The 129079-nt window shown below is 49.4% G+C and overlaps 1 protein-coding gene and 1 long non-coding RNA gene across 5 annotated transcripts; one reads left to right on the forward strand and one right to left on the reverse strand.

The window, feature by feature from the left end:
- The first annotated feature begins 36522 nt into the window (after positions 1 to 36522).
- PRDM11 (PR/SET domain 11) lies at positions 36523 to 118176 on the forward strand. 4 transcript variants are annotated; one of them, XM_036862203.1, is made up of 8 exons: positions 69940 to 70019; positions 70616 to 70740; positions 71093 to 71196; positions 71781 to 72043; positions 95368 to 95435; positions 110142 to 110329; positions 114324 to 114950; positions 115986 to 118176. In XM_036862203.1, the coding sequence occupies exons 2-8, from the start codon at positions 70622 to 70624 to the stop codon at positions 118148 to 118150; spliced, it is 3534 nt and encodes a 1177-aa protein (XP_036718098.1). In that variant the 5' UTR covers positions 69940 to 70019; positions 70616 to 70621; the 3' UTR covers positions 118151 to 118176. The 4 variants fall into 4 exon arrangements, with proteins under 4 accessions (XP_036718096.1, XP_036718098.1, XP_036718095.1 ...); XM_036862201.1 differs by lacking the exons at positions 69940 to 70019; positions 114324 to 114950 and adding an exon at positions 36523 to 36739; XM_036862200.1 differs by lacking the exon at positions 114324 to 114950.
- On the reverse strand, positions 64474 to 68174 carry LOC118900044. Its single transcript, XR_005021037.1, has 3 exons — positions 68137 to 68174; positions 66337 to 66398; positions 64474 to 64500 (listed from the first exon to the last, which is right to left on the reverse strand). It is a non-coding gene; the product is annotated as an uncharacterized LOC118900044 (long non-coding RNA).
- Positions 118177 to 129079: the final 10903 nt, after the last annotated feature.

Here is a 129079-nt window from a genome sequence, read left to right on the forward strand (position 1 = left end):
AGTCACTTTCTGCCTCTGGGTCTCAGTTGATCTCTTTGAACAATGAGAGTTTTGGACTTCTAGAGCATCTCCAAGGACCCATCCTGTTCTGACATTTTAAGGTTCATTCTGGGGTTAAAGGCCCTGCCTAGTGAACTGACTTTACAGACTAATAGGAGACTCTAGAAAATAGAAAAGTCACCAAGAGCTGAAGGTCCATCAAGATTGGAGAAGGTAAAACAAGTAAGTGCTTCACCAGAGCTCACAAGCCTTACCTGATCAGGCCCTGCCCACCCCTCCCACCTCATCTCCTGTGACCCCTCCTCTCTTACTGCCTACACCCCAGCCATGCTGGCCTCCTTTCTAGGACACCAAGCTTGTATCCACCTCAGGACCTTTGCACTTGCTGTTCCCTCTGTCTGGAATGCTCTTCCCTCCAGATCTTTATTAAGGCCCCTGCTCATTGTCATCTCCTCAGAAAGGTCCAGCCCAATTCCCCTACCTTATATTGCCACCTTTCACTCTAGCACAACAAAGTTTAAAGTTTTTATAGCACTTACTGACACCTAAAATTTTCTTGTTCATTATTTGCTTCTTTTTTCTGACTTTCTCCAGCAAAATATAAACTCATGAGAGAAAGTACCTGCCATGTTAACTGCTAGATCACCAGGACTTGGAATAGGATCTGGCATACAGTAAGTGCTCAATAAATACCCAAAGAATAAATACAGGTAATGCTGGAAGGACAAGAAGGGAATTGGCATTTATTGAGAACCTACGATGTGCCAGGCATTGTGCTGCATGCTTCATGTGAATCATCTCATTCACTTGTCTTAACACTCTCAGGTAGGACTTGTTATTTCCATTTTTCAAACCTGGAAACAGGTCCTCAGATGATGGTGACTCAATCTCCGGTCCCAGATCTCTAAGCACTAGGGCTGGGATTTGAGCCCAGGTTCCCTGGATGGAGCCCAGTGGGTTTTCATGATTCTGGCCGGGCCTGGCCACATGCTCTGGAACCAAATGGCATCCTCAGATGTCCCTAATGCCTCCCATGTGCCCCATCCTCTCATCCCGCTTGCTAAGCAGCTCCCTATCACCTCCCAGGCAGCCACTTCACTGGCTTTGATTTTCAGCGTCTTTTCCATTATCTTCCGAGGAGATTGTGCTCTAAGCCTGCGGCATCACAGAGGCACTGGATTCCACAGAGATGCTTCTTCTCACTCTGAAATGTGAGGACTGGTTCCTTCAGGAGGGAAAAATCACATCCTCTGCCAGGCCCGCTTCAGGAACTCCTGTCTGATCTTCATGGCCAACCCTGGCAGGGAAGCAGCTCTGTGGCCTTGCTCTGGTCTCCTCTGCCCTCCGAGCCTCAGTTTTCTCATCTGGAAAGTGGGGATAACGATGATACCAATCTGGCAGTCTGCTTGAGGGGTAAATGCGATGAAGGTGGGGCAAGGGGATTTGGTTTTAAGGTTTAAATCAAGGCGATTTCCTGCATCTAAATAAAAACACCTGACTTCCATCCTGTGGGCAACCCCCATACCTCTGATTTATGGCATCCTGGTGTTATAACACATCAACAGCTCACAAATTTAAAGACCACCCTCTATCCTGAGTCCTCTCCCTTCCTGACTATGTGATCTTAAACAACTCCCTTCACCTAGCTGAGCCTCAGTTTCCTTGTATGTAAACTGAATGGGTTGGACTAGAACCCACTCCTGCTCCGAAATTCTAAAGCTTCTTTATCAAAGGAAAGTCTGAGAGATAATAGCTATTACTTAGTGAGCATTTATTATGTGCCAGGGACAGCTGTCAGCCCTTTTACCTATGTTGTCTAATTTTGTCCTCACAATAACCCTTGAGGAAGGTATTATTATTCCCATTTAACAGCTGAGGAAACTGAGGCTCACGGAAGAGAGAAATCACCCAAGGTCCCACAAGGGTGGTGGGATTCTAACTCGGGCGTCTGTCCAAAAGTTTGTACCATTTTACTCCACTGTGTGCACAAGATTTGAACTTATTTTCACCCCCATTTTTTGACCAGTGTTTTCCTGCTTTGTTTGCTGTTGAGGACAGGACTGTCAGGAGGTTGCCAGGGCTTGGGACCACCTGTAGATGAGACAAGCAGTTTGCAGAAAGTATGGAGCTGGCTGGCTGGCAAGTGGGGCCACAGCTTGTGTTCCAGTCTCTTTATTAGTCCAGGTGTCTGGGTGATACATCCAATTTTGGAGGTGCCTGCAGTGGTGGCAGGGGATGGGGGAGGGGCAGGTACGACAGTTCTCCAAGGAATCCTGAAAGCAGGGGAGAGAGCTACACAGGCAGCATCACGTCATTTGCAAAGGTGCCAGGGAAATGTCAGAACAAAATGTGCTGGCTGAGATCTGGGAATGAAAAATCCACTCCCGGCTTCCCTGAAGCAAATCCCTGCACTTCCCAACATCCACCTCAGGCAGAGGAATTAGTCACTTGGCAGTTCTCTTCAGCACCATGGACAGTACCCCAGATCCGTCTTCCGGGTACCCACCCAGGCCTCGGTGTGCCAGGCACAGTGACTGGCACCATGGCCAATGGAAGGGACAGTTTTGCTCCCACATCCCTGGGAGCCTACCATCTGGTTCCAGGGAGAAGACTTACATCAGGGAAAACCCATTCACACAGTGCTGGGCGTTCCCTTGTGCTGTAAAAGGACCCTCCCAGCCAATGTTGCACTTGACTTCCATTCATGCATTTGGCTGTTATTGAGCAGCTGCTGTGTGCCTGGTTCTGCACCAGATGCCGAGGAGGAAGACTGCAGATGAGTAAAGATGGTACTTGCCCTTGAAAAGCTTGGGGCTAGTGGGGGAGACTGGAAACCAGTGATTACAAGACACATAAGCAAAATGCTTGCGAACAGCCGCACTAACGATGTGCCAGGCATGGCCCTATGACACATGATGATGTAAATGAGCTAACTACTGTTCTTAGTCCCATTGTACAGGTGGAGAAACCAGGTCAGGGGACTTGCCCAGGGCCACATAGCGATGAAGAGGCAGAGCTGGGATTTGCACCCAGGTGGTCAGGCTCCAGAATCTGCAACTTAAACCACTACCACAGTCTATAAGGTAGTGGTGGAGGAAGCATTTGGATAAGCCTAGAAGGAGGCAGTGGAGAATTCTTGGAGAAGGTGACAGCTGGGCTGAATTTTCCTAGTTGAGGGGAAGTGAGGAAGCAGAAGAGAGAATAACCCATGTGAAGCCAGAGAAACATAGCATCGCATATTGGTTCCTTGTGGCTACAGCAAAGAGGGTGGGAGCAGGGAGGTGTTGGAAGGAGAGGATAGAGGGGTCCCCAAAGGTGGGACGTTGGGGAGCGTTGTACTAAGCTAGGGAGTTGGGCTTTATTCCGAAACTCTGTGGAGACAACAGAAGGTTTCAAGCATTGAAGGCAGATGATGAGATTTGTCCTCTGGAAAACGGCTGGCAGTGCACGTGGGGGTGGGCGGGGGGTGGACTGGAGAGGGACCACTGGAAGGTGGGATGTCCAGCCAGGGAGCTGCTGCAGAACACCAGTTGTTCCGCAAGGGGAGGCTGCAGTGGGGCAATGGAGTGGATGGTATGGTCACAAGAGCCCTTGAGGAGGACAACTCATGATTAAGACCACAGGCTCTGGCCCCACGTCTCCTGGTTCATAACCAAGACCAGGAGTGAGGAAGCAGCTGCCGAAGATAGCGCACCTTCAAGCTCATGCGCTTTACTCACAAGCCCTTCTTGCTCAGGGCCCATTTACTCTTACTTTACATACAATTCCAACAGAGTTAAGGCTCTGATTCCCAAATCCACAGCAGATTAGAAGTAGAAAGTTCTCCAGGATGGGAGAAGAACTGTTAAGAGGCAGGTGCGCTGAGAGCAGGGAAGAATGATAGCCAACATTAAGAGACCAACACTTTTTTTAAAAAGCACAATAAAGTGGCATCATTTGGTAGATTTCAAAAGCAACAATACAACTTACATTAAAGGATACTCTATTTAATAACGTAAGGAAATAGATTATATATGTAAAAACATTTTCATCCAAAGGCGAAAATGAAATTTGAAAGTTTGAGTGATTAAAGGAGCAAACCCTTAGCTGTACAGATTGGCCACTTACTCCTAGGATCCAGGGGACTGAGTTTTGTGCCTTGCGTGTTCAGAGCACCTTGCAGAACCCTATCCTATCCATGAGCTCACCTGATCCTCACACCCATTCCATGAGGGAAATAGGCAGAAAGGCCACGCCCATGTCACAGAGGAAGAAACTCGTGCCTGTCTTTTCACAACCTGTCCAAACAGCTCTACATCTTTGCGCTCCGGCTTGGAGCCCAGGTCTCCAGACTGGTAGCCCAGAGCTCTCAATCAGTGCCCACCCCTGTCTGCCTCCCGCTTCCTCCCTCCCCTTCCAAGACAGACCACACCCCCAACCCCCCAACTCCTCCCCGCCACACCCCCCACCCCCCCAGGTGCTCAACACATGCTGCTGCTGATTGGCTGGTGAGATGGCCCTGAGCAGCAGCCCTCTCCTCCATAGGTCTGTGTGTGGTGACGTCAGATTCATTTGCATACCCATCAGCCAATCAGCATCTACCCTCCAGCAGGCAGTCCACCTCTGTATGGACCAAGCCCTCTCCCTGGGACTGAGTTCCCCAGCAGCTTACAACCATGACAGAATCACCTTTAATCCAATACTCACAGTGCCAGGCCTGCACTGTGAGTTTTGCACGTGTTCCCTCACTAAATGTGCACACCTGCGTGAGGTAGGAACTGTTCGTATTCCCATTTCTCAGATTAAGATACTTCTGAAGTTTAAGAATTTGGCCAAGGTCATGCACGTGATAAGTGGTAGAGAAGGAATTTGAACCCGAGACGGTCTGACTCCAAATGCAGGGTTCTCAACAGCTCTAGTGTCTCCCACCAGGGGTACAAGCGGGCATTCGCTAGGGCTTAGGTGGGGGCCTCACATGACTTCAGCCTGGGAAGGCAGCCTCTCCAGATCCCTTTCTCCACTGCCCCACAGATTCTTGCTGGTGGAGAGAAGTCCCTACTGAGTCTGCTCCATCAGAGGAAGGAACTGGAGAGGAACTTGCAGCGGGGGGAAGAGGGGGTAGTGCGGCCAGGTCCTTAGATCTCGGAGGATCCTGTAAGGCCTTCTGGGGAGCCCTAGCTGGGGGCTCAAGGCAGGGCTGAGCCAAGGTCTTGTTGCCAAGGTGCTGGGTGACCTGGGCCATTGTGTGAGTAATGAGCCCAGAGGGCTCTTCCTGACCTGCCTTCTGCGAGGTTGACTTTCCAGGGACAGGAGATGGCAGATGCTAGCAGGACACAGATGAGGGAAGACACAAGCTCAGCCTCTCAGCATTTCCCCTTGCCTGGCACAGGCAAAGCACCCCAGCAGGGACCCAGGCACATCACCTGCCCTCTACAATCCAGCCACTCCCAGGAAGAGGGATAGAAGACCACCAAGAGTTTTGGGGTAAGTCTCCCTCTCACTGAGCCATTGCACAGGGGACAGCCAAGATAACCAATTCAATGACGACGCAGTCAGGGAAGCCTTCCTGGGGGTAGCAGTAATTCAGCTAGGCTTCTTAGGCTGGCTGATTGGATGGGCAGACTGTGGAGGGGAGAGCATGCCAGGTGCAGGGAATAACAAATACAAAAAGACAAGAGTTTACCTTGTAGAAAGAAAAGACCACCCCCTGAGGTCAAGGCAGGCAGGTGACTCAGAGAGTGTATGACAGGGGTAACACTACAACCTTGGTTTCTTCACTCCCAGCCCAGCGTTCATCTCTGTCTGAGCCCCAGCCTGCATTTCTATCCTCTTGTCTGTCTGGGTGTCAATAGACTGGGGCCTGGGTTAGGGTCATCTCCGCCATGTCTGCTGGGCAGGGCCCAGCTCCCCAACCCTGCCCCAAAACCCTGACTGGTCAGGCCCAACGCCTCCAGGCCCTTAGAGGCCAGCCTTGATTCTGCAGTTGGTCCTTTGGCTCCATCTGGTGGTAAATCTGTGAAATGACAACAGGTGGCCCTTAAGAAGAGGCTGTGGGGGGAAGTGGTGGAAGAGGAAACGTTTGAGTCAGAGGAAGAGGAGGAAATGGAGAGAAGGGGTGAGAAGAGGAAGAAGAAGTAACTGCTTTGTAGCCCATATGGATCACCATGCACTTTGGTGAGAGGCAGACTAATCTTGGTCCCAACCCATAGCAGCAATATACAGACCCTCCCTGAGCCTCAGTTTACTCATCTATAAAATAGGTATAAAACCCCCAACTTTATAGTGTTACCTTTGGTGATGCATTGACTGAGGAGCTTGAAGGGACCTTCAAGGGTGCTAGAAATGATCTCTATAATGGTGGTGGTTACACAGTTGTAAAAAGTCATAGATCTGTACATGTAAGGCTGTGCCCTTTATATAAGTTGTATTTCAATAAAAATACAATATAAACAATAATAATATCAACCTCACAGGATTTTGGTGAGGACTAAGTGACTTCATGTAGGAAAAGGGCTTAGCTTGGAGTCTGGCACACAGTAAGGATGCAGTGAGGGTTACTGCTTTTGTCACCAAGTGCTTTCAAATATAGCTATGCTTCCAGTTTTACAACAATCCTGTAAGTTGACTTACATTCTATAGCTGAAAAATTGAGGCTTGGTGAAAAAGTGCTCCAGATTGTCTAATTCCATTTCCTAGACTTTTTCTACTGCGCCCTCAAGCCAGCTTGGGCTGCACAGGGTCCAGGTCATCATAGTTTTCTGGGCAGGCCCAAGGGCCACTGTGCCCAGCAAAACACCAGGTTAAGGTGTTCACTGCAGGTTCCCAGAAGACCTGGATCTTCTGGGTCACAAGGCACCAGAGATATCCCTCTCAACAGAGAAGAGAAAGGGTCAAGCAGTCCACTGAAGGGACGGGGGAGGAGGGCAACATGGGAGTGTGGGGTAGGGGAGAGATCCAGGGCAGATCTGGGTCGAAATCCAGGCTCTGCTGAGGGATGGGAGATGAGTTGCTTCTCATCCATGGGGATCAGTTTCCTCCTCTGTAAAATGGGGATGAGAATATGGGCCCTTCCTGCAGCTTGGGGTTACCGTGAGAGCTGAGTGACATTGTGTGGGTGAAGACACTTTGATCCTCCCACTGACCTTGCAGGTGGGCAAGAGCCTCCCCATTTTACAAATGAAGAAACTTTGGGGCTTAGATGCTACAGACCCTACCCAGCTCCCACCTTAGACCTCAGCCCCAAGATAAGCCGTGGCATAAAAGCAGCCCAGGAAAGTGGAGCGAAGGCCTGGGAGTGTGGAGTCCTAAGGCCAGTCCAGAAACCTCAGTGCTGCAGATTAACTGGGATGATGTATGTGGCCAAAAGGATGGGTGGGGGCAGTGCCCTGGAACACGTGATAGCCCTTTGGTTAATTCAGATCAGGGTAACAGCCTTGGCCTCCACAGCTGCAGTTGACCCTGTTGTCCCTCCTCCCAGCCATGGTGACACCAGAGACCTCGGAGGAAACTGGGCTTCCCAGTTCCCGGTCACCCCTAGGATGGCCAGTCCCAGCAGTCCCTTGTGGCCCTGGCCTGCCATCTGGTGGCCATGGTAAGAACTGCCAGGACAAGACTTCAGTCTCTGGTCCTGCCTCCCTCTCCCTCAGTGCTGTGCCAGCCTCTGCGTGAAGGGAGCCTGGGGGAGCTGGTGGCTCTCCTCAGTAGCCCTCCACTCGGGCTTCCATGGTGGTGTAGTGGTTAAGAATCCGCTTGCCAATGCAGGGGACACGGGTTCGAGCCCTGGTCCGGGAAGATCCCACATGCCACGGAGTAACTAAGCCCGTGCGCCACAACTACTGAGCCTGCGCTCTAGACCCCACGAGCCACAACTACTGAGCCCATGCGCCGCATCTACTGAAGCCCCCGCACTCTAGAGCCCGTGCTCCGCAACAAGAGAAGCCATGGCAATGAGAAGCCCGTGCATCGCAACAAAGAGAAGCCCCCACTCGCTGCAACTAGAGAAAGCTCACGCGCAGCAACAAAGACCCAATGCAGCCAAAAATAATAAATAAATAAAAATAAATAAATTTTAAAAAGAAAAAGGACCTCCACTCTGGTGGGCAGCATCTCTGAGTGCCTGGCGCTAAACCCCAAGGCTACAGAGTAAACAGGACAAAGGTCTCTTTCTGGGTCAGGGTCAAGCATCGCAGACCATGAGGTCAGGTTGGTTTGGGGCAGAACATTCTAACATAATTTCCTTTGGACAAAACAGAGCCCATGGCCCTGGGCAGGCTCTTACTACACAAACTCAGGTGTGCAAGAAATCACCCATTTCAAGTTTCCTTCCAAAGTTTCTTCTGAGTTCCTCCTCCTCCTGGGCTTACCCATGATTGAATGTTCCCCACCTTGGATCACACAGAACAGAGGTTTCTGCAGCCCTCAAAAGGGGACAGGGCCTCTGGGGGTTATCACAGGCCCAAGTGCACCTGGTCCATGGAGGGAGGAGGTCCCATGCTCCTGTGCTACCCGGGCTCAGGAGTTTCTACCCAGGTTGGCAGCCCCAGCTTCGGGTCCATCCTCTCTCAGTCTACCCCTGGGCTTTTTTATTTTTTTAATTTATTTATTTTAATTTATTTATTATAAAAATAGCATAAATTTTTCATGCTAACCTCAGCCTTGCCAAGAGTGTATGCCCTGCCCTCCAGGGATGTTTTCAGGCAAAGGGCATAAACCACAGCAGTAATGGAGAGATTCAGACAAGGGCCACTTCGGGTCATTGAGTTTTCCTATTCTAGAATCCTGACACGTGGACAGCCAATTACCACGCCTGGGCTGAGAACGGGCTCACCTGCCCACCCCCCGTGCTTGCAGCTGAGAGGTGACTTCAGGCAGTCCTGGTCACTGGAGCAGGGAGGTGCCATCCTTGGACAGGGTTTAGAGAGTAGCGTGGAATCAGAGACTCAGAAAGGGAAGCAACTTTATGAGACCAGTAACCCACCCGTCCCCATCTAGTGCCCGGATCCCTCGACTCTTCCCTACCAGGGGGTCTTCAGCTCACTCTCTGTTGAAGCAGGCCCTGCTGTCTCTGGAAGGATCTGACTCAAAAAGTACTTCCTTCTCCCATCCTTCATCTACCTCACTCCATCTCGCATGTCTCGGTCTTGGTTCTGGCCCACGTTCCCTCCTCCCCATGAAGGTCTCCAAGTATCTGAGGAGAGGGAGCAAGTCCCCCCAGAGTGGTCTCCTCTCTCGGAATGTTGACTAATTAGGACTCTTTCAGCTGCAAGTGATAAGGCTCGGCTCATACTAGCTTAGGTAAAACAAGAGGAATTTATGGGCACCACCTGGGATGGCCAAGATGCCGCTGGGTCCAGGAGGGCAAACGCTCTGTCTCTGGGCTTCCCCTTTCCTGGCCATACTGCTTTTACTCCCAGGCAGGGTGGGAACCAGGTCCCTGGCACTGCCCAGATTCTGTCCTACCCGAAGCAGAAAGAGACAGTCTCTCCTGATAGGGCCATAGGGCAGTGGTCAGGGTTAACTACAGTTTCAGAGAGACCGAAATTAGAGGTGGCTCAAAAAGGATGTCTGTGTACAGGTCAGAGGCGAAAAGTCAGAGATCTAGTCTACCAGAGGGGTGGAGGTCAACCTTTTCATATTTCCAGCCTTGAGTGCCCAGAGGTCCATGGCAGTGAACCCAGGTGTCTATGGAGTCACAGGATGAGCCTGCCGTCTTCCTGGAGAGACAATTTTCTTCAGCGGAAGTAATTTAAAGCACTATTTTTAGATTTACCCAAAAACGGAAACATCGTGGAGCAGAATGCAGAATCTGTAATTTTGAAACAAAACCCAAGACTTTGAAGAAATTTCACCCTTGTGTCAGCTGCCTTGGGCTGGCCGCCTGGGCTCCCAGGTAAACTTGTTCATTCTCGCATGATCAGGCATGCCGGGGGGAGTTGAGAAAGTGCTGGAGGAGAGGTCCTAGGACCCACAGTCTCAGAGGCACTGGCCCTGGGTCTCCACACAGCTGCAGGGCTAGCCTGAGAGGAGATGGGCTCAAGGACTTCACAGACAGCCGCCCTGGTGGGCCCTGCTGTGCACTACCCCATGCTCCTGCCTGGCACCAGCTCAGCGTCGTGCTCAGCCCCCTGGATGTGCAGGTGCCGAGGGCAGGAGCCAAAGCCCGGGCAGAGTGAGGGATCCTCGGAGCCCCAGCAGGACGTGCCGGTTGAGAAGTGCAAGAAACAGTACCGACTCCTCCCGACAGCTTTTCACGTGGCTTGGGAACATGGGCAGGGTGACCCCTGAAACATTTAACCCTAGAAGCTCAAGGGATCAACCAATCAGAACAGACTCCAGCCTTATGCCTGAGCAGGGTCCTGGACCAGGGTCACCCCTCAAGGTGCTGGATCATGGGGGGATTTGGGGGTCCCAGGTAAGAGGCCAGGGCAACTGGGGCAGTGGGGAGCACTCAGGGGGCACTGGGACAGCAGCTCTATATCAACTGGTAGGGGCATGTTTTGACGTCCTAACAACCTGGACAGCGGTCCTGGCTGCAAACGAACCTTGTCTGATCCAGCAAGATTAAGACTCAAATCCAGCCCATGTTTACTGAGCACCTACTATGTGCCACAAACTGTGCTGGGAGCCTTCATGTGTATTACCTAGGTTCATGTTGACGAGAGCACACAAATACACAACACATATTAAGATGATAGAGGATTAATATGAAAACAGAAGAGAAGTCAGTCAGGGAACCTGACAGGTAGAATCCCATCCTCACCCCTCCAGGTCCCCCACTCAGCAAGCGGCTGGATATTTTCTTAAAGGCAGATGGTGTGACAGCCGAGCCATCTGTTCCTGGCTTTTCCTTTGCCCTTCTCTGTTCTGGCTCATCAGTTCTCCAAATTTAGTTTTCTTTAGAATCACTCCACACGGTTGTACATGCAAAACCATGTGTATACATGTTGGGGGGGAAATTAAGGGGCTTTCAAGGGTGGTTTTGTCTGTACTCAATTTTTGCCTTACCAATTTAGAACTTTGCCCTAAAATTGCCTATGGCTCTCTGACTAGAATTATCCCCATTTTACAGATGAGAAAGTGAAGCTTGGAGATGTCATCCATCCAAGGTGACCCAGATGATGGAGACCAGTGTCAAGCCAGGGGTGTCTGACCCCATGACCTTGTGCCTAGCCATCTCGGTAATGCCTGGCCTTTGAGTTCCATCATTTGCTGAGATATTCAGACAAACCTGGCGGCCCCGGTGCAGACCTGCTAGAGCACTGCATTTCTAACTTGGTGCTTATGTGTATGTGTCACTGCTCAGCTGAGGTTCCCAGGCCCCCTAACCCCAGGTGGGTGCCCACAGCAGACTACCCTCTGCCAGCTGCACTTACCTAAACGACAAGCCCAGGTATAGCCCACCAATCAGCCACACTCAGCGACTCTGCTTTCCTGCTTTGAGACAGAAACTGTTCTGGCTTTTGGTTTTAACTGACCTGATCCATTTCTCCTCCTGGAACCTCGTTCCCAGAGTACGCACTCTGTTCTGGACAGGCTTCCCTGTTTGCAGTCATCCGCTCAGAGTTCCATCTCACATTCCCCTCCTCAGGATCAGCAGGTAGCCCAGTGCTGAGCTGCCTTGCTTCTGGCAGTTCAGTGTTGCATATTGGAAAGCACAAGCCGGTGGTTTTTCTCTAAAAGCGTTGGCTCTGGGTGAGGTGGTGTGGCAGATGGACTTTCTAAATACGGCCACAACAATATCTCCCATCCACATGTTCTTCTTACAGTGTGACCCTGACACCACTGCCATCAAGTGGTGAGGCCTATGACCAGGGCAGACCTTGGTGACTGCTTCAACTAGTAGAGGGTGGTAGAAGATGCGGTGTGACTTCCAGGGCTAGATCTGAATAATGCTGTGCACTTCTGCCTCAATCCCTCGGGATAGTTACTCTTGGAATCCAGCTACCATGTTGTGGGGAAGCCCAATCTAACACATGCAGAAAGACCTCAAGGTTCTATCCAACAGCCAGTGTTGACCACCAAATCTGTGAGTGAAGACGCCTCTGATGATTCCCACCTCTGCCTCCAAGTCTTCCAGCCGAGGCCTCAGGCATTATAGAGCAGAGACCACCGTCTCTGCTGTGCCCTGTCCAAATCTCTAACCTACAGAGTTCATGATCATACTTAGATGGCTGTCTGATGCACCCAGTTTGGGGTTGGTTTGTAACATAGCAATACTAACTAAATCAGGTGGATAGCGACAGAAGCAACAAAGAAAAGAATTAATTTGCCCCAGCCTGCTAAGGGGTAAGAGGAGGCAAGCCAGAGAGGAGCTGGAAGCCAATCCCTGCACCCTGGGGCACCCCAAGAGATGCCAAGGCCTCCAGGGGGAATGACTTCATTCCCTTCCTTCCAGAGCCAAGCAGTGGAGGCTAAACATTGGAGTTAGAAAAGCACAGGCCTGAGTAAGATGCAGGTACTGATGTGCCCTCCTCACGTTCCATCCCTGATTGGAATCACCAAGAAAACGTGCAATTGTGTGTGTGGAGGGGGGGTTGGGCAGTGAGGATGACGGGAGGAGTCGAATAAGGAAAAGAGGTGCACACTCTGGATTCTGAGGAATTTCTACACATTGTAGATGAGGCCAATTTGGAAAAAGCCCCCAAACTCGAGGTGCCACCCGACCCCAAGCATCTGGCGGCCTGATACTGCCAAGGGGCTCTTCCCTGAACTGTGGGTGACAGCACCCAGACGGAGGACATGCCACGCTGCTCTGGCCTCCCAGGCACAACGATCTCACCGGCTTGTAGACAAAGGCCCGGTCAAAGTGTCCCAGATGGGCGGTGCACGATAGCACTTCCTAACCAGCGCACCGCATGACCCAGCGGGCACCTTCACGTCCGAGTCGCTGGCTGGTTTGCAGAGGTATTACTTCAGTTTTCCAGCAGAGGGCAAGGTGCTCCAAGGAAGAGGCGCCGTTTTCTGGTTAGCACGGAAACCATGATGCTCCTCAGGCAGCAGGAATCTTGGAAATGACAACCCTCCAGACTCAAACCTGAGTCAGATCCCTTTTTCTATTTACGTAACTCTAATTTTAATCAAAGTAATACCTCACGTTTTAAAAATGTCAGATGGTTCTCTAAGACTCAACAAAACCCAGCAGTCTCCTCTCGTCTCATCCACTCCCCACGTGCAACCACTTCAAATGCTTTTGGTGTTTCTTCTGCTAATCTCCACATTTCTAAATAACCTGCTTATCGTCCTAGTTCCTGATTTCCTAATTTTAGACATCATCTTTGACTTACTATGATGGAAGATGAAGATTTATCTTTCTTATAATCTACCCCAAGTTCTCCCCTCTCTCAAACACACACGCACGCACGCACGCACGCACGTGCTTCCTCTCTCTTGCCCAGCGTGCTTATCTGACTGTTTTTGTTAAGTCAATATTCTGGATATTTACTTGCCTTCTTTGCCTACAATATTTCTGCCATCTCTGGACGGATGGAATGCCTTATTTGCCATCATGATTTCCCACCCAGCATTGCTTCTGACTAAGATACATGCAAAAGAGCGACAATGGACTTGGGCCCCCGGGAAGTCACTAGTCTCACCATATACTCCATCATCCGGAAGCTGGGAGCCTAATTGGAGAGTGGAAGAGCCTTCAGAAGACTCAGTTAGTGCTACTTGAGAGAGAATATCCTGCATGGTTGAGATTCTGTCTTAACAGGAGGCAGATGTGCTTTCACTCAGCAATCAATGTAAGGTATTTCCCCACCCCTGTCCACAGTAACTGGGCCAGGAAACACTGAGGGGAAGTGGCTTTTCTCACTATTACACTTAGTAACCACTTGCAGAATTTCTGCTTCTTGTCCCCACGACTTTGAACTCTGCTGATTTGGAAATCTTTGTTCCCAAGGGAGAAACAAAGGCGGAAGAAACCCGCTTCCTTAGGGATTAGAGACCTAGCTGTATGAGGTGCCATCAGCAGCCAACCAGCACCCTCTCCCCAGAAGTCTCAGTGCCAGCTGTGCAGAGCCCCGCCTTTGAGCTCTGGAAATGCCAGCACTGGCCGGACAGCATCCCCTCCAAAGAGGTCTGAATCCCAGTCCTGTGAGACGCCTCCTCCAAAGAATCTCTTCCCCTCCTCCCCCACCCCGAGGCGGGCAGACGTTTCCCCAAGTTACCATCTCTGTATTTCCTCAGAGTTTCTGCCCTGTCTTCCAGGACCTGATTAACCAATTCTCTCTGTATTTCTCACTGGTTTCTGTTTTCATGGCTGGATCCCAACTCACACAGCCATGAGCAAGTAAATATGGTCAATCCAACTTTCAGTACTTGTAAAAAAAAAAAAAGAAGATTATGTGCCAATTCTTATAAAAACGTTTCTTTTAATTGCCAAATATCGATACTTAAATACTTTGTGATGAATTTTACAAAATGTGGGTAGGATCTAGATGAAGAAAACTACAAAATGTAGTTTTGTAGTGAGCAACAGAAAGTATGACCTGAACAAATGGAGGCACATATCATTACAGGAAGAAAGTATCAATATTATAGAGATACCAATAATTACCCCTAAAAATCTATAAACGTAATGAAATTCCAGTCAACATCTCATGGGTTTTTTTTTTTTTTTTTTTGAAGTACAACAAAATAAGTCTAAGGTTTACCTGGAGGAATAAATCATCAGCGCTCAATAAAATATTGAAACAAAGGGAAACCTGCGTGACAGTTATTAAAATGCATTACAAAAATTCAGCAATTAAAATAGTGTGGTTTGGTTCTATATCCAGTAACGGTGAAATGGTTTTCCTTGAATTAAACCTTCCTTCAGGTAATAATTATATACTCTGAACAAAGTATTTTAAAAAAAAACTATTTTAAAAATGATTTCACTAAAGAGTGAAAAAATAATGAATCCAGAATTGTATATCCAGAAAAAAGTATCCTTTAAACACGGGAAATAGATATTTCAAATAACTAAAAACTGGGAGAATTCCCTGCCAGCAGAGCTTCTTGCTCTACTAGAAATACGAAAAGAAGTTCTTCAGGCTGAAGGGAAATTACACCTGAAGGAAACTTAGATTTACAGGAAGGAATGAACTCCTCAAATGGTAAACATGTAAGTATTTATTAAAGAAAAGACATATTTTATTCTCTTAATTTATTTAAAAGGCATAAAATTGAGGCAAAAGTCATAACACTGTATTATAGAGTTTGTAATACATAGTTGTAATATATGTGATAAAAACAACACAACCAGGAAATTGTTACAAAGTTCTTACCTTGATGTAATACAATACTGCTGATAACCTAAGGCTGCATATTGAAACCCCTAGAGCACATACTACAAAATAATGCAAAGATGCTTAGCTAGAAGGTCAATAGAGAAATTAAAAGATTATTTTTAAAATATTTAACTCAAAAGAAGATAGGAAAGGAGAAACAGGAGCAAAAGATGCATGGGACAAATGGGAAATAAACAGCAAAATGGATAAACCTCCATTCAACTATATCAATAATTATGTTAAATGCAGATGGATTAAATACTCCAGTTAAAAAGCAGAGCTTATCAGACTGGCTAAAAGAGCGGAACTAACTATATGCTACATATAAGAGGCAATTTTTCAATATAGAGATACAATTAGGTTGAATGTAAAAGGATGGGAAAAGATAAACCATGCAAGCATTGGAAAGCTGGAAGCAGTAATATTAAATCAGGTCAAATATATTTTAAAATAAGCAATATCAGCTGAGATAAAGAACATATCAGTGCTTTTGTTAAAAGCATTGAATTATAGACATGTATATTCCTAATTGCACAGCTTCAATAAAAAAAAAAAAAAAAAATAGCCTGACAAGACTAAAGGGAGAAATAGCAAAACCTGCAATCAGGTTTGAAGATACTACACTCCTTTCTCAGAAATCAAACAGACCAAAACTCAGTTAAGATATAAAAAATTTGAATAAGATTATAAAGTACTTTGATCTAATTGTCATTTATAGAATACTACACCAAACAACTACAGAAAAAAAAAAAATACATGTTCTTTGCAAGGGCATTTAGAACATGCACCGAGATAGACCATATACTAGGCCATTAAAAAAACCTCAAAAAATTTCAAAAGATTGAAATCTTACAAAGTGTGTTCTCTGTCAACAATGGAATTAAATTGGATATTAGCAACAATAAGATATCTAAAAAATCCCGAAATAATTGGAAATTAAATAACACAATTTTAAGTAATTCATTGGTCAAAGAAGAAATTATAAAAAAAAATAGAAAATACCTTAGACTGAATAATAAAAATACATCTCAAAATGTGTGGGATATAGCTAAAGCAGTGCTTAGAAAGAAATTTATGCCATTAACTGCTTATATTAGAAAAGAAGAACAATTCAATTTCAATGGCTTAAATTTCCACCTGATGAAACTAGGAAAAGATGACCAACTAAACTCTGAATAACTACAGACTTTAGTGAAAAATAAATTGTTAATACTGGCTCACTAACTGTAACAAATTTATCACAGTAACATAAGATGCTAATAAATAATACAGGAAATTGGGTGAGGCATACATAAGAACACTGTGTACTGTCTTCTCAATTTTTCTGTAAGTCTAAACCTCAAAATAAATCTATTAAAAAGTTAAAACATTAGCAGATATAATTCAGCAACATATAAAAATGATGATACATCATGTGAGTTTGTTTTAACATTTCAAAAGCAATCAGTGTAACTCACCTGTTAATTGTTTATTCTGTTAAAAGAATTTGGTAGAATTCAACACACATTCACGGTAAAAAAAATTTTCATCAAATTAGCAATAGGTGGGCACTTACTCCATCTGGTAAAGGAGATCTAGATCCAGGTAGATAGAGATAGATGATATTTAGGTAGACAAATAGATACATAGATAGATGGAAATCCTTTAGCTAATTTCATACTAATGAACAACTAGAGGTTTTTCCTCCAAAATCAGCAGTAAAACAAGAACTACTCCTGACACATCTGTTCAACATTGTACTGATAGTTCTAGCTAGTGCAAGAAGGAAAACATTACTTACCATACAAGAAAAAGTAAAAAATATTGTAGTGTGATATTCATTTTTTAAAAATGGAATCTTTAATTAAAAATCTTCCTGGAAAGAAACCTCTGGGACCAGATACCTTCCCCGGTGAATTCTTCCAAATATTTAAGGGAGAAACAATGCCGATATTATATAAATTCTTTCAGAAAATCGAGAAAGAGAAAACACTTCCAAGCTTGTTTTATAAAGCTGACATAAATGTGATAACGAAGCCTAACATTTTATTATATAGAGAGTCCCTGACTTACGATGGTTCGCCTTATGTTTTTTTTTTACTTTATGATGGTGCAAAAGCAATACGAACTCATAGAAACTGTATTTTGAGTTTTGATCTTTGCCTGGGCTAGTGACACATGGTTACTATGCAGTCTTGTGACGCTGGGCAGCGGCAGCCACAGCTCCCAGTCAGCCACGTGATCACGAGGGTAAACAACTGATACACGTAAAACCATTCTGTACCAGACAACCATTCTGTTTCTCACGTTCAGTACAGTATTCAATAAATTACATGAGATATTCAACACTTTATTCTAAAATAGGCTTTGTATTAGATGATTTTGCCCAACCATAAGCTAATGTAAGCGTTCTGAGTACATTTAAAGCAGGCTAGGCTAAGCTATGATGTTCAGTAGGTTAAGTGTATTAAATGCATTTTCAACTTATGATATTTTCAACTTATGATGGCTTTATGGAGCTGTAACCCCATTGTAAGTTGGGGAAGATCTGTATATTACAAGAAAGAAAAAGAAAATCACAGGTCAATATCTCTCTTAAATATAAATGTAAAAACCCTAAGTAAAAGATTTGCAAATTAAATCTAGTGACATATAAAAGGGTACTATATCATGACCGAGTGGTTTATTCCAAGAATGCAAGGTTACCTTAACATTCTTTCAATGCAATTTACCACATTATCAGAATTAAAAAGAAAAATGTAATCATCTCAATAGATACAGAAATATTATTTGACAAAATTCAATACTTGTTCATAATAAACTACCAGAAAAATAGAAATAGGAACTTCCTTACTCTAAACTAGTATATAGAAAAACACTCAGCTAACATCTTTTAATGGTGAAATGGTGAATGCTTTCCCCTGATATTAGGAACAAGACAAGGAAGACTGCTATCACTACTTCTATTCAGCATTGTGCTGAAGATCCTAGCCAGTGAAATAAGGTAGGAAAAAGAGTTAAGAGGTATAAGACTGGAAAAGAAAAAGTAAAACTACCATTTTTCACATATGGCATAGGATGGTGTATGTCAAAAATTCAAAAGGATCTATGAACAACCTATTAGAATTAATAAGCAAATTTGGAAATGTTGTTTAAACAAGGTGACTTTTCATAAATTAGTTATATCTCTACGTAATATTTTAAAAATTGGAAATAGAACTTCAAAAACCACCATTAACAAGTGGATTTAAAAAATCAAATGCTTGGGACTTCCCTGGTGACGCAGTGGTTAAGAATCCGCCTGCCAGTGCAGGGGACACAGGTTTGAGCCCTGGTCTGGGAGGATCCCGCATGCCGTGGAGCAGCTGGGCCCACGTGCCACAGCTACTGAGCCTGCGCTCTAGAGCCCATGAGCCACAACTGTGGAGCCCGTGTGTCACAACTACTGAAGCCCACATGCCTAGAGCCCGTACTCCACAACAAGGGAGGCCACCTCAATGAGAGGCCCGTGCACTGCAATGAAGAGTGGCCCCCGTTCACTCCAACTAGAGAAAGCCTGTGCACAGCAATGAAGACCCAGTGCAGCCAAAAATAAATAAGTAAATAAATTTATTTTAAAAAATCAAATGCTTAAGAATAAAAACAATGAAAAATTGCAAGACATCTACACTGAAATCATTGTTGAGAGAAATAAGACATAAAAATGAATTGACATTCCATATTTATTGATTGGAAGACTCATACTGTTTCTCTCCAAATACCAATATCTCTCCTGATTTATAGATTCAGTGCCATTTCAATAAAAATCCCAGAAGGAAATTGAAAATCTCATTCTAAAATATACATAGGAATGCAGAGAAACTAGAATAGCCAAAATGGTCTTGAAGAAGAACAAAGTTGAAGGATTCACACCACTAGATATTAATACTTGAAAATTAAAGCTACAATGATTAAGAAGGTTATATGGTTTTGACACAATAAACAAATAGAAGAAGGAAGTAGGATAGAGTCAGCAATAGACCCACATTTATATGGTCAATTGATTTTTTACAGTGGACCACTGCATTTCAGGGGGTAAAGGATTCTTTTAAAATAAATGTTGTAGTGTTCTTACATCACTTGGCTATCCCTATGGGTAAAAATGAACCTTGATCCCTACCTCATACCATGCAAAATTAATTTGAAATGGATAATGGATCTAAATGTGGAAGACGAAACAATAATGCTCTCAGATGAAAACATGGAAGAATGTCTTTATGACCTTGGGATAGGCAAACAAATTCTTAAACAGAACTCAAAAAACATGAACCATAAAATAGACTTCATTAAAAGTAAGAACTTCTGTTCATAAAAAGACATCAGGAGAGTGAAAAAGCAAGTTACCACATATTGGGAGAAGATATTCACAACACATATATCTGAAAAATAAATAAAACAAAGCCAAAAACCCCAATTAAACATTGGGCACAAAACTTAAGCACTTCACAAGAGAGAATATCCAAATGGCCAATAAACACATGAAAAGGTGCTCAACATCATTATTCATCAGGAAAAAGCCAATTAAAACCACAATGAGACACTACTACACATCCTCTAAAATGAATAAAAATAAAGCTTGACAATACTAAGTGTAGGCAATAATGTGGAACACCTGGGACTCTCTCATACAGTATACTGTTTGGGGGAAAGTAAATTGATACAATTACTTTGGAGAACTCTGAAAATTTTGTATAAAGTTAAACATACACCTACCCCATCATCAAGCAATTTGAATTCTAGGTAACTACCCAAGAGATATTAATATACACATGCCCATCAAAGAATGTACAAAAATGTTTATAGCAGCTTTGTTCAAAATAGCCATGAATTGGACAAAAGTTAAATGTCCATCAGCAGTAAAATGGATCACTGGTATAGTCCTACAAGGGAACACTACACAGCAATGAAAGTGGCAAACTTCTGCATTCTAACAATATGGGTGAATCTCAGATATAATGATGATCAAAAGGAGTAGACATCAAAATCTACATACTATACAATTCCATTAACATGCAGTTCAAGAACTGGCAAAACTTACTTGTGCCGATAGAATCTGAGTAGCGGTTGCCTCTGGGGGTGTATTGGCTGGGTGGATGCACCAAGGCGCCTTTGGGGCAGGAAATGTCCTACTTCTTGATTTGGGTGTTAGTTATATGGAGTGTACAATTTGTGAGCATTAAATATGATTTGTGCAATTTTCTGTATGTATGTTATACGTCAGTGAAAAATTAAAAAATAGAATGTTAATAAGGAAAGTTGATTACAATGGGGGGGAGAAATGGGCATACTCATACTTTGTTGGTATAATTATAAATCAATGCAAAGTTTTGGAGGGAAATTTAAGGAAAAACTTTAATATTATATATACTATTTACCCAGTAATTTCACTCTAAGAAAATCATCCCTAAACCAGATAATTATGCAAAGATTTATGCACAAGGATGTCATCACACCATTATTTACCATGGTAAAAAAAGTAATAATTAACACCTAAATGTCTCACAACATATTGAATACAATGCAGCTATTAAAAATCCTAATATAGACCAAAAGTTACTGACTTGTGAAAATGTTCATGGTATATTGCTAAATGAAAAGAGCCTGTTCAAAATAACACATGTAATGTGATCCTATTTACAGCAGTTAGAATGCTTTCAGCCGCAAATAAAAAACATCCATCTAAAACTTGTTCCAACAATAAGGGCAATTTATTACCTCACATTACAATAGTCCAAAGATAAGGGTTGGCTAAATAAGTTGTTCAATAATGTTTCTAGGACCTGGGTTTCTTCCTGGGTGTTGGTATTTATTCTCAGCCTAGTCCCTTCTTGCTTGCTAAATGGTTGCAGTAGCTTCCAGGATCTCCCCCTCAAAGAGCCAGGTTGAAGCAGAGAGAGGACCATCACCTCCTGTGGATCTCTTAGAGCAAGAGAAATACTTCCCCAAAGTCATTTCCCGGTATCTCACTAGCCAAAACTGTATCACATGTCCATGCCTAAACCAATCACAGGAGAGGGATATGAGACCGTACTGTCATCTCTGACCAATCACAATTGGATTCCCTGAAGCTGTGCTATGGAAGGGTTGCTTCCCCTGAGCAGGTGGCCACAAGGAGGTTGAACACCAATAAAATCAGGGCTTTGCCACCAAGGAGGAATGAGTGGCAGTGGGAGAGATTGCACTGAATACACAATCCACCCACAGCATCCCTCCTACCACATCCAAACCAAACTGGCATAAACCAAGCTCTGAACCTGACCAGGAACCTTATCTCGGGGTGGTAAGACTGTGGTTATCTTGGTTTAATGTTTTGCTCTTGGTTTTCTTCATTGAATATGTATTATTTTTGTAATTAAAGAGGAAAGTTCTGGGACTTCCCTGGTGGTTCAGTGGCTAAGACTCCGCACTCCCAATGCAGGGGGCCCAGGTTCGATCTCTGGTCAGGGAACTAGATCCCACATGCCGCAACTAAGAGTCCGCATGCCACAACTAAAAGATCCTGCATGCCGCAACTAAAGATCCTGCATGCCGCAACTAAGACCCGGCGCAGCCAAATAAATAAATATATTTTTTTAAATAATGAAAAATAAAGAAGAAAGTTCTAAATGTTATTTTAAAACAATAATTTAAAAATGAAAATGACCTTGAGAATCATTAAGTACTTCTCTAGAACTTTGTAGATTGGAAAGGTATGTTCCTAAAATGTAGAGTGATTGTTTATGAAGCTACAGTCATTTCCTTTCTATTTCTATTTCGTTCTATTCCACAATCCTCTCACAATCTGCCCCTGGGCTACTCAAAATCTGACTTCAAAGTGATGCTGGAAGAGAAGGGACCTCTAAGAACATTGAGGTCAACCTCTTACAGGAAACTCAGAAGGAGAGCAACTTACTCAAGGTAATCCAGCTAACTATGGGGAAACACCTAAATACAGCAATGGATGCTTTAGAAATCCTCTGATGTATACACCTCTCCATTCCTGAAGTCATCCAGGAGCAGCAAAGGCTGAGCTGGAGTCAGATAGACACTAAAGGCTCAGCCATCTTGCTGGGGAGAGAGGAGCAACAGGCTGTCTAAGAATGGGACACACACTCCCCCAACCACCCCCAAATTAAAGGTAAAGTTGTCCCTGTAATGTCACCTCTCTGCTGTACCTTTGACCTTGCCTTCTTCACTAGCTCCAGTCTCATGGGCTGGAAACATGCTCAAATTTCTCCCATCCTTAAACAAACAAACAAACAACAAAAAAACCTTTAACCCTGCCCTATCTCTCCATTGCTTTTCATCCAAATAGCTCAAAAACTTAATCTACAGTTCCTTTTCTCCAATTCCTCACATCTCATTTTCTCCTCAGTTCATTCTAATCTGCTATCCTCCCTAGCATACCACTGAAATTTCTTTTAAGGACACCAGTAACCTCCTGTCAACCAAATCGGAGGACCTCCTCAAGTTCTTATCTTACTGGATGTCCCTGTTGCATTTAACCCTATTGCTTACTTTCTTTTTCTGAATGCTCTGCTATCTCTTTTCTCAGGATATCTTGCTATCTTTGTTCCTCATAACTTTCTGTCCATAGCTTTTTCTTCATGGGTTGAGAGATAGATAAAGATATATTCATGATGACATTGTTTGAACACCTGGATCCAGCCATGCCTGAAGCTCACCATGGATTTTTTTTAGTTACATGAGCCAACATGTTTTTCTTTTTGATCGAACTAGCTTTAGTTGGGTTTCTGAGACTGGCCAATGGAGCTCAACACAGCACTGAAATCTCCTCCTTTGGTAACTCCTTCCCTTCTACTGGCACCTGCAGCACTAACTATAGTGCTAACTAAATACAGATCCCCAAAGAGCACATAGCTGAGACTATAAGTACAAGTAACGAGGAGCCATCCAAGAACTGGCAATTTCTCAGATCCTCCATGCAAAGCAGTTGGCCTCAGCACACACCCCAATTCTAAGGTCTAATTTGATGCAGACAGCATATTAAGTCAGATGTTAAGTCTTTGCCACCTGAGCACACCCACAACCACCAACATTAAGATGGGGGGGGGTCCCATCTCTTCAATAACTTGCAAAAATTCAATACATTATTGGCTTTGATAATTGTCAAATCATCTTTGAACTCCTAGAGTAAAATATGTCAAGTTAAGTGATTCCTTTAATATACTGCTGCATTCAAATTGCTCATATTATAGAGCAATTTGTGTGAGTGGGCTTTCTTAGTTTTGGAATCAGGTTTATGTTAGTCTCAATAACTTTTTGTTTCTACTTGTTTCTTTTTTGTAACAGCTGAGATTATTTTATCAATGCAATATGCTCATGAATCTCAAAGGACATAGGAGTAGACATTTAAAGTTTTCTTCTGTTTGCTGCATTAACTCTACTTTAGCATGGGCCATTTGGTCTGATTATTCAATTTACTGATTCTTCTCACACATCCAGGGAGTTTTCACTGTCTGTTCCTATTTCTAAACAAAGGACTAGGGGCTTCCCTGGTGGTGCAGTGGTTAAGAATCTGCCTGCCAATGCAGAGGACACAGGTTCGAGCCCTGGTCTGGGAAGATCCCACATGCCACGGAGCAACTAAGCCCGTGCGCTACAACTACTGAGCTTGTGCTCTAGAGCCCGCAAGCCACAACTACTGAGCCCGCGTGCCACAACTACTGAAGCCTGCGCACCTAGAGCCCATGCTCCACAACAAGACAAGCCACCGCAACGAGAAGCCAGCGCACCACAACAAAGAGTAGTCCCCACTCGCCACAACTAGAGAAAGCCCGCGCACAGCAATGAAGACCCAATGCAGCCAAATATAAATAAATAAGTAAATAAAATAAACAAAGGACTAGATTTATCACCATCAGTAGCTGATGTGAGCTCACTCAGCAGTTGTATATGTGGGTCATTGTTTGATTTCCACATGGGCGCCTTGCCTCTGAGGGTGGCCAGAGGTATAGGGAGACTTAGGTGAGCTTCACCCCAGCTGTAGGGGACAAAGGCTGGGAGAGAAGTTTCCCTTCAGGGTGCCTGGGTTGGGAAGCAGATTGGCACCATGCAGGGAAACAAAACAGAGCAATAATTATGGCTATATAATTATATAAGAGGATAATATAGAAAAAATAAGTTGTAATTCTGACAGATACCAAAAAAAGGCATTGATAAAATTCAATTTTCATTCCTAATGTAAACTACTAAAATAGGAATAGAAGGACATTTCCAAAATGTAAGAAAGAGACTATCAGAAACCTATAGAAAACATCATAAAAACAAGTGAAAACCTGACATCAGTAACAAAACAAAAATGCCTGCTGTCTCCATTCCTAATCACCACTGTCTTGGAGCTAATGTGATAATATAAGAAAATTAACTAAGATTCGTAAGTATTTAAAAGGAAGAGGCAAAAATAATGATTTGCATGTGATATTCTATCAAAAAAATTCAAGAGTATCAATTCAGAGCTATTATAAACAATATGTGATAGCTAGTCAGAATATAAATTTATAAAATCAGTAGCTTTAGAAAATAAATGTAATTGTGAAGATCCTACCCACAATAGCAGCAAAAGCTATAAAATACCTTGAAATAAATCTAACAAGAAATATGATAGGTCCATAAGAAGCAAACTATAAAACTTCTCTGAAGATTATAAAAGAAGACTTGAATACAATGGAGAAATGTACCTCATCCCTGAAGGAAGACAATATTGTGGAAATGTCAATTCTTCTCAAATTATCCTATAAATTTAATGGCATTCCATCAAAATCCTTATGGCTTCCTCCCCCAAACCCATAATCCTGCTCTAACCTTGGGAAAAACATCAGATAAACTATGATAGAGGGACATTCTACAAAATACCTGACCAATACTCCTCAAAACTGAGGTCATCAAAAAGAAGGATAGTCTGAGAAACTTTCACAGGCAAGAGCAGCCCAGGGAGATGTGATAATTAATGTAATGTGGTCTCCTAGATGAAATTCTGCAACAGAAAAACGACTTTAGGTAAAAAATAAGAAAATCTGAATAAACTGTGGGCTTTAGTTAATAATGATGTATCAATATCGGTTCATGAATTGTAACCAATGTACCACACTAATGTAAGATGTCAATAATAGGAGAAACTGGAATACATGGGAACTCTCTGTGATATCTTTGCAACTTTTCTGTAAATCTAAAACTGTTTAAAAAAAATAAAGTCTATTTTCTAAAAAAATCCCAATGGGATATTTTTGACGGGGTTGGGGGGGAGTGTGGAAAGAAGGGGAAACTTTCGACTTTATTCTAAATTTTACCTGGAATGATAACTGGATGATAACAGGACAAAATTTTCCTTTTAAGATTAATGGGTGCCTACAAAGTTAAGGTAAAGTGAAGCGGCTTCCATCTCCTCTCTTCTTGAAGATCAGCCTCAAACAAGAAGCAGAAAAAATGCAACACAGAATCCATCTTGGATGAGAGGAGGAAGCATCGGAAACCTAAGATCACGATGTGAGCAGATGCGAGGCAGCTGGAGGAAGAGATGCAGAACCCGAGAAGCAAGAGTGCCCAGTGGGGGCCATGGGAAAGGAGGAAGCCAATTTGTTCACCACCAGAAAGGCTCAGGAATAGGAGAGACCAGGTCCCTAAGAAGGTTGAGGTGAAGCCTGTGGCTGAAAATCCAGGGATCTTTTTTCAAAACCTTATACAAGATGCAGTGAGACCCCAAGATTGCCCATCTCAACCACACCAAGGGGCTATCCTTCTCCTGTCCCTGCAGACCACCTGAGATTCCTTTTCTAAAGAAATGGACACAGAAAGTCTAACTTGGTTTCAGCAGGCACTGAAGAAGGTGGGAAAGTGCTGAACAGAAAACAGATGAGTAAGGAGACATCTGAGACCTCCAGCTTCCACCCCACTCAGGTCCAAAACTAGAGGTCCCTCTGATCTGGCATCACTTTGACGTCAGCCCAGGACTAGACTTACTGGCCCCGACTCCAACCCCTGTCCCCTGCACACACACCCATTGGTAGGAGGGTGGAGGGTCATTCTTTGTAAACGAAGGGAAGACCTATGCCACCAGGGGAATCAGCCAGTTTCAGCCCCCAGTAAGCTCTGCCCACAGATCCCACCCTCCCAGACGCACAGAGCCTACTTGGTGCCTCACTTTCAAATATGAAAAGGCAGTCAGGGATACTGGACATTTGAAGACATCCCCAACATGAAAGAGAATAAACAGGGGAGAAAGAAATTGAAGGAAGCAGATAATACACAGAATAGAGGGGAAGAAGATATTCCTAGAGAAGTGAAAACATTGTATCCATTAAAAATAAAAGAAGCTATAAGAAAAACAGAGAACAAGAAATCTTGTTTCTTGATGGAAATTTAAACTATGAGAGCTGAAATTTTTTTTTTTGTAATTAATTTATTTTTGACTGCGTTGGGTCTTCACTGCTGCGCGCGGGCTCTCTCCAGATGCGGTGAGCGGGGGCCACTCCTCGTTGCGGTGCTCAGGCATCTCACTGCGGTGGCCTCTCCCGTTGTGGAGCACGGGCTCTAGGCGCGCAGGCTTCAGTAGTTGTGGAACATGGGCTCAGTAGTTGTGGCTCGCAGGCTCTATTGCGCGGGCTCTATTGCGCAGGCTCAGTAGTTGTGGCGCACAGGCCCAGTTTCTCTGCGGCATGTGGGATCTTCCCAGACCAGGGTTCAAACCCGTGTCCCCTGCATTGGCAGGTGGATTCCCAACCACTGAGCCACCAGCGAAGTCCTGAGAGCTGAAATTTTTTAAGAAAAGAGTCTAAATATTGAAAGATAAGGTCATGGAAATCTCCCAGAAAGTACAATAAAAAATTGTGGTATATCAATGGAAGGAAATGCTACTCTCAATACTAAAAATGGACAAACTGCTGGTTTAAGCAGCAACATGAATGAATCTCAAAACATGCTGAACAAAGTGTTGTAGAAAAAACAGAACAAAAAAACAAGAATATGTGACAGAGACTCCAGGGAGTTACAAAGCCTATAGCCTATCTGACTCTTTTCAGAAAGATTTCTGGTCCACTATACAAGAAAAAAAGTCTGTAGGGAAAAAAAGTTTCTGATAGATCATTTGAAAGGTCTGAGGATGTCGAAAATTGTAGTGAAAGGCATTCTATAGTGTTGGAGTAAAATCTTAGATGTTAAAAAAAACTTAGCAAATGAAAAAAGATGTCTATTATGAACCCTAGGAAAACCAAAAAGCTGTAATCAAGGAAATGTAATTACAGTGTGTCTTTGGCTTAGCAATTCGCAACATTCACATTGTCATTACAATGAACACACGGAGTAGGGACACAAGCCAACACTGAGATGTGACCAGGTTGAGCCCAAGGTGGTAGTGGTGCGGGGGGCATCAGGGAAGAGGGAGTGTAAGTGAATGGAAGACTCATCTTCCATGTCAGAAAAATCAATGCATAATGTCTAAAACTGATTAATCAGAAGCTAGCAATGTAAACATACAATTTGGAATATGAAGGCAAATACCATCTAAGAGTTAAAATTTCTGCCTCTAGGAATTAGAACCAGTTAATTAAAATAAAAAGGTAAGGCAAAGTGGGGGCTGTGCCCTGTCTAACCTTAAAATATACTGTAAAGCTATAGTAACCTGAACAGTTTGGTACTGTGCAAATAGACAAATGATCAATGATACATAATAGAGAGACAAGAAGTAGGCATGTGTATGATATGGAAATTTAACACGGGATACAGATGGCACTGCAAAACAATGAGAAATGGGTGAATTATACAATAATTGGTGTTAGGACAACTAACTATTCACTAAGGAAAAAAATAAAGTTAGATCCCTATGTTACACTCTGCACCAAAATAAATTCCAGGTAGATCAAATATTTTTTTCAAAATATTAAACAAAAAAAAAATCTAAGGGCATGTTTTTGTAATTATCTGAAGGAAAGGGTCTTTCTAATTCTGCCCACAAAACCATAAAGGAAAAACAAAACATTTAAATTTCCATAGAGCAAAAAAAAATCATAAATACATTTATGAAAAACTTATGAATTGAGAAAATAAATCGTGTTATAGATTTCAGACTTGTTATCCTTCATATGTAAACTACATTTATGAGTCAATAAAAAGATACAAGATCCCAAATTTAAAGTGGACAAAGGATGTGATAAGCAATTCACAAAAGAAGCACAAAGATTAATAAACACATGAAAATATGCTGATCTTGCTAACAATATCAATTTAAATATTGATCTGAAACAGCAATGAGACAGCTTACTTGCACATCAAATTACTGAAGATTAAGCAGATGGATGATGTTCAGCGTAAGGGTTTAGAGAAACGAACAGGCTCAGACAAAGCCAATGAGAACTGACATTGGTACAACCTTTCTGGAGGGCGATTTGGCAAAATGTTTCAGGATGTGAAGCTGGGCATACACTTTGACCCTGAAACTTCTGAAACTTATTCCAAAGGGATAATGAGAGAAGCACACAAAATATACATCTAAGGCTGTCTACTTCAGTATTTTTATGATAGAAAAATATGAACTATAGATGTGCATTTGTTTACATGTCTTTATGTTGGTCTCCCCAGGGACCCTCTTAGCTCCATGTGGGAAGTGGCTCTTTTTCTGGTATGTGAGAGGCCTTCAATAAATGTTTTAGGATTGGATGGACAGATGGGTGAGTTGATGAAAGAAGGGAGGGAAAGAGGGGGAAACAATGTTGGAGGTTGTTTGGAATCATCTAGTCTATTGATTCCCATATTTCTTAATTTCATGCACTAATATCCATTCCAAAATAATTGAGGGAACTACTATACATTTGTCAACTCTTTATTTTGCCCAGTAAGGTCACTGGGGAAAAATCCCCCACAAAATTACCTCCAACTTTCACATATGCTATTAACATCCATTCATAAAAGAACATTTAAACACCAAAATAAGAGAGACCACATCAACACTCTGACTAAAAGATAATCCTTCAAGTTGAATGGATTTAGCTTTATAAAAACAATCTCCATTACTTTATGGTTTTCATCTTCTCGAGGACCAGGGAAAAGTTCTCTGACAGAGGTGGTTCCATGAACCAGCACGTGGAAATTGGTCCCTCATTTTACAGGTTGCGAGACTGAGGCTCTGAGCTGAGGTAGGACCTGAATGGAGTCCCCCAGAGACCAAATAGTAGGGGGAGCACCAGAACCCATACCTCTTGATTCCTGGCCCAGAGCTCCATCTTCAAGACAGTGCCCACCACCTAACAACGTGGCCACACTATTCCTAGAATCAAGAATACTCCCCTGTGGTAGGGACTTCGGAGCTCACCAAAGCTAACATCTGATATGGGCATAAATTATCTCGAAAAACCCCCTCCGCCCCACCACCCCAGCTTACATACTTCCACTAAAGCAAGCTCACCATTTGCAGCTACAGCCCCTTTTGTTGTCGGTTGGAGGGGGGAGGGCTCCATTTCTTAGGCAGTTCTCTTTTTCCCTGGAGCTAAAATGTGTTTTAATGTGGTTCCACCCCACATCCCTGAACCTGCTCCCCTATCTGCATGAGGTCCTGCACGTTTAGGAATGTGTGGCATTCAAGGGTCTTATCCTAGAGTTTCCTGGAAGTTGAAAACAGCCTCTATAATGCCTCAATCTTCATCCCTCCCTCCATTCCAATCACTAACGCACAAGAAGAAAAGAACAACACGAGGAACGTACTTTGTCTTTTGAATGATGATTGAATCCAACATTCCCAACCCAATTTACAGATAAGGAGACTGAGACTTAGAGAAGAGATCTGGGGCTAATTGAGGTCCCCTGAAATGGAGGGAGTTGCCTAGAATCTCAAGTTTGGAAGCAGAGCTCCAACAACTAGCACTCAGACCAATGTTTCCAACTTTGATTTTACCAGTCTACCAAGGAAGGCCCTGTCTATGACGGAGAGCAGTTTGCAAGGCAAGCTCTACAGTTGGCACTCACCTGAGAGCTGGGGGTGTCTTTGGTCTACTGTCCTGGCTATATATATGGTTAAGAATTCTGGAGAATAGCTTTGTGATTGTCTACAAGTTACATAATTTCTTAGGTCATAATGTTGCAAGGAATAGAAATTGCTCTGGTGATTCTGGTCATTAGCCTCCAAGGTGACCCCCAACGAGCCTTCCTCCTGGTATTCACACCCTTGTGTAGTCCCCCCAACACTGTACCAGGGTTGGTCTGTGTAGCCAACAGAATGTGGCAGAAGGGATAGTATGCCACTCTGAGATTAGGTTATAAACTACTATGGTTTTCTTCTCTCTCTCTCTCTCTCTCTCTCTCTCATCCTTCACTCCACGGGAGACCAGCTGCAATACCACGAACAGTTCTATTGACATGCCCACTTCAAGAATCTAAGCCCTCTTTCCAACAACCACAGGAATAGGGTGACCAACCCACCCTGGTTTGCCTGGAGCCAACCTGGTTTTAAAGCTGAAATTCCCACGTCCTGGGAATCCCCCCTCAGTCCCAGGCAAATGGATCATCCGACATGTGAGGGAGTTTGGAAGTGGATTCACCAGCCCCTGGCAAGCCTTCAGATGACTGCAGCCCCAGCTGACAACTTGACTGTAACCTCATGAGAGATTCTGATCCAGAACCACCCAGGTAAGCTGCTCCCAGGATTCCTGATTCTCAGAAACTGGGACAGAATAGATGTTTATTGTCTTTAGCTGCTAAGTTTTGGGGTCATTTGTTATGTAGCGATTGATAACTAGTGCATTGATTTAAGCAGAAGAGGAACATATTGAAAAGAGTTCAGGTAGCTCATGACCCTCTGGAAGGTTGGAGAACCAAGTGTGGGGTGCACAGAAGCAGAGCCATAGCCAAGATCATGCCACAGAACCAACGCAGTGAGGACACTGCCCAATACTGCCCAACAGGTACTATAGCTTGCACCGCAAGCCCCGCAGCTCTGCTGGATCCAGCTACAGGCACTCCTGCCCCTGAGAACTGACTGTACTGCACCCCTACTCTCACCAGAAAGGACTGTCCATGGTTCATGCCTCTACGTGTCACTAGCTTCCAATTCAAAGGTGGGGGAACCCATCCAATTGGCTGAGTCTCCATCATGTATCTGTGCCTTACCTTTGAGCTACTATAACAAAGTATCACCGACTGGCGGCTTATAAAAACAGAAAATTATTTCTCATGGTTCTGGAGGCTGGAAGTCCAAGATCAAGATGCCAGCAGATTGTGTCTGGAGGCAACCAATTTTCTGGTTCATGAACAGCTGTCTTCTCTCTGTGTCCTTCTATGGTGGGAGGGTTGAGGGGGAGCTCTCTGGAGTCTCTTTGGTAAGGGCACTAATCTCATTCATGAGGGCCCCATCTTCATGACCATTGCACCTCCCAAAGGCCTCATCCAAATATTATCATGCTGGGGATTAGGTTCCAACACATGAATTTGGGTGGGGGGGACGGTGCAGGGGTGGACACAAACATTCAGTCTATAGCACTGTGAAAGGGAATTTTTGATGTTTTCAGATTCTCTAGTGGGCATGGGGGAGGGCACACCCTGCTTCTCCCCAAGGCTTGGAAGGTGGGAATTTCTCCAGTCACTGGAAGGGAAGTCAGTTGCTGGGCAGCCAGAAAAAAGACAAGTCCACATCAACCTCATAACGGGGTGGGGGGTGGGGGGTGTGATAGTTAAATAAGATGGTTTTTGAACATACCTACCCACTTACCTGCCACTAGGTCAATGTTAGTAGCCACATGGCAGCCAAGGTGATTGTGTGAAAACATAAGTCAGGCCCTGAGTCTCCCCAGCTATAAAGCATCAGTGGCTTCCACTGATGTTCAAATAAAACCAAACCAAGGAAAAGCATGGCCAAGATTCAACCCCTTCTCCTTCTCGTCACCTTCCCTGTCTCCCCTTCCGTACTATACTCTGCACACTGGCCACGGGCCACCCCATACAACAAGCCTGGCTAGCTCCTGCTTCAGGGCCTTTGCACGGGCTGTGTCCCCTGCTGAGTGGACTCAACTACTCCACTGTAGGAGAGGCTGACTCCTTTCCATTGATCAAGACTCCCATGAAATGCCACCTCCTCAGAGAGGCCTTCCCTGTCCTAGGTTCTGAAGTTGCTCCTTTACCCCCAACCTCCATCCTAATCACCTCACCTTGCTGGGCACGTGGTAAGCAGCCCATAAGTGGCAGTGGCTTCTTTAGAAAAGAGGAGGCTGTTCCCTGCCAAACCTCAACGGGGGGGATGAATGGGGGATATCTTGGGGTGGATGGGTAGGGGATAGTGGTTTATGCTTCCTGGGGAGTTGCCAGGAGAGAGGCAAGCTGTCTGTCAGTAGAACCAAAAAATAGCCATGATGATCTGATGCAGGGCATTTGATCTTAGCCGTCGTCAGCAGCTGAGCGAGGAATCCCTTGGTCTTAAGCCAGTCCCTCCTTCCTTCCAAGAGAGGAATCCCTCAGCTGTTGGGCGAGTGGACAAGACAAGACCAGAACAGAACCATGCCTGGCTTAACACAAGGCCCATGGAATCCAGCTCCCTTCAGCAACTCTTCCAAATGTGGATTTATTTTAAATATTTATTTCTTACCATTAAAAAGGGGGGGGCATCTTTAATAAATGGCAGAGAAAACAAAGCTGAGTCAGTAGGATTAGAAGTGGGAAAGGAGGAATGAGGAGGAAGCAACTGCCAAAGTTGTTGGGAATGGGGGTAGAATTTGGCTCTGAGCTTCCTGGCAGCCTGTGTAAAAAGGGAAACCTGATCAGTTATGGAGCTCTTCTTATTAGCAAGGGAGATGCTTGCCAGTTCCTCGGCGGAAATACAGTTGGTTTTTAGTTTGTTTTTTCCAGGCACTAAATCCTGAATGAAATTTCTCCCTCAAGGCTTTCGGAAGGGTCATTAATTGATGCAATAAACACTTGTCCTTGTTTTACAGCAAATGTGGAAGTGATCTGGGGGGCATTTAACTTGCAGCTTGTTGTATGTATGTTTTACCTGGGTGTCATTATTATTAGTAGGTGAGAAAGGCCTCAGATTGACTTTTCCTTCCAAAGAGCTGAGCTTCATTCCCCTAGAGCATCTAAATATCCTCACAGGGACCTGCAAGTGACTGGGATTGTTGACACGTTTTTTGTAGGGCGTGGTCATGAAGTACCTGACCTCCCATCACAAAGTTCTGGTCTGCTCCTACTGTGTGATATGCCCAAGGGAGAAACCAGGGGGATGTATTTTACAAACCTTTAGGCTGAAAAGTTGCATTATGGAGAAGGACGATAAACCAGAAAGATCCAAGAGTGGAAGGCACTGAACGATGGAGTCAGGCAGATGTAGATTTGAATCTTATCCTACCTCTAACTAGCTGTGTGGCCTCGGGCAAGTTTCTTAACCTCTCTGAGCATGGTTTCCCTGTCTGTAAAAATAGTGATGATGAGGTCTGCCTTGGATTATTGAGAGAGTCAAATGGTAAGGTCCCTGAAAGTGTGTGTCATGTGCTCTATTCACTTCAATCCCCTTTGTACCACCCCTCCCCCCAACCAACTTGCTCTCAGAGAATTTGAGTGGAGCTCCCACTCCCATCCCTACTTCTGTGTTTCAGGCCCAACTCAGCCCGCAGAGGGCAGCTGAGGCACGGCCTCACAAGACCTGCCTTGTCCAGACCACTTGTCTATGGTGATTACCTTCAGGCCCTGGGGCCAGTTGCTGCCCACTGACCCAGAGCACCTGTGCCAGCCCTTGGCTGCCTTGGGCTCCCAGCAACCCTCCCAGCCTTGTTCCAGATTCCTTCCTGCGCTCTGGTCTTGATTATGTGGTTACAGGGCAGCTTCTTGAGGGCAGAATGTAAGACCCCTGGTCCAAACTCTTAGTGTCACACAGGAAGAAGCTGGAGCCCAGATAGGCAGAGTCACGTGCCCCAGGTTTCACGGCATGGGGGGGCAGGCTGGACCTCAGACCTGGGTCTCTGAACCCTGCAGTGTCTCTGTGCTCCCCAAGTGTGACGCCTGAAGATTCCCGGCCTGCAATGCCTGAGGACCAGCCCCACTCCAGAGTTGCTGCCTGAAGGCCGACTGTTCCTGGCAAAGAGAAGCCAGACCAGGCCAAATGGATGGGGAGATTTAAATAGAAAACCAGCACCACATGGAAAAATTCCCTCTTTGCCTCACTCACCAGCTCCTACTCTTAAAGATCTTTTTGCTTTTTGGAGGCTGTGACCATGTTCTGTCTTTATCCACTTGGCTTTCTGGCCTCATCTCTGGTTCCTCTGCCCCACCCACTCTCTACTCCATTCACAACTGGCCACATGTCACACACTCTGGCCACTTTGAGACCTCCACGTCTTTGCCCGTGCTGTTTGCCTTCCTGGAATGCCATCCTACCACTGGTGGAAATTCCAAACCCCCTCTTAGGGCCCACCTCTGACATCATTTCCTTGGTGAATCCTACTCCTCAAAAGGAACAAATGGCTCCCTCCTCAGTGTCCTTTCCCCTCCCTGCCCAAGCACCTGGCCTCCAGTATAAAGCTTAGCACAGTCGGGTGTGCATTAATTATTGAATCAATCTGAGTTAGCCATGAGTTCCTCCATCTCCTGGCCAGACCAAGACCTCCTGGAAGGACCAGATCTAACTAATCTTGGTACTCCCCAGTACCCAATACTCTGCCTGGCATGGAACAGACAGACATTAGGAAACTTTTATAGTTATATTGAGTCATATAATTATCGTGTTAATTACCGTTACTTGAGCATCTACTGTGAGCAATCTGGTGCTACGCTCCTTAAGTACTCTCATGGCTCCTCACACAGAGCCAGCAGCGTGGGTTACTGGTGTGCCCCACTTTGCAGATAAGGAAACTGAGACTCAAGAGAAGGGAAGTCACTTACTCAAGGTCACACAGCAAGTAAGAGATGGGCGATTCCAAGAAGCTGTGTTTGTGATGCCAAAGTCAAGGGAAACAAATGAAGTGGTGCATGAAGTGCTTCCCCCCGCAAGCCCCAACATCCAGACTGCAAGAACTAGGAGCATGTCCTGGGGTCTGACCATGGACGCCATCTGGGGCCGAGGCTCCCAGCCAGCAAAGAAACTGACAGGGAACTCCACCCCCGAGAGGAGGTCATTGCAAGGAGGTACCCACTGGAGGCCTCCTGTGCCAGGCCTTTCAGGGCTTCCAAGGATGTCGGGGGGGCGCCCCGCCGCGGTCCTGGGGTCGAATTCCTCTCGGATAATTTCTACTGGAGGTTACGCCCCGGTTTTAGAGCCAGAGCAGCGCAGCCTCCCCTGACAGGAGACATCTCGCACTTCGGCCACTCGCCTTGCAGACAACAACGCCAGAAGAAAACGGTTATTTGGGGAATGGTTGTCTCGGTTACGCCATCCCGCGGTGTCCCCTGCTCCATCCTAACCCGTCGGTTTTCTAAGCGCGGGAGAAAGACTTTCAAGCTTTTAAACACTTTGTCTTTATGAAAATTCCGCCCCATCTTTTCCTTGCTACCTTGTTACTCTGCGATGTTAAATCCCATTTCACACATGGAGAAACTGAGGAACCGAGCAGGCGAGCGCGGTTTAAACATCTTTTCCAAGGCAGCCAGGGACCAGCCCGTCGGGTTCTCAGAATCTCAATCCCGGTAATAAATTTCCATTTGAAGAACACGTGCGGTTCGCGACTTTAAAACCGCAGCCCCACGTAAATAACATTTTAAACGAACCCCCCCCACCCACCCACCCAAAGACGCTTTCCCTCAGCTTTCAGCGGGATGCCCCTGTTTCACAACTTTAGTTTGAATCTCCAAACAGCTGGGCATTCAAAGGGTTAAACAGGATCAGGAGGGGGCCAGCTGCGGGCGGTGGAGCCAAGAAAGGGTTAAAAACATCAACGCATTTATTCCCCAGATTGGTTCAAAAGGGGCAGCAATAGCACCGGGGAGCCGGGGAGCACCCCCCAAGGAATGACTTTTTAAAATTCTGTAACTTTTAATTCCGACCAAAAAAAAAAGTGTCCCAGTTCGAAAGTTCTTTTAACCTTTTCTTTTTTCATTTATTATTTTTTTTCTCGATTTCTCCGCGGGCTGGTTTATAAAAGTCGCCCTCTCCTTTTGGGTTCGAGGAGCCAGGTTCCCCCCTCCGGGCAGGGCGCGGGGCGGGGGCCGAGGGGGGCCCCGGGAGTTTTCTCCGGGGCCGGGTTGGGACGCGGCTGGTGAGTCCCGGCTCCGGCCCCTGAATTGGGGGGTCCGCGTCTGCCCCAAACGCCGCTTTCTTCCGTTTTCCATGTCATTTCCTGTACTAATAAGATGGTGGTCAAAGCAGGGGAGGAGAGCAGCAGCGAGTCGCCGCCGCCGCCGCGCCGAGGCTGGCGCTGAAACTTTGCCTCGCCGGGGACCAGCGCGCCCGCAGCGCGGCCGCTCCCGCCGCGGGGGCCGCCAGCCCGGGCCGCGCCGCCTCCGCCGAGCCGCCCGCCGGGCCGCCCGCGCCGCTCGGGCCCCGCGGCTGCCGCAGCATTCCCGGGAAGGTGAGTCAGCCCCGGTAGCCAATGTGGCCATTGAACATGGCTTCGGAAAGCGCTCGGCAGTTTGCCAACGCGCGCGGGGGCCGCCGGTGCAGGGGCTGCGAGCGGCCTCGGGGGTGGCGGGCGGCCGGCGGAGTCATCGCGGGCAGTGCGGGGGGCCCGGGCGGCGCGGGCGCGGACCGGGGGGGCGGCTCGCCCCGGCCCCGAGGTGGGTTAACCCTCGGCAGGTAGCTGCCGCCGCTGCCGCCGCTGCCGCCGCCGCCGCCGCCGCCGCCGTGGGATTCGGGGGCCGCCCCTCCGCCTCCTTCCTCCCCGCTAGCTCCTAGCTCGCTCGCCTTGTTACAATGTAGCCTTTTCTCTGCGCCGACGTGCCGCCCGCTGACGGATGTGGCCGCCGACCAATGGGAGCGGCCGCCCGGGCCGAGCGTTCGGAATGAGAACGCGGTGACACGGGCGGGGCGGGGCGCCGAAGGCTGGAGGGCTCGCCGCCGCCGCTGGCCTAGTTCTTGGGGGCACTTTGGGCTCGGCGCCCGGGGGCTGATTTGGGGGGCACGGGTCCTTCCAGGGTGCAGTGGGGCCTCTTCCCACGCGCCGCACGATTTCCCGCTAAACGTGGCCGCGCCGGGGGCTGTTTCTTTAATACATTTTCCATCTTAGTTGCGGTGTAGACTCTTCGGGAAATGTCCGGAGTGTAGCCTCCATCCCCCACTCGCAATCCCCAAGGTGCTCTGCTCTGCAGGCACTTAGCGGCCGATGACCTTTCTCCGGTCAAGGCCAGCACGCCCTAGGCAAGTGACTGCAAGGAGAATACAAATGTCTCGAGCGCTGAGCAGTGCTGGCGGAAAAGTTGCTTGTGTCTTGTATGGGGTTGGGCGATAGGGGCTTAGATCCCAGGGGTGGGCTGGGACTTCGGGGAGAAAAATGTTAAACCTCTCTTCTTAGACGTTTGCTTCATGTGGAGAAAGGCTGTGGTATATAATTTAGAGTGGTTGAAGGAAACACACCCAGTTCTTTGTCCGCGGGGACAGGAGGCAATAATGAGAGATTGCTCTCCATGCCTGGAAACCCTATAAAATGGGGGTTTTATCTGTGCTGGGGCAAAAGAATTTTCCATGGAGCGTGATGCCTCTGGCACCCAAACTGTCCTTTGCCCACATTTCCCCTTGAGAGGAAGAAAGGGGTTAGGGTTGTGAGGTCCATGGGGCAAAAGTAACAGGCTATGTTTCCTTTCAGGGGGAGTGGGGCATGATTTTCACCCACCAACGCTCTGAGAAGTGGGCAAGCAGATTTCTGTGTGGGCACGTGTCTGGGAATAGAGCCCAGGCCTATTGCTTTAGTTTAATGAAAAGGGGCTTCTCCACTGGAGTCCTTCCTCCCCTTCATACTAATAATGCGACTTTGGACTTGGCACGGTTACTTTTGACCTCTCTGGACCTTGCTTCTCCATCCCTAAAGTGGGGCTAACAAAGCCTGCCTGGCCAGTCAGCTGTGAGATTAAATGAGATAGCACAGAGAAAATGCCCAGCCCGGGGGGCCACACATGATATAAGAAGTGTTGTTCTCTCTGCCTGGGATTGTTGCAGAGCACTCTCTTGGGAATATCAGGATTGCCCAACAAGCCCCACCTAGGTCCATTCAGTCCCAAACTGACGGGGCTTCCAAGGAGCAGCTGGGGCAGGGTCTACTCTCCCTTCCCTAGAGACATATTCAAAGATGAGGGGCTCCCCTCACTGGTCCCAGGAGCCCTTGATCAGCCATCACAACCATCACTTATATACTACTCTGACCTGAGTTACAGTTCTGTCCTCCAGACCCTTTGGATTGATGTGTTTCATAAATTTGTTCTCCTTGGTGTCAAGTTAAGACTACAATCATCTGAATCTTTCCTCACCTGGACTTAAATTGGGTGGGGGAGGGGAGGCGAGGTTTCCCTAGTTCTAAGTTATTGGCAAGTATGAAGGAAGTAAAGACCACTGAACGAGGAGTCAGGAGTCATTCCTGTTTATTCATATGCCTCCTCTGTCTGTTCTCTTGACCATCTCACAGTTATGACCAACACACAGATTCCAAGGCTGTCCCATCATCTTCCTCCCTAAACCTCCTCCAGGGCTCTCATCTTGGCCACGGCTACCACTATTCTGCTAGTCGTTAAGGCAGAAACCTTTGTGTCTCCGTTCCCTCACCGCAATCCACTATATCTCCGGATCTAGGGAACTTTAACCTATAAATTGAATCCGTACGCTCCTCTCCGTCTTCTCTTCCCCAGTGTCTTGGTCAAGCCACCACTGTCTATCCCCAGGACAACAGCACTAGCCTCCTAACTGTCCACCTGTGACCTCCCCTCCACGCCAGTCTCAGGATGGCAGTAAGAGTGATCTGTTCCAAAGAAGATCACAGCAAACTCCCCATTTTTGTGTAAAGCACTGAGAAGTCTTCCCAGTGCTTTTGGGATAAAGAACCAAATTGTTACCATAACCTAGAAGCTTCTGAGTAATCTGGCCCCTACCCTTTCCTTGGCCTCATCTTCCACCTCCCCTAGATCTCTCTGTACTCCGTATTCTCGCCTGCACATGCTGGTCCCTCCTTCTGGAATACTGAAACAATTGTGATCTAATGAATGAGTTAAGGCTGGGGAAGGGCAAGATGGAGAGGGAGAGTGTCTGGTGGTCCTTAATGCTACCCCCTAAATATTTCCAGTTCATCCAAGCACATGTAGGATTGAATCTAGGTCCCCTTGTGTTGGGTGGGGCTGTGTGACTGGCCAGTGAGTTGTGAACTACGGTGACACATGCCACTTCTGGGCCAAAGCATCTAGTTGCTGGTGTGAGACCCTCCTGAGTGCTCTTTTCCTGTGGTGTGGCAACTGGCAGGAGGTGGGGTGGTGGCTGTTTCTGCTAGCCTGGGTCCCCGTGTTACTACCTGAGTGGAGTCCCTTGGTGCCCCATGATGGACATGCAGCATGAGTGATAATTAAGCCTTTGTTGTTTTCAACCACTTAGATTTACGGGTTGTTTGTTACTGCAGCATAACTTAGCCTGTCCTGACTGATACAGAGAGTAGGGGAGCATTCCAGGCAGAGACAAGTATACACACACAGGCTTGGAAAAGCTCATCCTCAGCAGCCAGGGTGAGCTTTTTTGACAAATAAATCTGAGTCTATCAACCTCTGCCTGAAAAGCCTTCAGGGACTCCCACTGTATTTAGGAGAAAGACAGAAATCCTTAAGTTGCCCTCCAGATGCTATGGGGACACCGTCTTGCCTCCCCCTATTTACCATGGTTAGCCTAACATGGTGCTATCCTCATGTTGCCCCCTCTGCCCTGACCATGAATTCCACTCCTCTCGTAGGCCTCTTCCTCATCTTTTAGCTTTAGCGTCACCTCTTCAGGGAAGCCCTCCCAGATTAGGTTGAACTCCCCATTATGGCCTTTCATGGCCCCATGTACCTCACATTTATAGCACTCGTCTTAGTAGCAATTTTACATTTATTGTTGTAATTATTGCTTGCAGTCTCACTCTTTCATCAGACCATAAGCTCTGTGAGGGCAGGGCCTGGGTTGGTGTGTGTGTGCCGCTGCACCTCCAGTGTCTGTGCATGAGAGCTGCTCACGGAATACCTTCTGATAAATCCCTGAGCATTAGCTGGGGGCTCACAATGTGCTGGAGGCTAAGGACAGGATTAATAAACGCTGCTTCCTTGGAGTATGGGCAGGTGGGTCCAGCTGCAAGGAGGTGTCAGGTGTGCGAGGAAAAGTGGCCTGTAGAGTGCAGATCCTAAGCTCCCCATACTTAACAGGTGTCCATGCCCCAGAAGGACCATGTTTCTAGAGTGTATGAGGGAAAATTCCAGAAAGGCCAAGAGGGTGAGATTTAACAGATCCTTGAGGTCTCTGATCTATGGAGTGTATGATTCAGTGAAGGGACCACACAGTAGGAGATCTAGGGCTGATGAAGATAAAGATAATGATGATGAAGGCAGCTAATATTTACTGAGGGCTTCTTGTGTGCCAGGTGTGGTCCTAAGCATGTCACATACCCTACACAGAAAACAAGGTAGGTATTATTATTTCCATTTCACAGATGGGGAAACTGAGGCCCCAAGAGGTGATGGCAGGGACCCAGGGTTACAAAGCAGTAACCAAAGATGGCAGTCTGATGCCATCTCCCTTGGGATGCCCTCTTAGAGTGAGGGCAGGGAACCCCAGACCCACCAAGGAGAAGCCCCTTTGGAAATGTCACATGGCATTATAAAGTTTCCAGGAGGTAACATCCACCTAACGTTGGGGTTTGAGAAAAGGAGTTCCTGGCTCACAGGTGCCTGGTGGCCTTGGTGCCAGGGCATCTGGTGCCTTTCCACCCCTGTTCTGGCCTGGGAGTCCTTAGAGGCCCCAGAGCTCCATGTTCTTAGAGTGGGGCCTGGGAGGGACTTCCCTGCAGCTGGCCCCGGGGCTGCACCGGAAAAATAAGCCGTGCAGAAAGAAAAAAAAAAACAATGAAGAAAAAAGAAAAATGTGCTGTTATTTTTAAAAAGCCTGTTTCCTATTGCAGATTTGTATCTGCGTTGGAAAGGCCAGTGTTCACAGGGGCAGTCACACTCGTGGTGGCGTCGCCGGGGCTAAGGCTCTTTAAGAGGGGAGGCCTGGGGCATCCTTCAGTTCTTCCTTCATTCATCAGGTGGTCAGTGCACACAGCGAGGCACTGTGCTGGGCTTGGGGGTGCAGTGTGGAACCCAGTCCTTGCCCCTCATAGACCAGTGGGAGGAGGTGGGCAGTTAACCAGGCAGTTACAGTTTATAGCAGAAGGATGCAAGGGAGACAGCCATCGACTCTAAGTCAAGGAAAGCTTCCCTGAGGAGGAGGCCTTTCAGCTGGGTTTTGAAGGATGAGTAGGAGTTGGAAAGAAAGGGGAGAGGCATTCCAGTGTGGGACGAGGCTTGTACAAAGGCATGAGCACACGGAATGGCTTGCAGAGGCTTGGGTGGTTCATTTGGCTGGAGAGTGTGGGTAAGGGAGGAGGTGGAGGGAGATGAGGCTAGAAAGAGAATAACGGTGATGATAATAGTAATATGACTAACACACCAGTCCTGATCCTGCCTCAGGGCCTTTGCACTGGTTGTTCCCGCTGCTAGAACACTCTTACCCATTATCTCCATGGCAGGCTCCCTCACCTCCATCAGGATTTGCTCAAATGTCACCTTCTTGTGGGCACTTTCTCATTTAAAATTGCAACCCCTGCCCCCTTATCCTCCTCTGCTTGCCTGCTTTTTTTCTCCTTAGTGCATAGCACATATAACACGCCCTGTGTTTTACTTATTTATCAATATGTTGTCTTTGGCTGCCTCCTTTAATTATGCTGTAAGTTCCCGGAGAGCGGGGAGTTTTGTCAGCTTTGTTCAGTGCTGCATGAACAGTGCAGAGCACATAGTAAGGCCTCATATTTGTGGAATGAATGAATGAATTGAGCACTTACTATGTGCAAAGTGCTTCAGAACACATTTTCTATTTCATCTTCCCAGCAGTACCCTGATATTGGTACTATTATTTCCCCATTCTACTGACACTATTATTTCCCTTTGGGAAACCAAAGCTCAGAGAGGTGGAGTAACTTGCCCAAAGTTTCCCAGTTGGTAAGCAGCACAGCTGGGATTTGAACCCAGGTCTTCTGGCTCCTGAGCCCTCCCACCTAACCCTGATGCTCTATCCCAGCCAGATTGTGAAAGGTTATGACTGCTATGCTGAGGAGTTTATACTCTGTCTGTGGGGCCTCTGGGAACCGCAGAGGGTTTTATGACGAGAAAGCTGACGTGGAGAGCAGGTCCAGGTCCCAGAAATCAGCAGCAGCAGCAACTTGGGTGTGAGGCTGGAGACAGGGAGGCCGATTAGGAGGCTGTTACAGTAGTCAAGGTAGGAGAGGATGAGGATGAGGATGGGCATGGTGATGGCCATTCCGAAAGGGAAGGTGGAAGAAGGAGGTGAGGACTTGGTCCTCCACATTGAGGCTCAGTGCAGATGGTTTGGGGCACAGTTCTGGGGGCTGCAGGCTTCCTAGAGTGTGTCTGGCTTCATTTCTGAGTAGCCATGGCACCCCCAGATAAGACGCAGCAAAGTGCCTTGGGCTGGCCTCTTGGAGGGGGCCACTGAGAGGGAGCGTGTGGGCGGGGACAGCGCTATGCCCTTGAGGCGGGTGTGGCCTCAGGTTCATTCCTGCCCCTGTGCCTGGCAGCTGGGAGATGTGGGTAAGAGGCTGCCTGTCTGGGGGTTGCCTGTCTCCTCATCTGCACAGCAGGCGTGATAATGGTGCTGGCCTCGCAGAGGCTCCTGAGGAAGCAGCACCGAGCACCAGTGTGGCACGGGGACGGCTCTGGGGCCACCTCCTCGGGTGTGAGGTCATGACTACAGGGGAGGCATGCCCTAGGGCACGGAAATAATCTTGTGCCCCTTGCTGGGGACAGCAGTGCCTGAATGTGAGACAGTGGATGAGTCATGGGGGGGGGGGTCTCTACTTGAAGGTGACTGGACCACACCTTCAGACACTTACCCACCCCCACAGGCTTGTGTTCAAGGCCAACCGTGCTTGGGCCTCAGTCTCCCTTTCTGTACATGGAGACGGTAATGTCAGTCCTGCATCACCTTCTGTGGAAGAAAACCTTTTCCTCCCTGTTTTCAGGACCACGTGTTAAGAGGAACACGTATTGAGCATCAGGGCACTTGACATCGGCCCCGTGAGGTCTCTTCTACATCCATTTCTGGATGAGGAAACTTGGGTTCAGAGAGGATACGTGACTAGCTTCAGATCCCACAGTCATAATCTAATCTTTCCAATCACCTGGAGAAACCCACATCAACAAAGGAGGCTTTAGGGGTTGCCTCCTTGTGTTATGTAACAATTCCCAGCAGGTTCCCTGGGTGCTTTCAAACCAGGATTTGATTTATAAGCTCTTGGTTTACACAGCCGGCTTCAGGACCCTCTCCCCACCCAGGAACCTCTCCCCACCCAGGGACCTCGTGGATCAGATCTTGCTGGCGCATCCGGACAAGCTAAGAGCCTGCTGTGCAATGACTCTGGGCTGTGGGGGCGGAGGTGGAGAAGGACGAGGGCTGCTGGCCATCCTGTTCCCCAGCATCAGCCTCAGATCAGGGGTGGGTGCTGAGGGTGGGGACCCTGTTCGCAAAGTGAGGCAAGCCTGGGCTTCTGGAGCCTTCAGTGCCTTCTAGGGCTTTCCCTTCCACCCCTCATTCTTCCCCATCCCACCTGATCCATAAGGGCAACCCAGGACTCTCTTCTTGACTTCAAACTTCTCCCAGATCCTTTATCATTAGTCTCTGAGGCAGGCAGAACAGCTCTCACGACCCCCATTTTATAGCTGAAAAAACTGAGGTCAGAGATGGGAAGTGACTTGCCGGAGGTCATACAATTTAGGGAGTGACCGAGCTAAAATTCTAACCCCACATCTAGCATTTCTTCCTCCGCACCCCAGGCCTCCACTTCCTGGAATTAGAGCGGAATGGGGACCTCTGAGAGCGTTTGGCCTAGTCTTGGTGCCCTGCCCTCCAAAAGGACAGGCTGTCCGGTCACTGCTTGAATATCTGTAGCGGCAGGAGCTCACCCCGTCCTGAGGGGAGAGAGGCAGCAACCCCGGGTGATGTGCATGAAGGAACTCGGGGTAGGAGGGGCTGGTGACCAGTGGGCTCCTTCTCCTGGGCAGGGCTGGGGGCGAGAGGGATCGGCAGGCAGGATATCAACTTGTCTTGGGCTGGGCTGCGGTGGACGTCACTGAGCAAGTAAATATGGAACCACGCCCACGATGTCAGCTTTCCCAGAGTGGCTTCTCCCACTATCTTGTACTTTCCCCAAGGAAAAGTGCTGAGGAGCAGGAAGGGATCCTGCTGCCCAATGCCCAGGGGATGGAGACGACCAGCTTGAGAGGCTCCAGGATGGCTGAGGGGCATGGGGAGCAGCTCACCGGACCCTCAGCCCCAGCAGGGGGTGAGCCTCTTGTAGGGACAGCCGACCGGGACCCAGTTGGGGTGGACTCAGCGTTGTCATGGCCTAAGGTACAGGGCAGGTGGGCTCTGGGTGGGTGAGGGTGGAGTTGCAGGCTGGGGCCCGACCCCACCTCACAGCCCGGCTCTTCACTGCTCTAACCCAGCCAGACAGGGGGCATTTCCCGGGGTGGTGCAGGGCCCCTCCTCAGACCAGCTGTGTTCCAGAGGGGGCTGGTATTTGGGGAGGAGGTGAAGAGGATCAGAGGCTTAAGGTGTCCCAGGGAGGGGGGCAGGGTGAGAAGGGAGAAGCCCCTTAGCCTGGGGTGGGGAGGGCAGCGCGGTGAGATCATCAAAGGAGATCAGCAAACTCAGCAGCCAGGAAGAATTTACTCCCAAGAGATGTTGGGTCTTTCGGGGAGAGGAGCAGAAAGGGAAGGTCCAGGTCAAGAGTTTCCGACTGGGTCATCCCAGGTCTTTTATACACATCGGTAACAGCCAAACCTGAATGGGGCTTATAGGTGTGTATGGGCTCTGCCTGAAGCGGGGTGCTGCCTGACTCATGTTACTAGCCTCAGTTTACAGAGGAAACATGGAGGCCCAGAGAAGTGAAGTGACGTACCCAAGGCCACACAGCTATGAAAGGCTGAGCCAGGATTTGAACCCAGGTCTGGTCTGATTCCGGAGGCTGAGCTCTTCACCACTGCATGGGGCTACCTCACTGTTACTGCAGTGGGAAATGCTGTCAGGAGCCTGTGCTGGAGGGAATGGTGGACTTGAGGGCTTGCAGGTTCCAAAAGTCTGCCCCTGTGATGCTGGGCAGTACAGAGAGAGTACAGTGTGGGCCAGCTTTATTCTGTTGCGTGGCAGTGATCACCACCATTCTGTCTTCCAGCTCACTTATTAGTTCTTCGGCCTCAGTTAGTCTGCTATTGATTCCTTCTAGTGTAGTTTTCATTTCAGTTATTGTATTGTTCATCTCTGTTTGTTCTTTAGTTCTTCTAGGTCTTTGTTAGACATTTCTTGTATCTCCTAGATCTGTGCCTCCATTTGTTTTCTGAGATCTTGGATCATCTTTACTATCGTTACTCTGAATTCTTTTTTGGGTAGATCCAATGTGGACCAGCTGTGACATCAGGCCGGTCACCCTCTGTGTGCTTCTACATGCTCACCTGAGAAATGGGGATGCCTAGCACAGGTAATGCACCTGTTACAGGGTTGCTGGGACCTTCCAATGCAATATTTGAGTCAGTAGATGTTCATGGAGCACGCCTTTGGGCTTTGGAGGTCCAAACACAGACATAATTTGAAGGGCCCTGCGCCGGGAACACAGAGCCCTGCCAGTGCCATGGAGAGGGTGATCTGCAGACTATCGCCCATCCATGAGCTCTGTGTTACTGGTCTGCAGTGAGACAGGTACAGACATTAGAGTAAGTGTTGAGAAACTCATATTGCAACTTGACACTGCCACGCCATTTTTTAATTGTAATTTACAAAAGCATCAGTGGGCAGCAGATTGGAAAACTTACCAAAAAAAAATGTTTCTTTACCATAAATAGTTTGAGCAGCTCTGGCCCAGATCCTAACTGTGATTAAAGGTAGGAAGTGCCCTGCTGCTCAGAGACAGGGTGGGGAAGGGAGCAAGTATTCTGCCTTGGCAGTGGGGGAGGGAGAGCATAGTTAGGCTTCCCAGAAGTGATGTCAAGCTGGACCTTGAAGGAGGAGTAAGAGTTTGCCCGGTGGAGGAAGAGGGAAGGACATTGTCAGCACTGGGAACAGTATGTGCAAAGTCAGGCAACGTGAGGATCCCAGGGTTCAGGGAATGGCAGGTGAGCAGGGTGTTTGGAGAAGAGGTGGCTGAATGACCCTGGAGGGGCAGGTTAGGGCCAGCCCAGGAAGGCCCTGAAGGCCAGGCTAAGGAGTTGAGACCTAAAGACTGTCCTGGAGGCAGAGATCCTGAGGTGGGAGGTAAGATCACGCTGAGTAGGTGCTTTAAAGGACTGAAAGGGCCATCAGGTGGAGTTTCCTTTCGGTCTTCACCCTTGAGGAAGGCTGCTTCTTGGTACCCAGTGGGGTAGGTTGCTAGTAAGCAGACCCCGTAGCTCTGCCGGTGCCTGGCTGCCCTGGGAGTCAGTCCTGGCTGGACAGGCAGGCTGGCCTCTGGCGTAAGCAGCAGGCCTTCCCAGGCTGTCCTGGTCAGTGGGGTGGCATCTGGGGTGGTCGGGTGGCCATGGCTGAACCCTCTTGTCTCCACTGCCCCACGCTGCCAGCGCTGCGAGCTCACCGGGGCTGTGCCAGCTACCGCCTAGGAGTCAGTGCGGGCGGGAGGAGCCAGGCCTGAGGTCTGTAGCTGAGTTTGGGGGTTGGCCAGGCGCCAGGAGCCTGGTGTGTGATGGCTTGGGTCCGTTTAGGAGGTGAGCAGTGGACGGCAGCCTGAAGTTGCTTCCTGCGTGAACCCTCTGATGGGCCAGAGCTGAGCTGAGGCCCGCCTTTGAGACCTGAGCGGTGAACACGTGGTTGAGGTGACGAGGGAGAGTTGATGTCCCCACCTGGGCCGACTGGCAGAGCGGCGCAGTGTCGGGGCAGCGGAGTCGCTGCTGTGGTCCTGAGCTCTGACCCAGCCTCCTGTTCCGAGAGGAGGCGACCTGCCCCGTCCCAGGGTCCCTGGGAACAGACCAACGTGCACCTGGGCCTGCATGTGGCCACAGGTCCACGGAGAGCGTGGCGGCCTGCCTAGGAGGGAGCTGTGCAGAGCGCCCCTCCCACCAGCCCTACCTACGCCCTCCTCCCTGGGGCCCTGTTCAAGGTGGCCCAGCCTCTGGCTCCCTCCCTGCAGCTCCCCGCCGGGCTGGCTGCCATTCAGCGGGGAGTCCAGCTGCCTGGGATCCTGCCCGATGGGGCTGGGGAGGCGTTCGCAGGAGTCACTGGGATGTTTTTTTTTTTTTTGTAGATATTAATCCAACTATATATATATATATATATTTTTTAACATCTTTATTAGAGTATAATCGCTTTACAATGCTGTGTCAGTTTCTGCTTTATAACAGAGTGAATCAGTTATACGTATACATATGTCCCCATATCTCTTCCCTCTTGCATCTCCCTCCCTCCCACCCTCCCTATCCCACCCCTCTAGGTGGTCACAAAGCACCGAGCTGATCTCCCTGTGCTATGCGGCTGCTTCCCGCTAGCTCTCTATTTTACGTTTGGTGCTTTGGTTTTGACAGGGGACTTGGTCGTGCTTGGAGGCTTCTGTCCTCAGACCTCCCTGGCCCTCTGTGCCGTGGGCTGGCCCCATGCTGGACTCAGTATTGCCACAGCCCTGGGTCTCCCTGAGGCAGGAGGGGGCAGCTCTGGGGCAGCTGGACCACCTCAGGCTTCGTCCTGCTGCCCCACCCTCTCCCAGAGCTGGCACTTTTCACTGTGAGTGCCAGGTGGGACCTTCTTGCTTCTCGGCAGCCCCTGTCCTCACAGGACCCCGAGCCAGTTCTGCGTGGCCCGTACTGCTTTGCCTCCCAGGTGAAGTCCTCCGAGGCCGGCCCTTTGCTCGCCCCTTCTGGCAGTGACTGAGCTTTGCTCTTCCTCCCCTTGATTGCCCTTGTGGGTCTGTCGCCCGCCCCTGCCCCGGCTCCCTGGGCTAGCGGTGAGGGGAGGACTCGCTGGCCTGGCTCCCAGGAGCCCCTGCCCCCAGTTTCAGGTAGAAACCGGACTCCGCCCGGGCACCTGTCGGTGGCTCCCTGCCCTCCCCGCAAGCACCCTGGCCCTCGGCCCAGGACAGTAGCCAAGAAAGGCTCCCCTGCCCTTTTGGACTCACTCCTGTCTTGCAGCAAGTGTGGCTGCCTTTGGCGATAAGATGTTGCCACCTCCTTTTCTGTCTGCGGCATGGATGAGGCCGTGTGTTCTGTGGGAGTCCGTATGGTTCACAAAGGGGCTACACGGATGATGTTTCATCTACACAGCAAGATTGGGAGGTGGATACTGTGAGCCCATTTTGCGGATGAGGGAGTTGAGGCTCCACAGGTTCAGTGACTTTGTTAAGGTCTTGTAAGAAGTCAGGGGCTGAGCTGGGACTCAGAGCTATATCGCTTGACTCTTTTCTTGATGCTGTAGCTGTCTTGAAGGTAAGAGCTTCACTGGTCCTGGCTTGTTACAGTGCCTGACTAGGGCTAGGGGTCTGGCTGAGGCTAGGGATCCGCCTGTTGGGGATTAGGGCTCCTCATGTGACCTGGGCTATTGCCTGGGCTCAGTGTCACAGTCAGGGGTGCTCAGCCCTATAAGCATTTTACATCCACTTCCTCCTTCCTTCCTGAATTCTTGTCCCCAATGTGAGGTCTTCCCAAAGACATGGCCCCCACCCTGGGAGTCTGAGGCTGACGCCAGACATGCTGGCCAGGGGCTGGGGGCTGCTGGGACAGAGGGGCCAGGGCTGGGTGTTATTGGGAGAAGGGGAGGGGTGGAGCTGTACAGCTGGAGGTGGACTTGGTAGCTGGCCTGTGTGCCTCTGACTGCGTCACAGTGAGCGTCCACAACTCCTGGCCTCTCCCTCCTCCAAGATCCGATTCTCTGTGCTTCCTTAAAGCCGCTCACGATGCAGGGACAGTAAGGGCTTTGCTCTACTCCCCTGATGAGGCTGTGAAGTCCAGAAGGACTAGACCCACCTATGCTTGTGGTAAATCCCTCCACCCCAATGCACATGCTTGCACACTTCCAGGGGCCAGTAGCTCACTGTTTCCAAGACAGCTCGTTGTGTCTTTTTTATGTTGTTTTACTATGTTTTAATTATATAAGGGATATACGGATACATTTTTGCTGTAAAAAAATCAAATAATATTTAAAAAGTGAAATATAGTCTCCTTGATAACCGTAGCATTCCAGCCTCCTCTGCAAGGTTAATCATCACTGTTATTACTTTGGTATATATCCATCTAGATCTTTGTCTATGCACCGCACACAGAACCTATAGGAATATGTACCATTATATCATGTGCGTGTGTGTGTGTGTGTGCATGCATATGTGTGTTTAAACAAATGGTTTCATTCTTCAAATTGCTTTTCTCACTTAACATTGGATCTAGGAAATCTAGTCATAGTTTTACACAGTGAGCTTACCATATTGTTTTTCTTCTTTTTTTTTTTAAACTAATAGACAGTAGTATATCAGTGGAGAGGATCATCACTTATTTAACCATTCTCTAACTGCTGGACATTTAGGTTAATTCTGATTTTATTCTTGTGCCTCTTTGGTCATATCTGTAGCAGCTACTGCTGGGTTATGGGAGCCAGTTGCATTTTTAACAAATTATTGTACAATATTTAAAATCTGTCCCCTGAGGCTCTGCACAGAACCAAATGTCTCCCTGTGGGTCTCCCACTATTCCTGAATCCCTTCTTTAGCCAGAGAGAAAATCTGCCCCTGTGCCCTCTGGCAGTCCCCAGAGAGCTGGAAACAATGGCCATGGCCCCTGGAGTCTTTTCTCTTTCACACTTGGGTTTTTCTAGCGTTACTCAAAAGGTGTGTTTTTGAATGACTCCTCTCTCAGGTGGCTGTTGTGATAAGTGAACTTTGGAATCCAGATGCCTTGGTTCAAATCCTGGTGTTTCTGGGAAATGGACTTAACCTCTCGGTGCCTAGTTTCGTCCTTTGTAAAATACAGATGACAATAGCATGCGTACCATGGTGCTTCTGTGAGGACCAAGTAAACTAACATGTATAAGGTGCAAAATGCTCATAAAATCCTAATAATATTATTACCCTGGGGTCTCCTGTCTGCGTTAGGTCCAGGCCCACCTTGGTGCGCAGAGGGCCTGTGCTCCCGTGGGCAGCCTGGGATGGCTCCGGTCTTTGCGACAGCTCCATCCCACTGTTCACCAATTTCCCAGAGGAGGCTGCTGCCTGGGAATGCAGTGGGTGATCCGATTTCTGCCTGGCTTGGTCCTGTAGGTTCTGGATCAGGGCCTACTGGGAGGGAAGGAGGTCAGCCTGACCCTTCGCTTAGTGGTGGTGGCCAGGAGCCTGGTAACATAACCCCACACCTCGGGCAGATTTACCGACTCTCAATGGGGCCTGTTGTGGCCGGGGATTTGATCTCCCTTGGCCTGCAGGGTGGGCAGGAGAAGAAAGCAGCTTGGGGCCAAGCTCTCCCCTGAGAGCCCCGGGGCCCCTCTGGGCCACACTGGCTGGTGCAGGCCTGGGTTTACCTTTCAGCCCGTGGGGCAAATCTCCGCAGGTGACTGTATATTTAGTGCTGGAGAGGATGGCCCCTTTGCTCTTTTTCTCACCCCTCCATCCCCCCCGACCCCCTTTCAGGTTCGAAACCACCTTTAGGCCACCAACTAACCAGCTCTGCACAGCCACCCTCTGAAGTCGGCAGCCTGGTCAAGGCCATTTCACACATGAGGAATCAGAAGCCCAGAGACGTCAAGTGACTTTCCCAAAGCCACACAGTTAGCCGCTGGCAGGGTTGGGAATATACCCAGGCCGTCTGGCTCCTCGTTCAGTTCTTTTTCACGAGGCCACCCAACGTGATATCTTGGCGGAAGGTGCCCAGCGGGGCAGCCCTGCTTGACCTCTTGCCCTCTGGTCTGTGGCATGTGTGGTCAGTGAGCACAGAGGGTTGGGATTATTTCCCGAGAGGCGAGAAGCACCGTCACTGGCCCGGGGCCCAGCCCTTCCCCAGCACCAGCCACAAACCCTCTCAGTAGCCAGAGGTGGCAGGAGACAGAGTGTGGCTGCTTCAGCTGAGGCCGTGTGCCCTGCTGGGGAGAAGGCTCGCTCCCTGGGCCTGTCCTGTGGTGTGGGCAGCGGCCTGCCGCAACCCTGGGGACTCTGGGTACTTCCCCAGGGAGGCAGGAGAGCAGCCATCACGGGGTACATTTTAAGACTGGAGGAAGCAAGGCTCAGAAAGGCCCAGGCGCGGGTCTGAGCTGGCGGCCAGCAGAGGGGAAACTTGAACCCACCTTCTGATTCTTACTGTAGACCCTCACCAGTCGTGCTGCTGGGTCACACACACCTCGGACACTGAGCCGGCCTAGCTTTGAGTTAAGAGCATGGCTGCTGGCGTCAGAGGGAGGTGGGCTTGCGTCCTGGCTCAACAATAACTGCTCATGTTTATTGAGTGCTTACTATGTGCCAGGTGCTGTTCTAAGTCTTGACCCATAATATTTCACTTCATCTTCAGAATAACCTCATGAGGTAGACACCATTATTATCCTCCATTTACTGAGGAAACTGAGGTGCAGAGAGGTGACTTCTCAAGGACATATGGGGGTGAAGCTGGGACTGGAATCCCAGCAGAGTGGCTCGAGGTTGCCCATGAACCACTACAAGGCCTCTCATGGCCAGGAGGGCCACACATGCCTGTCTCATCCTGGCACCGTGCATGGCGCATGGTGGGCCTTGGTATACACTTGTCGAGTGAATAATTGCGCGAATGGATGTGAGGCTTTGGACAAGCGACTCAGCCTCTCTGAGTGTCAGTAAAGTGAGGACCCAGCCACCTTTTCTCCAGCGTTGATGGGAAGGGTCCAGTGCGGTGATGTTTGAAAGTGCTGTGCTCAGGGCCGGCCCACGGCAGCCGCGGTCCCTCTGGGGAGACGGTGCCTCTGAGCTGCTCTGAACCGTCCTGGGAGTGGGGTGTGGCTCTGAGCTGTCTCACTGGCGTGCAGCTGCCCAGCCCCGGGGACAGAGGCAAGTTCCCTCTGCATGGGTGGCTGTGGGGTGTCACCCGTGGCTGGCCTTGGGCTTCCTCTGGGCAAAGCCAGGGGCCAGAGGGGCTGAGGGTGAGCGCTGTGACCGAGCTCGTGAGGGACCCCTGCATTCCTGTGGGACGCTCACAGCCTGCTGGGTGGTTCACACACACGTTTTGCTTGTCAGTTCCCCGCGCCCGTCTTTCATCCAGGCTCAGGGAGGCGAGGTGACTCACCCAGGTTCCCACAGGTGTGGAGTCTCACCTACCGCCTTCTGAGGGGCCCTCTCCAGTTCCTCACTGTGGGTTCCAAAACTGGGGGCAGATGCCTGGGGAAGAACCAGATCAAGGGCCCCTGGAGGTCTCGGGTGACTCCCGCCTCAGCTGCCCCTGCGTGCTGGGAACCCCCATTCAGATTTGCTCACTTTGTGAACAGCTCTGACAGTAGGCTCTCTGCAGTAGGACTCAGGAGATGCAGTTCCATCCCAGGCTCTGCCATAGATCTGCTGTGTGGCCTTGAGTAAGTTCCTACCCCTCTCTGGGCCTTGGTGTCTGGCCCCATGAAGTGGGACCATGGGGCTCACCGATACCTGCTGTTCTGTCCTTCCCTTTTAGGGGTATGATTTATGGCTCAGGGCCCAGCCTGGCATTTTCTCATCCCCTTTTGAAGATACTAGGATACTGGGGACTCTCCACCTTGACAGTTGGGACAACTGGGCTTGGAGTCAAGGACCAGGTCCTAGTCCTAAATAGTCCTGAGACTGAGAAGCACATGGCAGGATGAGGTGGGGCTTGCCAGGGAACCCCACCAGGTCCATTCCCTCGCCCCACCCTGAGAAACTGGGGTTCGGCAGACAGCAGCCCGCATGGGGGGAAGCACTGATTCTGGGGGCCATGAGATCTGGGTTTGAATGTGAGCTTTGCCACACATCTTTGGCCACTCACCTGGCCTCTCTGAGCCTCAGTTTCCTCACCTGTGAGACAGGAGGTGAAACTTTCCCCCCAAGGCTGAGGTGAGGGTGAAACGCATGCGTGTCTCCACAGCCACCCGCTGACACTCAGCAGGTCCCTAATGTCACGAGCAGATCTGTTGAGGGGGTGGAAGGGGTCAGAGAAAGCTCCGGAAGCCTCGCCAGCAGTCCTGGAGGCTGAGTCCAGAAATAGAAGACCCCAGAGGCAGAGGCTCCTGATGGCCAGGCTGGTCTCCGCCAGCCCCCAGGAGGCCACACTGAGCTGGCAGCGGGGGCCTTCCCTCCCTCCTGGGGCTGTTGGCTGTATAAATTACTCGGCAGCCTCTGGGCTAATTTTACCTTCTTGGTTTTCATGAATCATTTCCCATCCGGGGGCGTGTGAGAGAAATGGAAACGGCTCTGCCAGCTGGATGACCCGGCGCCAGCCGCAGTGAAACGCCTGTGCCGAGCCCTGCTTGCATGCTCAGAAGCAAGCACAGGACACCCTGGGATCCCTGAAAGGGCCCCCGAGGGCCAGCTCCTTGCAGCTCTGTCCCTGTGCCTTTGGGTTATGATTTGGAGTAAATGAACCACAGCAGGTCCTGCGGCTGGAACTTGGCTAAATCTAAATGAATTTGGAATCAAATGGTTATACCATGACGGACATTCAGGTCTGTTTTGACCTCAGTGGGGGAGTGGTTTAGCAGAGAGACCCCTGTGACCTGCTAGGGTGCTTCTTTGTGGCCCAGCTCTGGGAGTTTGCAGGAATGCTGAATTTTCGTAGTCACGGAATACCAGAGCTGGTAAGTTCAAGCCGAAAATCAAATCTAACCGCCTCGGGTAAACTGAGGCTCAGAGAGGGGAAGGAATTTATCTCAGGTCAGTGAATCATGGAAGAAGTCAGGCTAATAGTTACTTACTGACTGCTTACCATTTTGCTCACAACAACCCTCTGACTATTATTATCCCCATTTTATGGAGGGGTAACTGAAGGCCCAGAAGGTGAAAATAACTTCCGCAGATGACACAGTTGTATGTGGTGGAGCCATAATTTGTGCCCACTCCAGAGCCCACATTGTTCCTGACTTCTACACCAAGGTGCCTCTTGGAGTTGGTTTATACGGTCGCTGTGAGGTGGTCCTGGAAGCTCCCAGCTCACACTCTCATTTTCTTCTTCCCTCCGCCAAGTGTGCATTGAGCCCCTACCAGGAACCGTTCTGGGCCCTGGGGACTTGGAAGCAGCCAGAGCGGACAGAGGCGGGGGGCCACCGTGGTCCCTCCCCAGCGCCCTCCTCTCACCTGAGGCTGGGTTCTCAGAGGACAGCGTCTACACAGCACTTTGGTCTCTGCCATGCAGGCCACACACTCAGTAGCCCAGCCCAGGCAGGGGACGACCCTGAATGACACGGGCTGGCCGGAGATCTGGAAAGTAAGTGCCTTGCCCATTTGGCCACCATCGCCCAGCTCTGGCAAATTGTTGCCACGTGGGACCCCCTGCTTAGCGTTGCTAGAGCTTCTGGTTTTCCAGAAAAGCTGAACATCCATGTTTTTACACGAAATCTTATGTTTCTTTAAAGTTGGCAACTAAAGCAAAAATAAAAACTGGAAAAAAACCCAGCCACCAGTTTGTAAGCTGTGGATCCTTTCCTCTGCTGCCTCTCTACAGACCTGTCTCTGATTAGAGCAAGTCTTGTTCTAGTAATCCCTCAGGGGCCACCTCTCCTAGGAGGTCCCTTCACTCCCTGACATGGAAGACCCTACCTCACGCTCGACTGCAGTTTATCACCCTCTACACTAGACTGCCACCTTGGAGTAGTGGAAAGGGCATGGGCTTTGACTTGGAGAGTCTCCAGACAGTTACTGTGCATCCTTATTCAAGCCACTTAACCTCTCTGAGCCTCCATTTTCTGTCTGAAAAACAAGTAAAGTAAAACTGTACTCAGGAGATTGTTGAAAGGACTAAATACAATCAGACAGAATTTCAAGTCTAACAGGATTAGGCAAAAGTGGAATTTATGGGCTCCGCAAAGTGAGAAGTCCAGGAGCATCTACAGCTTCAGGCACAGTTGGATCCAGGGCTCACACGGTGTCATCAGGACTCGGTCTATCCTACTCTGCTTTATTCTGTACTGGCTCCATTCATAGGCAGGCTGCCGTGTGTGGTGGCACCGTGGCTGGCTGCCAGCAGATCCGTACTTACGTTCTATATTTTCAGAGTCCCTCTTCCCAGCAGATTCCTCCAAAACCCCAAAACTGCAGCTCATGATTAACTGGGCCCTTTACCCTTCCCTACACCATTCACTGTGATGGGCAGATATAAGCACTGGTGGGTTGGCCTTTGGGCCAACCAATCAGAGTGAAGCATTTTGAAAAGGGGTCTCCCCAAGGACACCAGGGGGCTTGGTGCCAGAAGGGGTAATGGATGCTAGTGGGGAAACCTACAGACATTCTACCCAGGCTGCAGGCCTCACGAGGTCAGGGACCTAGTTCACCCTAGGGTCCCAGCACCTAGGACAGTGCCTGGCACTCCATAGCATGCAAAAGTCAAGAGCGAATAAATGAGTATCCTCCACGGTATGTGTAGAACACCGGGCTCAGAGCCTGGCATCAGCCACATCCGTGCCCCTTTTTCCTCCAGGACCAGGATGAAGGTCTTCTGTCCTTGGTCCTTGCCAGGTTCGCCCCACCCCCGCTACGGAGTGTCACGGTTCCACAGTGTCTCCTCCGTGCGGAGCTTGTCAGCCCAGCCGGAGAAGCCCCAGGACACTGTTTGTTCGGTCCAGCTTGACACACAATCATTATAATAATTAGTGATCACAGCGCCTCGCATTCACAGGTGTCCTCCGAAATCATCTCATTCGTTGTTTACTTCTTTATTGCCTGTGTCCAGATAATTTATGCTTGTTACTGTTTCAAGATTGAGCTGCTGGTAGAGCTTCAGTTTCCTCAAATATAAAACGGGGATAGACTCCACCGTGCAGGTTTGCGAAGAGGATTAAGTTAGATAATAAAAAAGTGGAGCACCTGGCCAAGACCTGGCACAAAGCAGGTGCTCAGGAAGGTCCAGGTTCCCTTTGAATCCCCTCAAACCGAGGTCCTAGTATAAACCCACATGCGTGAGCCTTTCCAGGAGTACGTGGGAAGATAGTTAATTCTTCATAAATGGCCACTAATGGTACCCACACACAGACAGACACACCTACACACACATACATAGTTAGGAAAGAACCCCAGTCTCTTGGTGTGGATGCTACATGTGGCCAAGACTCCATGGATCAGCAAGACAGTTTGTTACCCCCAGCACGGGAGACAGCAGGAGCGTGAGCACGGCAGAACCGGTTACTGTGCCCCCAGGTCCCATCGGGTGACACGACGGACCCAGATGGTGACTGTGGGTTACACTGCGCTGGAAGAGCTCAAGGCTGAGGGCTTGGCACCTTTTGTAGCAAGCGGTAAAGAAGCTGGTTCCCCTTCCCCGGGGAGCGAGCAGTTGTATGGTAGTATTCATGCTGTGGTCACCATGACCTACTTAGTTACTTGTGTGACTAGCTACAGAAATGGCTCACAGTCAGAGGTCAGAGAATGGTGAGGGCTTGCAGTCTGATAAACTCAGCAGGGGACGCTCAGGACCCATGGCGGACCACCCCTTCCATCTCTCTCTCTCTCTCTCTCTCTCACTCACACACACACACACACACACACACCTTACTTGTCCAAAGATGGGATGGTGGCCTGGCTGCCTGGTCTCCTGTTGGAGGTGTTCAAGCACGCTCAGTGATGACATACACTGTGGCTTCCAGCCTCTCGCAATTTAGACTAGTGCTTCTCAAACTCAACTCTGCATACAAATCACTGGGGGAATCTCCTGTTTTAAGGCACACTCTGATTCAGGGGGTCTGGGGTGGAGCTCGGGACTCTGCATTTCTAACAAGTGCCGTGTGGTGGCCCTATTGCTGGTCTGTGGGACACACCAGGAGAAGCAAAGATTTAGGTGACTTTTGAGCTTTCTTTTCATTCTGAGATTCTGGGCAGGACTGGGTGAATAAACAGGCAGTGAGAATGGCAGGGCTGGGTGGAACAAGGAGGAGGGAGGGAGCCGAAGGAGACTGCAGGAGAAGTGAAGGCTGGCACCAGGCCCACGGGGCCCCTGAGGGCCCTGCAGCCCCTCCCTACATGGGCCTTTCCCTCCGGGAGTCGTGCTGCGGACAGTAGGACCCCTCTCCTTGTGGCCAAGACACCGCGTGGTGTTTCACCAGGGTCCTACCTGGCTACATAGAGGCGCCAGCTCCGTCGGTGGGTGGGTCGGGAGGAGGGTAGAGTCGAGAAAGCTAAGAGCACTGTGGAGAGGGGCGGGGAGAACGGAGCTGGGGGAGGGGCTGCCGAGCACAGGCTGGATGGCGGTGGGTTTGTATCTCCCAGAGTCTTCCTCTGGGAGTAGGAGGCAGTAAGATGCGAGAGCACACCTTCCCCAGCCCTGCCCCTTAGGAGGCAGATTGCTTAAAGTCACACCCCTGCAGGTGTGACTTGGGGGCAGATTGCTTAAAGACTGTGTGCCCTCTGCACTAGCATCACAGGGGTAAGGAGCTGGGGACACCAGAGGACATATCTGGTCTCCCAACATCTGCCTGCAAGCAATCAATGCAGGCTGCCTCTGAGTGTCCTTAAATGAATGTACACATCCAGGCCGTTTTCTATCAAGACCTTCCCTTCCTCCCGCTTTGGCATCTGCAAGCGTGGCTTCCCTGAGCCCCTGGTAGCTCAGCCCAGAGACCCTACGGCGCTTGCAGCCTGACCCAGCGCTCCCAGCACAGCCCTTCTCCCCCAGCCTCGTGTGGTTGACTTGGTGCTTGGAATCCTGGAGCCAGGTGGGACTCAGGGAATTTGTTTGGACTTCAGGGTCCCCCTCCGTGGGGACAGCAGGTGGCTGGAAGGAGCCCCGACCCCCCCCCACCCGCCCACCCTCCCTCCATCAGCAGATGCAGTCTCCCCTTCTGTTCCACTCGCTGGCGTGCTGGGAGGGGAGGTGGCAGGGTAGCCTGGGACTTCTTTTTTAGACTATTAATACTGATATGTACTCTAAAATTTTTTACTCTACAAAAAAGATAGAAGAGTATAATAAACTTCCATGGACCTATCACCCAGCCTCAACAATTGACAACTCCTGGGCATTGCTGATCTATTTTTTTAAATTAGAAATGCGTGGATCTGGTGTAAAATTCAATGAGAATTTTCCTCCCTCAGCCCGCAATTCCAGGAACAGCAGCTGTCATAGCCTAGAGCTATTCTGTGCATACATAAGCACATATGAATGTGTATGTCCTTCTAATTTTATTAAAACGGGGTATGTTTATTTTATGTAACACACATTTATATAGCTTACTCAGTTTGTGTCAGACACCATTCTAGGTAGATAACAAATACTAACTCATTTAATCCTCATAACAGCCTTACCAGGTAGATGCTATTAATATCTCCAGGTACAGAGAGGTTAAGGAACTCCCCCGACATCACACAGTGGTTGACGCAGTTGGGGGTTGAACCTAGTCAGCCTGGTCTCAACCCACCATTTTCTGCTGCCTCTCAAATTATACAAAGTCTTCTTTACCAAGATTTTGTTTTCACCATGAATTATGTAATCCATTCAACACGTGTGTATTGTGTGCTTCACTTTGCACCAGGCACTCTCCTAGTGGCAGAGGATACAGCAATGAACAAAACAGATAAATATCTCTGCCTTCCTGGACTTTACATTCTAGTCGGGGAGACAGCCAGCCAGGAATATAAATAAGTACTGCATATATTTGACAGCGAATAGTGCTCTGGAGGAAAATGAAGCAAGGAAGGAGGGGTAGAAAGCGTAAGGGGGCTGCAACTTTATATAGGTGGCCAGAGAATGTGATATTCAGCAAAGGGCTGAAGGGCATGAAGGAGAGTGAGCCCTGTGGGTCCCTGGGGGAAGAACATTCCAGGCAGGGGGAACAGCCAGTGCAAAGGCTCTAGACGAAGCGTGTCTTGTTGCAAGCTGTGCAAGGCAGCCTTTGGGGCTGTGGTGGGCGTGAAGGGGGAGTGGGAGGAGATGAGGTCCAGAGGGAGCGAGGGCAGACTGGGTCCGGCTGGCACGCCACTGAAGAGCTTTGCTGTTTGCTCTGCGTGAGATGGGGCTCTGAGGAGGGTTTTGAGCTGGGGGCCATCTGATCTGACCTAGGCTGTAATGGGTTCACCCTGGCTGTGGGGTGGAGAATGGACAGTAGGGGCAGAGTGGAAGCAGGGGATGGAGTTTGTTCCATCAGTTCCTTCTTTGAAACAGCTGCCTGTTGTATGGATATGCCATCAGTTATTTAACCAACCTCCAGATGGACACGCTCGTTGTTCCTTACGATTCCAGACTGCAGTGAATACCCTTACACATGTGTCTTGGAGAAACTCCTAGAAGTGGAATTGCAGGATCGAAGATTATGTGCATTTTTGCAAGGTTCCCAGTGCCAAACTGCTCTCCCTAGAGGTACCAGTGTTACACTCCCACCAGCAGTGCATGAGAGAGAGAGCTCAGGTTATAGCTGCAGGTCAGATCTTGGGCTTAGGGGAGAGGGGTGGCTGGGGGTGTAATGCTGCAGCCCCTCCCTTTGCCCCTTTGTAGTCCAAGGCACCACTGAGGAGGATGCTTTACACAGGCACAGCCGGAGTTCTGATCCCAGCCCGATTGGACCTGCGGGTAGGTGGAGCCTGTACCTTTGGCAGGGTAGGGTACCGGTGAGGATGGTTGTGGCTGCGTGTAACAGAGACCCTGTCCTAGTCAGGCCTGAGTAAAACGAAGTAACAGGAAGTGCAGAAGTAGGGTAGATTTCAGGACGCGTTGATTTAATGCCTTAACCATGTCATTTAAAGTCCCCATCTCCGGTATGTTTTCCAATACCGAACAAACCATGCTCTGATACTTCGACACCAACTGAAACTAACTATCCAGAATGAGCACAGATCCCACAGGTTGGGGGCCCACTCCCTCAAGATTGTTCCCACTTCAAACGCCACTTGCAAGTCCTGGGCCACCCATACTTCTGACCAGCATAAATCAGGGGTTTCCACGTCCCCCTCCCCAGGTTCTATAACTCCCGAGAACAATTCACAGAACTCAGGAAAGTGCTTTACTTACTATTTTTGGTTTATTATAAAGGATACAACTCAGGAACAGCCAGATGGAAGAGATGCGTAGAGCAAAGTATGGGGAGAGGGGCGTGGAGCTTTCATGCCCTTTCCAGACACGCTACTCTCCCAGCACCTGGATGTGTTCACCAGCCACGAAGCTCTCTGAATCCTAAGAATTTTTATAGAGTTCAGTCTTTACCTCCACCCCCAAGTCAGTGGATGGGACTGAAAGTTCTAACTCTAATCTCTTGGTCTTTCTGGTGATCAGCCCCATCTTAAGTCTATCAAGGGGCCCCATCCTAAGTCACTTCATTAGCATCAACTCAGGTGTGATAGCAAGGGGCGCCTTGTGAATAACAAAAGACACTCCTATTGGGAAATGCCAAGGGTTTTAGGAGCTCTGTTCCAGGAACTGGGGACAAAGACCAGATACATTTATTACTATACCACACCTTTCCGCTGCTCTGCCGCGCTAACGTCATCCTAAGGGTGATTCCTGCTGGGGTCTTCCGCAGGACATGGCAGCCATTTGCAACAAAGGCTGCGTGCTTTCCCCCGAGGGTAGGGCAGTAGGTCCGGTGAGGAAGGTGCAGCATCTGAACAAAGTCCAATTCCATTAGTGGGAGGAAAGGGGGAATGGGATCCAGGTAAGCCACTAGCAGTATCCGCTGTAAGAAGCAAACTCATAAAAAAAAAGGTGCCATCCTTCACCAACTTCTCCATCTGACTCACGAACCTTTACACTGTTTCTTCCAACTCCTTATCAAAGTCTTACCATCATGGAGTCAACATAGTACCTCTAAAAGGTTCTGCAGGAGGAACCACCTTGGGAGAATGTGTTCTACAGGCCTTGGCCAGCTGCACCACTGATGCTCAGTGGAAACTGCCGTGCAGGTAAAGGCCTGAAACCAGATCCGCCATGACTGAGGCAGGAGCCTCACCTGGCTGGACCGCAGTTCCCCCAGCTGCAAAATCAAGGGCTGGATGGGGTTGGAGGTCCCGCCACGGGAGTTCCTTGCCCTGAGGGCCCCTGCAGATTTTTTTCTTTGTTATTATTGACATACATATTAAAAAGGCACATATTATAAGAGCATGGCTCAATATATTTTCACAAACTTAACACACCCAAGGGGCCAGTACCCAGATCCAGAAATAGAGCATGGCCAGCACCCTAGAACCCCCTTTTCTGCCCATTTCTATAATAATTCTTTGCAAGGATAACCAGTAACACCTGTAACCACCATAGTTTTGCCTATTTTTAACTATATAAATTAAACCATACGGCATGTAGTCTTTGGGGTCTCGTTTCTTTTCTCAGTATTATGACTCATCTATACTAAGCATGCAGTTGTGGTCCAGTCTCACTTCTGCATAGTATTCCATCCACCGAGCTATTTTTTGAACATAGAGAAGTGTAATGAAAATCGCACGGCTCCCTGTAATCAGCAGGACAAGTGAATGAATGTGCTAGATTTCTTTGCTTTTGCTTAGAATGACAGCAAAGAACCCATGTGTTCACCCTGGTTATCACATAACCTGTGTGTATTAGAAAAACTAGGAAAATGAATGAATTATCATACAATACATGCAGTATGTTTGGTAGACAAAATCTTTCAAATGGGAATCAGAAAAAATTAAAACAGAGGTGTTTCATGGTTGAAATATTGGGGCCCTTATTGCTCAACTGGTCGATTGATTGATTCCTTCATTCATCGAATGTGCATCAAGTGACACATATGCCTGGTGTTCAGTCTTTAATTTGGATTCCTCCTTCCTCCCAAATAGTTGGTTAGATCTCAGTATCTACTGACAAGTGGGTAAAGATGGAAGAATCTTAGTTATTATCTTCTCTGGCAATTTCTCAGCTAAATGAGTATGAAGAGTTCCTTTAGAAATTTTTTAAGTGACTTTTTTTCTCTTTAGCAAAAAGAAAACAGAAACTCTCTTTAACATAAGCCCCGCAACTAACCACTAGTGATATCCCAATATGTATTCTCCCAGATCTGTATGTGCAAATCCGTATAGCTAAATATACATTTTTATATGGAATTATTTTGTATCTATCTTTGCAACTTTCATTTAAAAAATAGACTTTCTTATTATTTTTTTAAATAAATAAATAAATTTATTTATTTATTTGTTTGTTTGGCTGTGTTGGGTCTTCGTTGCTGCACGCAGGCTTTCTCTCTATTTGCAGCGAGCGGGGGCTACTTCTCGTTGCGGTGTGCGGGCTTCTCATTGCGGTGGCTTCTCTTCTTGCAGAGCACGGGCTTTAGGTGCACAGCCTTCAGTAGTTGTGGCTCGCGGGCTCAGTAGTTGTGACTCGCAGGCTCTAGAGCTCAGGCTCAGTAGTTGTGGTGCACAGGCTTAGTTGCTCCGCGGCATGTGGGATCTTCCAGACCAGGGCTCGAACCCGTGTCCCCTGCATTGGCAGGCAGATTCCCAATCACTGCACCACCAGGGAAGTCCCTAGACTTTATTTTTTAGAGCAGTTTTAGGTTCACAGGAAAATCAAGCAGAAAGTAGAGGGTTTCCCTGTGCTCCCTGGCCCCCACCCCCAGAACCTCCCCCACTATGGACAGCAGCATTAGTCAGAGGACTAGCCCAGACTCCAAGAGCTGGGGGTGTGCTTGGACCCATCAGTCCTCAGCTATGTGGCCAGTCCAGTGGCCACTCCAGCAGGCATTCAACTGTTGGTTACATAGTTAAAACCAGAGGCAGGTACATTTGTTACAAATGCTGAACCTACACTGACATCATTATCATCCCAAGGCCACAGTTTACATTAAGGCTCACTGGTGCTTTACATTCTGAGGGTTTGGACAAATGTATAATGACATGTATCCACCATTATAGTATCATACAGAGTAGTTTCACTGCCCTAAAAATCCTCTGTGCTCTGCCTATTCACCCTTCCCACCCTCTTACCCCTGGGAACTACTGATCTTTTTACTCTCTCCATAGTGTTGCCTTCTCCAGAATGTCATAGAGTTAGAATCACACAGCATGTAGCCTTTTCAGATTGGCTTCTTTCACTTCATAACTTTCAGTTTTTCTTTAACAGTATGTTGAGCCTGTGTTTCCGTGTCAATAAATATTCTTCTAAAGCACTGTTAATTGCTGTGTAATATTTCATTGTGTGTTATGTATTAACTTCTCTCCTGTTTTCGAGGTTTAAGTTATTTCCTGTTTTTTGCTACTAAAAATAGTGTTGCAGAGGACAGCCTTGTGGGTAAATCTTTGCACACAACTTAATTATGTCCTTAGGATAAATTCCTAGATTTGGGACTGCTCCTACAAAGGTTTTGCTCATTTCAAGGCGTTTCATATGCATTGCCAAATTGCCCTGCAGAAAGATTACACCGATTTCTATTCTAACTAGTAGGGTATGTAGGGTATTTCCCCCACACACTTGCCAACTCTGACTAATATCAAGATTTTTAATCTTTGCCAATTTAATAGAGGAGAAATGATATTTATTTGTTTTAACTTATATTTATTTGAGTATTAGAGTTTTGTGGTTTTCCATAAAGCATATTGGCCATTTGTCTCTTTTCTTTTGCAGATTGCTTTTTCACGTTCTTTTCCATTTTTTTTTCCATTGGGATAAGCATCTTTATAGTATAGATTTATTGAAAGTGTTTCTCTATTAAGGGTATTGACTACTCGTGAAGGCCCTCTTTTATTATTATTTTTTAAAATAAATTTATTTATTTATTTATTTATTCTTGGCTGTGTTGGGTCTTCGTTGCTGCGTACAGGCTTTCTCTAGTTGCGGCAAGTGGGGGCTACTCTTCGTTGTGGTGCGTGGGCTTCTCACTGCGGTGGCTTCTCTCGTTGTGGAGCACAGGCTCTAGGTGCGCGGGCTTCAGTAGTTGTGGCATGTGGGCTCAGTAGTTGTGGCTCACGGGCTCCAGAGCGCAGGCTCAGTAGCTGTGGTGCACGGGCTTAGTTGCTCCGCGGCATGTGGGATCTTCCCGGACCAGGGCTCGAACCCGTGTCCCCTGCATTGGCAGGCGGATTCTTAACCACTGCACCACCAGGGAAGCCCAAGGCCCTCTTTTAATGTCAAAAAAATTTCACCAACATGCTCACCTGATGTGTGCTACACTTTTAAAATAATAAATAAAATGGACAATAAGAAGAACTAATATCTATAGAGTACCTATTGTATGCCAGGCACTATGCTCTGTAAAACAGCCCTATGAGATAGGATCTGATATCTGTCCCATTGGACAGATGAGAAAACCGAGGTGGAGCAGGTAGTGAATTTTCTCAAGGTTACACAGCTTGTTGAGGGCTGTGCTGGTATCAGTTGGTTAACAAAACACATGGTGCCATAGGGCTTCTATGAATCAATAACAGTGTTAAATAAATTTACTTTTAGTTCCTCACAAAAGTACCTACATACATTTGCAAATCTGTCTTATGCATAAGTTCAAGGCATATAATCTATTCTTTCCATAGGCAGTGCTTGCTGGACATATAAATCCAACAACTCTCTGTAATAATTCCGTGCTTTCCCCCAATTATCCCCATGGTTTACTGTTAAGAACCATGTTGGAACTTTAATTTTTCAGGAAGGGGAAACTGAGGCTCAGGGCCAGGCAGGAACTTGCTCAGGATCACCTAAAAAGTTTATTGCACAGGGCCTTCCCTGGTGGCACAGTGGTTAAGAATCCGCCTGCCAATGCAGGGGACATGGGTTCGAGCCCTGGTCCGGGAAGATCCCACATGCGGCCAAGCAACTAAGCCCGTGCGCCACAACTACTCAGCCTGTGCTCTAGAGCCCGGGAGCCACAGCTGCTGAAGCCCGCGCGCCTAGAGCCCGTGCTCCGCAACGGGGGAGAAGCTACCGCAATGAGAAGCCCGAGCACCGCAAGGAAGAGTAGCCCCCGCTCGCTGCAACTAGAGAAAAGCCCGCGCGCAGCAACAAAGACCCAACGCAGCCAAAAATAAATAAATAAATAAAAGTTTATGGCACAGTCAGGACTGAGACCCAAGGCTTGGGATACCCAGCCCAGGTCACTGTGTAACTCGGGCCAGCCCCCTCACTGCGTGTCCCTTTGTCATCGGGGAGACAACACAGAATGCTGTGGGGGTACAAGAGCAGATCTGCCAGATTCTCATGGTGCCAGCCTCTAGGGTACCCAAGTGGGTACAGGCCCCTGGTCCTCTGGCCACACTGGCTGCCGGGCATTCCAGGACCCTGGCAACCTGCCAAGAGTGAAAACAGAGCTGCAGGCTCCTGAGCCGCATTCTGCCCCCTCCTCTTGGGTCTGCATCTCATTGCTGGGTTTGCAACATGCCTAATCTCTGCGGGTGCAGACTCAGAGGAGCCAGCTGAGAGGGAGCATTGCCAGCAGCTTGGAGTCCTCTATGAGGCCTGCTGACCGCCACCCCCCCCTCCCCTAAGCCCCTCTCTGGGCAAGCAGGGCCAGAGCAGTCTGCAGAAACAGTTGCTGGAGCTTCACCTGGCTCGGGCCTTACTGTGCCCGCTGAGCTGGACGTAATGAAGGACACAAGCCCGTGTTCTCCCTCTCTTCCCAAATGGAAGTTCATTCAGTCCTGCCACATCCCATCTTCTCCCTCCCTGCTCCCATGGCCTTCATTACAGACACAGAAAGGAGTTGTAATACACACCAGTTATGTAAGTGAGAGTTGATTCTGGTTCTCCAGGCAGCTGGACCCCTCCAAGAATGAAAAGAACTTAATTGTGCAGCCAGTCAATAAATAGGTATCAAATAATGAGTACTTTGTAACCCATCGTGTTTCCCTTTTTGCCTTAGCTGCCAGGAGGCTCAGAACTGAATGGAAAGCTAGATCATTAAACATCTTACCACAGATTCTGGGTATAATTGGCATCACTCCTCTCCATGAGGTCCCTCGTTGTTCAACTGTCCTGTTGAGTATGAGTTTATGTTATAAATCGTCACAATTTTTTTAATGGGATGAAGGTGGGATGTAAATGAAAAATAAGACATGAAAGTAAGTGGCCCACAGACATCTCTACTTTGAGATTCAAATGAATGCTTTTTTTTTATAAGGGAATGTTTTCCCCAGGGCCATTTAAGACTTAGAAAAATGTCTGTGTGCCTTTTCCCTCTGTCTCTCTGAGTCTCCCTCTCCCTTTCCACCTTCTTTTTTCTCTGATTTCCTCTCCTCTCCCTCTTCCCCTCCAGCCTTTATTCTCTTACTATTGCCTACTTCTCCCTCCTTTCCTTCCCCCCCAGTCTCTCTTCCCTCCATCCCCCCTCTCCTTTCTCTTCCTGCTCACCCCCTTGCCTCTGGCAGCCAGTTTACTATTAATATCCCTTACAAACCCTTAGCACTTGGCTCTTTCCAAGACCTTGACCCAGCCTTTGTCTCAGTGATTTCTCTGGGACAATTTTGATTATTTCCATTTTACCAAGGAAGACACTAAGGCCTAGAGAGTTGAAGTCATATGCCCATGGTTGCACAGCTTATGCTTTACACTTACTATCAAATTCAGGCTCTAGGCCTCAGGAGTCTAATCCCATCACACTCTCACTGTCCCTCACTGCCTCTCGGTGCCAGCCTCCCCCACCTTGCCTGGCAGAGGTCACGAGAAAGTACCCCATGAAGAGGGTTCAAAACAATAACCCACCCACCCTATCTCCCCCTCTGAGGTCTCTTACAGAGTTGAGATACTCAAAGGGGCCAGAAGGACATATTGGTGGGAGACAGTGAGTTATGACATGGGTCATTTGGCCATGAATTCACTTGGTAAATATTTATTGAGAATATGCTATGTGATAGGCAAGGCTGAGACCCGGGTAAGGCAAGCAAGGCACCTAGGGGTGCAAAAATTGAAGGAGGCACTCAGTCTCAGGTGCCAATCCTGCAAGCTCATGACCCTGAGAATGGGTGCCTCCTTAAAGTTTATGCCCTAGCATATGGCTTGTCTTTCACTTGTTCTGCCCTGACGTCAGGCACTCACTGTTACAAGTGCTGGCCATTCAGTGGTGAGCAAAAAGGCCTGCCCTCTGCCCTTGGGGAGCTTCTAATCTATTATGGGAAACAGATATTCATCAAATAATCATACTAACAGAAGACTGCTCTAAGAGTGACAAGTGCCATGAGGAAAGGGACATGAGAGCATATTATGGGGGGGGGGGACAGTGAGGGCTGAAGAATGGGTAGGAGTTTTCCAGGTGTGTTCCAGGTGGAATACACAGCAAGTTCACAGGCCCCCCCCGGCAGGGTGGAGCATGGCATACAGGTGAAGCTGGGGGAGGCCAGAGGGGCTAGAACAGGAGAGCTCAATGCAAAATGGTCCCAAGCGGTCAGTTCCTATTATAGTGCCAGAGTCTGCAAATGATTGACTTAAAATAAGTCCAATCCAAACGGAGAGAATTCAAAGCCTCTCCTTAATGATGCTGCACATACCCATCTTCTTGATGAGCTTTCTTCAGTGGATGTATAGAGACGGTGCCTAGCTCCCTAGCTCCCTCCAAACATGTCTCTGTCTGTTTAATAGAGCAACGTCTGTGATAGAATCTAATACTTGACACATTTTCCCAATGAAGAAATGGAAGCACAGAGAAGTTAGATAGCCTGCTGCCTAGGTCAGCTCGGGCTGTCATAACAAAATGCCATAAACTGGGTGGCTTACATACCAGACACTTATTTCTCACAGTTCAGGAGGCTGGGAAGTCTAAGATCAAGGTGCTGGCTAATTTGGTTCCTGGTGAAGGCTCTCTTCCTGGCTTGCAGACTGTTGCCTTCCTACTGTCCTCACCTGGTGGAGAGAGAGGGGGCGCTCTGGTGTCTCTTCCCCTTCTTTAAGGGCACCAGCCCTATTAGATTGGGGCCCCATCCTTATGACCTCATTTAACCTTTATCACCCCCTCACAGGCCCTGTCTCCAAATACAGGCATACTGCGGGTTAGGGCATCCAACATAGGGATTATGGATTTTTTTTTTTTCCTGGGGGGGCACATACAAACATTCAGTCCTTAACACCTGCCCAGGGTCACATAGCCAATAGCTGGCGTTTGAACACAAGCAGTGGGCTCGGGGAGCCCAGGCTCCTAAACTCTAGACCAACTGCCTCAGGATGTGTTGCCTATAAATGTTGTCCATGCGGTTGAGAAGTGCTCCTTAGGGCAGGGGTGTTCAGTGACGGTTTATAAATCCCCTGGGTCCTGCCCCCACCTGGCAGCTGCACCTATGGGTTGAGTCCTGAACCCACCCCAGGGTGATTCGGGTGATCCTTCTAGAAGAAGACTGGGCTGAGGGTGTGGCATGAAAGTGAACCAGTCCTGAAACAAAACGCTTACATTTCGGGGTCCTGCTGTTTTCCATTTACTCAGAGGAGGCCCTAGGCACCAGTGCAGACTTCGCCAGGAATGGGCTGCGTGACCTTGCGCGAGTCACTGGATGTCTTCCAGCCCTAGGTTCCTGCCTCGCTGACCCCCAACCCCTGCCCACCTCACGGGTGGCTGGGGGGCCATTTCGTGGGCTTTGAGGTCAGCCAAGCACCAACCTTGGGGCCCCTCGCAGACGCCGGTCCCCACCCTAGGCCGCGCAGGTGGGGAAGGGGCGGGCTTGCGGTGCGTGGCCGGCGACTTGGGTGGCGGTGGCGCTCTGGCCGCGCCGAAGGACGCGCTGCCGCCGTGCCGAGTGGGCTGCGGAGGCTGGGAGGGCGCGCGGTGGGCCGCGGGGCCCAGCCTCTCCGGCGCTATCATCCTCACCAGACGCCCGCGAGGCGCCCCCCGGCCCGCGTGGGGGACGAGACCCGCGGGAGGGGCTGGAATTCCTCCCAGGCGGGGCCCCCTCCCGCCGCCCCTCCCGGGCGCCCGCTTCCTCCCGCTCCCCGCGCGCCCCCCTCCCGGCCGCCAGCCAACTGCGTGCCCCCGGGGCCGGCAAGAAGCCACATGCCCCCGCAAGGAATGCCGGGCCTGGCGGGCGGGGGGCGGGCGCTGGGCAGGGCCGGGCTGGGCAGGGAGCGCCCCGCCGGGAAGGTTGGTGAGAGGGAGAGAGCGAGCCTGCGCCCTCCCCGGCCCCCCGCGCCGCCCCTGCTCCCGGCCGGTGCGCCGTGCCGGCCGGATCTCGGGATCTCACACTTTCCCAGCCGGACACGCAGCCGGGATGACCCGCGGGTTTCAGGAGCTGGGGGTTCCCGGGGGGGGGGGGAGGGGGGGCTGGGGCGGGGCTTCTCGGCCCGGCCCGGGCCTCCCCCGCCCCCCTCCGCGCGCCCCCAGTCCCCGCCGGCTCGGAGAAGGGGGCAGGCCGTCACGTTTCCCCACACCCCTCCCCGCTGCCGGCGGCTTTGGGGCCCCGGTGGGGAGCAGGGGGCTGATTAGCCGAGGAGCAGGGGTGTGGCCAGCGGGGCCCCGGGTAGTGAGTCACACACGCTGCTCGCCCAGTCCGGGGGCCGAGCGCGCTCCCAGCCCGAGCTGAGCGCTGTCCTGGCCCGAAGAGTGTCCCCGGGCTTGGCATGAGGACCCTGGGGTGCCAAGGGAGGGGCTGAAGCCCAGCGCGGTGGTGGAGGAGGGCGGTAAGCTGCGGGCTAGGGAGACTCCCCTAGAGAGAGCTGGGTGGGGCCTGGAGTCAGGGCCGGCCCACACGGGGACCCCCAGGCCCCGCCTGTACCTGCTCTGAGCTGGCAAAGCGAGCCTGGCTGCATTCCCTGGCAGCCCCTGGGTGAGGGGCTGTGCAGCCAGGCGCTCAGGGCCCATTTCATCTGCCTGCCCCCTTTGGCCCCAGCTGGACTTGAGTCGATCCCTCCCCTGCTCCCCATTGCAGAGTTCTGTGCAGAGGCTCCTGTGGGTCCCTCATACCCTTTGCCCTTTGGTCTTGGGGTCCAGGCTGTGCTTCCCAGCCCTGCCTCCTGGCCTGAGCTACTCCTGGCCCCTGACCCCATGGGGCTGGTGGCTCCAGTCGTCCCCAGGACCAGCCCGGGATAGAAATGGCATTTCCTCTTGGCCGGGCTACAGCTGTTTTTGTTGTCTGTGTTCTCAAGCGCTTCCTCTGGGGATGGCAGGGGGGGTAACCAGGCTCCAGGAGACCCCCGCTTGCCCTCTCTGCCACTCACCCCTCTTCCCCTGTCTCTTTGATCCTCTTCCTGTGCTGGTCCCGCCTTCGCGTCCCCAGGACAGAATGACTGAGAACATGAAGGAGTGCTTGGCGCAGACCAAGGCGGCCGTGGGGGAGATGGTGACGGTGGTGAAGACAGAGGTCTGCTCACCGCTCCGCGACCAGGAGTATGGCCAACCCTGGTGAGGCCCCAGTGTGGGGACAGGCGAGGGAGGAGGGGGGGCATTGCTGCGCTGGGTTGATGGGGGACCCTGGGAAGACATCCCATGCTTTACTCATCTTCCATACTCTGCTTTGGGCGACTCCTAGGACCAGGGGTGAGCACAGGCACTAGAAAAACCCAAGCAGTGGCCCAAGAAGGACTGAACCCAGGTCTCAGGACTCCTACCTTTCCACTACCCACTGCACTGAACAAGCAGGTGGGCTAGGGTTCCTCCACCTGCCTCACATCCGGCCACGTCCTCGGTTTCCCTGCCCACCAGCCTCTCACTCTGATCGCTTTGTGCTTTCTCTACTGGCCCCTGTCCTGGCCAGCTCTAGGAGACCAGACCCCTCCGCCATGGAAGTGGAGCCCAGGAAACTGAAGGGGAAGCGTGACCTCATCATGCCCAAAAGCTTCCAGCAAGTGGACTTCTGGTGTAAGTGGAGCTTGGGGCTACTCCTGGCCACTCCGCGTGCCCTTCACCCGCCCACCCCCCATCCCATCTCTGCTTAGGGAATTTGCAGTGAGAATACTGAAGATAGGCACTCACCTGTTATGTACCAGACACAGGTCCAGGCCTCAGTTAATCCTCACCATTAGCCACTGAGGTGTCCATTATTTGGTCCCATTTTCCAGGGGGGACACTGAGACTTGGTGAGGGTTAAGTACCGCCTCCGTCAGGTCCCACAGCTCACAGATGCACAGCTGCAATTCAAACCCAGACCTATTGGACTCCAGTCATGATCTTTCTTCTATTTTTTCAGACTGACTTCCTTGGTGTTGGTGGGTGTGTCCTTTGAGTCCCCAGGGAGGGGAGTGAGTTATCACTACTGAAGACTCAGGGGCCTGTGACTGGCTGGGGTGGAGCCAGGGCTGGGACTCCCGAGTCCCATGCTGTGTACTTTCCACTGGCTTAACGCTGACCCCCATGGAGGGTGGGCCTCCCATCAGCCCCTCAGCCACCTCCATGGGGGTCCTACCTCCCAACTGAGGCTCTCTTTCCTCTTTCCATCCCTCCAGTCTGCGAGTCCTGCCAGGAGTACTTTGTGGATGAGTGCCCGAACCACGGTCCCCCGGTGTTTGTGTCCGACACGCCGGTGCCTGTGGGCATCCCAGACCGGGCGGCCCTCACCATCCCCCAGGGCATGGAGGTGGTCAAGGAAGCCAGTGGGGAGAATGACGTGCGTTGCATAAATGAGGTCATCCCCAAGGGCCACATCTTCGGCCCCTATGAGGGGCAGATCTCCACCCAGGACAAATCAACTGGCTTCTTCTCGTGGCTGGTGAGTGTCTCCCGGGCTGTGCCTCGGAAAAGGGTGCCACGAACATGGAAGGAAACCAGCAGGGGGAGCCATACGCTGGCCCAGCCTGGCCCAGAGCTTTTCTGCCATCACTCCTGGACACGTGGATGATGGATCTGGCTGTCCCCTTGCCCCTGTGACCCTTGGTGGCCGAGGGCCATGCGGAGGAGCCCCATCTGGCGGTAGTCAACAGAGTCAGTGGTGGGGCAGTTTCTCCATGAGTCCTCATGCGTGTGTCTGGCAGGCCATTCTATGACACTTATGAAGGGTTTTCCCCAGCCCTCCTCTGGCGTGGGTGACCTGGAGCTGGGGACTGTGGCGATGCATAGCATGACGTTCAGCTAAAAAAGCAGTAATACCCAATGCTAGAGGCAAAGCTTCCAACAAGACAGGCACGGTCCCTGCCCTCTGGGAGTGGACAGTCTGGTGGGGAGCACAGGCAGTGAACAAATACGTGCACATGTGACAATTGCTATTGAAGGGGGAACACGGGACGCTCTGGGTACGCAGGGAGATGGCAGCGTTCACAGATCTCTGGGACTTGGGGCCTGGAGCCTGAGTTCATCATGTCAGCCAGGTTTGCTAATTACTATCTAATGTGACCTTGGATGAGTCATTGAACCTCTCTGTGCCAGGATAATCATAGCTGATGGTGAAGATGAAATGAGTTAATGCTGCAAAGTTCTTAGAATGGTGCTTGCCTTTAGTAAGCACGCAGTGACTGTCAGCTATTATTGTTGTTCTTGGCCTACTTGAGGGGTTTGGGCAAGATTTCCTCTGGTCTGAGACTTGAAGAATGAGTAGCAGTTAGTAGAAGGGGGATGGAAAAATGCTCCGTGTAGGCAGAACAGCTGAGAGAGAGGAACCTCAAGAAGTCTGGGGGGGTGGGGGGTGGCAGCAGCAGTGAGCCTGAGAGGCAGAGCGGCGAGAGCTGGCGGGAGAGGGAGGTGGGAGCCAGATCGTGCTGTGTTTCATAGGCCGCGACAAGTGCATGCTTCATCCTGTGGGCCACCAGAACGTTTCAAGCCATCGGAACGTTTCAAGCAGAGGTGTGACATGGTAGGTTGCAGAATGGCGAATTGGGATTCTAGGTAAAAGGCTGGAGTGAGGGTTCACATCTGGAATGATGGTGGCTTAAACTCAAGTGCTAGAGGTGGGCACATTTGAGAGAGATTTAGGGGGGAGAATCCCCAAGACTCGTTGATAGACAGGATGTGAAGGTGAGGAAGAGGGATTTTCAGATTCGAAAAGGAAGGATTACCAATGATGACTTTCAGGCACCAAACTTGAACATGGATAGGGGGACATGGGACAGTAGAGAGAGCCAGGCTGGGGGTAGGAAGATGATTCATTTATCATTAAATAAACACCTCTTGAAGGTCTGCTTTGTGCCAAGCACTGGGCTGGCTCTGGGGACGCAATGGTGGACCAGATCAGACATCAGTCCTGCCCTCATAGAATTTACTGTGGGGAAGATGGAAGGAAGATGATGCTTATAAGATAAGCATCAATAAATGTAACATTATGGCTCTGAAAGGTAATGGAGAGACAGTGGGGCTAGGAGAAAAGTGATCAACCAAGGGATTTGATGGGGCCAGAAGTCGGGGAAGGCTTCCTAATAGTTGAGCTGTGATTGAAGGAAGAGAATTCCCACCAGGTGATGATTGGTGAGGGGCATCAAGATGGATGGAAGAACATGAGCAAAGGTCCTGTGGCAGAAGAGAGCACAGTACGTTTGAGCAACTGGGAGGTCAGTGTGCCTGGAGTGCAGCAAACATGGGCCTGGAGAAGACAGCAGCTCGGTCATGTAGGGCCCAGTGGGCCAAGCTGGGACTTCCGTTCTCCATTTTAAGAACAGCGAAAAGCTTTCATTTATGTTTTGAAAGGGTGACTTTGGCTGCAGGCTGGAGAACTGATGGGGTAGAGACATCGGTCAAGAATGGATGTCTGCACCCCAGTCAGAGGGCTGTGTTTGTTCTTGAAGTTGGTGACGGTGGAGGGTTGAGCTAGGGTGGGGCAGAGACATGCAGACAAGTGAACTGGTTTATGAACTGTTTCAGAGATGAAAGAGATTTGACTTGGGAAGAGACCTATTGGCCCAAGTAAGGGACAGGGAAGTGTCGTGAACACCTCCTGCAGCGTTCCTCTCCCTACAGGTCAGGAATGGTGAATTTCTGTGAGAAATGGGGAATGCCAGAAGGGGACTGGGTTGAGGGGAAGATCCTGATTTGGGTTTTGGGCTTGTTGAGTTTGGAGAGATGCCTTGGATATATATCTTGTTGAGTGAGGCCAAGATATCCAAGTAGTGATATCAACTAGGCAGCTTTATATATACGGGTTCAGAGCTTGGAAAGGACGTCTGGAGATGTTACTTAATGAGTCACCTGTGCATAGGTGATCAGTGGGGCCAGAGGGCTGGAGGGCAGCCCCCAGGGAGAACGGGCTGAGCGAGAGGTAGAGCAGCCTAAGGACTAAGCTTTGAGGAACTTCAACGGTGAGCGGTCCAGAAGGGGAGTTTGATCCTGCAGGGGAGACAGAGCAAGAGTGGCCTGAGGTGGGAAGGCCAGAATGTCCAACAATGTCCAACTCTGCTGAGAAGCCAAGCAAGAGAAGGGCTCAAAAGCGTTTGCTGGATTTAGTGCCAGGGAAGTCATTGGTGACTTTAGCAAGAGCTGTTACTATAAGCCAGTGGTTGTTAACCTGGGGCAGTTTATACCCCCCGCCCCCTTTCTGGGGTAGTTGGAAATGTCTGGAGATTTTTTTTTTTGCCGTCACCACTGAAGATGGAGATATGCTACTGGCATCTAGAAGTAAGAGGCCAGGGATGCTGGTAAACCGTTTATAATACATAGGACAGCCTCCTACAACAAAGAATGATCTGGCCTCAGTTGTCAACAGTACCAGGGCTGAGAAATCCTGCAGAAGAGTAATGAGATGGGAACCTCATTGGAATGGAGGTGACTGGTATAGTCACTTCTCAGAAGTTTGATTAGAAATAAGTGGAGGAGAGAGGAAGGGTGATGGCTGAGGGAAGACTGGGGTCAAGGGAGTTTGTTAATGAGACATTAACTTCCTTAAAAAACCCAGTGGAGGGAGTCCAGCTGAAGAAATGATTGAATATACAGTAGAGATAAGGCGTGATGGGTAAGCTTTTATATTACCTAAGAAGGTTCACATGGAGACACTGGCTGTAGAAAGGAGGTGGGCCAACATTTTTTCTGTCCCTGGAGGGGGACAACCTAGAGATTTGGAGCAGGTGAAGGGAGGTAACTATAGTAGGCCAAACAATGGCTCTCCAAAGATGGCCATGTCCAGATCCCTGGAACTTGTGAATGTGTTATCTTATATGGTAAAAGGAACTTTGCACATGTGATCAAGTTGAGGATCTTGAGATGGAGAAATTATCCTGGCTTATCGGGGTGGGACCAATGCAGTTACAAGCATCTTTATAAGAGGGAGGCAGGAGAGTTAGAGTCAGAAAGAAAAGATTGGAAGACCCTATGCTGCTGGCCTTGAAGATGGAGAAGGAGCCAGGAGCCAAGGCATGCAGAGTCTACAAAAGGCCAGGAAACGGATTCTTCCTTCAAGCCACCTGAAAAAAACTCAGCCCTGCCAACACCTTGATTTTAGGAATCCTTACTTCCAGAAAAGGAAGACAATAAATTTGTGTTGTTTTAAGCCACTGTGCTTGTGGCCGTTTGTTATAGCAGTAGTAGGACACTAATCCAGTGGGCTTATGTGTTTGGGGGGACATCTGCTAAAATGTGCAGAGAGATGGAGAGAGGTAGCCTGAGACTGAGGAGGAGGCGAGTTCAGGTTGGGTAGGGTAGAGATGGAGGTGCCCTCGAGATGCCCAGGTGGCGCTGTCCCGAGGCACGTCGGTGTGTGTGGGTCTACAGCCGAGGGCAGATGCCTGGGTATGGAGGGAAAACCAAGCGTATAAATGTATGCAGCTGAAGCCCTGGGAAGGGTTGAGCAGTGGGGTCAGTGCTGCAGAGGGCGAGAAGCTTGAGGATCGAGAGCCCATTGGCACACAGGTCTTGGCGTCCTTGGCAGGGGCAGTTTCATGGGTGGCAGCCACATTGCTGTGGATTGAGATGTGAGTGGGAGGTGAGGAGGGGGAGCCAGCAAGGGTGATTGGCTTGTTTTCAAAGTCTGGGTGCTCATTGAGCAATTATTATATGCCAGGTGTATACCACATTCTCCCACAAAACAGTCCCGCAGGTGGAGGTGGCTGCCTTTCTCGTTCAGATAAGGGAACCTGGGACTGAAGAGGTCAAGCAAGCAGCCCCAACTCCCATAGCTAGTACCTGACAGACCTTGGGTTCCTTCAAAGACAGCATCCCTCCGTGATGCCTGGGGCTTTAAGGAGTTCCATCGTGGGGAGACATGCCTAAGGAGGGGGAGCAGTGAATGTGGTTATGTGTCCAAATTCAATCTATCCTCACAGACACAGAGCAACTCCCATGCACTGGGCACTGAGCAGGAAGTTCTGGAGGTAACACAAATACATGAAGTTTGCCCTCTGTTTTTATAGAGCCTTTGGTTCAGCCACAGGGAGGGGGGACTGAGGTAGATGGGAAAGGAGGAGGCCTATTCCCAGCCCAGAGTGTTGCTGGTGATTGTGGTGCTGCAGTAGGTTGTAAGGGTAGGGAGAAGGGGAGTTGGCTGGGCAAATGGGGGATGGGTTTTGAAGGGTGGGTAGGAGTTCAGCAGAGGAGGCTGATGCCTTCTCAGCCTGCGGGAAAATCCCAGGGGAGAAAATTTAGTGTCATGCCCAGGGAAGGGCTAGTAGGATCCCCTTCTTTCCCACCACAGTCTACCCCTTGGGACAGCCCAGCCGGGAAAGCTTGGAGTCTCTAAAGCAGGTAGCATCCCCAGGTTCGTGGTCTGGCATGGGTCTGGGTCTGGAGAAAAGGGATAATAGGAAGCTCTGGAGTTTGCAGTGTGGTCATAGACCAGCTCCATCTGGTCCTGGCCTGTTGTTCAGGGGCAGGGCCAGAGGCAGCAATGTTGCTTCCTTGGAGGTTCCTTCCACGGGCCTCTGAGCTGCGGCATGCGCATGTTTGCAGGGACAGTATGGCTGGAGGTCGCAGGACCACGTGGAGGCTTTGACCTTTGTGATGCAGAGAAGTGAGAGGCGTTGAAGCCTGTGTGTGTGTGTGTCTGTGTGTCTGTCCTCAGTTGGGGCCTCACCTGGGGCAAAGCAGGAATGAGGAACAGCTCTGCCTTCTCAGACGATGGGTTGGCTGAATGGTGCGAGAGGGGGAAAGGTGGGCTGAACCACGGCCCTGACTTTGGACCAGGATCCGGAAACTCCACATCCTAAATAAACTGCATTCATCTGTCAAATCCTGTCCCAAAGCTATACTTGTCTGTTCTTGACCTTCTGCCTGCCTTCCAAAGCTCTGGCCTCCGTCCAACACAACACATTTCCTTCCACAACTCAGTATGTAGAGTCTCCTCCAGCAGAAACGATGGTGGTGCTATAAGGATAAGCATAGCCGTTAATGTTTATTGAGTGCCTACTACGTGTCTGGGTCTGTACTCAGCACTTCACAGGATGATCTCATTTGATCCTAGCGATGCCCCTGTGAAGCAGGTATTGTTCTATCCATTGCACAGCTGAGAAAACTGAGGCCCAGAGAGGATGAGTCATTCTGCACAAAGCTAAACAGCTAGTGAGTAGCTGAGCTGGGGTTCAAACCTGGGCAGTCTGCCTCCAGAACCCACCTTCTCATTCGGCCTACTGGTCCTCTCCACCTCCCTTACTTGTCAGGCCTATGCCTACCTCCTGGCCTTGGTTGACTCTGTTCCACTCATCCTTCCTGCCCAGTACAAGGTCCCTCTCCATCTCCCCTCAACCTGGAGGAAAGCTGGTCCCACTGTGTACAGTGTGCTGCAGGGACAGAGCCCGGGTTTAGATGAACCAAATGGCCATTTCCACTTTGCATCTCTCCTTCATGGCCTGGCCTCCTTGGAAGGAGTTTTGCTCTCACTTCTGACTGTTTAGAAAAGAAATTCCCCTTCCTCTGCTTACTCATCTCACTGGAAATCATAGACTCCATAAGTCATTGCCAAGGTTGCCAGGCTGCCCTCAGGCACTGCAGGCCAGAGACAATGCTGCAGGCATGAGATGCTTGGGGAGCGCCAGGCAGCCATATGGTTTGGTAAAGAGGCAGAGAAATAGGAGGCCAGCACAGGGTTTCTGTTTCAGTTTTTCACTGAGACCCAGTCTCGTTCCAGAAGGGATTTAGGGCAGCCTAGCAGCATATATCAAATATAACATGATAGCATATTAAAACTGAGAGAGAAGAAAGAAAAACAAGGGTGGAGACCCTAAATGGAGCCAGGAATGAGGCTAAAAATGCATACCATAATGACCTGTGTGTGCACTTTTAGCTATAGAAGGTCCAAATCCGGCAGCCACTGGGGAAAGGCAAGCCTGCTTAGCTACCGGTGCTTTCTGGCCATAACTCGAGAAGTCCCAGGTAGCTCCCGAGGAGGTCTCCTTTTCTGGGTGGAGACTGGATGGGAGTTTTCCCAGGCCTCCTTATAAAGAGGACACTGTGTGGTGGGATTGCTCCCCCGCAGTCAGCCAGCCTCTCTGCCTGCCAGACTCCTACTGTTCTGGGGAGAAGCTGATGTGAAATGGGGTTTCAGTGTTTTCCATTTCAGCTTCCATCGTAAAAATGGAGATTTATTTTAAAACTTGAAATTGGATGTGCAAAAGCTCATGACGCCCTCCAGAACAGAGTCTGAGAAATCCCGAGTAGCTGGGATAGATGAAGTGTGAGCAGACAGTTGCAACAGTGCAAGATGTCAGCGGGAGCAGGGGCTTGGGTGGGGCTCAGAGAGGGGAAGAACAATGGGCTGGTCCAGGAAGGAAAGAAGGCCCATTTGAAACAGCTTGGGCTTCTGTGTGTGTGTGAGAGTCTGAGCAAGTGCGTTTCATGCTTATTTGTTAATTTCTATTAACTCTTTATTCTGAAAATTTCAAACTCTACAAAAGTATAAGAAGAGTATGATCAACAGCCACACACCCTGCATCTAGATTCGCCCGCTGCTAACATTTTATAACAATTGCTTCAGTCTCTCTCTATATATCTACCTACAGGCACGCGCACGCACGCGCGCGCACACACACGCACACACACACGTTCTTTTTCGTTTGTTTTTTCTGAACTGTTTGAGACGTAGTTCCAGACATCAGGCTTCATGGGCCAGGCAGTGTCTGTCACCGCTACCCAGCTCTGCCTTTGTACCATGAAAGCAGCTGTAGACAGCACATGAATGAATGAGCGTGGCTGGGTTCCAATAAAACTTTATTTGTAAGCACTGACATGTGAATTTCATATAAGTTCAAATGAAATTTGAGTTTCACAAGTTTTGAAAATCAAACAAATGAAATTATACGAAAAGAATCTTTTCAATTATTAAAAAAAAAACAAGCAAAACCACGCTTAGCTCACAGGCTGTATAAAAATAGATGAGGAGCTGGATTTGACCTGCCGGCAGTAGTTTGCTGACCCCTGTCCTATATAATCACAATATAATTATTATATTCAGGAAATTTAACCATGGATACAGTACTGTCTCAACTGCAATCCATATTCAGATTTTCCAATTGCCTTGCGTAACGGCCTTGGTAGTTTTCCCTCCATTCAGGACCCACTCAAGCATCACACATTGCATTTACTTGTCATGTCTCATCAGCCTCCTTTATTCTAGAACAGTTTCCCTGCATTGTGTTTTCTCTTTCACGATATTGCTGCTTTGGAAGAGTTCAGAACAGTTGTTTGCAGAACGTTCCACAGTTTAGATTTGTCTGATTGTTTCCTCATGATAGGTTCAGATTATAGATTTTTTGGCACAGAGGATGTTTTGTCTTCCGCACTGCAGATAGCAGGAACACGTGATGTCCGTTTGTCTTCTCTTTAACCCAGTGCTTTTAGCAACTATTGATGATTCTTGCCTGTATCAATTATTTTTCATGGTTCAAAATAATTTTTAACCATTCCTTCTACACTTATGACTTGACATTCTTCTGTTAAAAAAAAAAGTGCTCAACTTTCTCCCCCACCCCATTCCTTAAAGTTATTTTTAGTATCAGTATGGACTCAAGGATTCTTTTTTTTCTTCAGTGTGTTCTAGTCCGTTCCCATCATTATTCATTTTGAGCTTTAAATTGCCCTAGATTTGGCCAACAGGAGCCCGTTCAGACTGGCTTCTTGTCCTTCTTTTAGTACTTCCTTACTTTCTGTGCAAAGAAGTGGTTTTTTTTTTTTGCCATGCCATGTGGCATGCAGGATCTTTAGTTCCCTGACCAGAGATCGAACCCTTGCCTGCTGCAGTGGAAGCTCAGAGTCTTAACCACTGGACCACCAGGGAAGTCCCAAAGAAGATGTTCTAGCCATCTCTCTTAGGAGCTCTAATTTGTTTTAGTGAGAAATGGTATTTAGAATTCAAATCTCTGGGCACTAGGTGTGTGCATTGCTCCTGGGGTGTCCTTGCTTCTAAGCCTGAACTAGGTTTTGAGGGATGCGTTGAAGTCAGTGGCCAACAGAGTCAGGAAATGAGGGAACACGCAATCACAAGCAGTGGGCATAGCATGTACAAAGACCCAGGGACACATGTGTAAGTTGAGGTGGGGAATGGTAATGGGGTATAGCAGAGGTACAGGGTGTGCTTAGAAGGAAAAGGGGAAGATGATGCTAGAAAAAAGCTGCTTGTCTCATGTTCTAAGATGTTATGGATCTTCAAACACTATTGATTCAATATCAGCTTTTCCAGGAATAAAAATATGTACCTCAACCCTAAGATTCCTCTTAATATCAGAAGCATTAAATGGCTTGGCTTGTATAACTTTTATAAATGCTGGTAGTTTGGTTACTGAATCATGAACCAAACCAAAGATATCAACCTAAGATTCCTCTTAATATCAACCCTAAGATTCCTCTTAATATCAGAAGCATTAAATGGCTTGGCTTGTATAACTTTTATAAATGCTGGTAGTTTGGTTACTGAATCATGAACCAAACCAAAGATATCCCCCACAACCCCAAATATAATATGCTAGTGAACTAGTTTTGGCTGGAACTGAGTCTGTAATTCTCAAACTCTATTATATGGAACAAAAATAAAGCATGAAAAACTATTCTGAACTCTTCTGAATTTTCACTATAAGCCAGCTTCTCACTTGACCGTCAACACTCCTTGTCTCCTCAGCACTTCCACTGCAGTTGTGTTTCTCACTTTTGTTATATTGAGGCCACTTTTTACAATATATGTATATATGTTACTATAGTTACCATGCTGTACATTACATACCCAGGACTAATTTATTTTGACCACCTTCCGGCATTTTGACAACACCCCACCTCCCACCTCTGGCAATCATCCATCTGTTTTCTGTATCTATGAGTTCAGGGTTTGTTTGTTTGTTTGTTGTTTTAGATTCCACATATAAGTGAGATCATACAGCATTAGTCTTGTTGTCACTTATTTGTCTTAGCACAATGCCTTCAAGGCCCATCCATGCCATTGCACATGGCAGGATTTCCTTCCTTTTTATGGCTGAAAAATATTCCCTTGTATATCTATCCACATATTCTTTATCCATTCATCCGTTGATGGGCACTTAGGTTGTTTCCATTTCTTGGCTGTTATAAATAATGCTGCAGTGAACATGGGGGTGCAGATATCTTTTTGTGTTAAGTTTCCATCGGTTAAATACCCAGAAGTGGAATTAGTGGATCATATGGCAGTTCTATTTTTAATTTTTTAAGGAGCCTCTATACTGGTTTCCGTAGTGGCTGCACCAATTTACATTCCCAAAACAGTGCTCAAGGGTTCCCTTTTCTCCACATCCTCATCAACACTTGTTATTTCTTGTCTTTTTGGTGAAAGCCCTTCTGACAGGTGTGAAGTGGTATCTCATTGTGGTTTTAATTTGCATTTCCCTGATGACTGGTGATGTTGAACATCTTTTCATGTACACTTCGGTCAGGTGTCTGACTTTTATTGTTTATGGGGTCCCAGTGTTACATTAATTTTATTCTAAAGTTACTTTAAAAGGTTTAAACATAAAAAACTAGATAAACACATTTCTTATAGCTTTTAAACAACTGTAAAACCGAGACAGACTTACAAATATAAAATGAACAGAACTACACAAACCAACATAATTCAAATGAACAAAATCAGTGTCCTGTGTTGGATAATGTTTTACTGAAACTAACGTGCTGTTTATAGGGTGAATACTATAGTGACTACTTAGACACAGCTTCTTCTGCATTTGGCATGCCTGTGCTTTTGTGTGCCATGTGACACTTTGCTTTGTTTGTCTCTATTTAAAACACTGGGAAATCTTCCATTAATGCAACTGCCACCATGTTTCTTAGTCTTTGCCAGAATGCATCATTTACATACTAAACTTTGTATCTGTTCTTTTTTCATTGGCTCATGGCAAGTAGTAATAATTGGTGTTGTACAGTCAGCTGTTACGAGGTAACAAGCAGTGGAATTGAATGGAGCTCTGCAAACTTTTTGTGTAAGGGGCCAGACAGTAAGTATTTTAGGCTTTGTGGCCCATACAGTGTCTGTCACACTACTCAATCCTGCCATTGCAGTGTGAGAGCAGCCGGACGTGTGTGTGTTCTAGTAAGACTTTGTTTATGGAGACTGAAATTTGAATTCCGCGTAATTTTCACATGATGAAATAGTCTTCTTTTGATTTATTTTCAACCATTTAGAAATGTACAAACCATTCTTAGCTGGTGGGCTGTACAAAACAACTGGGGGCGTGCTGGATTAAGCCTGCAGGCCCTGGTTTGTTGACCCCTGGCGTATAGAACAACAGTCATTTAGCCTTGCTTGGGTATCTGCTGGTTGATTGCAGATCCTCATTGATTCTGGTGTGTCCACTGGTTGCCTGCGGTTGGGCTGATTGAGTTGGGCTTGGCTGGGCTGCTCAGCCTCCAGCCGCAGGGTGAGCTTGGCTCCTCACCGAGGGCCAAGTCTGCTCCAAGTGTGTCTGTTCTGGGCCCAGACTGAAGAGGCAGAGGCTCCCTGGGGAAGCTCTTCTTATCCCGGAGGCAAGCCCACCCTCACAAGCACGTTTCAAGCCTGTGTCTGCATCATGCGTGTTAACACCCCATTGGCCAAGTAAGTCACGTGGCTGAACCCAAGGTCAAGGAGTGAAGAAGTATGGGCCACCTGTAAGACAGAGTCTAGTGCGTAGTCACAGGGCCAGGGTGATAGGGAGGGGCGAGAGCTGGGCCAAGAATTCAGTCTACCATGGGTGCCAACTCAGTCACAAGCACAATACTCTTTTTTAATTTTTTTTTTTGGCTGCGCTATAGGGATTGCGGGATCTTCGTTCCCAGATCAGGGATCTAACCCAGGCCCCCTGCAGTGGAAGCGTGGAGTTTTAACCACTGGACCACCAGGGAGTTTCCACAAGCACAATACTCTTGTGGGGCAGAAATCTCATGGGGATTCCCATGTATTGGTTTTTTTTTTAATGAAAACATTGAATTAAACATTCTTAGAGAGAACTTTTGGATCTTGAGAACGTATCCAAAGACCCGACTTTGAGAAACACTAATCTCTGGTGAACTTTCTGGCTTTAATAATAGGGGTTTAGGGGTTTCCTGGTGTTTGGAAATTCCTCCAGGAGAAGTCTTGTCTGATTTATACCCCCAGAGCCAAATGCAGCACCACTTAAACCCCAGTGGGTCCTCAGCAAATGCTAGTTAGGTTTCGTGGGCAAGCATCGTAATAATAGCAACAACAATTGCTGTTGTTTGTTGGGCACTAAAGGATTTGTGTGTCTTAATTCTTGTATCCTCACAACCGTTCTATGGGATAGCTATTATTATCCCCCTTTTACAGATTGGGAAACTGGGGCTTAAAGGGCCAGGTTACTTGTCCGAGGCCATGCAGTGTGGAACCAGATCTTCGAACCAAAGCTTGAGCTCCTCATCTCCAACCCCGAATGTGACTGTCTAGATGCCCACGTGACATCTGTTGGTCTTCCCACTGCCACCGACACGCCCCTTTCTCTGGGGGAGGCTTTTCAAGCCAGTGATATGAGGTTGTTTCCTTTTCCTTGTCTGATTGCTGCTGATGAAGATTTGGCAGATATTTTTAACTGCTTTATTGAGATGGAAGTCATGCACCATACAATTCACCCATTTAAAGTGTGTAATTCAGTGGTCTTTAGTATATTCCCGGATGTGTGCAGCCACCACCACAGTCAGTTTTAGAACATTTTCATCACCTCAAGAAGAAACTCCATCCTTTTAGCTGTTACCCGCCTCTTCCCTTCTTCTTCCCCTTCCAGCCCTGGGCATCCACTACTCTACTCTTTGTCTCTATCGATTTCCCGATTCTGGACTTTTCATGTGAACGAAATCAATCATATACTATGTGGTCTTCTGTGACCAGCTTCTCTCACGTAGCTTAATGTTTTCAAGGTGCATCCGCGTTGTGACAGGTATCATTCCTTTTTATGGCCGGATAATATTCTACTGTGTGGCTATACCACATTTTGTTTATCCGTGCATTCTTGCGTGGACAGTTAGGTTGTTTCCACCTTTTGGCTATTATGAATAATGCTACTGTAAACACTTGTGTACAAGTTTCTGTGTAGACATATGTTTTCCCATCTCTTGTGTCTGTGCTTCAGAATGGAACTGTTGGGTCATATGGTAACTCTATGTTTAATCGTTTGAGGAGCTGCCAGACTGTTTCCGGAGTAACTGGACCATTTTACATTCCCACCAACAGTATATGAGGGCTCTGATTTCTCTTTTCTGATTTCCAACATTTACTGTTACCTGCCTTTTTGATTCTAACCATCCTAGTAGGTGTGAAGCGATATCTCCTTGCGGGCCTTTGGGTTTTTTCCTCTGCTTTTCTCTGTCTCTTGTCCATTTCACTGGTTATTAGGGAGAGTTGCCCATGATGGGTGTGCAGGTTGTGTTCTGAATAACCCCACGGGGTGAGTTTCACACCCGCCCTGTCACCACCTCCCTCTGCCTTGTTAACCAGGAAGACCTTTCAGATCTGGAGCATGATGTATAAAGTTTGTTGCCAGCTAATTTCTCTCTGACCACATGCCCATTCTTATTTGCATTTTTGCTGCCTCCCAGATGGGCACCTTCTCCTGGCTGTCTCCCCCACCCTTGCCCCAAGACCCTCATGTCACGCATAGTGAAGAGACAGGATTCAGGCCAGTTTCCTGACCCTGCTCCTCAAGTCCTGGTCCAAGGGCTCATTTCATCAGTTTCACCAACAGCCAGATTTATTACCAAGGAGAGTGAGGCTGAGGGTGTTCAGGGTAGAGGGTGGTCGTTTCTGCGGCTGGTTCCAAAGCGGGGTGCCTTTTCCAGGCAGAGCAGAGGGACTTGGGAAAGGAAGAGCTGTCTGCGTCGGTGACAGGGCTCTGGACTCACATTCCTCCCACTTGAAAGAAGCGTGTTTTGGGGCTAGTCACCGTTCTCTCTGAGCTCTAGTTTTCTTATCCATCAAATGGGGATGCACAATCTAATGGAACATACCCCACGAGTTGCTAGTATTCATGCTTGTTGCATGCCTGGCGTGTAATAGGTGATGAGCACTTCGCAGCTTTATTATCTCCAGTTAGCGTCACGTGGGTTTCAGGACCGGCTGGGGGTGATGAGTGAAATTACAGTTGTAAAACCTGGATGTGGAATTAGGGATTGTATGTAAACATGCCTCATTTACCAGGTCTCCAGGACCTTTTTGAAATTTGATAAATAGAATAATGAAAGGAAGTACGTACAGTTGTTCCTCAGAATCGGCGGAGATTGGTTCCAGGGACCTCCATGGATACCCAAAATCCATGGATGCTCAAGTCCCTTCTGTAAAATGGTGCAGTGTTTGCATATGACCTACACGTATCCTCCTGTGTATTTTAAATCATCTCTAGAATACTTATAATACCTAATACAATGTAAATGCTATGTAAATTGTTGTAAATGCTATGTAAATAGTTTCTGGTGTGTGGCAAATTTAAATTTTGCTTTTTGGAACTTCTGGGAAAAAGTTTTAAAAATAGTTTTGATCCTTGGTTGGTTGAATCTGTGGGTGTGGAACCCGCAGATACATAGCGCTGACTGTACTAATTCCATTATCGGTTAAATGGTGGTGCGGGAGGTGTGGGGATGGGTTAGATCATGCTTCTTGAGCCTTCTTGAGTCACCTAGGGGGTTATACTCATATACTCATATACTCATATACCTAGGGGGTTATACTCATGTACTCATATACCTAGGGGGTTATACTCATATACTCATATACCTAGGGGGTTATACTCATATACTCATATTCTCATATACTCATAAACCTAGGGGGTTATACTCATATACTCATATACTCATATACCTAGGGGGTTATACTCATATACTCATATACCTAGGAGGTTGTACTCATATATATTCATAAAATGCTGTGCACATTTTAAGGGACTGCCCCCCCATTCTCCTGGCCAAAGTCCATCCATGGACACCAAGTTAGGAACCCAGGGCCTGAATAATCTCAGAGGCCCCCTTCCAATTTAAGTGTTCTTCATTCCATGTTTCTGGGCATAGCAGGAGCCAGAGTTCAAGTTCGAGTTCAGGCCGGCCTCCTTATCTCTCTGCGTTTCAGTTTGCCAGCCTGGGAAGTGGCTGGGGACTGAGGTGATGCCACCTGCCTCCTGGGCTTCTGGGAGGAGCATCTGAGACATGTGAAAGAGCTTTGTCAACTGTCAGTGGCTTCACAAATCATTTTTGTAACGTCTTTGCTCCAAGAGGAGTTGCAGAACTGAAAATCAGAACGTTTTATGGATTCAATGGGTTCCTGGAAAGTTGCAGGCAAATCAGGTTTTTAAAAATCCAATCTTGGCAGCACCTGGTTATGGCACCATTTAGAGGAGTCCAACAGTGAATCCTCGATTGTGGCAGATGTTCTGCCGCAAAGCAGAATGTTCCTCCCTGTTAAAATACCGATCTTCGCATCGGTATGCGAAAGATAATGATTTGCTCAAACCAGCAGCAAAGCTGGACGTCCGCCGGAGAGGGCGCCAGGACACGATCCTGGTTGATTCTGATGAGGTCATTTGGGGGAGCCTGGGGTGACATCCATCACTCTGCAGAGTGCTTAAGAGCGAGGGCTGTACCTGCAGAGTCTAAACTCCAACTGCCCCACACATTTCCTTTGTGGCCTCAGACAAGTTGCCTACTGGGTCTGAACCTCAGTTTCCTAGTCTGTAAAATGGGGATAATAGTTGTTGCTACCTCCATAGAGTTGTGAGAATTCATGAGATCAGAGTACTTGGCACAGTAAAATTGCTCCATCAACGGCAGCGGGTGATGTTTTATTATTGATGTCTTTGTTAATTATTACCATGGTCAGAAATAGTGTTCTAGTCCACATGGACCCATGCTTGACCCAGGGAGCCAAACCTTATGTTTTTTATATTATTTTCTGAGGATCTGTCCACATAGAATCATAAAATTCTTAGAATTTTATACGTCATTTAGGACAGACTTCCACTCAGTGGGGAAATTCTTTCTTCCGCTTCCCTGATAGTGAGTCGTCCTACTACTGCTTAAATACTCCCAGTAACAAGAAACTCACCACCTCACAAGGCTGCTTGTTCCCTTGCAGGACGGTTCTGCATGTTAGAACATGTATCTTAGGACCGTTCTGCATGCATATTCTTCGCGCCGAGTTCAGGCCTGTGTCCCTCTAAGTGGTCCTGGTTTTGCCTGCCCTCCCCCACGTTGTGCTCCTTCCCACATTTGATGATGGATCTGCTTTCTCTAGCTTCTTCTTCTCCAGTCTAAGGGACCCTCTTACCATGCAGGTTGTCCTTCTCTGGTCAGGCCCAGGTTATCAAAGTCCTTCTCACATCACAACGTTCAGAGTCTGGGCTGGTCCAGGAAGTGCTGGGTTCAGAAGGGCCAAGGAATCGACCTTGAAGGATGAGGCAAAGGAGGATGCTGGGAAACCAGTGTTCTTGGGCTTGGTCCCGAGCATCTGGCCCTGACTGGCCCTTCGTGGGCCATCTCAGTTGCAGGACTTGAGGCCCACAGCCTGCTGTCTACTCCGATGGCAGGGCTCATCAGTAACATGTGATGTGCTCTAAATACCCTCTGTGATCCTGCGCGCCCCTGCTTCCTCCACCTAGAACCCCCTCGCCCTCTTCTTCTCCAAGACTGCAGCTTGGATTCCACGCCCTCCAAGAAAGTCCTCCACTGACCACCAGGTACAGGGCTCCAGCTCTGCGCTCCCGTGTTCCACAGAATTCCCCACCACACTACTGACCACGGGACAGCACAGTGGCCTCTCTTCTGAATTCCCTGGACTGAGTTTTGTGAGAGCAAAGACATTGTCTTCCCAGATCACCGTTTTATCCCCCGAATCTGTCACTGTAGCTGCTCCCTTGGTGATATTTGCTGAATGAATGAATGCTCGATTGGAGAAAATCCTGACTGACAGGAAAGATAAGCCAAGAAACATCCCTCAGCAAACCTGGAGATCTTAGGGGGATCTGAAGCCAGCAACAGAGACCTTAGGCAGCTCCCGTGTCCCTCACGGCTCCCACTCAGGCCTCTCGGCCCAGCTGAAGCTGCAGAAAGTCTGATGACAACTACTGTTGACCCCCACCACCCAGAATTAATCATAACGAACATTTGGTCCCTTTAATAATCACCATTACGATCACAGTGCTAATAGCGACCTCTTATGGAGTGCCTCTAAATCAGTCATTATGGCAGCGCTGCAAGGCTGGTTTTTACCCCGTTTTACAGGGGAGGGAACTGAAGCCTGACCAGGGAAGTCACTTGCCCAAGGCCACTCAGCTTGTCAGTGGTGATGCTGAGACTCTGGCCGATTCCTCGGGCTCCATGACTCTCACTACCCACTAGGTGCTCTTGCTACTGGCTGCGGGACCTACACATGCTTCTCTTTTCCCCGCAGAGAGAGAGGAGCAATCAGAAAATGATAATGAAGGGTGATTAGTATTATGATAAAGTATAGGGTTCCATGAGATTCCAGGGGAAGGTCCCTGTAGACTGGGGTGTCATCTGGGGAGATTCCCAGGGGAGGGGAAGCCTGAGCTGCATGTTTTCTCTTTTTGTCTGAGAGTTTTAAGCCACGGAGACAGTATAGTCTTGTAGCTAGACAAACAGAGGAAAATCTTCATCCTCCTTCCCTCTGCCCTCCCCTCTAGAGGTAACCAGAGGTGAGAGTTTGAAATGCATCTCCCAGACTGTCGGTGCACATACAAACATACGGAGCGATGTGCTGGCAAATACTTAGCAACCTGCTGCTTGCTGATGGTTGTGCTGCAGGATACATGTGCCAAGTTTCTTGATGTCAAGGCTCCCACCATGGCTGGTTTCAAGCTGCCAACATGAAGGCGTTAAATGAGTAGCTGGGAAGAGATATATCATGACAGTTATTCTATAGTATTTCTACCGTGCAGATACAGTAGATGCCAATACCCTCGAGAACATTGATATCGTAAAGTATAGTAAAATAATTAGCAAACTTTGGGTATATGTTACCTTTGTAAAAATAGAATGTATTGAATTGTAAGTTTATATAATTTAATTTTTTTTAATTTATTTATTTTATTATTATCATTATTTTTAAGCTGGTGGTTTTTTGGGTTTTTTAAAATTTATTTATTTATTTTTGGCTGTGTTGGGTCTTTGTTTCCGTGCAAGGGCTTTCTCTAGTTGCGGCGAGCGAGCGGGGGCCACTCTTCATCGCGGTGCGCGGGCCTCTCACTATCGCAGCCTCTCTTGTTGCGGAGCACAGGCTCCAGACGCGCATGCTCAGTAATTGTGGCTCACGGGCCTAGTTGCTCCGCGGCATGTGGGATCTTCCCAGACCAGGGCTCGAACCCGTGTCCCCTGCATCGGCAGGCAGATTCTCAACCACTGCGCCACCAGGGAAGCCCTATAATTTAATTTTTAATGATGGCTGTGTTTCACAACTGGTTCATGAGATTCTGGAAAATTTCACAGTCAGCTCTCGTTAGCCAGTACAAGCCAGCTCCAGCACGCCACTCATCTCCTGTTTGACTCGAGTATTAACGGTATATAATTTGGCTCTGCATCCAATCCTTCATTCATTCAACCAGTATTCTACCGTGTGCCGTGCCCCGTGTCAGGAACCGGGGCCAGGCCACCGTCATGAGCAGATAGCCATGCACTTGGCCGTCACCAGCTTATGGTCTAAAGAGAAGGCAGTCAATTACCACATTGGCAAGCAGACAAACCCTGCAATTGGGTCTCTAAAAGGAAGCAACAGGACAGTGTTATAGAGATAATACTGAGAGGGGCATGTGGAGGTCAGGGTGTGGAAGGGGAGAACCTACCTGAGGTTCAGGTCAAGAAAAACTTCCTCTGAGGAAGTGACAGAAACCGGGGCCCAAAAGATAAGAAGGGACCAGCCATGCAAAATTTAGAAAAAGTTGCCAAAGTGATAATACATTCACTTGGGTGCCATTTCTGTGAACTGTACGAACATGCAAAATGGTTCTGTACATTGTTTTTAGAATAAATCCTTGTATAGTAAAATTGAGAAGGTTCCCTTCCAGCTTCAGGATGGAGGGAGGGTGGGAAAGAGAATGAATTGGAGGCAGAGATGGTCTTCAACAACATCTGTGTATTTTCCTGAAGCAAGAGGAGACAGAGGTCCGGGACAGAGATGGCTGGTGGTCATTTTTGTTGGCTCTCACTGATGGGTACAAGGTGGTCAGTTACATTACTCTTTATAATTTCTGAATGCTTGAAATATTTCATGAATATCATTGTTTTAAGAGTGGGGAAAAGAGGTGGCAGGCAGTGTGAAGTCTCACTCTTACAGCACTGTGGCTGCAAAAAGTGAAGGGGGAGAGAGAGGCCTGAGAGAAGTTGAGAGGTAGGCAGGGACCAGATCGTACAAGCCTTGAAGGCAGTGAACCTAAGTATGAATTTTATTATAAGTACAGTGTATGCCTTCTTGAGCTGGTGGGTGACATGATCTAATTTACATTAATAGATTCCTCTGGCTGCTTTGAGGAGAATCAGTGGAGAGTTAAGAATGGCACCAGGGAAGTTAGTAGGGACCTCTTGTAGTTGTCTGTAGGAGAGCTGATGATGGCAGGAAACAGTGGAGACAGGAGCAGTTTTGAAATTTGGTTTGGAGGACTTGCTGAGGGATTAGATATGTGGGTATCAAGAGAGGGGGCATGACCCCTATGTTCATAGCAGCACTATTTGCAATAGCCAAGACATGGAAGCAACCTAAATGTTCATCGACAGATGAATGGATAGAGAAGATGTGGTACATGTACACAATGGAATATTACTCAGCCATAAAAAAGAATGAAATAATGCTATTTGCAGCAAAATGGATGGAGATTATGATACTAAGCAAAGTAAGTCAGAAAAAGAAAGACAAATACCGTATGATATCACTTATATGTGGCATCTAAAAAACAACACAAACGAACATATCTACAAAACAAAGACAGATTCACAGATATAGAAAACAGACTTGTGGTTGCCAAGGGGGAGGGGAGGTGGGGTAGGGAAGGATTGGGAGTTTGGGATTAGCAGATGCAGACTATTATATATAGGATGGATAAACAACAAGGTCCTACTGTATATTACAGGGAACTGTATTCAGTCTCCTGTGATAAACCATAAGGGTAAAGAACATGAAAAAGAATATATGTATGTATAACTGAATCGCTTTGCTGTACAGCAGAAACTAACACAACATTGTAAATCAACTATACTTCAATAAAATTTAAAAAAGAGAGGGAGGCATGAAGGATGACTTTCCTTTTTTTTTTTTTAGCAGCTTTATGGAGATATAATTCACATACTGTACAGTTCATTCATTTAAAGTGTACAGTTCACTGGGGTTTGGTAGGGATGACTTTCTTTGTGAAACCTGAGTGGATGGTGGTTTCAAATACTGTGATGGGGAAAATGAGAGGAACAGGCTTGGGGGTGGGGCCTGAGGTGAGTTTGAGCAGCCAGGGAGACATCCAAGGGGGTGTGTCACATGGGAAATCAGATATTCATGCCTGGGGCTTGAGATGAAAATCTGTGAGTAATGAACAGATTGAGAGTGTGGAAATGGATGTGAATGTCCAGAGAAAGAGTATAGGTAAAGAGGATGTGTGTGGAGGGGGCACGGGGGCTTGCAATTCAGATGGACTGAGAGTTCACGCTTTGAGCCCCAGCCAAAAAAAGAGAAGAAAAAGAAAAGAAAAAAAGAAAGAGAGAGAGAGAAGGAGAGAAACATGAAGTGATCACAGAACTGAAAACAAAGGCCCGTAGGGCTCTAGTCTAGTGCAAGCAGAGTTCACCATCAAGTTTTAGCTCCTGTAGGGTACTATGAAATAGAAGTGCCCCAGGTGAGGTGGAGAGGGGAGCCAGGTTGACTGCTTCAAATGAGAAAAAGCAAGAGGTAACAGACAAACTCCTACTCAAGATGAGCCTCTGGACCAAACCTCCAAAACTAATGAAGAAAATTAATGTTACAAAGACAGCCTTCAAAAACAATGACAAATGAATTCACTCTAATTAAAATAAAGATAGTAGCGTATTCTGAAAATGAATTTAAAATAACTAGGATCTGAATCAGGAGTAGGTTTGACTGTGAGTCACTGAGATTCAAAATAACAGTGGCTCGAGCAAAACAGGAATTAAGATTTCTTCTATGAATACCTTCTGAGCCTGTATTAAGTCCTCAGGAACCAAGCTTGATCCAGCTAATCACTGTCTCAATGCTTGGATTATAGCCTCATAGTCCAAGTTGATAGCTAGAGCTCCAGCCATTACATCTGCATTCCAGGCAGCAGGATAATAGAAGTGCATATATCAGCTGTCTTTTAAAGAAGTTTTCAGGAAGATGACACATGACACTTCCACTTACATTCTATTGGCCAGAACTTAGCCAGAGGAGAAGCCAAGAAATGTATTCTGTTATTACAGGTAGCCAGGTATTCGGTTATAATCCAGGGGTTCTGTTACTATGGATGAAAGGGATAATAGATAATTAACACTCACAGCCTTAGGATCTTCAAAGAAATAAAGTAAGGATAACATCCATTAAGAAGAATAAGACAGTGAGTTTTTGTTTGTTTGAATTTAAAACCTCTGCTCTTAGAAAGACACCACCAAAAGAGTGAATAAACAAGCCATAGACTAGGAGAAAATATTTGTAAGACATATGCCTGATAAAGGACTTGATTCCAGAATATATTTTTTAAAAACTCCCAAAACTCAACAATAAGAAAAAACCCCACTATTTAAAAAATGGGCAAAAGATTTGAATAGACACTTCACCAGAGAAGACAATGCAGCTGACAAATGAGTGCACAAAAAGATGTTCAATATCCTTAGTCATCAGAGAAATGCAAATTAAAACCACAATGAGATACTGCTTCATACCTATCAAAATGGCTAAAATGAAAAATCCTGTTCATACCAAGTATTGACAAGGATGTGAGTCAACTGGAAATCCCACACACAACCGGTGGGCATGTAAAATGGTGCAACCACTTTGGAAAACAGTTTAGCAGTTTCGTAAAAGTTAGATGTATTCTTACCATGTGTCCCAGCAATTCCACTACTAAGTATTTGCCCAAGAGAAATTAAAGCATATGTTTCTATACAAAGATTTATTAGTGATGTCTCTTAGCAGCTTTATTTGTAATGGGCAAAAACTAGACACAACCCAAATGTCCATCAATAAGGAGATTAAAAAAAAAAAAATAGTGGCACATCCAGACAGTGGAATACTACTCACCAATACAGAGAAATAAACTCTGATACACACATCAGTAGGAACAAATCTCAAAATAATTGTGCTTAGTGAAAGAAGGCAGACATGCCTTCCATTTGATTCTACTTGTATAAAGTCTTGAAAACTGCAAAGTAATTTATGGTGACAGAAAGTAGCTTACTAGTTGCCTGTGGACTGGGAAAGGGAGATGTGGAGAGAAGCAGGAGGGAGGGATTACAGGGGCCATAAAGAAGTTCTTAGGGGTGATGGATATGTTTGTTATCATGATTGTGATATATACATTTGTCAAAATTTATCAAATGGTATATTATATGTTAATTATACTTCAATAAAGCTGTTAGAAAAAGAAGGAACACAACATTATGAAACAAAAAAGAGGCAGAATAAGAAAAAATGGGTATGAAAAAGAACCAATTGAAAATCCTAGGAATGAAAAATATTCATTGCATTTAAAATGGAAGGAAAAAATAAAATAAAAAGGAAGACCAGAAAGAAAGGAAAAACCTCAGTAGACAGATAAACTCTGGACCAGACAAAGTCAAAGAAAGAATGAGTGAATTGGAAGAGAGTTCTGAGAAATTTTCTGAGAGCATCAGCCAGAAAGATAAAGAGGGAAAATTATGAAAGGGTAGTTGTAAGACCTGGAGAATAGACTGGGCTCCTACCATATATGTTTAATAGAAATTCTGCAGGAAGAGACTGGAGAAAATGACTGAGAAGCTGTACTCGAAAACACAATAGCTCAGAATTTCCCAGAATTGAAATAAGTCCTTATCAAGTAATGTGCTCGACCAGTAATGAGGAGAATTTTAAAAAGTAAATCTCCATTTCAAAACCACATAGTGAAACTGCAGAAAATCAAGAATACAGGGGAAGTCTTAAAATTTACTATAGACAGATTATCCATGAAAGAACAACACTAGACTAACAGTAGGTTGCTTAAGTGCCTATGGCAGCCTTTTTGGCAGTCTTTATTTGTTGAAAGAAAATAAACTTCATCTGTCTAGAATTCCATATCCAGCTGAACTCTGATTCGAAAGAGATGATGAAATAAAGACAATTTTATAGAAGATGAAGGGGCCCATCGCAAACCCTGAGGCTCTTGAACATTTAGAGACTGGGGAGAGGAGAAGCCCTCTGAAATCACGTGTGCCTAGTCACCCCGTGCCAGCCTCCGTCTCCCACGGAAACCATAGAGAGAGAGGAAGGACTGAATTGAACTGTTGGTGCAACATGATGCTATTGGAAATGCCACTTGTTGGCCATGTTGCTGGGTATTCTATCAAGATAGAGGAGGGAGATGGGATTCCTGCCCCAGCTCGGGCGGGGGGTCAGTCCTACAGCAGTGGGGGGGCATTGTAGTGGGAGGGCACGGGAAGGTTCTGCGTGGTGTCCCTGGGCCCTGGTCTGGAGAGGAGTCCAGGGACACGAGAGCCCCCTCGAGGATGCCCATTCTAGACTCTCTCTCTGTCTTCCAGATTGTGGACAAGAACAACCGCTACAAGTCCATCGATGGGTCAGATGAGACTAAAGCCAACTGGATGAGGTGAGTTCTGCTCTCTGCTGATTTCCCGGGAGCCTTGCCCAAACGCTGGAAAGGAGGCCAAGGGAGCATGTTGGGCCTTTAGGGTCTCCAGTCGTAGAGGTCCCTGAAGGCCCCGGACTGCTCTTTGCAGGGACGTGTCTAGCTCTGGGGGACCAACCCTCCAGCTCCCCCAGGCTTCCCTCAGGGGGCTCTGGAGGAGGCCTGTGGCCAGACCAGTCATTTACGGGGACACACTTGTCAGTGTTTCTGGAGGCCCTAGGCCCCAGGCTCCTGGCAGCATTCCCATTTTGGGGGGGGGGGTTGTGTCCCTGCCACAGGACTGACACCTCTCACAGGCAGAGTCCGGCTGGAGGGGTGCAGGAATCATCCCAGGGCAGCCCCCAGCCATTGTTTAAAAGGCCCCCAGAGAAAAGGGCACAGTCTCTAGCTCAGTTTTCGATTGCTAGACTGGTTTTGTCCATTGCTTGGGACAGAAGTTTGCGCCAGAAGGATCCTTCACGGCCAGCCAGAGAGAGCAGGAGACTGGTCCAGGGTCACCCAGAGGCGGCCGAGCTGAGCTCGGGACCGAGGGCGCTCCTTTGGGTTCTGTGCTGCTGGCCTGTGTGGTGTGCTGGGGGGCCGTGCCTGGTGGGGTCAGCCAGCAGTGTGGGAGGTCGGGCTTGCCTCATTGTCTCCTTGGTGGCCTCTCTCTGGGATTCAGGAGCTGTGACGGGGGTTAGGAGCTGGGTTGGGAGGGAAGGGAGGCCTCGGAGGGCTGGACCCAGGGGCAGAACCGCGCCGTGGATCAGGCCCACTGTCGATGTTTGTGCAGTTCTGTGCCCCGTGGGGCTGGGGGGTCGAGGAGGGATTGTGCTTGGAGGGAGGGCAGTCAGGGCCTCCCTAAGAGGGAGATTGCTGGATTTAAACCCTGAGACGTGCCAAGCAAATGAGGAGAAATTGGTTTGAGGTGGGGAGGCCGTGGTGAGCTCTCCACTCCCTTTCCCCGGCGCCCCACTGCCCGCTGGTGTGTGGGCTGCAGCTTGCACTCTCCGGGGCACTTAAGGATTCACCCTCTTATTTGTCGGGGCCACTGTCCTCATCGTCATTTAACAGGTGCAGAAGCAGAGGCACCGAGGGACAGGCGGGCCCCAGCCTTGCGCTGTGGGGACAGGCACCCACTCCCCAGCCCCCTTTCACATCATCAGGTCAGCCGTGCCCTGAAAGTGGCTCCAAGAAGGTGGATGTACACCTCTGCCCTCTTCTTCTCCCCGACCGCCGGGTGCAGGTCAGCTTAGCACATGCAACCCACCACCCATTCCTGAGCACCTGCGGCGAGTCAGAGCCTGTACTGGGCGCCCTAGATGGATGGGCCCAGCCCTGCCCCCCTGGCCGTCCCAGGACTCACACCTTCCGCCGTGGAAATTGCTTTTTCTAATAAGGCTGTTTGACGGAGGCACGGACAATGCGCTGGGAGGGCTCAGATGAAAGCAGGGGTGGGGAGGGCCTTTGAGCTGGGTCTTCAAAGGGGCTGGGATTTCATTTGAGGACATTGTGAGCAAAGACTCAGAAGTGGAAAGTGGGGACCGGGTGTCCGGCAGGTCGTCAGATGGGCTGCATGGCCCAGACCCCTGGCCTGTAGCTCTGGTCTGGCTCTAGGCAAGCAAAGGAGAGTGTGTTTGAGCACAGTCTGGGTCAGGCCTTTCTGCACTGAAGCTTTGGCCGGGACAAGGCTTTACTGTAACCGCAAAAAGGGGATTCATCATCTGTACTAACTGAGTGGACATCCAGCACCCCAGCGATTCTGACTTAATCAGGCTGGGGCTGAGCCCAGGACACTGGTAATTTTTAAAGCTCTCCAGAGTGATTCTGATGCGCCGCTGGTGTTGAGAACCGCTGCTCTGTTCTGATCTTCATGCTACAGTGCTAAACTGAGGCCCAGAGCAGGGCAGGGTCTTACTCAAGATCATGCAGTCAGTGGCAGAACAGAACAGATCATGCAGTCAGTGGCAGAACATCTCTGAACGTCTAGGCCAGTGTTCTTTCTGCTTGTACACAAGGGACCAGGCACAGCATGGCTTCCTGGGCCTTGTGTGGGGTGGCTTCAGCTACTGCTATCTTGCTGGCCTGGGATCTGTCCTGTTCCTGCTCCAAGACCCACTCTGATCCAAGGTGGCACCAGGGTTGTCACAGCTGGTGGGCCCTCATCTCATTAGAGATTCAAGGAGTAGGTTGGGTTTGGGTGTATGGTTTGTTGCCAGGGAGATGGCCTTGTGGTGGTAGTTGGAGTGAGGGGAAAGCCAGTTCATCCTGGGAACCCTCCTTTCCCCTTCATATATGGCTTCCATTTGTACAGCCCCTCCTAATTTTCAGACACTCTCACTAGCACTGTCACAGCTTAGGCTCTTGCAGATGATCGAATGGAGTTGGTTAATTTCCTCAAACCCGAAGTGGTAGGCCAGGAAGAGAATGGGCACCCACGTGAGGAGCGTTGACTTGATGGCAGCACTACGCGGGGTGCTCTGCCTTAATGAAATCAGTGGCCAACAACCACAGGCTCTTTTGTCCCCGGGAGCCATTTGGCAGCGCCTTGAGACATTTCTGGTTGTCACACCTGCGGCTAGATGCTGCTGGTTTCTGTCGAGCAGAAAGCAAGGAAGCTGATAAAGATCCTGCGTTGTCCAGGATGCCTCCTCCCCCGCCAACAAAGAATTTCCTGATCCCAAATGGTGAGATTAGGAAGCCCTGGATGAACTCTTCCTGGCAGGTCTTGGAGGTGGTACTGGGGGAAGCGGGGTTTGCACAGGAGACTCAGCCTCTCATCCAAAGCCTGTCTGAGTGCAAGGCCCAGGCCCCAGCCCCGGCCCCTGTCACTGTCTTGGCCAGGTGACAGAGTCTCGGACTTCTTCTCCTGCCTCCTGGGCTGTGATATTCTGGGGGGGGGAGGTGAAGGCTGAAGGATCTTTGTGCCCTTGTCTCTTGCTGTGGCTTCGGCACCTGCCAGAGGAGTGAATCAGGCTCCCTCCATATCCTAGGTTCTTCTCTTGGATGGATCTTTGGGACCTTGGGCATGAGTTAAAGAGTGGACAGAACCACACTGTGGAGATACTGAGTTGCAGAGCCAGGGTAGGTGCCAGGCCAGAGGGGTCAGGGCTGCACTGTGCCCATGCCCAGGGCCCCTGGCTGCTCTGTGCAGATGGAAGCCGAGGTCGTTCCTGGTCTCCATCAAAGTGGAACCTGTCTCCCGATGGGTGCTCATGGGGTCCTCACATTCTACCCATGAGCTGCCCAAAAGCACAGCAGCCCACCCCCAAAGGAGCTGCTGCCAGCCAGCGCTCCAGTGGGAGGGGAGCCTGTACACACCCAGAGGTGGGGACTGGGGAGCATGGGAAGGGGAAGAGCCGCAGGACAGAACAAGCTTTCTGTGGCCACGCCCTAATCATGGGCACCACCAGCGAGGCCACACCCCGTGGAAGCCCACTGTAAATAGTCTCACTGTTTAAAAGTCTTCCTCCAAGCCACTGGGGTCTATGGCCCTATGTAAAGATCGCTTTGTAGAGGCAGTGGCCTCACCCTAACCCCAATAAGGATCCTTTATTCCCGTTTAGGGCTTTAAAGCTCTTTTACATCGCTGTGCTTTTGCCTCCTTAGTAACAAGCCCCTAGGTTGGTGCAGTTGTTACTCGGGTTCCGGATGGAGAGAGTGGGACCAGCAGAGGCTGCTGGGCGGCCCTGGTCTCACAGCTAGGCAGAGGCGAGGCAGGGCCTGAAACTGAAGGCGTCCGGCTCCGTCCAGCACTCGCATCGAGTACGCCGCGTCTCCTCCTGCCCTCCAAGGAGCAGTGGAAGGGGCCTGTCGCTAGGAAGAGGGTGTGGTGGTGGTGAGCGGGCGAGGGCGCCCAGGTGCCTCCTGGCTCCCCGGCTGGGGGCCGGCAATTAGGAAGGAGGAGGCCTGCCGCGCTGACGGTCATTTACCCAATTGTGCTTTGTGGGATATTCAACCCAAGGAACGTGGTGCCCCTGGCTGAGCGTAAGAGGAAGCCCAAGTTCTCCAAGGAGGAGCTGGACATTCTGGTCACGGAGGTGACCCACCACGAAGCGGTTCTCTTTGGGAGGGAGACCATGCGGCTGTCCCATGCCGACAGGGACAAGATTTGGGAAGGCATAGCTCGGAAAATCACCTCCGTCAGCCAGGTCCCCCGCTCCGTCAAGGACATTAAGCACAGATGGGATGACATGAAACGGAGGACCAAGGACAAGCTGGCCTTCATGCAGAAGTCCCTGTCGGGCCCAGGGGCTGGGGGCCGGGCCCCCGCCATCGTGCTCACTGCCCATGAGAGGGCCATCAAGTCAGCGCTGCTCACAGCCCGCTCCGGGCACGGCTTCCCCAGGGTGGAACTGGATGGCACCGAGAGCCCTTCGACCAGCTGTGAGTACCGCCCGCTTCCCCGCCCCAGGCTCCGCCTGCCTGTTCCCCACCCACCCCTGGCAAAGTCCCCTGCACCTGCCTTCTTTCTCCTGTCCCTCTCTGCCTCGCCCCGTCTTTCCATCCTTCCCTCCTTCCCCCACTTCTGTCCTGTCTACCTCTTTCCCTTCATTCATTCGAGAATATTTCCTGAACCCGTGCCAGGAGTTGCGCTGGGAGCTGGGAAGACAGAGATGGGTATAAAACCTACCCTGCCCCTGCTCTTGGGAAGTTCCTTAAACTCGTGAGAATAAACACACTTTAATTAAATAATCGCGCAAGGAAATTTGAAAGAAGGCATGAAGGACAAATACAGGAGGTCCTGAGAGCAGGGCTGACTCCTTGGGCGTGCGACCTGTCGCTCTCAAGGGCCGGAGCTGGTCTAACTGCTCCTCGGTGGCCTTCCCGAAACTCAGACTAGTTTTTGAACGAGGCGCCCGCATTTTCGTGTTGCGTTCGACCCTGCAAATTATGTAGCGGCCTGTCTGAGAGCAGGAGTGGGGGACTGGCCATGCACCGAGGCTGGGGAAGGCTCCCGGGAATGACAGCTGAACTGCGACCAAGGGTGAGGAAGAGTTAAGCCGGCCGGTACGCGTGGGCTGTGGGGCGCAGCGCAGGGGAGGGGAGGGCCTCGCAGGCAGAACAGCATGTACGAGGCCCTGAGGCCCTGCGTCAGGAAGGCGCTTGGCACGTTCCAGGAACAGAGAGGAGCCAGGGAAGCCCCGTGTAGCAGGCGAGGGGGAGGGGCGCGAGAGGAAGCCAGCCAAGTCCCAGGCCCCAAAAGCTCAGCGCTTTCTGTCTGTCTATTCCGAGTGTCTTTATTTCTGTGTTATTTCCACACTCCCCTCCGTGGTGCCATGCTGCCTTCTCTTCTCTCTGCCCTCTGCCTCTTTCTGCCCAACCTCCCCCCAAACCCCCGCCCCAAGGCCCTCCTTAGGACTCCTCCCTCTCTGCTCTGGGTCCCCTCCCCACGGCCCCCTCCACCCCTCTGCTCCCTCAGCATTCGTCTCCCTCTTTCCCCTCTGCTTCCTGTGTCTCAGGATGAACTTGGATGCCAGGGGTTGGGGGGTGTGGAATCTCCTGGCCTAAACGGGGCGTCCTTTGGGGCTGTAGTGCTTATTGGGGCTCACCAATAAGGGGGAGCACTCGAGGCCCTTCCCTGCTGGGCTGCACCCGCTTCAGCTCTGCTTCTGCACACACCTGCCCCCCACTCGCAGCCTGCGGTCCCAGCTGGAGGCTGTCTGGCTTCTGAGAGACCAGCCAGGCAGCAGGGCTCCAGGGACGCCAGCCCTCGGGAAGATGGCTCACAAAGACCCAGCCTTCCCTTCCCAGGCCCCTTGCCGCAGGGAGCTTGCTAATTTCCTGTCTGGCTGGGGCTCCTGACAGGTGGCCATTCAGAGTCAGATATTAAGAACTAGGAAAGAAGGAAGAGATCATCCGGTCCGACTTCCATGTTGTCCAGATGAGGTAGTTAAGCTCCAGACACAGAGGTGGTCTCAGAGCTAGATTCAGAATGAGGACTTGAACCTGGGTCTGCCAGCTCCCGCTGAATCAGTGTATTCCCAAGTTTCAGGAAGATGCTACCTAATTATGAGAAAAAGAAGGAGGCTAGCATCTAGTGAAGTCTGTTCCTTAAATTCTGTCTTGCTCATCCTTCTGTCTCCCCGAGACCAAAGGTAATGAGGTTACCAAATGTGACCTGAACTGGGCAGGGGGCCCAGGACCCCTCCACCGCAGGCTGGTCCAGGCCTCCTTTTCCCAGCTGCTACGGCACTTGGCCAGGGGCTGGGTGGAATGAGGCCCTGAAAGGGAGGGTGCAGCATCACCGCAGCCCGTCCCACTTCTTTCAGCCCTGCCCTTCCAGAATGCGTGTCCGCCAAGTGGGGGTCATGAGGCTCTAGGCTCTCTTACTGTGCTGGCCCAAGTGAGATGCCGGGACCCTTCGGAGGCATGCGGCTCAGGGCAACGTGAATCTGTCTGTCTTCCTGTCACCTCCCCTGGGGTGGTTCTGAATTCAGCCCCCCAGGTACAGGCAGGGAGGTGTGCCTGTCAGGAGGATCAGCCTGTATATTTTTCACTCTTGCTGTGGGAACCAGCTCATGAGAGAGCCGCCGAGACTCGCGTGTGCAGGGCTGGGCCCCTCCCTGCGACTGGTCACAAGTAGCAGTCTGTCTGATGGTCCCTGTGTGTCGTCAAGTGCTCCAGGTAGAAGGGATGTGTCTGCTCGGGTAGCCTGCCTTGGGGCGCTGAGGGGGCGGCAGGGCTGGTCGCCCAGGTAGATCTGCTCTGCATCGTCTGGGCTTGTCTGTCCCAGAGCCATCCCTTGCCTCCCTTCTCCAGCCTGTCAGCTTCCCCCTCTATGACCTGAAGCTGCAGATTCCAGCAGGGCCACAAGGTGGCCCCAAGCAGCTCAGAAATAGCCGCATGGAGGCGGGAACTCAGGGCGGCCTAGAGCATCATAGTACCTTTTGGCAGGTGTCGCTCTTCGAGCTTTGCAGAGTGCCCTTCTGTCTGTCCTCTTGTGTAGTCTTAACAACCCTGCTAGGTGGGCAAGTGGTCGGGGAGGTAGGTAGAGCAGTCGTTACCTTTGCTTTGCAGAAACTGAGCCGCAGAGAGAGGAAGTGAGCCCTTGGGTTGACGTGCCATCACTGGGGCTGGGGTCCCACTAGAAAGTCACTGTTCCTGTACAAGGAAGGGGACCTGTGGACCTGGGCACTGTTCATGCTCACCTGTCCCCCCAGAGGTGCCTGGCCCGAGCACCTCAGGGATCTAGGGAGCAGGTGCTTCTCCACGGGTTGGGGGGGGGGAGGGGGCAGGTGCCGAACGAGGCTGAGGGGTAGCAGGGTGGGGGGAGGCTAGGTAACTTTGGGGAGTGCGTCCGAGCCCAGGGCTGCCTTCTTTCTCGCGGTTGTAATCATTTTCCCTTCTTTGTTTTTTGTCCCCCAAGATGATGAAGATGAGGAGACACCCGGGCCCTTGAGGCAGCCACTCCGGGGGCCGCTGCAGCCGTCACCAGAGGAAGAGGCCTGCCTGGCCAGGCCCACCCTGCTCCGCTCCTCCTCCTCCTCCGACCAGTCCGAGACAGTGGGCCCCAAGCCCGAGGTCCTGCCCCGGCCCTCGCCTCAGGCCCAGGCCGCCTGCAGGGCCCCTCGGCCGCACCCCAGCCCACCCAGCACAGGCCTTGACTGGCAGTTACTCCACACCCACGCCCAGCAGACTGAGGTGTTGCGGCAGTTCTGCCAGGAGCTGGTGACCGTGCACCGGGACATGGCAAACGGCATGCAGGCCATCGGCCAGGCCATGGCCGAGCTGACCAGCCGTGTCAGCCAGATGTGCCAGACGCTGACAGAGATCCGGGATGGGGTCCAGGCATCTCAGCGGGGGCCCGACGGGGCAGCGCCCACAGGCTCCACCCCGCAGGCCGAGGCTCCCCCAGCGGAGCCGCCAGAGGCGCTCCCAGCGCCGGCCCACGCACGGACTACCAGGTCTCGGAAGAGAAAGCACAGTTTCTAAGCCGGCCAGTCTGCACTGGGAGGAAGAGAGATGGAGGAGGGCTGTCTGGCCTTGAGACAAGGGCCAGTCTCTTGTGTCCAAGATCGAAGACCCTTGTAGGGTGTTGGGGGGACGGTCATCTCCTCACCGCGTACAGGTTGGCTGCCCTGGGCTCAGCCCTACTCCCTCATCTTTGGCAGGTGCTCAAGATGCAGGAAAAGCTACCTGCTTGATGCTTGCTTGGCCTGGGGGGTCAGCCTCCTCTTGGTCTGCACCCCGTAGCGACAGGCCTTGCAGGGAAAGGGGGAGCGAGAATGGGGAGCATCTGAATGGAATCCTGCTCTCCATCCTCAGGGCTGCCGCATCAGCCACCCCGGCCCTGACGCGGCTGCTTTCGAGGAGGGTGAGGCCCGAGAATGGGCAAGCAGAGCTCAGCCCTTCCAGGAGGGGTCTGTCCCCCCCACCCCCCAGGGCTCCGAGCCCCGGTGGGTGGCGCCCCTGCCTTGGCCTTCCGCTTGCCCTCGCTCGTGTGCTCAGCTGCCATGCTTGCCTTTTGTGGAGCGGGGAGAAGAGGGGGGTGACGTCGGAGGAAGGGGAAGACTACCTGGCATTCTTAGAGCACTTTATGTTGCTCCCTGCGCTCGCAGACGTGTGGTCTCAGTGGGTCCTCAGGACAGTGGGAGAGGCAGCCGAGTCGGGTATTATGGTCATCATTATTACCATCCTCATCTGCATTTCATACAAATGAAACAGTAGTTGGTCGGGGGGCCAGGACTGGAAGCCAGGTCTGTGGGTTTCTCCAGCTCCCCTGTCAGAGACCAGATGTGGGACTTGGGAGGGGCGTTGCTCCTGCCCCTGCCAAGCTCTTCGGGGTTTCCGTGGGAGGCGATGGCAGCGTTTAGGGTGTGAGTGCACCCCACCCCACCCCGGCGCGAAGGCTGACAGCCAGTGGCTGGGGAGAAGTAGGACCTAGGTCTCAGGATCCAGAAGGCGACCCCTCCTCTGGCCCCTCCAGAGCCCAGCAGGGCTCCTGTCCCGTTCCAGGTTCCAGCATGCCTTGCCTCTGCTTGCTTGGGCTGCGTACGCATTAGCTACACACATCTCGAAGCTTTGTGTTTGGTTTTGGAGTGTGGGGAGAGAGCCGGGTTCTTAGAGTTAGGGAGGGAGGCGGGGAGTGGGGGATGCAAGCTCAGCTCTGACGTGGGTGCAGCTCAGCTGTGTGTCCTCTTTGCTCCCTGGCCTGAGGCTGACTCATATCCCAACCCTCCATCCTGCCACACCTGCCCTCTAGAGCCATAGTTGGGTGGGGTCTGGGAGGACTGCTATGCCCAGGGCCTGCTGCCGCCATTCCTGGAGTCCTGCTTCTAACCCCAGCCCAAGCTTAGCCCCGTGGCGGGAGAACGGAGGACAACTGCAGTGTCCCTGTGTCCTGGGCTCCTTCTCCCAATCTGTGGTTCTCTGGGGGTTCCTGCTCCCCCAAACTGAATACTCCCCTGTCCAACAGCCCGATGGCTTGACTATTGCCTGCCATTGCCCTGCCCTCCGATGCTGGAATCAAAGATTGCCTTCCCAAGTATTTTTGTTAAGATGGCAATAAAAAGAAATTGATCTCACACTTGGAACACACCCGGTCTCCAGGATCTTTCTTTGGTGTATATTCTCTTTCTTCGCTTCCTGTGAAAACCTCAAGGCCCCCAAAGCAGGGGTTAGATGACCGAGGAAAAGTGTGTTGGTGAGGGAGACTCAAGTGCCCCTGGCATTTCCCAGATCTCATCAGCTCTCAGATGCCCCGTGTTCAGCACCCTTAGAGGAAAGGAAAGGAATTGATGGGCCGAGGTAGACAAAGCATCCACATATGAAATCGTTTCACTATATTTAATTTCTCTGCAAATCGAAAGTGAGATGTTGCTCAATGAATTATACCTTTTTTTCCCTAAAGGTATGTCAGGGGTCCTGGGGAAAAACCCCACCATTTCTGGCAGGAGACTCCAGAAGGGTCAGGGGCTGTCCATTTGCCAGGGTACTTCAGGGACCACCCTGAGGCACTCGCTTTTTTTTGGTCACCTCCCCACTGATCTGGGTGTCTGACTGTCGCAGGTAAGGCCCTGCCCACCTAGAGTTGAGGCTTCTCAAAGTAATTGAAATGGCTTCCTCTGGCTCCCCTTGGGACTCTCCTCGGCAGGAAAGGGACCCCCTGATCCCTGCATTGCCCTGGCTTCCTTCCAGTCACAGGGAGAGGCTCTCCCAGGCAGGAAATACCCATGTCCTGACCGGGGATCCATCCACTTTCTGGAAGATTCCAGCCTGCTTTAACCAGATCTGGGAATCCAGGTCATCCTCTGCCATTCTTGACCAAAAAGCATGGTCGTGGAAATCAAGATTATCCGATCTCCAGGAGATACAGAGATTGTGTGAAACCGGGCCTAGGGTCTTTCCCACCAAGGTCAGGGTACTAAGCAGTGACTGGCTGGCCTCTCTCTCTGGTCCTGGGGAGGGAAAGGGGCCAAGTTGAAAGCAAAGGGGACAGAGAGATGAAGAGACTTGTCAGCTTCAGATGGAAAAGATTTCAGTTTCTTTTTCTTGGCTTCAGTGGGGATTGTGGGGCTAGTATGTCAAACAGGAAGGTGAAACTAGGGCCAGTGGATGGAAATGAATGGGCAGCCAATTTCAGCTTAAGTTGGGGACATCCCTCCTAAGAGTCTGAGGCCTCCAGCCATGCCAAGGGCTGGCTGCGTGGTGTTCTGTTAGAGTCCGGGTGACCATCTAGTGGGCGGATGCATGACCCAAAGACCTTCCCAGCCCAGAGACCTCAATGCATGTGAGAATACAGAGCCCAGCCTCTTCTTGGTCAGTCTTTTCTCATCTCTGCCTCAGTGACTGGGGCAGCTTCCTTTCCATCGGAGGCATAGCCACTGGGTGAGAGTGTCTGAGCCTGGCCTTTGTCTATCCCCTCCAACAAAATGGATGCCCCTTGGGTTATTTTTCTCTCTTGAGTTGGAACTGATAGTCATTTCCTGACCCAGCTAGAAAATATGGTGCACTGGATAAGACACAGTGGGTGAGGTCTGAAAAGTGTTGTCTTAGTGCTTATCTAGCCAATACCCAAGGTCAGCAAAGAGTTTGGAATAAAAACAATCCATTATCATCATGAAAGTTTCAGTCCAGAACCACCCCTCCACCACCACTACCCACCCACCCCCTTGATTGCTTCAAAGGGTCTGATTTGAAAAGCTGTCAAATAAGCACTAGTGTTTACAGATCAGCCTGTGCTATGCATTTTCCATCCCCCTTCTGACATACTCTGTGCCTTCCCCCCCAGTGAAGTAGTGACCTGGAAACTACTTCAAATAGAAAGATTTTTCACTCCCTGGAAGCCTTCTGTTCCAGGAAGGGCTCTTGTTCACCCGCAGCCGTGTAACGGGACAGGCATGCCTCTTCATACAGGGATTGTTGTGTGGGGACAGGATTCTGGGAGTGGATCAAGCCATTGGGTGTTACTGCAAAATACTTAAAATGGGGAGACCTGACTAGAAGTAATTGGTGTTGGGACTTAGCTGGCTCCATTTAGCTTTACCTAAACAATGATGTAGCGTAAACATCTCAGGGGGAACGGATTGTTATGATTCACTAAGAGTTGCCATATATATCTTATTTCAAACGCCAGCTTTCAGAACAACTAAATACAACTGGATGCTGAACCAATTTTGATCTTTGAAGATACTTCGTGATCCATACAAAGATTTGGAGCTCTCTTCCTAAATATTTTTTTAAAATTTTATTGAAGTATAGTTGATTTATAGTGTTGTGTTAATTTCTGCTGTACAGCAAAAGTGATTCAGTTATACATATATACATTCTTTTTCATATTCTTTTCCATTATTGTTTATCACAGGATATTGAATATAGTTCCCTGTGCTATACAAGAGGACCTCTGTTCCTAAATATCGATTCTTGTTGGGTAGGAAAACACCAGAAGTTGGAAGGGGAAATTGACTTGAATCTTTCTAAACCTTCTGGCGTCCTCACCAAGTTGCTCTTTGGAATAAATCCCTGATAGTTACGTGTTTCTCATCTACCTTTTTCTCATAAAGTTGAGTGCCAGAGAAAATAATTCTAGTTTTTAGAGCCTGACGGCTGTTTAGAAACTGAAAAAAGAAAAGACTGTACTCTTCTTTCCTTGTGCTCTATGATTTAAGTGATTCTTGTTAGAAAAAACATGAATAGATGGTTTGCCTTCTGTGTCTGGGAATAGGAAAGTTTGGATCTACCTCAGTTCCATGCCGTGCTCACCACTAGGTCAAATCCCAGACTCTTGCTAAATTGGGGACTAGAAAATAGTTTGCACATTCAGAAGAAATCTCACGTATGAAGAAAAGGCAGACTTCTGCAGTTGGAGAGTTGAGATTGTATGTGAGGGGCGCTATGCCTGGGGTACCACAAATGTAGATTCCCAATGCTGCTGGCCACCATGACCATCACCACTGCCACCCTGTACTGGAATTGGCGTTGGTGTATGTCTTTTCCTTGTTTAGGGGGTGGGGGAGAGGGAGTAACAGTAATAATTGCTTATTGAGGAAGACTTGGAAAGTACAGAAAATTACAAAGAAGTAGAACCATGTATAATGGATAATCACTGTTAAAACAGTGGTGTATTTCCTCCAAGCGGTTTACCCAGGCTTGTTTTTAAAGCATGATTAGATCCATAATATAAATAGCTTTCAGTCCTATTGTTCCCACTCTGCCTTATATCAGGATCATTTTTCCATGTCATGAAAGATTCTTTGAAAACATTTTTCTGTAGATGAGTAACATTCCATTGTACAAATATACCATGGTTTATTCAGTTGTTTCTCTAGTATCAGAAGTTTAGATGTTTTAGCTTTTGCTCCATTACAAACAGTGGAACAGTCAGCGTGGTGGTATGCAGAGTTTGCATTCTTGCTCCACGTCTTAACGTTTTGGTGTTCTTTTTTTAATTTTACAAATATTGTGGAAAAATCCAAATGACATAAAATTTACCATTTTAACCATTTTTAAGTGTAAAGTTCAGTGGTATTAAGTACATTCACATTGTTGGGCAACCATCACCATTATCCATCTCCATAACTCTTTTCATCTTCCCCAACTGAAGCTCTGTACCCATTCAACCCTAGCTCCCTATTTCCCCCTCCCCCATCCCCTGGCAACCACCATCCTACTTTCTGTCTCTGTGAATTTGACTACTCATATAAGTGGAATCCTGTAGTATTTGTTGTTTTATGACCGGCTTATTTCACTTAGTATGTGTCGTCAAGGATCATTCATGTTGTAGCGTGGGTCAGAATTTCCTTCCATTTTATGGATGACTAATATTCCATTGGGTGTATATACCACATCTTATTTATCCATTCATCCATCAGTTGACACTTGGGTTGCTTCCACCTTTGACTATTGTGAATAATGCTGCTGTGAACATGAATGAACAAAAACTTGTTTGAGTCCATGTTGCCAAGTCGTTTCCCAAAGTGTTGTGCCAGTTTATTCTCCACCATTAGTATGGGAGACCCTAGTCTTGCCACCTTTACCAATACAGAGCTTACAATGTAAAAGAGTTCTCTGTGCCAACAAGACAATGTGCTGCTTTGCGCCTCTTTTCTTATTAGTGATGCTGAATCCTTTCATTTGTTCATTATCCATTTGGATTTATTTCTGTGAATTATTGTTTCCCTTGGACTGCTCCAAGTACAGTTCTTTGGGCTGTGCCGGTCGGACAGACTTTGATTTCTTCCCTGGCTTTTGAGACAAATCATAGCATAAGGAAAAGAAGTTTGTTTTTGACTACAAATTTCCTAGGCACTTGGATAGCACAGAACCCTAAAACTCCAAATAATTTCCTCTTGCCTGTTTGATCTGTACATCTCCACCTCGCTACAGATGTTGCATCATCTCACCTTTTGGAGGCGAGTGAGGTGGCAGGTTGGATATTGGAAATGTCATTTCAGGGAGAATGGGTGAGGTCCATAGATTCTGAGGGTTTGACAGAACTTTAAAGGTTATCTGGGCATTGCTGAGTTGGTGCTTTACATGCCCACATAGGAGCTGTGAGTTCTAGTGGGAAAAACATGAACCTCAATGTTCAATCTCCCATTTATTAGCTGTGTGACCTTAAGCAAGTCACTTAGCCTCTCTGAGCCTCAGTTTCCTTACCTTCAAATGACTTGGATTAACCTGTGGTTGCTCACATTTCCTTGCCTTTACCTACCTCCCCTGTCCCCACTGGACCCTCTATTTTTAAAGATTTTGATCTTCAGCATTTATTAATTGATCTCGTGGGCACCCTTTTCACATGGGTAATTTCTGCTAGGCTTTGTGACATTCTGAGAACAGTTCAAGGATCTCACCCTTACCACCATCAGAGGCCTGCGGGTATCTGGGAATGCCTGCCTGGTTAAAAGTTAGTGAAGAATAGTTTTCCAATCACCTGTATATCTGGTATTGAACCTTGTATTTACCAGAACCTAGGAGGTAGGAAGAGCAGGTGTCATTTCCAGTCCCAGAAAACAGAGATTCTTAGAGGTTCAAAGGCTTGCTTGAAGTCCACAAAACAGTGAGACAAGGGACTGGCTCCAGCCGGTGTGCCTTTCCTCGGCGGGGCAGCTGCTCTGTAGACTTTTGCAGATGCCCACACGCTCATGGGCGGCTAGCCACTGGCACCTGCCCGGCACCGTGCCTGGTACCGGCAGGCACTCACCAAAGAGTGGCCCGCGCGTTCTCACCTGTCCCCCTCGCCCCCAGGTACGTGGTCATCTCCCGGGAGGAGAGGGAGCAGAACCTGCTGGCGTTCCAGCACAGCGAGTGCATCTACTTCCGGGCGTGCCGGGACATCCGGCCCGGGGAGCGGCTGCGGGTCTGGTACAGCGAGGACTACATGAAGCGCCTGCACAGCATGTCCCAAGAGACCATCCACCGCAACCTGGCCAGAGGTGAGTGCCCACACCCAAGGGAGGGCCATGCCCACTGCCAAGCCCCAGGGGAGGCCAGAAATGCTTCTCTAGGAACTTCCTAGGAAAACCGATGGGAAATACAGTGCACCAGCAATGGGGAGACCCAGAGGGACTCAGGGGAACTGATGGGCAAGGTAGGAGCAGCCGCTCTGGCACTGGCCATAGCCACCCGGTGTGTCCTCCTCCCTCAGACATGGTCAGAAGCCCTATTATAGACGTTCCAGAGGATCAGGGAGAGAGACAAGTCTCCAATGCCAAGCATATAAGTTTAATCAAAATTGATTCTCTTTCCCCAACTCAAATTGATGGAAGGATGTTGTGAACTGCCACTGGCTCAATAATAGCAGCAATAATAGGTGACATTTACTAAGCACTTAATATGTGCTAAGCAGGTTTTCTATGGTGTCCCATGTCATCATCCCAGTAGCACCTGCCCGATAAGTGCCCAGTGAGAATTAGATGGGTAATATACATAACACATTTGGAACAATGTCTGTCTTGACCATCGTAAGCCCTCAGTTGTAAACTTTTAATACTAATGATAGCATGTGGATTATTATCCCCACCTTACAAATGTAGAAACTGAGCATCAGATAAATACAGTGACTCACCCAGAATCCCATGGCAAGCAGGGGCAGAGCTAGGTTCCTAACCCACATCTGTCTGAGTCCAGGGTCTAAGCTCTAACCTACAGTGTTATAAGGCCTCCCAGACAAAACTAGTTTCTTCCCTGCTTCCTCCTGGTCTCACTCCTGGCAGTCCTAATGATATGCTGTGAAACAACAATCTCTGTTAGGAGAAGAAGATTGGAGGGAGGTGGGTGGTGGCCTGGTGGGTGGGTATCTATCCAGGCTCCATTTAAATGAGTCATTTGAAAGTGGTTTAAAATACTCCCCAGCTCTTAGGCCTTTGCCTCTTTACTCCATCCTCAGCCATGCCAGGGCAAACGGGTGAGCCCAAGGTCCTTTTTCCAGCAGGACCTTCCTTACACTACAACCACACATCCAAAGACCCAGAGTCCATCTGGTCCCGGGAACCAAGCCTATACCCAAGCCCCACCATATCATGTTTCTGACCAATCTACTTATTGGAAGTAAAGCTTCATTTAGAGCATGAGGGGAAGAGATGAAAAGGGGGTAAGAGTGACCCATTGGAAGTAAGCTATCTTCAAAACCAAAACAGAGCAAAGCAAATTGTGGACGTTGAGCGCACAACTGCTGCCTGACTTGGTAAAAGGTATCTGGTGATTGGATGAGCAGTGAAAGGAGACCCAATAGATACCCTCATCTCTTGTTTTCTTTGGAGCTGGGTGTTAGGCACATACATGCCGATTACACTTGGGAAGGCATGTTTCTGTGACATGATTGCCGTGGTTTCCACTTGACCTCTGGAGATGCCATGTAAAAAAGTGTCTGATGCATAGTACATGCTCAATAAATCTTGGTTGAATGGATAAAAGAAGAAATGAATGAAGACCACCAAGAAATCTCCAAAAGAATCATATCACCAGAAGAAGAGAAAACCAAGAGAAGTCATATCTGAGGACACGGGTTCCATCCCTTGGCCATGATCTTCTTGAATTCTTCTGGATTTGTAATGTCCTTTTTTCCCTGTGTCTACTCCAGAGCACCTCAAGCTGCATCATCCTCAGAGAGCCCTGAGACCCAAGGGGAACGCTCAGAGAAGGGCGTGAGCTTTCAGGAGTGGTTCAAAGGAGCGTGGCAGACAGACTTGAAATGAGATAAACCAAGATGTGTGAAGATACAGGAGGAAGGAGTGTCTATTCCTGGCCAGGCTGAGAAGTAGGAAACACGAAGGAAACTGGAAGCCCCCGTGGGGCAGGGCCAGAGCAGAGGGTGAACTTGGCCTTAAAGCCCTTGGGAAGCAGCCGTGGAGCTCAGTGGCCTTTAGACGTGTGTCCCTGTAGCCTGTAGCTTTGGCAGACTCTGATACGGTTAGTGGTGTCTTAGATCTGTGTGCCAGTTCTGCTCTGTAGGGGGCATTCCCCACGCTCAACCACTCAAGGTCTTACATGGGAGGAGGCTTCTTTGTAATTGGAGGCTGGAGCCTTGGTGAAGTCCAGAGCGTGACTTATTAGCTCTTATTAAGTAGAGACATTAGTTGGAGCCCAGAACTGCTTCCTGAAGAGTATAACTTATTCCTCTGTGGTTATCTTTTAAGAATAGGATGCATCTAATACATGTATTCAAAGAATTTATGTTTTTTGTCTACTTTGGGTCATTGATTTTCTTTGTGGTGTTTCCCTCATGTTTTATGGAGGCTTTAGAATCAATTTCATAATGCTTAAAGATTCTTTTTGACCCATAGATTTTTCCGGGAGCCTTGAGCCCAAAGAAATCGCCTGCTCATCCTAGGAAATTTGAATAACCTTGTCCTTGAGTAGAGATGCATGAGGAATCCCCGGTGATGCGTATCCTGGACCTCCTGACATCCTCAGCTATTTGCTGCCTGATTGGTCCATGAGAAAGTGAAAGGGTGGCCTTTGACTTTCAGAGATTCTGATGGGCAAGTGTCTGATCTGTAAGGCGAACATGTTGCATTTTTTAAAAGTTCTCTTCATCTCCACCCTTTCTGCCCCTCAGATGTTATAGAAACAAGGCTGCGGGGAGCCGCCTGAGTTTCAGGAGCCTTGGAGCCTTCAGGAGATAAGGTCATTCCTTAAGTGTTCATGTGAGGACAGAAAAGGATCATCCTGAATAGGCTGCTCCCTTCTGTGCTGTGACCTGTGGGAAACCTGGAGTCATACACGGGCCAGGGTACATCACCCCATGCCAGCTGTGGGATGCCAAGGCTTGGTCACAGCATGGAACATCTGGATTACACATGGAGAGCCCTTGGCCTTCACTCGGAGGCCCTGAGCAAACGCAGCTCTCAGAAGCCTAATTACAACATATATTCAGGTCAAGTCGTTGGTCAGAGTCACATCTCCCAGGGCCCCGCCCCTGATCTAGGAAGGCTTTGAGAGTTCTAGCTCCATAGACGGCTGTCAGGACCTTCTGAGGGTCCCTCTTAGCATCAGTCCCCCCCAGGCAGCATCCATACATCTATAGCAATTTATGCAACTGTGTTGGCCATTTTGAAGAATCAGGCTAACATAATATATTGTTGGGGCGTTCACCAAGGTCTTTGACGTCATTTACATGATAGAAAGAAATAGAAAAGGAAACGTCCTTAGAATTGTCAGGTAAGGACACACAGCTACTGTAGTTTGAGCGTGTGTTGGGTCCGCGTGGGCGTGTTGTGCTTTATCGTGCTGGGGGCTGCCATCTTGGAGCTCACAGCCGCTGTCGGTATGCCCGACTTCCCTTTTCTTCCTGCCTCGGTCATCCGTGAGAGCCACAGAGGTTCAGGCCGTGCTTCCTCACATAATCCAAGGCTTCCGGTTCCTGGGAGAATTAGAAAGGACAGTTGCTATAAGCCAGACTTTGCCCTAACAGGGCTGTCTCCCAAGAGTCAGGGAGGAGGAAGGAGTGGGACTCGGTGTTTCGTGTGTACCTTTTACCAAGTCGAAGCAGCCATCTTCCGATTGCTGGGACTGGAGGAGCAGCCTGAAGGGATGGGGACTCCACATGCACTTAGCTGAGCTATGTTACCACCCACCCGGCTAATCACGTGGGATGTCATCTTCTAGGATGACAGGATGGCACGTTCCTTAACTTCCAACTCCCCGCCCCTATAGCGTTTGCTCAACTTATAAACATAGAGCTTCTACACATAAAGCTCCATTGAAACAGTCTCTTTAAAAAGAGTTCTTCCCACTTTTTCGGGTCCTTTGACTCTAGGCCCCGTGATCCACTGAGTAATCCACCTCCCTTTTTGCCACACCTGCTCCATTAGGCCAGACCCAGAGGGATGTGTCAAGCGACTTCCTGAGAGGAGCGCTTCGTTTTCTGTTGGTTTCTCCTCTTCGGGGCTTTTCCCCACTTCCTCACACCCTGGTTTTCCTTCCTAGGAGAGAAGAAGTTGCAGAGGGAGAAGTCTGAGCAGGCTCTGGATAACCCAGAAGACCTGAGGGGTCCCCTGCAGCTCCCCGTGTTGAGACAGGGCAAAAGTCCCTACAAGCGTGGCTTTGACGAGGGGGACGTGCACCCCCAGGCCAAGAAGAAGAAAATCGACCTCATTTTCAAGGATGTGTTGGAGGCCTCGCTGGAATCTGCAAAGGTAGAAGCCCACCAGCTGGCACTGAGTACCTCGCTGGTCATCAGGAAGGTCCCCAAGTACCAGAACGACGCCTACAGTCAGTGTGCAATGACTGTGTCACATGGCGTACAGAATGTCAGCCGGACCCAGGGGGAAGGAGACTGGAAGATCCCCCAAGGGGCTTCCAAGGAGGCAGGCCCAGTGGAGGACGAAGAGGAGGAGCCTTCGTCGTTCAAGGCCGACAGTCCCGCCGAGGCCTCCCTTGCATCCGACCCTCACGAGCTGCCCACCACCTCCTTTTGCCCTAACTGTATTCGCCTAAAGAAGAAGGTCCGGGAACTCCAGGCCGAACTAGACATGCTTAAGTCTGGCACGCTTCCTGAGCCCCCCACCTTGCCAGCACAGGTACTGGAGCTCCCCGAATTCTCAGACCCCGCAGGTAAGTTGGTGTGGATGAGATTGTTGTCAGAGGGAAGAGCACGCGGTGGGCAGCGTGGAGGGGGGCCTGGCGCTCCCCAGGGGAGCCACCTTTGGGGAGACCTGGGGCGTGGAGCTCGGAGATGGGTACCGGCTGCAGCACACGCCCTCGGGTGCCTCCGACAGGCCGCCTTACAGCTCCGGTGGGGGCTTTGGGTCTTGCCCTTGTATCCTCCTCGTCAATAAAGGAAGTTCTGCTGCAGGAGGGGTGTGTGCTGTGTTCTTGACCCGTTGCCCTTCTCCGGTGTCTTACCCCAAAGCCCAACTTCTAAACCCAATCTTTCTCTCTCCCAGTCTCAGGCAGGCTGTCCCGTGGGGGAGAGCCCCTGGCCTTACCGACGGGGATACAGGGCATTTAGCTGCCTTTGCCGTCTTCTGTTGGCTGCCTGCATCTTTTAGGGATGCTCAACCACAAGGAAGGTTTCTCAGTACGCATCTGCAGCTGAGTTAGAGAGTTACATAGCACTTCCTATTTTAACCGCACCCCTGAGCTCAGAATGAGGTGTTTCAGATATTCAAAGCACGCAGCTTAACTACACTGCATTCTGATCCCGAAATCGCTTGGGGCCCAAACTCCCTTCATTTGAGGGCAGCACGCCTTCCCCTGACCACCTTGGTGGTGGGACGAGTCCCACGTCCTTGCTGTGCCACTATGGAACCTTTGATGTGCTCTGTTCCTCCAGCAGCTCTGCTCTCCTAGTTGTGCTGTTCGGTTGATACAGAACATTTAAGTTCCTTGAGCACCTACTTGTGGAAGGTGAGGGCAGGCAGCCTGGAGCGTGGTGGCCCCCAGGGCTAATGCACAAAGAGGATGAGACAGGCATGGACAACAAGAGTGCTTATAAATGAATTCCAGGTTGGGATTCAGTCTGTCATAGGGATCGGCTCCTGTTTCACAAAATGCGACACCTACCTTTTGGGCCCTGTTTCCTTCATTTTGGAAATGTCTGTGTCTTTTCCAGCAGGTGTAACTGTTTCTTTCCCATTTGTCTTCCAGCCTCAGAGAGCATGGTCTCCGGCCCTGCCATCATGGAGGACGACGACCAGGAGGTCGATTCGGCAGACGAATCCGTCTCCAACGATATGATGACGGCCACCGATGAGCCCTCCAAGATGTCGTCGGCCACCGGGCGCCGAATCCGGCGCTTCAAGCAGGAGTGGCTGAAGAAATTCTGGTTCCTGCGGTACTCCCCGACCCTCAACGAGATGTGGTGCCATGTCTGCCGCCAGTACACGGTGCAGTCCTCCCGCACCTCGGCCTTCATCATCGGCTCCAAGCAGTTCAAGATCCACACCATCAAGCTGCACAGCCAGAGCAACCTGCACAAGAAGTGCCTGCAGCTGTACAAGCTCCGCATGCACCCCGAGAAGACGGAAGAGATGTGTCGCAACATGACCCTGCTCTTCAACACCGCCTACCACCTGGCCCTGGAGGGCAGGCCCTACCTGGACTTCCGGCCCCTGGCCGAGCTGCTGCGGAAGTGCGAGCTCAAGGTGGTGGACCAGTACATGAACGAGGGAGACTGCCAGATCCTCATCCATCACATCGCCCGGGCGCTGCGCGAAGACCTGGTGGAGCGCATCCGCCAGTCACCGTGCCTCAGCATCATCCTGGATGGACAGAGTGACGACCTGCTGGCTGACACCGTGGCGGTCTACGTCCAATACACCAGCAGCGACGGGCCCCCGGCCACGGAGTTCCTGTCCCTGCAGGAACTGGGGTTCTCCAGCACAGAGAGCTATCTCCAGGCGCTTGACCGGGCCTTTTCTGCCTTGGGCATTCGGCTGCAGGATGAGAAGCCCACCGTTGGCTTGGGCATAGACGGGGCCAATGTCACAGCCAGCCTGCGGGCCAGCATGTTCATGACGATCCGCAAGACACTGCCCTGGCTGCTGTGCCTGCCCTTCATGGTACATCGGCCCCACCTGGAGATCCTGGATGCCATCAGTGGGAAGGAGCTGCCCTGCCTGGAGGAGCTGGAGAACAATCTGAAGCAGCTGCTGAGTTTCTACCGTTACTCGCCACGCCTCATGTGCGAGCTGCGGTCCACGGCGTCCACCCTCTGCGAGGAGACAGAGTTCCTAGGGGACATCCGGGCTGTGAGGTGGATCATCGGAGAGCAGAGCGTCCTCAACGCCCTCATCAAGGACTACCTGGAGGTGGTGGCCCACCTCAAGGATGTCAGCAGCCAGACCCAGAGGGCGGACGCCTCGGCCATCGCGCTGGCCCTGCTGCAGTTCCTCATGGACTACCAGTCAATCAAGCTCATCTACTTCCTCCTGGACGTGATCGCCGTGCTGTCACGCCTGGCCTACGTCTTCCAGGGCGAGTACCTCCTGGTGTCCCAGGTGGATGACAAGCTCGAGGAGGCCATCCAGGAGATCAGCCGGCTGGCCGACTCTCCGGGGGAGTACCTGCAGGAGTTCGAGGAGAACTTCCGGGAGAGCTTCAACGGGATCTCCACGAAGAACCTCAGGGTGGCCGAGGCCAAGTTCCAGTCCATCCGGGAGAAGATCTGCCAGAAGACCCAAGTGATCCTGGCTCAGAGGTTCGATTCCCGCAGCCGGATCTTCGTGAAGGCCTGCCAGGTGTTTGATCTGGCCGCCTGGCCCAGGAACAGCGAGGAGCTCATGAGCTACGGCAAGGAGGACATGGTTCAGATCTTTGATCACCTGGAGGCCATCCCCACCTTTTCCCGGGATGTCTGCAGGGAAGGGCTGGACCCCCGGGGGAGTCTGCTGATGGAGTGGCGGGAACTCAAGGCTGATTACTACACCAAAAACGGCTTCAAAGACCTGATCGGCCACATTTGCAAATACAAGCAGAGGTTTCCACTCTTGAACAAGATCATCCAGGTCCTCAAAGTCCTCCCCACCTCCACCGCTTGCTGCGAGAAAGGCCGAAACGCCCTGCAGCGAGTTCGCAAAAACCACCGCTCCCGCCTGACTCTGGAGCAGCTCAGTGACCTGTTGACCATCGCTGTCAACGGCCCTCCGATTGCCAACTTTGATGCCAAGCGAGCCCTGGACAGCTGGTTCGAGGAGAAGTCTGGCAACAGTTACACACTGTCGGCCGAGGTCCTCAGCAGGATGTCTGCGCTGGAACAGAAGCCAGTGCTGCAGACCGTGGACCACGGGTCAGAGTTTTATCCGGATATTTAGGGAGCCGGATCGCAGAGTTCACTAAGCTGTTGAATATTTTTTTAATCTATACTCATAAGCTTTGATATATTATATAAATATATATTATATTATATTATATATATATATATATATATATAAACCCACACTGAAAAAACGTTAAAAACCAAGGTGACACATCCACCAGAAGCTACTGGGAAAGGAATAATGTCAGAAACTGACTCTCGTCTACAAAACTTGGCAGCTGCAACACACGTGGAAACTCATTTTCACTCACAGAAGCATGTGCTGGGGCCACACGTGTTCCCACCTCACAGTCAACCAACCGCATAAGCTAAAATGACGGGTCTGTCATCACCTTTAGGTAGCTCATTTTGTTTCTGTTCTCATTTTGGGGGTTGAGGGGTTTGGGTTTGGGTGTATTGTTCTTGCCTTTTTTTTTTTTCTTGTTTGGTTTTATGAGGGGGGTTTCTTGGCCTCTTCATTGACCAGCTGGTCCAGCGGAATCAGATCTCTCATTTGGGATGGGGTGGGCTGTGCTTCTGGATCGGGGTACTTGACTTTTCCCTCTCCCACCCGACTTCAGCTTGAGAGATTTTCATTCATTTCCTGACCAGCGTTCCTTCACTGTCTCAGAAACAAAAGTGTCGGTCAGACTGTGACAACCACCACTCCCTACCCGTGTCGCCTGTCCTGTCCCTTGTCTGTTGAATCCCTCCTTCCAGACCCCTGGATCCTAAACATTTTACCTGTTATACTGAAGGCAAAATCGCCTTACAACCGAGCTTGAAATCCCGGGGAAGGGGGGGTGGGGCGCGAGCTCTTTGCATTCCTGTTTTACCTGGTGTGGGATCACATAATATAATCCCATTCAGATCCAGGGAATATGGGGGAAATGAAGAGCCAAGAAGTCTAGACCCTAGTAGGGCAGCGAGTTTTGGCTAAAAACAAGTAAAATGAAAAGTATGTATTCAATTTACATGAATTATTTATACTCTGTCTTTATAATCATATAATGTGTTTGGGGGTATTTTTTTTTTCCCTTTAATAATCAAGAAATGCCTGCTAGAGTTCAGTGGCAGGAGATGTCAATGCAAGTTGTGCCCTGGGTTATGCATAACTCCGATGAGAGTCTCTAGAGATTGGGTCCTTCTTTTGCAGTAAGGCTGATGACAAGCCCTGCAGCCTGGCAGGAAGGTAGTGGGAAAGTGGGTAATGCATCTATGCCGGCGAACGCTTCCTTTTTTGAACAGGGTAGAGACGTCCTAAAAGAAAGGAATACACAAGAGGTAAGACAGGACTCTCAAGGCATCAGCCTACACACACACACGCACACGCACATGCACACACACACACACACACACACCCACACACCGAGATATAAGCTTTAGAAATAGCCACTCGCCTACTCCCTGAGGCAAGTAGTGGTTTAATTTAGAGGAGTCTTGATCAATGCTCTTTTGTTCGTTTAATTACCAGTATACCTCGCAAGGGAGTTTTTTTAAAAAATGTGCGTGAGCTGTTAAAAACTTCTGTCCATGTTTCCACATCTGTATGCATATCTGATATGCAGAGATCCTACATCGTGGGTGCAGGTTATATTGGGGGGAGGGAGGAAGAGCTGCATTGTCTGTGGTCTGTCGGGAGCCATCCCTCTCAGTTGGCAGAGGGTGGGCAAAGGATGGTGTGATCTGGCCACAGGCATGGCTCCAGCGTCCCCCACCTGCTCAGCTCAGACATTAGAAAACTGTGGTGGCTTCCTTCCTTCTTGGTTTATCTTGTCTCCGAGGGCTCATGCCACCGTTGAGAACCGGAGTGGAACTGTCATCAACACTGAACATGTCAACCCCTCCTTCCTTGTCCTGCCAGACCTTCACCCCCTCCAGATCCCTTCCCCCCACCCCATGGTCTTGGTGCTAAGATAACTTTAGAGTCATTGCTGCTAGTCGATAGCTTTTCATTATATAAATATATTATATATATTATATATTATTTTTGAAACTTTTTTGTTCGTTTTCAACAGTGATGTAGCATGTTAAAAAAACAAAAATCCAACTGGTTTTCTCCGACTGTCCCACTGCCAGGCCTCATATGCTGCCTTCTTCAACAAATCAATGCACCCCTGCCTGGTGACATTCACCCCTCACCCCCTTCCCCAGTCGCACGTACTTTCCCACCCTCCTCTGAACAAGGAGAGAGTTAGCAGGAACTTGCAAGGAAAGACCCAGAGCCCTTCCTCATGCTTTGAAGTTCCCAGCTTCATCCACTTCTCCACTTTAGGCCGATGTCTTCTCTCCCCGTCCGCCTCCTCCCATCAGGGTCAGTAACTGTGGTCAAGTGCAAAGCACAAGGGTCCACCTTCCCCTCCCCAACTTCCTCTCCACCACACACCCAAACCACCGTGTCTGTGGGAGCTTCCTTTGAACATCGCACAGACTAAGATGGGTTGAGGGCAGAGATGGCTGGCAAGGTGGGCCTCCGTAGGGGTCAGAAACAGTAGTCCGGATCCTTTCTTCTAGCCAACAGTTGCCTTACGCCTCCTCCTGCCCCCCTCTGCACCTCCCCACCCACTATGTCAGGAGATAGGGAGTCCTCCCCTAGACCACTCATTTGGAAACCAGGAGGAGAGAATCGCTGATGGCTGCCTGAGTACCGCATCAGGGCTGCGACTGTTTCCTCTCAGGAGGCCGTGGCCAAAATTAGCTCAAATTTTTATCCAGAGGGGAAAAAAATCCTTTGGGCCAATGCCAGTGTCTACCTTGTCTTTTTAGAGGGGCAGGAGCTGGCCACCTGCCTCTGGGCCAGAAGCATGAGCAGCTGCTAGCAGCACGAGGCTGCTAGCCGTCACCTGCCCAGCTGGACTCCAGACCTCAGAGAGGATGAGCTCTCTGGCGGGTCCTGAAGTTTGGGAAGGCATCTCTAAAACGCCAGGTGCCCATGGCACTCTGAAGGCCACTTTGCCTTGGGACAGGGAGCAATTTGGGTGACACACCACTGCAATTGACAGAGTCTTTACCCCTTGGAGGCTCCAGTGCTTCTATCCTGTGAATGCTGCATGCAATTACCCGTGATTTCCATCCCTGGCGTTTCCACTCTTCTGCGTCCTTGAGAAGGACTCTTGGGCTGTGGGGACCCTCAGGGTTTGGCCCAGGGAACCGCATGCTTGGGCAGTCTAACCTCCCTTTGATAAGTACAAAAAGCTGTGGCCAGGAGGTCCTTGCATCCTCATCCCTTAGGACGAGACAGAGCCCTTAAACTCAGCCCCTGGCTTAGGAGTGACAACCATTGGCTTAGAATGAAAGGTCTGTGTCTCTAGAATTGAAACTTGTCCTCATTGGGTTGGCTGATTAGTGACTTTCTTCGGTTCATGGAGGGGGCGGGAAGTGAGATCAGGTTTGTGGCCAATTGTGCCAAGTAGAGACATCGCAGAGCTCGGGAGCCAGAAGCCCTTGTGATTAAAATGGTCTGCTTTTCCTCAATGGAGGAAAAAAAAGACCCATTGCCATTTTGTACCTATCTGTGAGACCCGAGGACAACCCAGCCCTGTCTGTAACTCTTGCCATGTCCCAATTTCCAAGTTTCGCCTGCCTGGTTGAATATGAGAATCCGGGCATCCACAACACCAGCTTTTTTTTTTTTTTTTTCTTTGATGGCCGCGGGCAACGTCCTATGGTGCTGGGCAGACCCTCATTTCCTCATCCTCACTGGAGGATGAGACCAGGCTCGACGTCCTGGATCCCTGGATGGTCGCGTTCGATGCTGGGCCCTGAATCTAGGGCAGCTGGAGGTCTCCACCCCACCCCTGCTACCTGTTTCCGTGCTGCGTTGTCTTGCTGAGGCCCCTCTCCTTGACTTGCTTATGTTGATGCTTTGATTTGGAGAAGGGACCTTGTAATTATTTAAGATGATGTTTAAATATTTTCCAATTGTTTAGAAGTGTTACCAAGAAGGAGAAAACAGGCAAAAGCATGTAGAGTGCTGAAAATGATCGTGGAGAGACTGAAATGGACCAGACGTGGTCCAGCTTGGGCTGTGGGGCGGGCATCATTTTAGCTGTTCACCTGGAGCCTCACGGGGTCCAGGAAGTGGCTTGGGGGTTGAAAGAGAACTTCTAGATTCCTCCCCCCTTTGTTTTTTCTCCCACCCCCCGTAGGAACAGGAATTCTGTATCTAGAGCTGGTTGTGGTTTCGGTCTGGGTGGATTTCCAAGTAGAATTCATGTTCTTTCTTGGTCCCTACACCCAGTTTGGGTAGAAGGCTCTGGATCCCCTTGCCCCTTCAAGCAGCAGGCCCAGCCAGGCCAACCTGGGACAGCCAAAGTGGGGAGTGCCTTTTCCTAAGACAAGAAAGACATGTTCAGAGGGCAGGTGAGCTTGGGACAGTCCCATTGCAGATGCCGGTCTCCTGGGGGACGTGGTGCTGGGTCATGGGTTCTAGGCTGGCTCCCTCCTCCAACCTCGAGGAGGGAAGATTATGTCCAGAGATACACAGGGCCCTTCTCCTGCTTGGAGGAAGGCCTCTCTCTACTATCTGTAGACAGGGTGCTTTAGCTGAGTGGATGGAGCTGTGATATTTTAAGAAGCCTTTGAGGTGATCTTTGTGTGTTAGCCAGAGGGAGAAAAAGTGCCCTTTTGGGAGGAAAATGGTACGGCCCTCCTCTTCAGTCTGGCTCTCCCCATCCCCCCATCCCTTCAAGTGGTATCGCCCTGGAAATACCTATGCAATCCAGTCTCCCTAGGAGAGTGCATGGAAGCAGGGGTATGTGCAGTGTATGATACAAATGCTACAGCATATATATTGTATATATGGACATATGCAGTACGTATACACACAGAGTAAGAGATTAAATCCCGTCTATATATCTATGAATAATATCCTATATATTTATACATTTCTATGTTTAAATAGATATAAAAATAGAGTCTATAGAGAGCTGGGAGAGCAGCGGGAAAGCCTGTCGCTTGAGAAGAGGGAGGAGGCAGAGCCTTTGCAGGGGGGCCGGGGAAGCTGAGCAGGCAGGGTTTGCTGGGAACGGGGCCTCCGACCCAGAGTGTTGGAGAGGAGGGGAGCCGGGCCCTGGCCCTCTCCGTGCACTTTCTCTTCTTTCCCGCAGGCTTGGTCTGAGGTTGGAAGGAGATACTCAGCCCCTGAGCTCCCCCTGAAGTGCCCCCTTAGTCCCCGCCCCCCACAAGCCTACGCTTGGGTGGTCACTGCTGCTTGGCAGTAGGGTGTGGTCTCTGACCCCTGGTGGAGGGACCACTGCACAGTTTCCCCAAATACCCTCCCCCTCACAGGAATGAGCAGCATTTGTGGCCATAGGAAAGGTGCAAATTGGACCAAGAGAGGTCCAGGAAAGATGCCACCCGCTCCCCCTTTAGATGCTTTTTGCTGCCCCCTAGAGGCCAAACCTCTGAACTACAGCCGTCCTGGCCTCCCTCACCCACTCCATCGCTGTCTGCCAGGGCAGCATGGCCAGCCAGCGCTGCCCACCATCCAGAGGCTTTCTGGCCAGGGCAGGGGGCATCAGCTAACGGGGAAGGGTGAGAGAGACATATCCGCACACTCATAAATTCAGTAGCAACTCAAGTTCAGAAGCAGGGCTTTGGCCCAGCCCACTTTGCACAGCTGCGGCTACTGCTGGCTGTACTCAGGACAACGCTCTTCCCTCTCCTGCACGGAGGCCCAGTGACCCCTCACCCCACCGGCACCGTAACAGGCAGGTTTAGTTCACGTACACTGTTCTGATTCTGTGACTCGAGGCAGAGGCTAAGCCGGATGCCCCAAGCTCATTCACTTCCTCTGGGGAGGGCGCCTTCCTCAGTTTGTCCCTGCTCCCACCCCTAGATGGCCGGGACGTCTGGGGGCCTGAGGGGGCACTGGTGCCACTGGCAGCATGACGAAGGGCTTGTGCAGCCCTGACAGAATCAGAAACCCGTTTCACTTCCAGGTTTCTCTCGATCGTTTCCTTCCCCGGGAGGTAGGGGAGGAGGGGCTGAAGGGGCTACAGATGATGGGAGACGGAGGGCAGTGGCATCCTCTGCTCTCTAGACCAGCCTCTGCCTTTTGGCCTCCAAAGGCGCTTATCTCCCATCTCCGAGCCTCCTCTGACCTCTGCCCTACTCTTCCCTACCATCTTACCAACGTACCTCAGTCCCCAGCAGACATCCCCATACCTACAGTCTGGGGCGGGTCTGTTTTGACAGTGCCCACCTCTTCTCCCCTCCATGTCCACCTGGGTCTCCTTGAGCCACAGCTAGCTGCCAACCGGGCCTCCAAACACCCTCCAGTGCCTGGCTCAAGAGAGACCAGGCCCGGCCCGAGCCTTCCTCCCTCTGCGGTGGACCAGACCCGTGGCCAGGGGATGGGCATCCCCGGGTAGCAATCCCACAATGCACTGTACCTCAGAGAGAGAGCATACCATGGGGCATCAAGGGCGCCGGGCCTTCCCTCCAGAGGAGGACAGCCGGTTACAATACTGCTCACAAAAAGACAAGGGCCAGGCTGCCCTCGGGGCACCCTCAGTCTTCACCTTTGTCTCTCCGGAAGAGCCAGCAGTCTGATTCCGTCTTTTTCAGCCCCGTCTCTCTCCTTCTCTCCACCCCCCACGCTGCTGAACCGTTTCATTTCAATCACAAAGGAAAAACACAGTGGGGGTGGGGGGAATACCTAGGAGTCTATTATCACATACATATTAATATGTTAATACTTTCTTTCTTAAAAACAACAACTCTTGATGTTATTATTTTGCAGACTACGCTTTATAGTACCTGTGTGACGGGACCTAGAACACTGGATACAAATAGAGCTATGTTGGTTTATCATGATATGTACGCAGAAACTTTCCTTTTGTCATATTATCCTTGTAATGTAAGGAGATTGTTAATAAAAGCATTTAAATTTACTCACGGAGGTCGAATCTCTGCCTTCTCGCCTCTCTCCCAGCCCGTGCTCAGGGCGATTCAGAATGAGTCCCATGCTTGGGTGTCAGGTGAGATGCCTACTGCCTGCCAGGTCAGAAGGAACTGGAAGAGGCCTTTCAAGTCCCTTCCTGCTGTTCTCGCTTTTCCCCCATCCGAGTCCACTTCCACCAGGTAACTTACATGCCTCACCCACCAGTCAGGCCAAAAAGAGGTGTCACCAAAACCCTTTAAAATAAATCTCTCTGCCCTCACACACATTTAGCCCACAAAAATCTCAGATTTTATTGCAGGTAAACTGTGTTCTAATTCTCCCTCCAACTACCTCGCATGATTCTCCACTGGCAGACTCAATCCCCAGGGAGGGGTCCTTCCCCAGGAGTTTGCTAATGGCACTGGTCCGGGGGTGGGTGATAAGTGATGTTTTTGTTTTTGTTTTTTTAATTAATTTATTTATTTTTGGCTGCATTGGGTCTTTGTTGGTGCGCGCGGGCTTCTCATTGCGGTGGCTTCTCTTGTTGCGGAGCACGGGCTCTAGGCGCGCAGGCTTCAGTAGTTGTGGCTTGTGGGCTCTAGAGCGCAGGCTCAGTAGTTGTGGCGCACGGACTTAGTTGCTCCGCGGCACGTGGGATCTTCCCAGACCAGGGCTCGAACCCGTGTCCCCTGCATTGGCTAGCGGATTCTTAACCACTGCGCCACCAGGGAAGTCCCGATAAGTGACGTTTCGCCCAAATTGTTTTAGAAAGAAGATGGGCATACATTCAAGAAAAATATAGAAAAGTGGTTGTATTGTTTCCTCCCGGATGCTGAACCCTCCTCCTCCCAGCCCCTTCTCACCCCAGCCCAGCTTCCTGCCATGGGCCTTCCCTCTCCCTTTTTCTGAACCTCCGGCTTCTCAGTTCCCGCCATCTTCCTCCCAGCCTGTGTCCCTTCCAGCCCCTAGGTCACCCAGAGGCTTCCTGTTGTGAAGGCCTTTCCACAGTCTCCATAGAATGTTGGGGTTCTCTTCTTTTCCCGGGGGAGGGGGAGTGGGAAGGAAGGAGCAAAGGGGAACAGCTGTCCATGTCTAACCAGCTCCGGTGAACCAGGGTCAGCCCCGCCCCACTGCTGGCCATCGGATTTGACCCACATGTGCAGCTGGGAAGCAAGGAAAAGAAAAATATTCCATCTGCACTTGGCTGTGAGCTCGGTCTCCCCAAAGTGGGGCTTGGAGGATGTGGCAAGCTGCCCCAGCTTCTCTCTCCAAGCTTCAAAAGACAAGTTCACCCCAGAGAGAAGACTCAGGAGACTGGCCTGAAGACCCAAAGGTCCGCTATGTGACCATTTCTACAGTGATCTTTTGAGAACACAGCTCTAGTCGTGGTATCCTCTCTGCTTAGAAGCCTCTAAGGGTTTCCCATTGCTCTTAGAGTTCAATCCAAAGTCCCAATCGTGACCCATCAGCCCTGCCTTGTCCAGCCCCTGCCTACCTCCTGGGCTCCTGTGCCCTCCTCTGCCCGTGCTCCCTGGCCTCCTCTCTGTTCCTCAAGCTCACTGGGCTCTTTCCCACCACAGGACCTCCCAGTACCCTGTGCCCTCTGCCTGGGATGGTTTTCCCCAGGATGGTTGCCTGGCCAAACTCTTCTCATCTTTTAAGTGTCAGCTAAAACGCTTCCTTCTGAGGGGGTCTTTCCCCACCACGCCCTCTAAATAGCCACCCTCAAGGCGCTATTCATTGTTCCTCCTGAGCTTTTCATTCATAACACTTATCTCACTTTGGAACTGTGTAATTATCGTGTGTGTGTGTGTGTGTGTGTGTGTGTGTGTGTGTTCTATGTCTGGTCTTCCTCCTCTGTATTGTAATGCCCATAAGGGAAAAGTAGAGACTTTTTAATACCACTGTGTGCAGTTCCTGTCACATAGTAGGCACCTAATCATTGTTTATCGAAGGGATGAATGAATGAACATAAATTTCATTTGCCTGATAAAAGTGCAATCCCAGCAATGTTGTATTGGTCACAGGAGAAATCCCAGATTCTTCCACTTTGCCTGTCTCTGTCTCAGTTTGCTCATTTGACTAGGATGCCCCAGCACTTGACACCCGGCTACATCTGGCCTTGACCCAGCCCCTTCTCTACAAAGTGGAGGCGGCCCCTGAGGTGCTTACTTGAGCTCTCCTCCACTCCATCCTGCTCTTGTCCTTTGGATAATGTTCCACCCCACCCAGGCAGGTATTCCAAGTTCCCCCAGGGAAGAGAACTTCTCCAGCTCCTTCCAGAGTGGCAATTCTGAGTCCGTGGTTCCAGGTAGCATTGTGAAACTACTGCCTATGCATCTGTTACGTTTCCAGTAAAAACCCTTGGCCACTGGCTCTAAGTCAGAGCCTGAACTTTAGGGTTAGAGTGGTACCAGATTCAAATTCCCCCTCTGCCTCTTACAAGCTGTGAGACCTTGGACAAGTCATTTATCTGAGTCTGCGTCTTCAGGGCTCAGTACAGAGCAGAGGCTTAACAACATGGTGACCAGCGTCATTATCATCGTTACTGTTACCTCTAACATCAGGTTGAAGTAGATGCTAGGAAGTTTAGGGTTCCCTTCTTTCACCCTGAATCCCAGGGTCTACCCTGGATGAGGGGTTGCCTGTGACTTTTAATACAGAGCTACCAATACCTATGCCACAGCTGGTTTGGAGACCTCTGCCTGACTCACCTTTTCCTTCTCAGCCTGGAGAGAGAGCCTCAGGGCACCTTCTTCTGGTCAACAGCTCAACTCACCTGGCTCTCGAGGGAAAAGCGACTGCAAAGAGGGTTGGTTTGTTTCTGGCTGGAAGAACAGATTTCTCCTTGTCTGTCCCCGGTTTGAATCCTGAGTTTCTGAAACAGGATTTCTGCCATCACCCACTTGCCCTGAGCCACCAAGAATGAGTGCTGGGAAACTGGGATGGGAAACCAGGCTCCAGCAGAGTCTGCCTTGAGAAGAGACCTCACCTGGCTGAGGACAAGCCACCAGTAGACTGGTTTCTATGGTAACATCTGGCTTCCAGTCCTAAGACAGGCTTCCTCCCACCTCCTCCCAGGTAGGCACCTGCCCCCATCTCTGGCTTCGGGAAGCTGCCAAGGTCCCCGCCAGGGATCATCTGTGCTGGCTCACCTGCAGGAGATGAGGGCAGGGCACAGGGGGCCTTCTCCAAGGCTGGTACCAAGAAAACACCCAACCCCCTAAACCCATCCACAGCCACTTCCCATGGCTCTGTCCTTGCCAGGCATCTGCCCAGGGAAGGAGACAGAACAGATGCCAGGGTTCCAAGCTCTGGAAATGTTGGGCTTCTAACTGGCTCTGAAAAAATAGAAACTCTTGGGTGGAAAATTACCACTGGCTCCATTAGCAATTAAGCAAATGAGAAGAGGCTGACTCAGAGCCTCAGGTAACATCGCATACTGTCTGGAGGAGCGGGTGGCTGTCAGGACACCAGGCCCGGGGCAGGGAAGGCAGGTACACGTGTACGTGGGTTTAGTTCGTTTTATGCATGAGATTGGAGGCCAGAGATAATGTGAAAAGTCTCAATTACCAAATCACAAAATGTTCAAACTTGAAGAGTGATCATTTTGTCCAAATTTATTTTACAGATGCGGGCACAAGCCCAGAGGCAAGTGACGTGCCCAGGGCCATGAAGGTGGCAGTGACAAAGCCCAGCTGGGTTGCAGGTTCTCAGCTCCTAAATGCAGTGCTCTAGATTTGAGTTATTTCATAGGCAGGAGCAGAGTTTGTTATTTAAGGAGGTTCAGGGGAAAGCCCCATATAAAATGATTCCTGAACTCTTCTTGCCTCTTCCATTTCTCTTTTATATAAATCCAGACTCTCAAATATTAGTTTTGGGCTCCAGGAGCCATATTCATAGTTACCTGTGAAACATAGTCTACACAGTATTTGGCTACGTGGGATAAAACCCACTTCTATTTAATTATGGAAGTTTAAATCCTGGCTGTAATTAAAAGATAACAAATACGTATATGATATAAAATAAGGAATTACATGCACAGACTTGAAAAGCAGA

Source organism: Balaenoptera musculus, chromosome 8, assembly GCF_009873245.2.
Source record: "Balaenoptera musculus isolate JJ_BM4_2016_0621 chromosome 8, mBalMus1.pri.v3, whole genome shotgun sequence".
NCBI lineage: Eukaryota > Metazoa > Chordata > Mammalia > Artiodactyla > Balaenopteridae > Balaenoptera > Balaenoptera musculus.

Bases quoted from the DNA above. Each gene is read 5' to 3' on its own strand.
- PRDM11 (XM_036862203.1), top strand. From the start codon at position 70,622: ATGACTGAGAACATGAAGGAGTGCTTGGCGCAGACCAAGGCGGCCGTG. The intron at 72,044-95,367 runs GTGAGTGTCTCC...TCTGTCTTCCAG, and splicing joins CTGGCTTCTTCTCGTGGCTG to ATTGTGGACAAGAACAACCG. The intron at 110,330-114,323 runs GTGAGTGCCCAC...TTTCCTTCCTAG, and splicing joins CCACCGCAACCTGGCCAGAG to GAGAGAAGAAGTTGCAGAGG.